The sequence below is a fragment of the Dendropsophus ebraccatus genome, chromosome 13 (genome assembly GCF_027789765.1).
Source record: "Dendropsophus ebraccatus isolate aDenEbr1 chromosome 13, aDenEbr1.pat, whole genome shotgun sequence".
In the NCBI taxonomy this organism is placed as follows: domain Eukaryota; kingdom Metazoa; phylum Chordata; class Amphibia; order Anura; family Hylidae; genus Dendropsophus; species Dendropsophus ebraccatus.
In genome coordinates this window covers 6,927,592-7,071,770 of record NC_091466.1, presented here as the reverse complement: position 1 = coordinate 7,071,770, position 144,179 = coordinate 6,927,592, and the positions used below count along the sequence as shown (strand labels likewise).

At 48.7% G+C, this 144,179-nt stretch overlaps 6 protein-coding genes across 7 annotated transcripts; 1 reads left to right on the top strand and 5 right to left on the bottom strand.

Annotated features, from left to right (window-relative positions):
* Positions 1 to 25,858: 25,858 nt before the first annotated feature.
* On the bottom strand, positions 25,859 to 42,396 carry USP21 (ubiquitin specific peptidase 21). Its single transcript, XM_069950210.1, is given in 13 exon segments — positions 25,859 to 27,255; positions 27,960 to 28,074; positions 29,471 to 29,578; positions 29,706 to 29,784; positions 29,881 to 29,967; positions 30,676 to 30,779; positions 30,952 to 31,016; positions 31,094 to 31,231; positions 32,688 to 32,799; positions 33,106 to 33,229; positions 33,580 to 33,639; positions 36,485 to 37,145; positions 42,267 to 42,396. Coding segments are annotated over 13 exon segments (1,836 nt in total). The 5' UTR covers positions 42,362 to 42,396; the 3' UTR covers positions 25,859 to 27,167.
* Positions 42,397 to 48,519: 6,123 nt separating this feature from the next.
* UFC1 (ubiquitin-fold modifier conjugating enzyme 1) lies at positions 48,520 to 55,309 on the bottom strand. The gene is made up of 6 exons (XM_069951401.1): positions 55,160 to 55,309; positions 51,025 to 51,092; positions 50,865 to 50,928; positions 50,712 to 50,788; positions 48,889 to 48,979; positions 48,520 to 48,729 (listed from the first exon to the last, which is right to left on the bottom strand). Exons 1-6 carry the CDS (start codon positions 55,280 to 55,282, stop codon positions 48,658 to 48,660), a joined length of 495 nt encoding a protein of 164 aa, XP_069807502.1. The 5' UTR covers positions 55,283 to 55,309; the 3' UTR covers positions 48,520 to 48,657.
* LOC138771567 (gonadotropin-releasing hormone II receptor-like) lies at positions 55,166 to 110,103 on the top strand. Of its 2 annotated transcripts, none has more exons than XM_069951398.1 (4): positions 55,166 to 55,433; positions 100,705 to 101,597; positions 101,684 to 101,888; positions 109,251 to 110,103. In XM_069951398.1, exons 2-4 carry the CDS (start codon positions 101,022 to 101,024, stop codon positions 109,733 to 109,735), a joined length of 1,266 nt encoding a protein of 421 aa, XP_069807499.1. In that variant the 5' UTR covers positions 55,166 to 55,433; positions 100,705 to 101,021; the 3' UTR covers positions 109,736 to 110,103. The 2 variants fall into 2 exon arrangements, with proteins under 2 accessions (XP_069807499.1, XP_069807500.1); XM_069951399.1 differs by lacking the exon at positions 55,166 to 55,433 and adding an exon at positions 76,500 to 76,622.
* APOA2 (apolipoprotein A2) lies at positions 64,838 to 67,216 on the bottom strand. Its single transcript, XM_069949936.1, has 4 exons — positions 67,110 to 67,216; positions 66,630 to 66,706; positions 66,336 to 66,471; positions 64,838 to 65,083 (listed from the first exon to the last, which is right to left on the bottom strand). Exons 2-4 carry the CDS (start codon positions 66,679 to 66,681, stop codon positions 64,981 to 64,983), a joined length of 291 nt encoding a protein of 96 aa, XP_069806037.1. The 5' UTR covers positions 66,682 to 66,706; positions 67,110 to 67,216; the 3' UTR covers positions 64,838 to 64,980.
* An 8,603-nt stretch (positions 110,104 to 118,706) lies between the features above and the next one.
* Positions 118,707 to 123,565, bottom strand: RBM8A (RNA binding motif protein 8A). Its single transcript, XM_069949948.1, has 6 exons — positions 123,414 to 123,565; positions 123,275 to 123,334; positions 121,264 to 121,341; positions 120,068 to 120,204; positions 119,622 to 119,758; positions 118,707 to 119,067 (listed from the first exon to the last, which is right to left on the bottom strand). Exons 1-6 carry the CDS (start codon positions 123,478 to 123,480, stop codon positions 119,022 to 119,024), a joined length of 525 nt encoding a protein of 174 aa, XP_069806049.1. The 5' UTR covers positions 123,481 to 123,565; the 3' UTR covers positions 118,707 to 119,021.
* A 4,535-nt stretch (positions 123,566 to 128,100) lies between these two features.
* LIX1L (limb and CNS expressed 1 like) lies at positions 128,101 to 139,942 on the bottom strand. Its single transcript, XM_069949293.1, has 6 exons — positions 139,556 to 139,942; positions 136,972 to 137,135; positions 136,682 to 136,822; positions 136,040 to 136,135; positions 134,379 to 134,456; positions 128,101 to 128,632 (listed from the first exon to the last, which is right to left on the bottom strand). Exons 1-6 carry the CDS (start codon positions 139,794 to 139,796, stop codon positions 128,390 to 128,392), a joined length of 963 nt encoding a protein of 320 aa, XP_069805394.1. The 5' UTR covers positions 139,797 to 139,942; the 3' UTR covers positions 128,101 to 128,389.
* Between the last annotated feature and the right edge of the window lie 4,237 nt (positions 139,943 to 144,179).

Sequence of the window (144,179 nt, the reverse complement as noted above, 5' to 3'; positions counted from 1 at the left end):
TATACTGTATATAATATATACTGCAGTGTACAGGGCCGGGGGTTATCCTCTATACTGTATATAATATATACTGCAGTGTACAGGACGGGGGTTATCCTGGATACTGTATATAATATATACTGCAGTGTACAGCCAGGGGGTTATCCTCTATACTGTATATAATATATACTGCAGTGTACAGGCCGGGGGGTTATCCTCTATAACTGGTATATAATATATACTGCAGTGTACAGGCCGGGGGGTTATCCTCTATACTGTATATAATATATACTGCAGTGTACAGGCCGGGGGTTATCCTCAATACTGTATATAATATATACTGCAGTGTACAGGCCGGGGGTTATCCTGGATACTGTATATAATATATACTGCAGTGTACAGGCCGGGGGTTATCCTCTATACTGTATATAATATATACTGCAGTGTACAGGCCCGGGGTTATCCTCTATACTGTATATAATATATACTGCAGTGTACAGGCCGGGGGGTTATCCTCTATACTGTATATAATATATACTGCAGTGTACAGGCCGGGGGTTATCCTCTATACTGTATATAATATATACTGCAGTGTACAGGACGGGGGTTATCCTGGATACTGTATATAATATATACTGCAGTGTACAGGCCGGGGGTTATCCTCTATACTGTATATAATATATACTGCAGTGTACAGGCCGGGGGTTATCCTGGATACTGTATATAATATATACTGCAGTGTACAGGCCGGGGGTTATCCTCTATACTGTATATAATATATACTGCAGTGTACCGGCCGGGGGTTATCCTCTATACTGTATATAATATATACTGCAGTGTACAGGACGGGGTTATCCTGGATACTGTATATAATATATACTGCAGTGTACAGGCCGGGGGTTATCCTCTATCTTGTATATAATATATTACTGCAGTGTTACAGGCCGGCGGTTTATCCTCTCTATACTGTCTGTATATAATATATACTGCCGTGTACAGGGCCGGGGGGGTTATCCTTCTTACTGTATATAACTATCTACTGCAGTGTATGTACAGGCCGGGGGTTATCCTCTCTACTGTATATTAATATATACTGCAGTGTTACAGGCCGGGGGTTATCCTCTATACTGTACATAATATATACTGCAGTGTACAGGCCGGAGGTTATCCTCTATACTGTATCTAATATATACTGCAGTTGTACAGGCCGGGGGTTTCCTCTCTGGATACTGTATATATATATACTGCATTGTACAGGCCGGGGGGTTATCCTCTATACTGTATATAATATATACTGCAGTGTACAGGCCGGGGGTTATCCTCTATACTGTATATAATATATACTGCAGTGTACAGGCCGGGGGTTATCCTCTATACTGTATATAATATATACTGCAGTGTACAGGCCGGGGGGTTATCCTCTATACTGTATATAATATATACTGCAGTGTACAGGCCGGGGGGTTATCCTCTATACTGTATATAATATATACTGCAGTGTACAGGCCGGGGGGTTATCCTCTATACTGTATATAATATATACTGCAGTGTACAGGCCGGGGGGTTATCCTCTATACTGTATATAATATATACTGCAGTGTACAGGCCGGGGGTTATCCTCTATACTGTATATAATATATACTGCAGTGTACAGGCCGGGGGTTATCCTCTATACTGTATATAATATATACTGCAGTGTACAGGCCGGGGGTTATCCTGGATACTGTATATAATATATACTGCAGTGTACAGGCCGGGGTTATCCTCTATACTGTATATAATATATACTGCAGTGTACAGGCCGGGGGTTATCCTCTATACTGTATATAATATATACTGCAGTGTACAGGCCGGGGGGTTATCCTCTATACTGTGTATAATATATACTGCAGTGTACAGGCCGGGGTTATCCTCTATACTGTATATAATATATACTGCAGTGTACAGGCCTGGGGTTATCCTGGATACTGTATATAATATATACTGCAGTGTACAGGCCGGGGGTTATCCTCTATACTGTATATAATATATACTGCAGTGTACAGGCCGGGGGTTATCCTCTATACTGTATATAATATATACTGCAGTGTACAGGCCGGGGGTTATCCTCTATACTGTATATAATATATACTGCAGTGTACAGGCCAGAGGTTATCCTCTATACTGTATATAATATATACTGCAGTGTACAGGCCGGGGGGGGTTATCCTCTATACTGTATATAATATATACTGCAGTGTACAGGCCGGGGGGTTATCCTCTATACTGTATATAATATATACTGCAGTGTACAGGCCGGGGGTTATTCTGGATACTGTATATAATATATACTGCAGTGTACAGGCAGGGGTTATCCTCTATACTGTATATAATATATACTGCAGTGTACAGGCCCGGGGTTATCCTCTATACTGTGTATAATATATACTGCAGTGTACAGGCCGGGGGTTATCCTCTATACTGTATATAATATATACTGCAGTGTACAGGCCGGGGGTTATCCTCTATACTGTATATAATATATACTGCAGTGTACAGGCCGGGGGTTATTCTGGATACTGTATATAATATATACTGCAGTGTACAGGCCGGGGTTATCCTCTATACTGTATATAATATATTCTGCAGTGTACAGGCCCGGGGTTATCCTCTATACTGTATATAATATATACTGCAGTGTACAGGCCGGGGGGTTATCCTCTATACTGTATATAATATATACTGCAGTGTACAGGCCGGGGGTTATTCTGGATACTGTATATAATATATACTGCAGTGTACAGGCCGGGGGTTATTCTGGATACTGTATATAATATATACTGCAGTGTACAGGCCGGGGGTTATCCTCTATACTGTATATAATATATACTGCAGTGTACAGGCCGAGGGGTTATCCTCTATACTGTATATAATATATACTGCAGTGTACAGGCCGGGGGTTATCCTGGATACTGTATATAATATATACTGCAGTGTACAGGCCGGGGGTTATCCTCTATACTGTATATAATATATACTGCAGTGTACAGGCCGGGGGGGTTATCCTCTATACTGTGTATAATATATACTGCAGTGTACAGGCCGGGGTTATCCTCTATACTGTATATAATATATACTGCAGTGTACAGGCCGGGGGTTATCCTCTATACTGTATATAATATATACTGCAGTGTACAGGCCGGGGGTTATCCTCTATACTGTATATAATATATACTGCAGTGTACAGGCCGGGGGGTTATCCTCTATACTGTATATAATATATACTGCAGTGTACAGGCCGGGTGTTATCCTCTATACTGTATATAATATATACTGCAGTGTACAGGCCGGGGGTTATCCTCTATACTGTATATAATATATACTGCAGTGTACAGGCCGGGGTTATCCTCTATACTGTATATAATATATACTGCAGTGTACAGGACGGGGGTTATCCTGGATACTGTATATAATATATACTGCAGTGTACAGGCCAGGGGTTATCCTCTATACTGTATATAATATATACTGCAGTGTACAGGCCGGGGGTTATCCTCTATACTGTATATAATATATACTGCAGTGTACAGGCCGGGGGTTATCCTCTATACTGTATATAATATATACTGCAGTGTACAGGCCGGGGGTTATCCTCTATACTGTATATAATATATACTGCAGTGTACAGGCCGGGGGTTATCCTGGATACTGTATATAATATATACTGCAGTGTACAGGCCGGGGGTTATCCTCTATACTGTATATAATATATACTGCAGTGTACAGGCCCGGGGTTATCCTCTATACTGTATATAATATATACTGCAGTGTACAGGCCGGGGGGTTATCCTCTATACTGTATATAATATATACTGCAGTGTACAGGCCGGGGGTTATCCTCTATACTGTATATAATATATACTGCAGTGTACAGGACGGGGGTTATCCTGGATACTGTATATAATATATACTGCAGTGTACAGGCCGGGGGTTATCCTCTATACTGTATATAATATATACTGCAGTGTACAGGCCGGGGGTTATCCTGGATACTGTATATAATATATACTGCAGTGTACAGGCCGGGGGTTATCCTCTATACTGTATATAATATATACTGCAGTGTACAGGCCGGGGGTTATCCTCTATACTGTATATAATATATACTGCAGTGTACATTCCGGGGGTTATCCTCTATACTGTATATAATATATACTGCAGTGTACAGGCCGGGGGTTATCCTCTATACTGTATATAATATATACTGCAGTGTACAGGCCGGGGGTTATCCTGGATACTGTATATAATATATACTGCAGTGTACAGGCCGGGGGGTTATCCTCTATACTGTATATAATATATACTGCAGTGTACAGGCCGGGGTTATCCTCTATACTGTATATAATATATACTGCAGTGTACAGGCAGGGGTTATCCTCTATACTGTATATAATATATACTGCAGTGTACAGGGCTGGGGTTATCCTCTATACTGTATATAATATATACTGCAGTGTGCAGGCCGGGGGTTATCCTCTATACTGTATATAATATATACTGCAGTGTACAGGCCGGGGTTATCCTCTATACTGTATATAATATATACTGCAGTGTACAGGCCGGGGGTTATCCTCTATACTGTATATAATATATACTGCAGTGTACAGGCCGGGGGTTATCCTCTATACTGTATATAATATATACTGCAGTGTACAGGCCGGGGGTTATCCTCTATACTGTATATAATATATACTGCAGTGTACAGGCCGGGGGGTTATCCTCTATACTGTATATAATATATACTGCAGTGTACAGGCCGGGGGGTTATCCTCTATACTGTATATAATATATACTGCAGTGTACAGGCCGGGGGTTATCCTCTATACTGTATATAATATATACTGCAGTGTACAGGCCGGGGGTTATCCTGGATACTGTATATAATATATACTGCAGTGTACAGGCCGGGGGTTATTCTGGATACTGTATATAATATATACTGCAGTGTACAGGCAGGGGTTATCCTCTATACTGTATATAATATATACTGCAGTGTACAGGCCCGGGGTTATCCTCTATACTGTATATAATATATACTGCAGTGTACAGGCCGGGGGTTATCCTCTATACTGTATATAATATATACTGCAGTGTACAGGCCGGGGGTTATCCTCTATACTGTATATAATATATACTGCAGTGTACAGGCCGGGGGTTATCCTCTATACTGTATATAATATATACTGCAGTGTACAGGCCGGGGGTTATCCTGGATACTGTATATAATATATACTGCAGTGTACAGGCCGGGGGTTATCCTCTATACTGTATATAATATATACTGCAGTGTACAGGCCGAGGGGTTATCCTCTATACTGTATATAATATATACTGCAGTATACAGGACGGGGGTTATCCTCTATACTGTATATAATATATACTGCAGTGTACAGGCCGGGGGGTTATCCTCTATACTGTATATAATATATACTGCAGTGTACAGGCCGGGGGTTATCCTCTATACTGTATATAATATATACTGCAGTGTACAGGCCGGGGGTTATCCTCTATACTGTATATAATATATACTGCAGTGTACAGGACGGGGTTATCCTCTATACTGTATATAATATATACTGCAGTGTACAGGACGGGGGTTATCCTGGATACTGTATATAATATATACTGCAGTGTACAGGCCGGGGGTTATCCTCTATACTGTATATAATATATACTGCAGTGTACAGGCCGGGGGGTTATCCTCTATACTGTATATAATATATACTGCAGTGTACAGGCCGGGGGTTATCCTCTATACTGTATATAATATATACTGCAGTGTACAGGACGGGGTTATCCTCTATACTGTATATAATATATACTGCAGTGTACAGGACGGGGGTTATCCTGGATACTGTATATAATATATACTGCAGTGTACAGGCCGGGGGTTATCCTCTATACTGTATATAATATATACTGCAGTGTACAGGCCGGGGGTTATCCTCTATACTGTATATAATATATACTGCAGTGTACAGGCCGGGGGGTTATCCTGGATACTGTATATAATATATACTGCAGTGTACAGGCCGGGGGTTATCCTCTATACTGTATATAATATATACTGCAGTGTACAGGCCGGGGGGTTATCCTCTATACTGTGTATAATATATACTGCAGTGTACAGGCCGGGGGTTATCCTCTATACTGTATATAATATATACTGCAGTGTACAGGCCGGGGGTTATTCTGGATACTGTATATAATATATACTGCAGTGTACAGGCCGGGGGTTATCCTCTATACTGTATATAATATATACTGCAGTGTACAGGACGGGGTTATCCTGGATACTGTATATAATATATACTGCAGTGTACAGGCCGGGGGGTTATCCTCTATACTGTATATAATATATACTGCAGTGTACAGGCCGGGGGTTATCCTCTATACTGTATATAATATATACTGCAGTGTACAGGCCGGGGGTTATCCTCTATACTGTATATAATATATACTGCAGTGTACAGGCCGGGGGTTATCCTGGATACTGTATATAATATATACTGCAGTGTACAGGCCGGGGGTTATCCTCTATACTGTATATAATATATACTGCAGTGTACAGGCCGGGGGTTATCCTCTATACTGTATATAATATATACTGCAGTGTATAGGCCTGGGGTTATCCTCTATACTGTATATAATATATACTGCAGTGTACAGGCCGGGGGTTATCCTCTATACTGTATATAATATATACTGCAGTGTACAGGCCGGGGGGTTATCCTCTATACTGTATATAATATATACTGCAGTGTACAGGCCGGGGGTTATCCTCTATACTGTATATAATATATACTGCAGTGTACAGGCCGGGGGGTTATCCTCTATACTGTATATAATATATACTGCAGTGTACAGGCCGGGGGTTATCCTCTATACTGTATATAATATATACTGCAGTGTACAGGCCGGGGGTTATCCTCTATACTGTATATAATATATACTGCAGTGTACAGGCCGGGGGTTATCCTCTATACTGTATATAATATATACTGCAGTGTACAGGCCGGGGGGTTATCCTGGATACTGTATATAATATATACTGCAGTGTACAGGCCGGGGGTTATCCTCTATACTGTATATAATATATACTGCAGTGTACAGGCCGGGGGTTATCCTCTATACTGTATATAATATATACTGCAGTGTACAGGACGGGGTTATCCTGGATACTGTATATAATATATACTGCAGTGTACAGGCCGGGGGGTTATCCTCTATACTGTATATAATATATACTGCAGTGTACAGGCCGGGGTTATCCTCTATACTGTATATAATATATACTGCAGTGTACAGGCCGGGGGTTATCCTGGATACTGTATATAATATATACTGCAGTGTACAGGCCGGGGGTTATCCTCTATACTGTATATAATATATACTGCAGTGTATAGGCCTGGGGTTATCCTCTATACTGTATATAATATATACTGCAGTGTACAGGCCGGGGGTTATCCTCTATACTGTATATAATATATACTGCAGTGTACAGGCCGGGGGGTTATCCTCTATACTGTATATAATATATACTGCAGTGTACAGGCCGGGGGTTATCCTCTATACTGTATATAATATATACTGCAGTGTACAGGCCGGGGGGTTATCCTCTATACTGTATATAATATATACTGCAGTGTACAGGCCGGGGGTTATCATCTATACTGTATATAATATATACTGCAGTGTACAGGCCGGGGGTTATCCTCTATACTGTATATAATATATACTGCAGTGTACAGGCCGGGGGTTATCCTCTATACTGTATATAATATATACTGCAGTGTACAGGCCGGGGGTTATCCTCTATACTGTATATAATATATACTGCAGTGTACAGGCCGGGGGTTATTCTGGATACTGTATATAATATATACTGCAGTGTACAGGCAGGGGTTATCCTCTATACTGTATATAATATATTCTGCAGTGTACAGGCCCGGGGTTATCCTCTATACTGTATATAATATATACTGCAGTGTACAGGCCGGGGGGTTATCCTCTATACTGTATATAATATATACTGCAGTGTACAGGCCGGGGGTTATTCTGGATACTGTATATAATATATACTGCAGTGTACAGGCCGGGGGTTATTCTGGATACTGTATATAATATATACTGCAGTGTACAGGCCGGGGGTTATCCTCTATACTGTATATAATATATACTGCAGTGTACAGGCCGAGGGGTTATCCTCTATACTGTATATAATATATACTGCAGTGTACAGGCCGGGGGTTATCCTGGATACTGTATATAATATATACTGCAGTGTACAGGCCGGGGGTTATCCTCTATACTGTATATAATATATACTGCAGTGTACAGGCCGGGGGGGTTATCCTCTATACTGTGTATAATATATACTGCAGTGTACAGGCCGGGGTTATCCTCTATACTGTATATAATATATACTGCAGTGTACAGGCCGGGGGTTATCCTCTATACTGTATATAATATATACTGCAGTGTACAGGCCGGGGGTTATCCTCTATACTGTATATAATATATACTGCAGTGTACAGGCCGGGGGGTTATCCTCTATACTGTATATAATATATACTGCAGTGTACAGGCCGGGTGTTATCCTCTATACTGTATATAATATATACTGCAGTGTACAGGCCGGGGTTATCCTCTATACTGTATATAATATATACTGCAGTGTACAGGACGGGGGTTATCCTGGATACTGTATATAATATATACTGCAGTGTACAGGCCGGGGGTTATCCTCTATACTGTATATAATATATACTGCAGTGTACAGGCCAGGGGTTTTCCTCTATACTGTATATAATATATACTGCAGTGTAAAGGCCGGGGGTTATCCTCTATACTGTATATAATATATACTGCAGTGTACAGGCCGGGGGTTATCCTCTATACTGTATATAATATATACTGCAGTGTACAGGCCGGGGGGTTATCCTCTATACTGTATATAATATATACTGCAGTGTACAGGCCGGGGGTTATCCTGGATACTGTATATAATATATACTGCAGTGTACAGGCCGGGGGTTATCCTCTATACTGTATATAATATATACTGCAGTGTACAGGCCCGGGGTTATCCTCTATACTGTATATAATATATACTGCAGTGTACAGGCCGGGGGGTTATCCTCTATACTGTATATAATATATACTGCAGTGTACAGGCCGGGGGTTATCCTCTATACTGTATATAATATATACTGCAGTGTACAGGACGGGGGTTATCCTGGATACTGTATATAATATATACTGCAGTGTACAGGCCGGGGGTTATCCTCTATACTGTATATAATATATACTGCAGTGTACAGGCCGGGGTTATCCTGGATACTGTATATAATATATACTGCAGTGTACAGGCCGGGGGTTATCCTCTATACTGTATATAATATATACTGCAGTGTACAGGCCGGGGGTTATCCTCTATACTGTATATAATATATACTGCAGTGTACATTCCGGGGGTTATCCTCTATACTGTATATAATATATACTGCAGTGTACAGGCCGGGGGTTATCCTCTATACTGTATATAATATATACTGCAGTGTACAGGCCGGGGGTTATCCTGGATACTGTATATAATATATACTGCAGTGTACAGGCCGGGGTTATCCTCTATACTGTATATAATATATACTGCAGTGTACAGGCCGGGGGTTATCCTCTATACTGTATATAATATATACTGCAGTGTACAGGCCGGGGGGGTTATCCTCTATACTGTATATAATATATACTGCAGTGTACAGGCCGGGGTTATCCTCTATACTGTATATAATATATACTGCAGTGTACAGGCAGGGGTTATCCTCTATACTGTATATAATATATACTGCAGTGTACAGGGCTGGGGTTATCCTCTATACTGTATATAATATATACTGCAGTGTACAGGCCGGGGGTTATCCTCTATACTGTATATAATATATACTGCAGTGTACAGGCCCGGGGTTATCCTCTATACTGTATATAATATATACTGCAGTGTACAGGCCGGGGGTTATCCTCTATACTGTATATAATATATACTGCAGTGTACAGGCCGGGGGTATCCTCTATACTGTATATAATATATACTGCAGTGTACAGGCCGGGGGTTATCCTCTATACTGTATATAATATATACTGCAGTGTACAGGCCGGGGGTTATCCTCTATACTGTATATAATATATACTGCAGTGTACAGGCCGGGGGTTATCCTCTATACTGTATATAATATATACTGCAGTGTACAGGCCGGGGGTTATCCTGGATACTGTATATAATATATACTGCAGTGTACAGGCCGGGGGTTATCCTCTATACTGTATATAATATATACTGCAGTGTACAGGCCGAGGGGTTATCCTCTATACTGTATATAATATATACTGCAGTGTACAGGACGGGGGTTATCCTCTATACTGTATATAATATATACTGCAGTGTACAGGCCGGGGGGTTATCCTCTATACTGTATATAATATATACTGCAGTGTACAGGCCGGGGGTTATCCTCTATACTGTATATAATATATACTGCAGTGTACAGGCCGGGGGTTATCCTCTATACTGTATATAATATATACTGCAGTGTACAGGACGGGGTTATCCTCTATACTGTATATAATATATACTGCAGTGTACAGGACGGGGGTTATCCTGGATACTGTATATAATATATACTGCAGTGTACAGGCCGGGGGTTATCCTCTATACTGTATATAATATATACTGCAGTGTACAGGCAGGGTTATCCTCTATACTGTATATAATATATACTGCAGTGTACAGGACGGGGGGTTATCCTCGGATACTGTATATAATATATACTGCAGTGTACAGGCCGGGGGTTATCCTCTATACTGTATATAATATATACTGCAGTGTACAGGCCCGGGGTTATCCTCTATACTGTATATAATATATACTGCAGGTGTACAGGCCGGGGGTTATCCTCTATACTGTATATAATATATACTGCAGTGTACAGCCGGGGTTATCCTCTATACTGTATATAATATATACTGCAGTGTACAGGCCGGGGGTTATCCTCTATACTGTATATAATATATACTGCAGTGTACAGGCCGGGGGTTATCCTCTATACTGTATATAATATATACTGCAGTGTACAGGCCGCGGGGTTTATCCTCTATACTGTATATAATTATATACTGCAGTGTACAGGCCGGGGGTTATCCTGGATACTGTATATAATATATACTGCAGTGTACAGGCGGGGGTTATCCTCTATACTGTATATAATATATACTGCAGTGTACAGGCCGGGGGTTATCCTCTATACTGTATATAATATATACTGCAGTGTACAGTACGGGGTTATCCTCTATACTGTATATAATATATACTGCAGTGTACAGGACGGGGGTTATCCTGGATACTGTATATAATATATACTGCAGTGTACAGGCCGGGGTTATCCTCTATACTGTATATAATATATACTGCAGTGTACAGGCCGGGGGGTTATCCTCTATACTGTATATAATATATACTGCAGTGTACAGGCCGGGGGTTATCCTGGATACTGTATATAATATATACTGCAGTGTACAGGCCGGGGGTTATCCTCTATACTGTATATAATATATACTGCAGTGTACAGGCCGGGGGGTTATCCTCTATACTGTGTATAATATATACTGCAGTGTACAGGCCGGGGGTTATCCTCTATACTGTATATAATATATACTGCAGTGTACAGGCCGGGGGTTATCCTGGATACTGTATATAATAAATACTGCAGTGTACAGGCCGGGGGTTATCCTCTATACTGTATATAATATATACTGCAGTGTACAGGCCGGGGGTTATCCTCGGATACTGTATATAATATATACTGCAGTGTACAGGCCGGGGGTTATCCTCTATACTGTATATAATATACTGCAGTGTACAGGCCGGGGGTTATTCCTCTGATACTGTATATAATATATACTGCAGTGTACAGGCCGGGGGTTATTCTGGATACTGTATATAATATATACTGCAGTGTACAGGCCGGGGGTTATCCTCTATACTGTATATAATATATACTGCAGTGTACAGGCCGGGGGGTTATCCTCTATACTGTATATAATATATACTGCAGTGTACAGGCCTGGGGTTATTCCTCTATACTGTATATAATATATACTGCAGTGTACAGGCCGGGGGTTATCCTGGATACTGTATATAATATATACTGCAGTGTACAGGCCGGGGGTTATCCTCTATACTGTATATAATATATACTGCAGTGTACAGGCCGGGGGTTATCCTCTATACTGTATATAATATATACTGCAGTGTACAGGCCGGGGGGTTATCCTCTATACTGTATATAATATATACTGCAGTGTACAGGCCGGGGGTTATCCTCTATACTGTATATAATATATACTGCAGTGTACAGGCCGGGGGTTATCCTCTATACTGTATATAATATATACTGCAGTGTACAGGCCGGGGGTTATCCTCTATACTGTATATAATATATACTGCAGTGTACAGGCCGGGGGGTTATCCTGGATACTGTATATATTATATACGCAGTGTACAGGCCGGGGGTTATCCTCTATACTGTATATAATATATACTGCAGTGTACAGGCCGGGGGTTTATCCTCTATACTTTATATAATATATACTGCTGTGTACAGGCCGGGGGTTTATCCTCTATACTGTATATAATATATACTGCAGTGTACAGGCGGGGGTTATTCTGGATACTGTATATAATATATACTGCAGTGTACAGGCCGGGGGTTATCCTCTATACTGTATATAATATATACTGCAGTGTACAGGACGGGGTTATCCTGGATACTGTATATAATATATACTGCAGTGTACAGGCCGGGGGGTTATCCTCTATACTGTATATAATATATACTGCAGTGTACAGGCCGGGGTTTTTCCTCTATACTGTATATAATATATACTGCAGTGTACAGGCCGGGGGTTATCCTGGATACTGTATATAATATATACTGCAGTGTACAGGCCGGGGGTTATCCTCTATACTGTATATAATATATACTGCAGTGTACAGGCCGGGGGTTATCCTCTATACTGTATATAATATATACTGCAGTGTACAGGCCTGGGGTTATCCTCTATACTGTATATAATATATACTGCAGTGTACAGGCCGGGGGTTATCCTCTATACTGTATATAATATATACTGCAGTGTACAGGCCGGGGGTTATCCTCTATACTGTATATAATATATACTGCAGTGTACAGGCCGGGGGGTTATCCTCTATACTGTATATAATATATACTGCAGTGTACAGGCCGGGGGGTTATCCTCTATACTGTATATAATATATACTGCAGTGTACAGGCCGGGGGTTATCCTCTATACTGTATATAATATATACTGCAGTGTACAGGCCGGGGGTTATCCTCTATACTGTATATAATATATACTGCAGTGTACAGGCCGGGGGTTATCCTCTATACTGTATATAATATATACTGCAGTGTACAGGCCGGGGGGTTATCCCTGATACTGTATATAATATATACTGCAGTGTACAGGCCGGGGGTTATCCTCTATACTGTATATAATATATACTGCAGTGTACAGGCCGGGGGTTATCCTCTATACTGTATATAATATATACTGCAGTGTACAGGCCGGGGGTTATCCTCTATACTGTATATAATATATACTGCAGTGTACAGGCCGGGGGTTATTCTGGATACTGTATATAATATATACTGCAGTGTACAGGCCGGGGGTTATCCTCTATACTGTATATAATATATACTGCAGTGTACAGGACGGGGTTATCCTGGATACTGTATATAATATATACTGCAGTGTACAGGCCGGGGGGTTATCCTCTATACTGTATATAATATATACTGCAGTGTACAGGTCGGGGTTTATCCTCTATACTGTATATAATATATACTGCAGTGTACAGGCCGGGGGTTATCCTGGATACTGTATATAATATATACTGCAGTGTACAGGCCGGGGGTTATCCTCTATACTGTATATAATATATACTGCAGTGTACAGGCCGGGGGTTATCCTCTATACTGTATATAATATATACTGCAGTGTACAGGCCGGGGGTTATCCTCTATACTGTATATAATATATACTGCAGTGTATAGGCCTGGGGTTATCCTCTATACTGTATATAATATATACTGCAGTGTACCGGCCGGGGGTTATCCTCTATACTGTATATAATATATACTGCAGTGTACAGGCCGGGGGGTTATCCTCTATACTGTATATAATATATACTGCAGTGTACAGGCCGGGGGTTATCCTCTATACTGTATATAATATATACTGCAGTGTACAGGCCGGGGGGTTATCCTCTATACTGTATATAATATATACTGCAGTGTACAGGCCGGGGTTATCCTCTATACTGTATATAATATATACTGCAGTGTACAGGCCGGGGGTTATCCTCTATACTGTATATAATATATACTGCAGTGTACAGGCCGGGGGTTATCCTCTATACTGTATATAATATATACTGCAGTGTACAGGCCGGGGGTTATCCTGGATACTGTATATAATATATACTGCAGTGTACAGGCCGGGGGTTATCCTCTATACTGTATATAATATATACTGCAGTGTACAGGCCGGGGGTTATCCTCTATACTGTATATAATATATACTGCAGTGTACAGGCCGGGGGTTATTCTGGATACTGTATATAATATATACTGCAGTGTACAGGCCGGGGGTTATCCTCTATACTGTATATAATATATACTGCAGTGTACAGGCCGGGGTTATCCTCTATACTGTATATAATATATACTGCAGTGTACAGGCCCGGGGTTATCCTGGATACTGTATATAATATATACTGCAGTGTACAGGCCGGGGGTTATCCTCTATACTGTATATAATATATACTGCAGTGTATAGGCCTGGGGTTATCCTCTATACTGTATATAATATATACTGCAGTGTACAGGCCGGGGGTTATCCTCTATACTGTATATAATATATACTGCAGTGTACAGGCCGGGGGGTTATCCTCTATACTGTATATAATATATACTGCAGTGTACAGGCCGGGGGTTATCCTCTATACTGTATATAATATATACTGCAGTGTACAGGCCGGGGGGTTATCCTCTATACTGTATATAATATATACTGCAGTGTACAGGCCGGGGGTTATCATCTATACTGTATATAATATATACTGCAGTGTACAGGCCGGGGGTTATCCTCTATACTGTATATAATATATACTGCAGTGTACAGGCCGGGGGGGTTATCCTCTATACTGTATATAATATATACTGCAGTGTACAGGCCGGGGGTTATCCTCTATACTGTATATAATATATACTGCAGTGTACAGGCAGGGGTTATCCTCTATACTGTATATAATATATACTGCAGTGTACAGGGCTGGGGTTATCCTCTATACTGTATATAATATATACTGCAGTGTACAGGCCGGGGGTTATCCTCTATACTGTATATAATATATACTGCAGTGTACAGGCCCGGGGTTATCCTCTATACTGTATATAATATATACTGCAGTGTACAGGCCGGGGGTTATCCTCTATACTGTATATAATATATACTGCAGTGTACAGGCCGGGGGTTATCCTCTATACTGTATATAATATATACTGCAGTGTACAGGCCGGGGGTTATCCTCTATACTGTATATAATATATACTGCAGTGTACAGGCCGGGGGTTATCCTCTATACTGTATATAATATATACTGCAGTGTACAGGCCGGGGGTTATCCTCTATACTGTATATAATATATACTGCAGTGTACAGGCCGGGGTTATCCTGGATACTGTATATAATATATACTGCAGTGTACAGGCCGGGGTTATCCTCTATACTGTATATAATATATACTGCAGTGTACAGGCCGAGGGGTTATCCTCTATACTGTATATAATATATACTGCAGTGTACAGGACGGGGGTTATCCTCTATACTGTATATAATATATACTGCAGTGTACAGGCCGGGGGGTTATCCTCTATACTGTATATAATATATACTGCAGTGTACAGGCCGGGGGTTATCCTCTATACTGTATATAATATATACTGCAGTGTACAGGCCGGGGGTTATCCTCTATACTGTATATAATATATACTGCAGTGTACAGGACGGGGTTATCCTCTATACTGTATATAATATATACTGCAGTGTACAGGACGGGGGTTATCCTGGATACTGTATATAATATATACTGCAGTGTACAGGCCGGGGGTTATCCTCTATACTGTATATAATATATACTGCAGTGTACAGGCCGGGGGTTATCCTCTATACTGTATATAATATATACTGCAGTGTACAGGCCGGGGGGTTATCCTGGATACTGTATATAATATATACTGCAGTGTACAGGCCGGGGGTTATCCTCTATACTGTATATAATATATACTGCAGTGTACAGGCCGGGGGGTTATCCTCTATACTGTGTATAATATATACTGCAGTGTACAGGCCGGGGGTTATCCTCTATACTGTATATAATATATACTGCAGTGTACAGGCCGGGGGTTATTCTGGATACTGTATATAATATATACTGCAGTGTACAGGCCGGGGGTTATCCTCTATACTGTATATAATATATACTGCAGTGTACAGGACGGGGTTATCCTGGATACTGTATATAATATATACTGCAGTGTACAGGCCGGGGGGTTATCCTCTATACTGTATATAATATATACTGCAGTGTACAGGCCGGGGTTTTTCCTCTATACTGTATATAATATATACTGCAGTGTACAGGCCGGGGGTTATCCTGGATACTGTATATAATATATACTGCAGTGTACAGGCCGGGGGTTATCCTCTATACTGTATATAATATATACTGCAGTGTACAGGCCGGGGGTTATCCTCTATACTGTATATAATATATACTGCAGTGTACAGGCCGGGGTTATCCTCTATACTGTATATAATATATACTGCAGTGTACAGGCCTGGGGTTATCCTCTATACTGTATATAATATATACTGCAGTGTACAGGCCGGGGGTTATCCTCTATACTGTATATAATATATACTGCAGTGTACAGGCCGGGGGGTTATCCTCTATACTGTATATAATATATACTGCAGTGTACAGGCCGGGGGTTATCCTCTATACTGTATATAATATATACTGCAGTGTACAGGCCGGGGGGTTATCCTGTATACTGTATATAATATATACTGCAGTGTACAGGCCGGGGGTTATCCTCTATACTGTATATAATATATACTGCAGTGTACAGGCCGGGGGTTATCCTCTATACTGTATATAATATATACTGCAGTGTACAGGCCGGGGGTTATCCTCTATACTGTATATAATATATACTGCAGTGTACAGGCCGGGGGTTATCCTGGATACTGTATATAATATATACTGCAGTGTACAGGCCGGGGGTTATCCTCTATACTGTATATAATATATACTGCAGTGTACAGGCCGGGGGTTATCCTCTATACTGTATATAATATATACTGCAGTGTACAGGCCGGGGGTTATCCTCTATACTGTATATAATATATACTGCAGTGTACAGGCCGGGGGTTATTCTGGATACTGTATATAATATATACTGCAGTGTACAGGCCGGGGGTTATCCTCTATACTGTATATAATATATACTGCAGTGTACAGGACGGGGTTATCCTGGATACTGTATATAATATATACTGCAGTGTACAGGCCGGGGGGTTATCCTCTATACTGTATATAATATATACTGCAGTGTACAGGCCGGGGTTTTTCCTCTATACTGTATATAATATATACTGCAGTGTACAGGCCGGGGGTTATCCTGGATACTGTATATAATATATACTGCAGTGTACAGGCCGGGGGTTATTCTGGATACTGTATATAATATATACTGCAGTGTACAGGCCGGGGGTTATCCTCTATACTGTATATAATATATACTGCAGTGTACAGGCCGGGGGTTATCCTCTATACTGTATATAATATATACTGCAGTGTATAGGCCTGGGGTTATCCTCTATACTGTATATAATATATACTGCAGTGTACAGGCCGGGGGTTATCCTCTATACTGTATATAATATATACTGCAGTGTACAGGCCGGGGGGTTATCCTCTATACTGTATATAATATATACTGCAGTGTACAGGCCGGGGGTTATCCTCTATACTGTATATAATATATAATGCAGTGTACAGGCCGGGGGGTTATCCTCTATACTGTATATAATATATACTGCAGTGTACAGGCCGGGGGTTATCCTCTATACTGTATATAATATATACTGCAGTGTACAGGCCGGGGGTTATCCTCTATACTGTATATAATATATACTGCAGTGTACAGGCCGGGGGTTATCCTCTATACTGTATATAATATATACTGCAGTGTACAGGCCGGGGGGTTATCCTGGATACTGTATATAATATATACTGCAGTGTACAGGCCGGGGGTTATCCTCTATACTGTATATAATATATACTGCAGTGTACAGGCCGGGGGTTATCCTCTATACTGTATATAATATATACTGCAGTGTACAGGCCGGGGGTTATTCTGGATACTGTATATAATATATACTGCAGTGTACAGGCCGGGGGTTATCCTCTATACTGTATATAATATATACTGCAGTGTACAGGCCGGGGTTATCCTCTATACTGTATATAATATATACTGCAGTGTACAGGCCGGGGGTTATCCTGGATACTGTATATAATATATACTGCAGTGTACAGGCCGGGGGTTATCCTCTATACTGTATATAATATATACTGCAGTGTATAGGCCTGGGGTTATCCTCTATACTGTATATAATATATACTGCAGTGTACAGGCCGGGGGTTATCCTCTATAACTGTATATAATATATACTGCAGTGTACAGGCCGGGGGGTTATCCTCTATACTGTATATAATATATACTGCAGTGTACAGGCCGGGGGTTATCCTCTATACTGTATATAATATATACTGCAGTGTACAGGCCGGGGGGTTATCCTCTATACTGTATATAATATATACTGCAGTGTACAGGCCGGGGGTTATCATCTATACTGTATATAATATATACTGCAGTGTACAGGCCGGGGGTTATCCTCTATACTGTATATAATATATACTGCAGTGTACAGGCCGGGGGTTATCCTCTAACTGTATATAATATATACTGCAGTGTACAGGCCGGGGGTTATCCTCTATACTGTATATAATATATACTGCAGTGTACAGGCCGGGGGTTATCCTCTATACTGTATATAATATATACTGCAGTGTACAGGCCGGGGGTTATACTCTATACTGTATATAATATATACTGCAGTGTACAGGCCGGGGGTTATCCTCTATACTGTATATAATATATACTGCAGTGTACAGGCCGGGGGTTATCCTCTATACTGTATATAATATATACTGCAGTGTACAGGCCTGGGGTTATCCTCTATACTGTATATAATATATACTGCAGTGTATAGGCCTGGGGTTATCCTCTATACTGTATATAATATATACTGCAGTGTACAGGCCGGGGGTTATCCTCTATACTGTATATAATATATACTGCAGTGTACAGGCCGGGGGGTTATCCTCTATACTGTATATAATATATACTGCAGTGTACAGGCCGGGGGTTATCCTCTATACTGTATATAATACTGCAGTGTACAGGCCGGGGGTTATCCTCTATACTGTATATAATATATACTGCAGTGTACAGGCCGGGGGTTATCCTCTATACTGTATATAATATATACTGCAGTGTACAGGCCGGGGGTTATCCTCTATACTGTATATAATATATACTGCAGTGTACAGGCCGGGGTTATCCTCTATACTGTATATAATATATACTGCAGTGTACAGGCCGGGGGTTATCCTCTATAGTGTATATAATATATACTGCAGTGTACAGGCCAGGGGTTATCCTCTATAGTGTATATAATATATACTGCAGTGTACAGGCCGGAGGTTATCCTCTATACTGTATATAATATATACTGCAGTGTACAGGCCGGGGGTTATCCTCTATACTGTATATAATATATACTGCAGTGTACAGGCCGGGGGTTATCCTCTATACTGTATAAAATATATACTGCAGTGTACAGGCCGGGGGTTATCCTCTATACTGTATATAATATATACTGCAGTGTACAGGCCGGGGGTTATCCTCTAACTGTATATAATATATACTGCAGTGTACAGGCCGGGGGTTATCCTCTATACTGTATATAATATATACTGCAGTGTACAGGCCGGGGGTTATCCTCTATACTGTATATAATATATACTGCAGTGTACAGGCCGGGGGTTATCCTCTATACTGTATATAATATATACTGCAGTGTACAGGCCGGGGGTTATCCTCTATACTGTATATAATATATACTGCAGTGTACAGGCCGGGGGTTATCCTCTATACTGTATATAATATATACTGCAGTGTACAGGCCGGGGGTTATCCTCTATACTGTATATAATATATACTGCAGTGTACAGGCCGGGGGTTATCCTCTATACTGTATATAATATATACTGCAGTGTACAGGCCTGGGGTTATCCTCTATACTGTATATAATATATACTGCAGTGTATAGGCCTGGGGTTATCCTCTATACTGTATATAATATATACTGCAGTGTACAGGCCGGGGGTTATCCTCTATACTGTATATAATATATACTGCAGTGTACAGGCCGGGGGGTTATCCTCTATACTGTATATAATATATACTGCAGTGTACAGGCCGGGGGTTATCCTCTATACTGTATATAATACTGCAGTGTACAGGCCGGGGGTTATCCTCTATACTGTATATAATATATACTGCAGTGTACAGGCCGGGGGTTATCCTCTATACTGTATATAATATATACTGCAGTGTACAGGCCGGGGGTTATCCTCTATACTGTATATAATATATACTGCAGTGTACAGGCCGGGGGTTATCCTCTATAGTGTATATAATATATACTGCAGTGTACAGGCCGGGGGTTATCCTCTATAGTGTATATAATATATACTGCAGTGTACAGGCCGGAGGTTATCCTCTATACTGTATATAATATATACTGCAGTGTACAGGCCGGGGGTTATCCTCTATACTGTATATAATATATACTGCAGTGTACAGGCCGGGGGTTATCCTCTATACTGTATAAAATATATACTGCAGTGTACAGGCCGGGGTTATCCTCTATACTGTATATAATATATACTGCAGTGTACAGGCCGGGGGGTTATCTTCTATACTGTATATAATATATACTGCAGTGTACAGGTTGGGGGTTATCCTCTATACTGTATATAATATATACTGCAGTGTACAGGCCGGGGGTTATCCTCTATACTGTATATAATATATACTGCAGTGTACAGGCCGGGGGGTTATCCTCTATACTGTATATAATATATACTGCAGTGTACAGGCCGGGGGTTATCCTCTATACTGTATATAATATATACTGCAGTGTACAGGCCGGGGGTTATCCTCTATACTGTATATAATATATACTGCAGTGTACAGGCCGGGGGTTATCCTCTATACTGTATATAATATATACTGCAGTGTACAGGGCTGGGGTTATCCTCTATACTGTATATAATATATACTGCAGTGTACAGGCCGGGGGGTTATCCTGGATACTGTATATAATATATACTGCAGTGTACAGGCCGGGGGTTATTCTGGATACTGTATATAATATATACTGCAGTGTACAGGCAGGGGTTATCCTCTATACTGTATATAATATATACTGCAGTGTACAGGGCTGGGGTTATCCTCTATACTGTATATAATATATACTGCAGTGTACAGGCCGGGGGTTATCCTCTATACTGTATATAATATATACTGCAGTGTACAGGGCTGGGGTTATCCTCTATACTGTATATAATATATACTGCAGTGTACAGGCCGGGGGGTTATCCTGGATACTGTATATAATATATACTGCAGTGTACAGGCCGGGGGTTATTCTGGATACTGTATATAATATATACTGCAGTGTACAGGCAGGGGTTATCCTCTATACTGTATATAATATATACTGCAGTGTACAGGCCGGGGGTTATCCTCTATACTGTATATAATATATACTGCAGTGTACAGGCCGGGGGTTATCCTCTATACTGTATATAATATATACTGCAGTGTACAGGCCGGGGGTTATCCTCTATACTGTATATAATATATACTGCAGTGTACAGGCCGGGGGGTTATCCTCTATACTGTATATAATATATACTGCAGTGTACAGGCCGGGGTTATCCTCTATACTGTATATAATATATACTGCAGTGTACAGGACGGGGGTTATCCTGGATACTGTATATAATATATACTGCAGTGTACAGGCCGGGGGTTATCCTCTATACTGTATATAATATATACTGCAGTGTACAGGCCGGGGGTTATCCTCTATACTGTATATAATATATACTGCAGTGTACAGGCCGGGGTTATCCTCTATACTGTATATAATATATACTGCAGTGTACAGGACGGGGGTTATCCTCTATAATGTATATAATATATACTGCAGTGTACAGGCCGGGGGGTTATCCTCTATACTGTATATAATATATACTGCAGTGTACAGGCCGGGGGGTTATCCTCTATACTGTATATAATATATACTGCAGTGTACAGGACGGGGGTTATCCTGGATACTGTATATAATATATACTGCAGTGTACAGGCCGGGGGTTATCCTCTATACTGTATATAATATATACTGCAGTGTACAGGCCGGGGGGTTATCCTCTATACTGTATATAATATATACTGCAGTGTACAGGCCGGGGTTATCCTCTATACTGTATATAATATATACTGCAGTGTACAGGCCGGAGGTTATCCTCTATACTGTATATAATATATACTGCAGTGTACAGGCCGGGGGTTATCCTCTATACTGTATATAATATATACTGCAGTGTACAGGCCGGGGGTTATCCTGTATACTGTATATAATATATACTGCAGTGTACAGGCCGGGGGTTATCCTCTATACTGTATATAATATATACTGCAGTGTACAGGCCAGGGGTTATTCTGGATACTGTATATAATATATACTGCAGTGTACAGGCCGGGGGGGGGTTATCTTCTATACTGTATATAATATATACTGCAGTGTACAGGCCGGGGGTTATCCTCTATACTGTATATAATATATACTGCAGTGTACAGGCCGGGGTTATCCTCTATACTGTATATAATATATACTGCAGTGTACAGGCCGGGGTTATCCTCTAACTGTATATAATATATACTGCAGTGTACAGGCCGGGGGTTATCCTCTATACTGTATATAATATATACTGCAGTGTACAGGCCGGGGGTTATCCTCTATACTGTATATAATATATACTGCAGTGTACAGGACGGGGGTTATCCTGGATACTGTATATAATATATACTGCAGTGTACAGGCCGGGGGTTATCCTCTATACTGTATATAATATATACTGCAGTGTACAGGCCGGGGGTTATCCTCTAACTGTATATAATATATACTGCAGTGTACAGGCCGGGGGTTATCCTCTATACTGTATATAATATATACTGCAGTGTACAGGCCGGGGGTTATCCTCTATACTGTATATAATATATACTGCAGTGTACAGGACGGGGGTTATCCTGGATACTGTATATAATATATACTGCAGTGTACAGGCCGGGGGTTATCCTCTATACTGTATATAATATATACTGCAGTGTACAGGCCGGGGGTTATCCTGGATACTGTATATAATATATACTGCAGTGTACAGGCCGGGGGGTTATCCTGGATACTGTATATAATATATACTGCAGTGTACAGGCCGGGGGTTATCCTCTATACTGTATATAATATATACTGCAGTGTACAGGCCGGGGGTTATTCTGGATACTGTATATAATATATACTGCAGTGTACAGGGCTGGGGTTATCCTCTATACTGTATATAATATATACTGCAGTGTACAGGCCGGGGGTTATCCTCTATACTGTATATAATATATACTGCAGTGTACAGGCCGGGGGGTTATCCTCTATACTGTATATAATATATACTGCAGTGTACAGGCCGGGGGTTATCCTCTATACTGTATATAATATATACTGCAGTGTACAGGACGGGGTTATCCTCTATACTGTATATAATATATACTGCAGTGTACAGGACGGGGTTATCCTGGATACTGTATATAATATATACTGCAGTGTACAGGCCGGGGGTTATCCTCTATACTGTATATAATATATACTGCAGTGTACAGGCCGGGGGTTATCCTCTATACTGTATATAATATATACTGCAGTGTACAGGCCGGGGGGTTATCCTCTATACTGTATATAATATATACTGCAGTGTACAGGCCGGGGGGTTATCTTCTATACTGTATATAATATATACTGCAGTGTACAGGCCGGGGGGTTATCCTCTATACTGTATATAATATATACTGCAGTGTACAGGGCGGGGGGTTATCCTCTATACTGTGTATAATATATACTGCAGTGTACAGGCCGGGGTTATCCTCTATAGTGTATATAATATATACTGCAGTGTACAGGCCGGGGTTATCCTCTATACTGTATATAATATATACTGCAGTGTACAGGCCGGGGGTTATCCTCTATACTGTATATAATATATACTGCAGTGTACAGGCCGGGGTTATCCTCTATAGTGTATATAATATATACTGCAGTGTACAGGCCGGGGGGTTATCCTCTATACTGTATATAATATATACTGCAGTGTACAGGCCGGGGTTATCCTCTATAGTGTATATAATATATACTGCAGTGTACAGGCCGGGGGTTATCCTCTATACTGTATATAATATATACTGCAGTGTACAGGCCGGGGGTTATCCTCTATACTGTATATAATATATACTGCAGTGTACAGGCCGGGGGTTATCCTCTATACTGTATATAATATATACTGCAGTGTACAGGCCGGGGGTTATCCTCTATACTGTATATAATATATACTGCAGTGTACAGGCCAGAGGTTATCCTCTATACTGTATATAATATATACTGCAGTGTACAGGCCGGGGGTTATCCTCTATACTGTATATAATATATACTGCAGTGTACAGGCCAGAGGTTATCCTCTATACTGTATATAATATATACTGCAGTGTACAGGCCGGGGGTTATCCTCTATACTGTATATAATATATACTGCAGTGTACCCCATGTGACCAGAGCAGTCGGGGTTTTGCCGCCATGCTGTGAGGTTCATCATGGAGTTATATGTGACAATGGAGAAACCTGCCAGAGCCCCAACCCTACTGAGAACTTCTGGATGATGACACTCGGGGTACAGGATAGTGACACTAGGGGTACAGGATAGTGACACTAGGGGTACAGGACACTTCTCCTGGGGGGTAGAGGACAGGATATACAGTGGTACCTTCGGTTCTCGGACATAATTGGTTCTGGATGGCTGTTCCAGTACCGAGCTGTTCCAGTACCGAGCCGTTAGTTCCCATAGGGAACAATGTAAATGTGATTAGTTGGTTCTTACACTTTGTGGGTCCGGTGCATAATGAGGGGACTCCCCACTTCTTTATGGGGTGTCCCCCGCAGCTGAGAGGAGGAGGAGCACGGCGGCAAGTTTAAATAGCGCCCGCTCCAGCCTCTCTCTGTTCCCAATCACATCAGTTCAGCTGAGTGATCCCCCTGATTTAGTTCAGATACGGAATTGTTTGACCCCCGAGGTGTTACTGTATACACCTGCACTGATCTGGGCTTCTCCTGCTATTTGCTGCCCCCAGTGGACAGATGACAGAACACACGGTCACAATTCTTGGTTTTATAAGAAGTTTACTGACGTTCTCGTCCGCGTCTTCTTAGACGTCTCAGATTTGTCTTCACATAGAAATGTCTCTGTACCAAAAATATTCATTAAAATCTTATGAGACAGCAGGGGGCGGCACAGGAGGCCGCGGGGACAGCGGGGGGCGGCACAGGAGGCCGCGGAGACAGCGGGGGGCGGCACAGGAGGCCGCGGAGACAGCAGGGGGCGGTACAGGAGGCCGCGGGGACAGCAGGGGGCGGCACAGGAGGCCGCGGGGACAGCGGGGGGAGGCACAGGAGGCCGCGGGGACAGCAGGGGGCGGCACAAGAGGCCGCGGAGACAGCAGGGGGCGGTACAGGAGGCCGCGGAGACAGCAGGGGGCGGTACAGGAGGCCGCGGGGACAGCAGGGGGCGGCACAGGAGGCCGCGGGGACAGCAGGGGGCGGCACAGGAGGCAGAGGGGACACCAGGGGGCGGCACAGGAGGCCGCGGGGACAGCAGGGGGCGGCACAGGAGGCTGCGGGGACAGCGGGGGGCACAGGAGGCAGAGGGGACACCAGGGGGCGGCACAGGAGGCCGCGGGGACAGCAGGGGGCGGCACAGGAGGCAGAGGGGACACCAGGGGGCGGCACAGGAGGCCGCGGGGACAGCAGGGAGCGGTACAGGAGGCTGCGGGGACAGCAGCGGGGGGCACAGGAGGCTGCAGCATGTAGAGGGACATTACATCTTATTGCTCAGGGTTTCGCCCTCTCTGGGGGTCTCTTCAGCCACTACCAGTCCAGGAATCGTCTCCTAATAATATTCTTAGGTGTGAGGAAAAGCTGTGCACTCTGCCATTCAGGACTTTGGGAAAGCTGGGTGATCAGGGCTGTGCTCTCTACCATTCAGGACTCTGGGAAAGCTGGGTGATGAGGGCTGCGCGCTCTGAGAAAGCTGGGTGATGAGGGCTGTGCACTCTGGGAAAGCTGGGTGATGATGGCTGTGCGATGTTATTCAGGACTCTGGGAAAGCTGGGTGATGTCGGCTGTGATCCAGCTTCCCCAGGAATATAACTATAAACCAGTAATCTTCCGTTCAGGACTCAGGGAAAGCTGGGGTAGCAATATTGGATATGAAGGTGCAGTAATCCTCTTATCCTCTATGGGGCCAGTAAAGCTATCAGCGAGGCGGCTGGGAGTCCCCGACCACCTGATCCTCACAGTCCCCGGATCAGTCATTGTCAGAGCGGCTGTCAGCACAGTCTTTATTGCTTCAATCACAAATAAGTCCAGGCGAGGAGCCGCAGCGGCCAATCCCATTGGCTGTCACAGAAGCCCCTCCTCCACAGATGAGGTCACTTCTTCAGGCCGGACTCCTCGAGCTCGTAGAAGAGGACATACGCCTCGCTGGACTGCACCAGCGCCTCAGTGATGGGGCCGACCCTGCAGAGAAGAAGGAGACGTCACCCTGGGGGGCCCCCGAGCTACGGGGGGAGAAGACATGAAGAAGTTACCCTGGAGGGCAGGAGGTAAGGACATGGAGAGGTTAACCCCGGGGGCAGGAGGTAAGGACATGGAGAGGTTACCCCCGGGGGCAGGAGGTAAGGACATGGAGAGGTTACCCCGGGGGGGCAGGAGGTAAGGACATGGAGAGGTTACCCCCGGGGGGCAGGAGGTAAGGACATGGAGAGGTTACCCCCGGGGGCAGGAGGTAAGGACATGGAGAGGTTACCCCCGGGGGGCAGAAGGTAAGGACATGGAGAGGTTACCCCGGGGGGCAGGGGGTAAGGACATGGAGAGGTTACCCTGGAGGGCAGGAGGTAAGGACATGGAGAGGTTACCCTGGAGGGCAGGAGGTAAGGACATGGAGAGGTTACCCCGGGGGGGCAGGAGGTAAGGACATGGAGAGGTTACCCCGGGGGGCAGGAGGTGAGGACATGGAGAAGTTACCCCGGGGGGCAGGAGGTAAGGACATGGAGAGGTTACCCCCGGGGGGCAGGAGGTAAGGACATGGAGAGGTTACCCCGGGGGCAGGAGGTAAGGACATGGAGAGGTTACCCCCGGGGGGCAGGAGGTAAGGACATGGAGAGGTTACCCCGGGGGGCAGGAGAGCAGGTACTGATACTGGGAGAGGCGACAGCACTGACCGGGAGTCGTTGTAGGAGAACCATCCGGACTGGTCCTTACAGGAGGCGGTATAGTGTCCATAGTGCACGCTGCCTGAGTGATTGCACAGAGCGTAGAGATTGTATACAGGACTCCCTGCAAAACAACATGGAGTCAGCCCCGCAACTGCAGCATCAGAGCGTCAGCTCCTGGGGACAGGCTGCACTATGTGTAATACTGCTCCATACTGCTGAGAGAACTTACCAAACTGGCTGGGGGAGAAATGACTCCCAGCAGCTGCAGAAGATGGATGCCACCCTATGGCTGTCAGGAGGTAACATGTGTATGCTATGGCTGTCAGGAGGTAACATGTGTATGCTATGGCTGTCAGGAGGTGACGTGCACGCTATGGCTGTCAGGAGGTAACATGTGTATCCTATGGCTGTCAGGAGGTGACATGTGTATGCTATGGCTGTCAGGAGGTGACATGTGTACCCTATGGCTGTCAGGAGGTGACATGTGTACCCTATGGCTGTCAGGAGGTAACGTGTATGCTATGGCTGTCAGGAGGTGACGTGTGTACGCTATGGCTGTCAGGAGGTGACATGTGTATCCTATGGCTGTCAGGAGGTGACATGTGTACCCTATGGCTGTCAGGAGGTAACGTGTATGCTATGGCTGTCAGGAGGTAACGTGTATGCTATGGCTGTCAGGAGGTAACGTGTATGCTATGGCTGTCAGGAGGTGACATGTGTATCCTATGGCTGTCAGGAGGTAACGTGTGTATCCTATGGCTGTCAGGAGGTGACATGTGTACCCTATGGCTGTCAGGAGGTGACGTGTGTACGCTATGGCTGTCAGGAGGTGACGTGTGTACGCTATGGCTGTCAGGAGGTGACGTGTGTACGCTATGGCTGTCAGGAGGTGACGTGTGTACGCTATGGCTGTCAGGAGGTGACGTGTGTACGCTATGGCTGTCAGGAGGTGACGTGTGTAGGCTATGGCTGTCAGGAGGTAACATGTGTATGTAGACATATCCGGCCATGTTTTCCAGAACTCCCTACAGCAGCATCCAATCTCAGCAGCCAACAAAAATCAAATGTCAGATGATCTATACCGTATATAACCTATAATCCTATACTCCAGGACAGTACCGTATATAACCAATAATCCTCTCCTCCTCAGGGCAGTACCGTATATATCCTATAAACCTCTCCTCCAGGGCAGTACTGTATATAACCTATAATCCCCTGCTCCTCAGGGCAATACCGTATATATCCTATAAACCTCTGCTCAGGGCAGTACCGTATATAAACTATAACCCTCTCGTCCTCGGGACACTACCATATATAACTTATAATTAGTTCTGGTGACTTTGTCTTATAGTCTTCATTGTCTGGGATGTCAGGAGACTTCACTTCTTAATCCTAATCCGGTCACATGACCCTCGTCTTTAATCCCCGAGGAGCCTTATGGAGGGGGGATTACTGGGATATCCCACAAGTGAAAGTCCAGGATCACCCTGAAGACACGGCTTTCCTCGGCCACCTACCCGCCTTCTCGCTGGCAAACTCTTTCAGGTTGAGTCTGTGAAGGGGAAAATCCACAAACACCGAACACTTCTTGATGGAGAATCGGGTGGTGGAGAATCTGTTCAGGTCTGGGAGGTAAAGGGTTAAGGATAACAACAATATGAGGGCCTGAGGCCTGGTGAATACCCTGAAATAAACTCAGGTCAGTAGGTGGGGCCGTGTACAGGCCCCTGGCAGAGCGGATGTGTTGGATACGTAGGACGAGGATGCGGGGGAAGCGCTGGATGGTCAGCTTCTTGGTGCTTTTCGTCCTCTGTCGGCAGCGATCACAGATCTGGCGGAGACATGGTTATATGGTTACTACATGACGGCCGGCGGCAGAGAGGCGTATGTCAGCTCCTGGCTGCCGCTGTGCATCATGGGAGATTACCGGGGCATTCTCAGAGTTCAGCTCCTCCTCCTTAGTGAAAAGGCTGAAGCAGTCAAGGAGGGAGACCTTACCCCCGCTGAAGCCTTTCTGTAGAGAGACGGGGAACAAGGGGTTAATAACGCAGCGTCATCTGTCACTGATCACACACACTGATGTAGCAGAGCTGACCTAACACTACCAGCGAGAACACTCCAAGGACCTGCAGTCCTATGTAACACCACAGATAACACAGTGATATCTCTGAGTACAGATAATGCAGTAGTCTCCTGCAGTCCTATGTAACACCACATATAACACAGTGATATCTCTGAATACAGGTAATGTAGTAGATGTCACCTGCAGTCCTATGTAACACACAGTGATATCTCTGAGTACAGATAATGTAGTAGATGTGACCTGCAGTCCTATGTAACACCACAGAGAACAGTGATATCTCTAAGTACAGGTAATGTAGTAGTCACCTGCAGTCCTATGTAACAGCACAGATAACACAGTGATATCTCTGAGTACAGATAATGTAGATGTCACCTGCAGTCCTATGTAACAGCACAGATAACATAGTGATATCTCTGAGTACTGATATTGTAGATGTCACCTGCAGTCCTATGTAACAGCACAGATAACACAGTGATATCTCTGAGTACAGATAATGTAGATGACACCCGCAGTCCTATGTAACACCACAGATAACAGTGATATCTCTGAGTACTGATATTGTAGTAGATGTCACCTGCAGTCCTATGTAACACAGTGCTATGGATTACCCATGACCTAGGCCTGTATTCTCTTGCTCACCTTGGGAATGGGGAGGGACAGGTCACAGAAGACCTCGAATGTAGGCGACCGATAGCCACACGACTGGCACTTAAGGCAGCTCTTCAATTGGCCCACGAAGAGATCTACAGGAGAAAGCACCAAGAGTCACTGTCTGCTGCAGCCAATCACAGCGGAGGGACATGCTGGCACTTGTAGTCCAGTCAGTTTAACCTTCCATATATTCTGATCATGTCCATTCACAATTGATTACAGCTTTGGAGGTGGTTACCCATTGCCGTCACATTAAATACTTACCAACCACTTTGCTGTCCTCCCGCTCCAGGTATCGCTTCCACATCTGATTGGCTCGTTCATCGTCACTAAGGAAAGAAAGGCCACAGGTCAGTGAGTGCCCTGCCCCCGCCTCACCCAAACACAATGCACCCCCCACAGCTACCTGAGAGAGTCAGGAACCTCCACAGACATGGGACGCTTGGCATCAGAGAGGATGCTGGGAGTTTTCCTACACTTCCTGTTGATTTCTGCATGAATTCTGTCCATAAAGAACTTAAGAAATTCCTGAGCATCTTGCTGGCTGGTGAATCAAGACGCAGAATGATGACATCACTGAGAATACAGCCTATCCATCACTAGAGATCAGCGGTGACATCACTGAGAATACAGCCTATCCATCACTAGAGATCAGCAGTGACATCACTGAGAATACAGCCTATCCATCACTAGAGATCAGCAGTGACATCACTGAGAATACAGCCTATCCATCACTAGAGATCAGAGGTGACATCACTGAGAATACAGCCTATCCATCACTAGAGATCAGCAGTGACATCACTGAGAATACAGCCTATCCATCACTAGAGATCAGCAGTGACATCACTGAGAATACAGCCTATCCATCACTAGAGATCAGAGGTGACATCACTGAGAATACAGCCTATCCATCACTAGAGATCAGCAGTGACATCACTGAGAATACAGCCTATCCATCACTAGAGATCAGCAGTGACATCACTGAGAATACAGCCTATCCATCACTAGAGATCAGCAGTGACATCACTGAGAATACAGCCTATCCATCACTAGAGATCAGCAGTGACATCACTGAGAATACAGCCTATCCATCACTAGAGATCAGCAGTGACATCACTGAGAATACAGCCTATCCATCACTAGAGATCAGCAGTGACATCACTGAGAATACAGCCTATCCATCACTAGAGATCAGTGACATCACTGAGAATACAGCCTATCCATCACTAGAGATCAGCGGTGACATCACTGAGAATACAGCCTATCCATCACTAGAGATCAGTGACATCACTGAGAATACAGCCTATCCATCACTAGAGATCAGTGGTGACATCACTGAGAATACAGCCTATCCATCACTAGAGATCAGTGACATCACTGAGAATACAGCCTATCCATCACTAGAGATCAGCAGTGACATCACTGAGAATACAGCCTATCCATCACTAGAGATCAGTGACATCACTGAGAATACAGCCTATCCATCACTAGAGATCAGCAGTGACATCACTGAGAATACAGCCTATCCATCACTGAGAATACAGCCTATCCATCACTAGAGATCAGCGGTGACATCACTGAGAATACAGCCTATCCATCACTAGAGATCAGCAGTGACATCACTGAGAATACAGCCTATCCATCACTAGAGATCAGCAGTGACATCACTGAGAATACAGCCTATCCATCACTAGAGATCAGTGACATCACTGAGAATACAGCCTATCCATCACTAGAGATCAGTGACATCACTGAGAATACAGCCTATTCATCACTAGAGATCAGTGACATCACTGAGAATACAGCCTATCCATCACTAGAGATCAGCGGTGAAATCACTGAGAATACAGCCTATCCATCACTAGAGATCAGCGGTGACATCACTGAGAATACAGCCTATCCATCACTAGAGATCAGCAGTGACATCACTGAGTATACAGCCTATCCATCACTAGAGATCAGTGACATCACTCTCCCCATACATCGGATCAGACACTGACCTGTACCCTGTAAATGATGGGACGTATTTCTGGAAGACCGCTTTTAGTCGTGCAGGGTTTGCAGCGTCCGGAGTCTCCGGGCTCCATAATGCGGTGATGACATCAGCGAAGGCTGAGAGGAAATAAACACATAATATAAGAATAATAATTGGCAGCAGTGATATAGCGCCACCTAGAGGGGAGAAACCATAGAGAGGATACAGAGGAGCTGGAGTGTGATGATGAGGGGGGAGGGGCAGTGATGAGGGGGGGAGGGGCAGTGATGAGGGGGGGAGGGGGCAGTGATGAGGCGGGAAAGGGCAGTGATGAGGCGGGAAGGGCAGTGATGAGGGGGGGGGAGGGGCAGTGATGAGGGGGGGGGGAGGGGGCAGTGATGAAAGGGTGGTGTGTAGTGCAGGGGGCGGGGTCAGACACATACCCTCGGTGAGTTCCTGTGGCGTCCTGCCGCTGGCCGGCTGCTCCTGCCGATACTCCTGCCGTAGGATGTAATCTCGTAGGGGTCTCGTGCTGCTCAGACACTGCAGGACGGCGTTCAGGAAACACTGCAGGAAACAAAACCGCTGCTTAGATACCTGGAGTGTATCTAAAGGATTACGCTTAGATAACAACTATAAGTGATGCTGGATCTGTGGACTTCAGAGTCTCTTAAAGAGACCTCGTCACCCAGCCCCCCGGCGGTGGTAATGGGGGGGGGGGGGGGGGTGCATACAGGCCCTTCTCCATAGGTATCTGACTCCCCACCCACCATGAGATCTCAGCCAATTGACAGCTCCAGCAAGTAAGGGGCGGGGCATGTGTCATGTAAAGGGGTTCAGTGATGCTGTCCCTTTAAGAGAAAGTACTACAGCAATCAGTATTATCAGGCATGCTGGGATTTGTAGTTCTCACTCACCGTGTTGCCTAGATTGCGCAGTCCGACATGTCCGGAGCCGAGGAGAGGAACACGGGGGGGCTGCGGAGGAAGAGATGAGAGGGGTCAGCGGGGTCCAGAGTCAGGTAGGGGGGCTGCAGAGGAGGAGATGAGAGGTGTCAGGGTTGGGGGGCTGCGGAGGAGATGAGAGGGGTCAGGTCGGGTAGGGGGGCTGCGGAGGAGGAGATGAGAGGGGTCAGGTAGGGGGGCTGAGGAGGAGATGAGAGGGGTCGGGGGGGGCTGCAGAGGAGGAGATGAGAGGGGTCAGGTCGGGGGGGGGGGCGGAGGAGGAGATGAGCGGGGTCAGGGTCGGGGGGCTGCGGAGGAGATGAGAGGGGTCAGGTAGGGGGGCTGCGGAGGAGATGAGCGGGGTCAGGTCGGGGGGGGCTGCGGAGGAGGAGATGAGCGGGGTCAGGTCGGGGGGGGCTGCGGAGGAGGAGATGAGAGGGGTCAGGTCGGGGGGGGGCTGCGGAGGAGGAGATGAGCGGGGTCAGGGTCGGGGGGGGCGGAGGAGGAGATGAGCGGGGTCAGGGTCGGGGGGGGCGGAGGAGGAGATGAGCGGGGTCAGGGTCGGGGGGGGCTGCGGAGGAGATGAGAGGGGTCAGGGTCGGGGGGGGCTGCGGAGGAGATGAGAGGGGTCAGGGTCGGGGGGGGGGCTGCGGAGGAGATGAGAGGGGTCAGGGTCGGGGGGCTGCGGAGGAGGAGATTAGAGGGGTCAGGGTCGGGGGGCTGCGGAGGAGGAGATTAGAGGGGTCAGGGTCGGGGGGCTGCGGAGGAGGAGATTAGAGGGGTCAGCGGGGTCCAGAGTCAGGTCGGTGGCTGCAGAGGAGATGAGCAGGGTCAGGTAGGGGGGCTGCAGAGGAGATGAGAGGGGTCAGGACGCGTAGGAGGGCTGCGGAGGAGGAGATGAGCGGGGTCAGGTCGGGGGCTGCAGGGGAGGAGATGAGAGGGGTCAGGTAGGGGGGCTGCAGAGGAGATGAGAGGGGTCAGGACACGTAGGAGGGCTGCGGAGGAGATGAGCGGGGTCAGGTTGGGGGGCAGCGGAGGAGGAGACAAACAGGGTCAGGTAGGGGGGCTCCAGAGGAGATAAGAGGGGTCAGGGTCGGGGGGCTGCGGAGGAGGAGATGAGCGGGGTCAGGTCGGGGGGCTGCGGAGGAGGAGATGAGCGGGTTCAGGTAGGGGGGCTGAGGAGGAGATGAAAGGGGGGGGGGCTGCGGAGGAGATGAGAGGGGTCAGGTCGGGGGGGGCTGCGGAGGAGGAGATGAGAGGGGTCAGGGTCGGGGGGCTGCGGAGAAGGAGATTAGAGGGGTCAGGGGGCTGTGGAGGAGATGAGAGGGGTCAGCAGGGTCCAGAGTCAGGTCGGGGGCTGCAGAGGAGGAGATGAGCGGGGTCCAGAGTCAGGTCGGGGGCTGCGGAGGAGGAGATGAGAGGGGTCAGGTCGGGGGCTGCAGAGGAGATGAGAGGGGTCAGGACGCTTAGGAGGGCTGCGGAGGAGGAGATGAGAGGGGTCAGGTCGCTTAGGAGGGCTGCGGAGGAGGAGATGAGAGGGGTCAGGTCGGGGGCTGCGGAGGAGGAGATGAGAGGGGTCAGGTCGGGGGGGGCTGCAGAGGAGGAGATGAGAGGGGTCAGGGTCGGGGGGGGCGGAGGAGGTGATGAGAGGGGTCAGGACACGTAGGAGGGCTGCGGAGGAGATGAGCGGGGTCAGGTCGGGGGCTGCGGATGAGGAGATGAGAGGGGTCAGGTCGGGGGCTGCGGAGGAGATGAGAGGGGTCAGGTCGGGGGCGGGGTTACCTCGCTGGTCATGAGCAGCAGCCCCATCATGGCAGTGTGCACCACACTCTGGGAGATGTCCTTCCTGTCAGTCAGGGTGCGCTGCAGCTTCTGTGGGAGCTCCACCAGCCCCTCTCCCTGCAGCCCGGGCATGGTGCCGCACTCTGGGCAGGGGTGCCGCTCTGCTAGCTGTGCAGGGAGTGCGGGGATTAGGGGACGCAGCGGCCCTCATCCTCTCAGCCGATTGTCTCCGGGACTATTCAAGGTGCCTGGCGGCTCATCTCCTGGGGATTAATTAGCTGGAGGGGGAGGGGAGCGCCGGCACGCGGGACGACTGCTCGACCTTGGGAGCTGCACATAGTAACCAGAGCGGCAGGGAGACCAGAGAGTGACTGCCGGAGAGCTGGGGGACCCCCAACCAACAGGGCTCACAGACAGGTAACACCCAGCTTTCCTGAACTCCTGACAGACATGTGCAGGATCCCAGGAGAGCTGGGGGACCCCCCACCAACAGGGCTCACAGACAGGTGACACCCAGCTTTCCTGAACTCCTGACAGACATGTGCAGGATCCCAGGAGAGCTGGGGGACCCCCAACCAACAGGGCTCACAGACAGGTAACACCCAGCTTTCCTGAACTCCTGACAGACATGTGCAGGATCCCAGGAGAGCTGGGGGACCCCCAACCAACAGGGCTCACAGACAGGTGACACACAGCTTTCCTGAACTCCTGAGAGACATGTGCAGGATCCCGGGAGAGCTGGGTGATCACCAACCAACAGGGCTCAAAGAGAGATGACACCCAGCTTTCCTGGACTCCTGACAGACATGTGCAGGATCCCAGGAGAGCTGGGTGACCACCAACCAACAGGGCTCAGAGAGAGGTGACAACTAGCTTTCCTGGACTCCTGAATGGCAAGAGAACCAATATGGCCGCCTCTAAGCTTTCCTGGACTCCTGAACGGCACAGGGTGAGAACCAATATGGCTGCCGCCACCAAGCTTTCCTGGACTCCGGACAGACATGTGTGCTGGATCCCGGGAGAGCTGGCTGCGGCCTCCCTATACACTACATCTCTCACAATGCAGTACAGCTGAGAGCAGAGCATGCTGGGATACTCACAGGAGAAGCCTTTCCTTCAGTCTTGCTTGCCTTGATATCGGGGGGCTTGCTGTTGGGAGGGGGGCTCACTTGCGGGGTTGGTAGGAGTCTGGGGTTCCTTGAAGGGATTTCCTTCCCTCACTGCGAGGGGTGCTGCTGAGTTTCTGGGGGTCCAGGCTGGGCAGGGCGCTGACTTTCCGCAGGGAGCTGCTCCTCTTCAGCACGGCGGTGTCCAGCGGTGGTTTACGGCTGGAGGAGACGCTCCTCTCTCCCCGGGGCAGACCCCTGCCGGCTTCCGTCTTGGACAGGTCCATGTGACTGACAGATCTGGAGCGGGACAGACCCCCGGGTGTGGCGCGGGGGGCCGGGGTGCTGGCCACTGGGCCGGTGACTTTGATCATGTGATTGGCCTTCAGTGGTCCCCGCTTAGTGACGGTGCTCCGCCCCCGCTCTGGCTTACACCGCTCCTCCAGGGTGGGGGGAGGGGGCAGAGGGCGGGGCTTCTGGGCCGAGCCATTGGTGTAGAGGGTGCTAGCACGGGCGGAGCGTTCCTGGCTGACGGTCCTCAGAGAGGTGATTACCCTGCCGGCTACACCAGACTGCGAGGCGCCATCCCGACCCCGAACAAATCTGGAGTCACAGGCCTGAGGCATGGCGGATCTGGTGGACAGCGGAGCCCTGCGGGGAGACAAGAGCGAGGCACATGTGAGGGGCAAGGCGTTACATAACTGGCAACCCACCCCTGAGGCATGGCGGACCTGGTGCGGGGAGAGGGAAGCATTATATAACTTATACCCCCACCCCTAAAGCATGGCGGACCTGGTGCGGGGAGAGCGAGGCATTATATAACTGACACCCCCACCCCTGAGGCATGGCGGACCTGGTGCGGGGAGAGCGAGGCATTATATAATTGACACCCTCACCCCTGAGGCATGGCGGACCTGGTGCAGGGAGAGCAAAGCGTTATATAACTGGTACCCCACCCCTGAGGCATGGCGGACCTGGTGCGGGGAGAGCGAAGCGTTACATAACTGGTACCCCCCACCCCTGAGGCATGGCGGACCTGGTGCAGGGAGAGCGAAGCGTTATATAACTTATACCACCACCCCTGAGGCATGGCGGACCTGGTGCGGGGAGAGCGAGGTGTTATATAACTGACACCCCCACCCCTGAGGCATGGCGGACCTGGTGCGGGGAGAGCGAGGCGTTATATAACTGATACCCCTGAGGCATGGCGGACCTGGTGCGGGGAGAGCGAGGCGTTATATAACTGATACCCCCACCCCTGAGGCATGGCGGACCTGGTGCGGGGAGAGCGAGGCGTTATATAACTGATACCCCCACCCCTGAGGCATGGTGGACCTGGTGCTGGGAGAGCGAGGCATTATATAACTGATACCCCCACCCCTGAGGCATGGTGGACCTGGTGCAGGGAGAGCGAAGCGTTATATAACTGACACCCCCACCCCTGAGGCATGGCGGACCTGGTGCGGGGAGAGCGAGGCATTATATAACCGGTACCCCCAACCCCTGAGGCATGGCGGACCTGGTGCGGGAAAAGCGAGGCATTATATAACCGGTACCCCACACCCCTGAGGCATGGCGGACCTGGTGCGGGGAGAGCGAGGCATTATATAACTGGTACCCCCCACCCCTGAGGCATGGCGGACCTGGTGCGGGGAGAACAAGGTGTTATATAACTGACACCCCCACCCCTGAGGCATGGCGGACCTGGTGCGGGAAAAGCGAGGCATTATATAACCGGTACCCCACACCCCTGAGGCATGGCGGACCTGGTGCGGGGAGAGCGAGGCATTATATAACTGGTACCCCCCACCCCTGAGGCATGGCGGACCTGGTGCGGGGAGAACAAGGTGTTATATAACTGACACCCCCACCCCTGAGGCATGGCGGACCTGGTGCGGGGAGAGCGAAGCGTTATATAACTGATACCCCCACCCCTGAGGCATGGCGGACCTGGTGCGGGGAGAGCGAGGCATTATATAACTGGTACCCCACCCCTGAGGCATGGCGGACCTGGTGCGGGGAAAGCGTGGCATTATATAACCGGTACCCCCCACCCCTGAGGCATGGCGGACCTGGTGCAGGGAGAGCAAAGAGTTACATAACTGATACCCCCACCCCTGAGACATGGCGGACCTGGTGCGGGGAGAGCGAGGCATTATATAACTGGTACCCCCCACCCCTGAGGCATGGCGGACCTGGTGCGGGGAGAGCGAGGCATTATATAACTGACACCCCCACCCCTGAGGCATGGCGGACCTGGTGCGGGGAGAGCGTGGCGTTACATAACTGGTACCCCCCACCCCTGAGGCATGGCGGACCTGGTGCAGGGAGAGCGAAGCGTTATATAACTTATACCACCACCCCTGAGGCATGGCGGACCTGGTGCGGGGAGAGCGAAGCGTTATATAACTGATACCCCTGACACCCCTGAGGCATGGCGGACTTGGTGCGGGGAGAGCGAGACATTATATAACTGACACCCCCACCCCTGAGGCATGGCGGACCTGGTGCGGGGAGAGTGAGGCGTTATATAACTGACACCCCCACCCCTGAGGCATGGCGGACCTGGTGCGGGGAGAGCGAGGTGTTATATAACTGACACCCCCACCCCTGAGGCATGGCGGACCTGGTGCGGGGAGAGCGAGGTGTTATATAACTGACACCCCCACCCCTGAGGCATGGCGGACCTGGTGCGGGGAGAGCGAGGCGTTATATAACTGATACCCCTGAGGCATGGCGGACCTGGTGCGGGGAGAGCGAGGCATTATATAACTGATACCCCCACCCCTGAGGCATGGCGGACCTGGTGCGGGGAGAGCGAGGCGTTATATAACTGACACCCCCACCCCTGAGGCATGGCGGACATGATGCGGGGAGAGCGAAGCGTTATATAACTGACACCCTCACCCCTCACAACCCCCGGCCTATAAGGGGGGACCCAGCAGGGGGCGCGCCGTACCTCATGGTCTGCAGCAGCTCCCGATCACACAGAGGCCTCACATCTCTGCGGCCTGTAAGAGAACACCGTTACTCCTCAACACAGACACAGAGCAATCCTGCAGGGGGCGCTGTCTCTTTAAGAGGATTAACCTCTCAGTAACTGGAGGAAGTAACAGGAGGGGGTGTTATATACAGGGAGAGACCATATTATGTACAGGAGGGGGTGTTATATACAGGGAGGGTAGGTAGTATATACAGGGAGAGACCATATTATATACAGGAGGGGGGGTGTTATATACAGGAAGAGACCATATATACAGGAGGGGGGTGTTATATACAGGGAGGGTACGTAGTATATACAGGGAGAGACCATATTATATACAGGAGGGGGGGTGTTATATACAGGGAGAGACCATATTATATACAGGAGGGGGTGTTATATACAGGGAGAGACCATATTATATACAGGAGGGGGTGTTATATACAGGGAGAGACCATATTATATACAGGAGGGGGTGTTATATACAGGGAGAGACCATATTATATACAGGAAAGGGGGTGTTATATACAGGGAGAGACCATATTATATACAGGAGGGGGGTGTTATATACAGGGAGAGACCATATTATATACAGGAGGGGGGTGTTATATACAGGGAGAGACCATATTATATACAGGAGGGGGGGTGTTATATACAGGGAGAGACCATATTATATACAGGAGGGGGGTGTTATATACAGGAAGGGTACGTAGTATATACAGGAGAGACCATATTATATACAGGAGGGCGGTGTTATATACAGGGAGAGACCATATTATATACAGGGAGGGTGGGCAGTATATACAGGGAGGGTGGGGCAGTATATACAGGGGGGGGGGGCAGTATATACAGGGAGGGGGGGCAGTATATACAGGGAGGGTGGGCAGTATATACAGGAGAGGGGCAGTATATACAGGAGGGGGGGCAGTATATACAGGGAGGGGGCAGTATATACAGGGAGGGTGGGCAGTATATACAGGGAGGGGGGGCAGTATATACAGGGAGGGGGGCAGTATATACAGGGAGGGGGGGGCAGTATATACAGGGAGGGGGGGGCAGTATATACAGGGAGGGGGGCAGTATATACAGGGAGGGGGGCAGTATATACAGGGAGGGGGGCAGTATATACAGGGAGGGGGCAGTATATACAGGGAGGGGGGGCAGTATATACAGGGAGGGGGGCAGTATATACAGGAGGGGGGGCAGTATATACAGGGAGGGGGGGGCAGTATATACAGGAGGGGGGCAGTATATACAGGAGGGGGGCAGTATATACAGGGAGGGGGGGCAGTATATACAGGGAGGGGGGCAGTATATACAGGGAGGGGGCAGTATATACAGGGAGGGGATGCAGTATATACAGGGAGGGGGGCAGTATATACAGGGAGGGGGCAGTATATACAGGGAGGGGATGCAGTATATACAGGGAGGGGGGCAGTATATACAGGGAGGGGGCAGTATATACAGGGAGGGGGGCAGTATATACAGGAGGGTGGGCAGTATATACAGGGAGGGGATGCAGTATATACAGGGAGGGGGGAAGTATATACAGGAGGGGGGGCAGTATATACAGGGAGGGTGGGCAGTATATACAGGGAGGGGGCAGTATATACAGGGAGGGGGCAGTATATACAGGGAGGGGATGCAGTATATACAGGGAGGGGATGCAGTATATACAGGGAGGGGGGCAGTATATACAGGAGGGGGGGCAGAATATACAGGGAGGGGATGCAGTATATACAGGGAGGGGATGCAGTATATACAGAGAGGGGGGCAGTATATACAGGAGGGGGGGCAGTATATACAGGAGGGGGGCAGTATATACAGGAGGGGGGCAGTATATACAGGGAGGGGGGGGGGAGTATATATAGGAGGGTGGGCAGTATATACAGGAGGGGGGCAGTATATACAGGGAGGGGATGCAGTATATACAGAGAGGGGGGCAGTATATACAGGAGGGGGGCAGTATATACAGGGAGGGGGGCAGTATATACAGGGAGGGGGGCAGTATATACAGGGAGGGGGGCAGTATATACAGGGAGGGGGGCAGTATATACAGGGAGGGTGGGCAGTATATACAGGCAGGGGGGGAAGTATATACAGGCAGGGGGGGCAGTATATACAGGGAGGGGGGCAGTATATACAGGGAGGGGGGCAGTATATACAGGGAGGGGGGCAGTATATACAGGGAGGGTGGGCAGTATATACAGGCAGGGGGGGAAGTATATACAGGCAGGGGGGGCAGTATATACAGGGAGGGGGGGCAGTATATACAGGGAGGGGGGCAGTATATACAGGGAGGGGGGCAGTATATACAGGAGGGGGGGGGCAGTATATACAGGCAGGGGGGGCAGTATATACAGGCAGGGGGGGCAGTATATACAGGCGGGGGGGCAGTATATACAGGAGGGGGGGCAGTATATACAGGGAGGGGGGCAGTATATACAGGAGGGGGGGGGCAGTATATACAGGCAGGGGGGGCAGTATATACAGGAGGGGGGGGCAGTATATACAGGCAGGGGGGGCAGTATATACAGGGAGGGGGGCAGTATATACAGGAGGGTGGGCAGTATATACAGGCAGGCGGTGTTATATACAGGAGGGGGGGGCAGTATATACAGGGAGGGGGGGGGCAGTATATACAGGGAGGGGGGCAGTATATACAGGAGGGTGGGCAGTATATACAGGAGGGTGGGCAGTATATACAGGCAGGCGGTGTTATATACATTGGGGGTGTTATATGCTCCGCTGTATACGGAGGAGGGCCGGTATATACCCGCTATATACGTTACCTGTGCAGCGGGGCTGGGATCACGGCCTTCCCCTTCTCGGCTTCATAGCAACCGCAGCATCCGCCACCATCTTCCCAGTGTTCCTTTCTGCGCATGCCTCGATCTCCTGGTTGCCCCGCCCATTATTTACTAACGTTGCCACGGAAAGCGGTGACGTCACACATACGCAGCCAGGATCACGTGACAACCGGAAATGACATTTCAGCCATCTTTTGTATTGGCAAGTAGATGTACTGCTGTGTAATGCTCTGCAGGGATCAGGCACACTGCTGTGTAATGTAATGCTCTGCAGGGATCAGGCACACTGCTGTGTAATGTAATGCTCTGCAGGGATCAGGCACACTGCTGTGTAATGTAATGCTCTGCAGGGATCAGGCACACTGCTGTGTAATGCTCTGCAGGGATCAGGCACACTGCTGTGTAATGTAATGCTCTGCAGGGATCAGGCACACTGCTGTGTAATGTAATGCTCTGCAGGGATCAGGCGCACTGCTGTGTAATGTAATGCTCTGCAGGGATCAGGCACACTGCTGTGTAATGTAATGCTCTGCAGGGATCAGGCGCACTGCTGTGTAATGTAATGCTCTGCAGGGATCAGGCGCACTGCTGTGTAATGTAATGCTCTGCAGGGATCAGGTGCACTGCTGTGTAATGCTCTGCAGGGATCAGGCACACTGCTGTGTAATGCTCTGCAGGGATCAGGCACACTGCTATGTAATGCTCTGCAGGGATCAGGCACACTGCTGTGTAATGTAATGCTCTGCAGGGATCAGGCACACTGCTGTGTAATCCTCTGCAGGGAGCAGGCGCACCGCTATGTAATGCTCTGCAGGGAGCAGGCGCACCGCTATGTAATGCTCTGCAGGGAGCAGGCGCACCGCTGTGTAATGCTCTGCAGGGATCAGGCACACTGCTGTGTAATGCTCTGCAGTGATCAGGCACACTGCTATGTAATGCTCTGCAGTGATCAGGCACACTGCTATGTAATGCTCTGCAGTGATCAGGCACACTGCTATGTAATGCTCTGCAGGGATCAGGCGCACTGCTGTGTAATGCTCTGCAGGGATCAGGCACACTGCTGTGTAATGCTCTGCAGGGATCAGGCACACTGCTATGTAATGCTCTGCAGGGATCAGGCACACTGCTGTGTAATCCTCTGCAGGGAGCAGGCGCACCGCTATGTAATGCTCTGCAGGGAGCAGGCGCACCGCTGTGTAATGCTCTACAGGGAGCAGGCGCACCGCTATGTAATGCTCTGCAGGGATCAGGCACACTGCTGTGTAATGCTCTGCAGTGATCAGGCACACTGCTATGTAATGCTCTGCAGGGATCAGGCACACTGCTCTGTAATGCTCTGCAGGGATCAGGCACACTGCTGTGTAATGCTCTGCAGGGATCAGATGCACTGCTGTGTAATGCTCTGTAGGGATCAGGTGCACTGCTGTGTAATGTAATGCTCTGCAGGGATCAGGCACACTGCTGTGTAATGTTCTGCAGGGATCAGGCGCACTGCTGTGTAATGCTCTGCAGGGATCAGGCGCACTGCTGTGTAATGCTCTGCAGGGATCAGGCGCACTGCTGTGTAATGCTCTGCAGGGATCAGGCACACTGCTGTGTAATGCTCTGCAGGGATCAGGCTCACTGCTGTGTAATGCTCTGCAGGGATCAGGCGCACTGCTGTGTAATGTAATGCTCTGCAGGGATCAGGCACACTGCTGTGTAATGCTCTGCAGGGATCAGGCGCACTGCTGTGTAATGTAATGCTCTGCAGGGATCAGGCGCACTGCTGTGTAATGCTCTGCAGGGATCAGGCGCACTGCTGTGTAATGTAATGCTCTGCAGGGATCAGGCGCACTGCTGTGTAATGCTCTGCAGGGATCAGGTGCACTGCTGTGTAATGCTCTGCAGGGATCAGGCACACTGCTGTGTAATGCTCTGCAGGAATCAGGCACACTGCTGTGTAATGCTCTGCAGGGATCAGGTGCAATGCTGTGTAATGCTCTGCAGGGATCAGGCACACTGCTGTGTAATGCTCTGCAGGGATCAGGTGCACTGCTGTGTAATGCTCTGCAGGGATCAGGCACACTGCTGTGTAATGCTCTGCAGGAATCAGGCACACTGCTGTGTAATGCTCTGCAGGGATCAGGTGCAATGCTGTGTAATGCTCTGCAGGGATCAGGCACACTGCTGTGTAATGTTCTGCAGGGATCAGGCACACTGCTGTGTAATTTAATGCTCTGCAGGCAGAAAGCACACTGCTGTGTAGTTTAATGCTCTGCAGGGATCAGGCGCACTGTTGTGTAATGCTCTGCAGGGATCAGGCGCACTCCTGTGTAATGTAATGCTCTGCAGGGAGCAGGCGCACTGCTGTGTAATGCTCTGCAGGGAGAAAGCACACTGCTGTGTAATGCTCTGCAGGGATCAGGCGCACTGCTGTGCAATGTAATGCTCTGCAGGGATCAGGCGCACTGCTGTGTAATGCTCTGCAGGTATTGAATCTGGACAATGTGTAATTGAACTGCCATTCAGGAGCATGGTAAAGCTGGGTGAGAATAAATATGGCTGCCATGCAGAGGTTGTCACTCAGCTTCCCTATGCTCCTCAGTAATACATCCCTGAATACTATAACTAGGCAGCTGTGATGCCTGCTGGGGCAGCTGCCATAGTGAACAGTGCAGGGAGATGTAGGAGAGCCGTACAGGCTCCTGTTCTGGATCATACTAGTGTGGTGTCCCACTACCGGTGTCTCTTATTGTCTTTACACATCCACATAAACTAGTTAGTTCAGGTACTGTATCACGTGAAGTGACTTTAGCTGCATTCTCTTCTACAGCCACAAGGTGTCTCCCTCCCCCTGTGCAAAACTGCAGGCTATGCAAATGGTTATGCTATGGTTATGTGTAGAGATGAGCGAACCTGGAGCATGATGTAGTCCATCCGAACCCGAACGTTCAGCATTTGATTAGCGGTGGCTGCTGAAGTTGGATAAAGCCCTAAGGCTATGTGGAAATCATGGATATAGTCATTGGCTGCATCCATGTTTTCCAGACAACCTTAGAGCTTTATCCAAGTTCAGCAGCCCCAGCTAATCACATGCTGAACGTTCGGGTTCGGATGGACTCCAGCATGCTCCAGGTTCGCTCATCTCTAGTTATGTGTGATGTTTTAGGGATTTCCTGTCACACCACCCTCTATGAGGTAGGGATTCCCTGTGAGGTAGGGAGTAGAGCTTTAGTTTGTCTATAGAGTGGGTAGGACAAGACCCAGGTTCCTGCTGCAGTGGCTAAGGCCTGAACAGGGACTAACACCTCTTTTCTAAGCTGTGATGCACTGGATCATAGAGAGACCCCCTCCCTTGCCTATGCTGAGGACAGTCAGGACAGGGAGCCATGCCGGGGACCAGGAATGAGATGGGGAGCCATGCTGTGTACTAGGAATGAGATGGGGAGCCATGCCGGGGACCAGGAATGAGATGGGGAGCCATGCTGGGGACCAGGAATAAGATGGGGACCAGGAATAAGATGAGGAGCCATGCCCGGGACCAGGAATGAGATGGGGAACCATGGCGGGGACCAGGAATGAGATGGGGAGCCATGCCGGGGACCAGGAATGAGATGAGGACCAGGAATGAGATGGGGAGCCATGCCGGGGACCAGGAATGAGATGAGGACCAGGAATGAGATGGGGAGCCATGCCGGGGACCAGGAATGAGATGGGGACCAGGAATAAGATGAGGAGCCATGCCCGGGACCAGGAATGAGATGGGGACCAGGAATGAGATGGGGAGCCATGCCGGGGACCAGGAATGAGATGGGGAGCCATGCCGGGGACCAGGAATGAGATGAGGACCAGGAATGAGATGGGGAGCCATGCCGGGGACCAGGAATGAGATGAGGACCAGGAATGAGATGGGGAGCCATGCCGGGGACCAGGAATGAGATGGGGAGCCATGCTGGGGACCAGGAATGAGATGGGGACCAGGAATAAGATGAGGAGCCATGCCGGGGACCAGGAATGAGATGGGGACCAGGAATAAGATGAGGAGCCATGCCGGGGACCAGGAATAAGATGAGGAGCCATGCCGGGGACCAGGAATAAGATGAGGAGCCATGCCGGGGACCAGGAATAAGATGGGGACCAGAAATAAGATGGGGAGCCATGCTGGGGACCAGGAATGAGATAAGGAGCCTTGCCGGGGACCAGGAATGAGATGGGGAGCCTTGCCGGGGACCAGGAATGAGATGAGGAGCCATGCCGGGGACCAGGAATGAGATGGGGAGCCTTGCCGGGGACCAGGAATGAGATGGGGAGCCTTGCCGGGGACCAGGAATGAGATGAGGAGCCTTGCCGGGGACCAGGAATGAGATGGGGAGCCATGCTGTGGACCAGTAATGAGATGGGGACCAGAAATAAGATGGGGAGCCATGCTGGGGACCAGGAATGAGATGGGGAGCCTTGCCGGGGACCAGGAATGAGATGGGGAGCCTTGCCGGGGACCAGGAATGAGATGAAGAGCCATGCCGGGGACCAGGAACGAGATGGGGAGCCATGCTGGGGACCAGGAATGAGATGGGGACCAGGAATAAGATGAGGAGCCATGCCCGGGACCAGGAATGAGATGGGGACCAGGAACTAGATGAGGAGCCATGCCGGGGACCAGGAATGAGATGGGGACCAGGAATAAGATGAGGAGCCATGCCCGGGACCAGGAATGAGATGGGGACCAGGAATAAGATGAGGAGCCATGCCGGGGACCAGGAATGAGATGGGGACCAGGAATAAGATGAGGAGCCATGCCCGGGACCAGGAATGAGATGGGGACCAGGAATAAGATGAGGAGCCATGCCGGGGACCAGTAATGAGATGGGGACCAGAAATAAGATAGGGAGCCATGCTGGGGACCAGGAATGAGATGGGGAGCCTTGCCGGGGACCAGGAATGAGATAAGGAGCCTTGCCGGGGACCAGGAATGAGAAGGGGAGCCTTGCCGGGGACCAGGAATGAGATGAGGAGCCATGCCGGGGACCAGGAATGAGATGGGGAGCCATGCTGGGGACCAGGAATGAGATGTGGAGCCATGCCGGGGACTAGGAATGAGATGGGGAGCCTTGCCGGGGACCAGGAATGAGATGGGGAGCCATGCTGGGGTACAGGAATGAGATGGGGAACCATGCCGGGGTACAGGAATGAGATGGGGAACCATGCCGGGGTACAGGAATGAGATGAGGAGCCATGCTGTGTACTAGGAATGAGATGGGGACCAGGAACTAGATGAGGAGCCATGCCGGGGACCAGGAATGAGATGGGGACCAGGAATAAGATGAGGAGCCATGCTGGGGACCAGGAATAAGATGAGGAGCCATGCCGGGGACCAGGAATGAGATGGGAGCCATGCCGGGGACCAGGAATGAGATGGGGACCCGGAATGAGATGAGGAGCCATGCTGGGGACTAGGAATGAGATGGGGAGCCATGTCAGGGACCAGGAATAAGATGAGGAGCCATGTCAGGGACCAGGAATAAGATGGAGACCAGGAATGAGATGGGGAGCCATGCCGGGGACCAGGAATGAGATGGGGAGCCATGCCGGGGACCAGGAATGAGATGAGGAGCCATGCCGGCGACCAGGAATGAGATGGGGAGCCATGCCGGAGACCAGGAATGAGATGGGGAGCCATGCTGGGGACTAGGAATGAGATGGGAAGCCATGCTGGGGACTAGGAATGAGATGGGGAGCCATGCCAGGGACCAGGAATGAGATGGGGACCAGGAATGAGATGAGGAGCCATGCCGGGGACCAGGAATGAGATGGGGAGCCATGCTGGGGACTAGGAATGAGATGGGAGCCATGCCAGGGACCAGGAATGAGATGGGGACCAGGAATGAGATGAGGAGCCATGCCGGGGACCAGGAATGAGATGGGGAGCCATGCTGGGGACCAGGAATGAGATGGGGAGCCATGCTGGGGACTAGGAATGAGATGGTGAGCCATGCCGGGGACTAGGAATGAGATGGGAAGCCATGCCGGGGACCAGGAATAAGATGAGGAGCCATGCCGGGGACCAGGAATAAGATGAGGAGCCAGGCTTCCTGCACCTCTCCATGCTAGCCTCAGCCTGGACCGCAGTGACTTTACAGAAATGACAGCTCCTGCTTCATCAGGCTCAGGTTCTCCCATATGGATCCATACCCCCCATATCATACCCTACAGGTGGAGCACCCCCCTCTGCCCCGGTTCAGGACACAAGTCCATGTAGACGGCGTGGAAGAGGTTTATTATAATGTTGACATGGAAGAGAAGATGGCTAATGATATTATGTTACATGAGGAGTCCAGGGTGGAGGCTCCATGGCCTCCGGGGGGCTTCTGTCCCCTCCTCTTCATGGTGGAGATCAGTCATCCTTGTGTTTGATCAGTCCTTTACTGATGAGATCTGGAATCTCCACCGCCAACCAGGGCCCCAGCTACGAGAGACCAGAGAATGTCGTAAGAATGGCGCTGCTAACAGTGGTGGGAAGTACAATGCCCCGCCCACAAACACCCAAGTAGATATCTACATATACCCTGGTGCTTTGCAGCCTGTAATGGGAGACAGTATGATGTCATGTCTATATAGTACTCACCCCCAGGGCGATGAGGTGCGCCAGTCCAAATTTAGGGACATTCCGCGCCCAGAGTGGCTTGAAGTGTTCTGTCAGACAGATCTTACCTCCCCTGTATAAGAGAAAAATACAACATTATCACCAAGTCTTATTACACCAGGAGGAGCAGCAGCACCACCACCTAGCACATGCTAAGTATCATTACACCAGGACGAGAAGGAGCACCACCACCACCACCTATCACATGCTAAGTATCATTACACCAGGAGGAGAAGGAGCACCACCACCACCTAGCACATCCTGGGTATGATCACACCAGGGGAGCAGCAGCACTATTTATCACATCCCGGGTATCATTACACCAGGAGGAGCAGCAGCACCACCACCTAGCACATGCTAAGTATCATTACACCAGGAGGAGAAGGAGCACCACCACCACCTATCACATGCTAAGTGTCATTACACCAGGAGGAGAAGGAGCACCACCATCACCTATCACATCCTGGGTATGATCACACCAGGGGAGCAGCAGCACTATTTATCACATCCTGGGTATCATTACACCAGGGGGAGCAGCAGCACCACCTATCACATGCTGGATCATCTTACACCAGGGTGAGCAGCATCCATTTATCACATGCAGGGTACCATTACACCAGGAGACACCACAGCAGCACCACCCATTACATGCCGGTATCCCGGTATAATTACACCAACGGGAGCAGCAGCACCACCTGTAACATGCTGGGTGTCATTACACCAGGGGGAGCAGCACCACCTATCACATGCTGGGTATCATTACACCAGGAGGAGAAGCACCACCTACCACAGGCCATATCTTATTACACCAGGAGGAGCAGCACCATCTGTCACATGCCATATCTTATTACACCAGGAGGAGCAGCACAATCTGTCACATGCTGGGTCTTATTACACCAGGGGGCACAGAAGCACCACCTATTACATGCCAGTTCTTATTACACAAGGAGGAGCAGCACCACCTATCACATGCTGGATGTTCTTACACCAGGGTAAGCAGCATCCATTTATCACATGTGGGGTATCATTACACCAGGGAACACCACAGCAGCACCACCTATCACATGCTGGATCATCTTACACCAGGGGGAGCAGCATCCATTTATCACATTCAAGGTATCATTACACCAGGGGACACCACAGCAGCACCACCCATTACATGCCGGTATCATTACACCAGGGGAAGCAGCAGCACCACCTATTACATGCCAACTGCATATCATACAATCAAGCAGCCCTCGGCACCTCACACTTCCAGGCGGTGAGGACGCCAGAGACGCGGTGCAGAAACAGACACGTCACTTGTATGTTATGTTAGACTGTGACTGTGCCAATGCACTGTGTGAACTCAGGCCTTGTGTCCCTTACCTCTGCAGATCCTCCAAAGCTGAGAGTGGTCTCCTGACGAGGCACCTGTACACTCCTATACACCCATACCTGCACCTGCACCTACACACTCTCATACCTGTACACTCACACCCCCGTACACTCCAGCCTCTACACTCTCATACCTACACTCACACCCCTGTGCCTGTACACTCCCATACCTGCACCTGCACACTCTCACACCTGTACTCTCACACCCCTGTACACTCTCATACCTACACACTCACACCCCTGTACACTCTCATACCTACACACTCACACCCCTGTACCTGTACACTCCCATACCTGCACCTGCACACTCTCATACCTGTACACTCACACTCCCGTACACTCCAGCCTCTGCACACTCTCATACCTGCACACTCACACCCCTGTACACTCCAGCCTCTGCACACTCACACCCCTGTACACTCCCGTACCTGTACATTTTTGCTGTCTTCCCATCTAATTCGGGAATGGCAATTTCTGGCGCTGTGGAGGGATACGTCACCGGGATCTGTATGGTGATAATAATGAGGGGCTCAGTATATAATGCCTCATCCTTATAATAATAACATTCTAATAAAACTTACATCAAACTCAACGTCAAACTCGTACTTGAGGAGCTCGTGGATGTACCAGCATTTCCCAAACCACCTGCAAGACAGACGCAGAGCCGCCATTACTATGTGCACCGCCTGTGCTGGCAGCCAGAGGGCGACGCATGGGCACAAAGCTGCCCCCAGAGCTTACCGGGTGCCTTCCTTGTTGGACTCCAAGCGGAACCAGTCATTGTCGGCCCTCTTGTTATTCTCTACATACTGAGGGGAAGAAGAGGAGATAAGTGAGGATACAGGACTAGAGTCAGGTCATAGCGGTCAGCAGCTGTGAGACCACCATAAATCCCCTAGGACTGAGGATCCCCCCCAATACAGGACAGAGGATACCCCCCCCCCAATACAGGACAGAGGATACCCCCCCAATACAGGACAGAGGATAACCCCCCCCCCAAATACAGAACTGAGGATACCCTCCCCCCCAATACAGGACAGAGGATCCCCCCCAATACAGGACAGAGGATACCCCTCCCCCAATACAGGACAGAGGATAACCCCCCCCCCAATACAGGACAGAGGATAACCCCCCCCCAATACAGGACAGAGGATACCCTCCCCCCCCCCCAATACAGGACAGAGGATACCCTCCCCCCCAATACAGGACAGAGGATCCCCCCCAATACAGGACAGAGGATACCCCTCCCCCAATACAGGACAGAGGATAACCCCCCCCCCAATACAGGACAGAGGATAACCCCCCCCAATACAGGACAGAGGATACCCTCCCCCCCCCCCCAATACAGGACAGAGGATACCCTCCCCCCAAATACAGGACTGAGGATACCCTCCCCCCAAATACAGGACAGAGGATACCCCCCCCCCAAATACAGGACAGAGGATACCCTCCCCCCCAATACAGGACAGAGGATCCCCCCCAATACAGGACAGAGGATACCCCTCCCCCAATACAGGACAGAGGATAACCCCCCCCCCAATACAGGACAGAGGATAACCCCCCCCCCAATACAGGACAGAGGATAACCCCCCCCCAATACAGGACAGAGGATACCCTCCCCCCCCCCAATACAGGACAGAGGATACCCTCCCCCCAAATACAGGACTGAGGATACCCTCCCCCCAAATACAGGACTGAGGATACCCTCCCCCCAAATACAGGACTGAGGATACCCTGCCCCCAAATACAGGACTGAGGATACCCTGCCCCCCAATACAGGACAGAGGATCCCCCCCAATACAGGACAGAGGATACCCCTCCCCCAATACAGGACAGTGGATAACCCCCCCCCCAATACAGGACAGAGGATAACCCCCCCCCCAATACAGGACAGAGGATACCCTCCCCCCCCCCCAATACAGGACAGAGGATACCCTCCCCCCCAATACAGGACAGAGGATCCCCCCCAATACAGGACAGAGGATACCCCTCCCCCAATACAGGACAGAGGATAACCCCCCCCCAATACAGGACAGAGGATAACCCCCCCCAATACAGGACAGAGGATACCCTCCCCCCCCCCCCAATACAGGACAGAGGATACCCTCCCCCCAAATACAGGACTGAGGATACCCTCCCCCCAAATACAGGACTGAGGATACCCTCCCCCCAAATACAGGACTGAGGATACCCTCCCCCCCAATACAGGACAGAGGATCCCCCCCAATACAGGACAGAGGATACCCCTCCCCCAATACAGGACAGAGGATAACCCCCCCCCCAATACAGGACAGAGGATAACCCCCCCCCCCAATACAGGACAGAGGATAACCCCCCCCCAATACAGGACAGAGGATACCCTCCCCCCCCCCAATACAGGACAGAGGATACCCTCCCCCCCCCCAATACAGGACAGAGGATACCCTCCCCCCAAATACAGGACTGAGGATACCCTCCCCCCAAATACAGGACTGAGGATACCCTCCCCCCAAATACAGGACTGAGGATACCCTGCCCCCAAATACAGGACTGAGGATACCCTGCCCCCAAATACAGGACTGAGGATACCCTGCCCCCAAATACAGGACTGAGGATACCCTCCCCCCAAATACAGGACTGAGGATACCCTCCCCCCAAATACAGGACTGAGGATACCCTCCCCCCCAAATACAGGACTGAGGATACCCTCCCCCCAATACAGGACAGAGGATACTCTCCCCCAATACAGGACAGAGGATACCCCCCCCCTCCCCCCAATACAGGACAGAGGATACTCTCCCCCAATACAGGACAGAGGATACCCCCCAAATACAGGACTGAGGATACCCCCCAATACAGGACTGAAGATACCCCCCAATACAGAACAGAGGAGAGGATACCCCCCCAATACAGGACAGAGGACACCCCCCCCAATACAGGACAGAGGATACCCCCCCCCCCGCAAATACAGGACAGAGGACACCCTCCCCCCCTACAGGGCAGAGGATAGCACCCCCAAATACAGGATAGAGGATGCCCTCCCCCCAATACAGGACAGAGGATAACCTCCCCCCAAATACAGGACAGAGGATACCCCCCAAATACAGGACAGAGGATAACCCCCCAAATACAGGACAGAGGATACCCCCCAATACAGGACAGAGGATAACCCCCCAAATACAGGACAGAGGATACCCCCCAATACAGGACAGAGGATACCCCCCAATACAGGACAGAGGATACCCCCCAATACAGGACAGAGGATACCCCCCCCCCAATACAGGACAGAGGATACCCCCCGATACAGGACAGAGGATACCCCCCGATACAGGACTGAGGATACCCCCCGATACAGGACTGAGGATACCCCCCCCCCCCCGATACAGGACTGAGGATACCCCCCAATACAGGACTGAGGATACCCCCCAATACAGGACAGAGGATACCCCCCCCCCCCCCCGCAAATACAGGACAGAGGACACCCCCCCCCCCTACAGGACAGAGGATAACACCCCCAAATACAGGACAGAGGAGGGGATACCCCCCCAATACAGGACAGAGGTTACCCCCCCCCCGCAAATACAGGACAGAGGACCCCCCCCCCCCCCCCCGCAAATACAGGACAGAGGACACCCTCCCCCGCAAATACAGGACAGAGGACACCCTCCCCCCCTACAGGACAGAGGATAACACCCCCAAATACAGGACAGAGGATGCCCTCCCCCCAATACAGGACAGAGGATAACCTCCCCCCAAATACAGGACTGAGGATACCCCCCCCAATACAGGACAGAGGATAACCTCCCCCCAAATACAGGACAGAGGATACCCCCCCAATACAGGACAGAGGATACCCCCCCGATACAGGACAGAGGATACCCCCCCGATACAGGACAGAGGAAACCCCCCGATACAGGACAGAGGATACCCCCCGATACAGGACAGAGGATATCCCCCGATACAGGACAGAGGATACCCTCCCCCAATACAGGACAGAGGACACCTCCCCAATACAGGACTGAGGATACCCTCCCCCCCAAATACAGGACAGAGAATACCCTCCCCCCAATACAAGACTGAGAATACCCCCCCACACACACACACACACCCAATACAGGACAGAGGATACCCTCCCCCCAATACAGGACAGAGGATACCCTCCCCCCAATACAGGACAGAGGATACCCTCCCCCCAATACAGGACAGAGGATACCCTCCACCCAATACAGGACAGAGGATACCCTCCCGATACAGGACAGAGGATACCCTCCCCCCAATACAGGACAGAGGATAACCCCCCCCCCCCCCCAATACAGGACAGAGGATACCCTCCACCCAATACAGGACAGAGGATACCCTCCACCCAATACAGGACAGAGGATACCCTCCCCCCAATACAGGACAGAGGATACCCTCCCCCCAATACAGGACAGAGGATACCCTCCCCCCCAATACAGGACAGAGGACACCTCCCCAATACAGGACTGAGGATACCCTCCCCCCAATACAGGACAGAGGACACCCCCCAAATAAAGGACTGAGGATACCCCCCAATACAGGACTGAGGATACCCTCCCCCCAATACAGGACAGAGGATACCCTCCCCCCAATACAGGACAGAGGATACCCTCCCCCCAATACAGGACAGAGGATACCCTCCCCCCAATATAGGACAGAGGATACCCTCCACCCAATACAGGACAGAGGATACCCTCCCCCCAATACAGGACAGAGGATTAGTTGGAGGCTCAATGGCCAGTAGGGGGCGCAGGAACCAGAATGAAGCTGCACTACATATCAGTGCTGATGTCACATTCATCCAGCCGAAATGACAGCCGGAACCTTTCTCCTGATCTACATGTTGCCGGGGGGAGGCTTTACCACGTGACACCTTCACCTTTATCAGCGCCTGGTATTCCTCCTTCAGCCGCTGCACCCACAGCTCCTTGTCCCGCGGGCTGGCATTAGTCTTCAGCAGAGGGATCTCCGACACTACCCGGCGAGTCGCCTCATCCACCATGTTGGAAAGGGAAGGAAATCCCGGAAGCGGAAGTGTCGGTCATGCCAGTGTGACGCTGCGGCGGCCATTTTGATCCCTGGCGAATTAATTTCTGCCTTTCTACCTCCTCCTAGTAGCTGAGTGGTGTGATGGATTCCATGATGGAATTATGGTAGGAAAACCTCTAAAGTAATTAATAGGAGAGGGGTAAAGATGACAGGCGGGTGAGCATTACTTACATTGTCCTCAAATAGGTATTAATCTGTACAAAACAGCAAAGGATTCTGGGAATTTTCAGGGGAGCTCTGAGCCCGTTCCATTACCTGTAATACATTATATATACCGTAGTTACTAAAGCCTGGGATTGCAGGGGGGCATCTATTGTGAGACTACTGCGGTTTGCCATCCCTCTAAGCGGCCATGCCCCCTGTGATACCACACCTTTATGTTTCTGTCATGTTCTTTAGTAGATTGCTGTTGTGGTGTGACCCGCGGTGCTATATGGTAGATGGTAGAGTCTGATGCCACTCTGGCGGCGGTTGGCCGAGATATAGCTGGGCCTAGTAATGTTGTGTCGTGACACCAGTGCCGGTTGGGCACACAGGTACGGTGGCACACCTGCTTTTATTTTAGAGGGCCGGTTATACCTTCTTCCCCTGTGGACAGTGACCTGCCGGGCTATAGCAGGGTCCCTTGGGCTGTTGTCACGGTGTGTGACCCACCCGGATTATTGGTACTGCCACCCACAGTATGGGGAAATGTCCCAAGAAGTGTGAGTACTGCGTTGGTGCAGGATGAAGAATTACAGAGTCTCTTTATCATAAATAAAATCTTGTTTACTCTGAAGATACTTGTGTGCAGCAGAACATACAGCTGTGCGTTGACAGAATACTTTACGCTTAATAAGACACTCAATAGTTCAGGATCAAGATCTGTGATGAGGGTATAGAGAGTGGTACAGTCGTACAAAGAAGAATCAGAGGAGTAGAGAGGAGGATGTGGTGAGAGTCCCAGCCCAATTAGTACTGTGCTCTGCCGGTTGGAGGTAGATATAGAAGAAGACTTAAGAGAGAGAATACTTGTGCTCGTGCATCGACTCATGTCAGAAAGAACCATCGGGGGGCGTGTCCTGCTGCTGGGGAAGATGGCCGCTTAAGAAGAGAGCTCTGCTCACCATCCTCCTGCTTCACCAGCTATCCAGCACCATCCTGCACCCTGCACCCACCGATCATCTCCCTTACCGTCAGTGGACATCCAAGCACCCCCTGGCACACTCCTCGGGGCACCCGGCTGCATAAACCGGGCGAGCTGTGAAGCGAGGCCTTTATACACATCGCGGCCGGCGCCATTTTGAGACGCGCGCACGGTGAGGACTAACGCCCGACTCTCTGTGCTCTCAGCTCTGGCACCCTCGCATCTGGTGTCGGAAGGCCCCCAAGCATAATCCGGGGGATCTGAGGAGTCCCGGCACCGTGCGGCAGAGGATCCCGGCCCCGTGGAGCCCTCGTTAGTGGTGCGGCCGGCGCCATTTTGATTTTTCTGACCGGAAGAGCCGGCTCACAGGTCTGTGAATAGCAGACCCCCAGGTACCTGCCCCGACTGTGGAGAACACCCTCTCCTTGACACCTCCACTGACCCCACATTGCCTCATATAAGGGGACATCCTATAACTGGTGCCACCTCACCATCTTGCAGTGACTGGAGGAGGGACCTAGTGCCTCCATAGCCCTTATACCACCTACCTTCCGGCCATACCAGTGTTGGACCCTGCAACTCTGTGTTAGAGGCGTATTGCTACTGCAGCAGACTTCTTTATCTCCCTATACACATCCATTTGTACTCTCATATAGTGGTATTGGAGGCCCATACTGTGTACCCCACCTGACAGAGGACATACAGAAAGAGGGCTGGAGCCTATAAGTCAACAAACTACAACCCCCCTCTGGGAAGGGGACCCAGTATTGTCTCATCCTGCCCCTATTGTTCCTCAACAGCTCATACAGAGAACTCTGCATCAGTTCTGTAACACTTAACAGACCTCACGTTTGCAACCCTTGCATATTGCTCCTACCCACTCTCCTCTGGACGAGTCCCCTCTCCTACTGCCTGGCAGTCCAACAGATAGTTCTATTTCCCTTTCTAGAGACCTCCCTGGTACCCAGAACACTACAATGCTCTTCAAGAGTACGAGCTCAGCATCTGCTACAAAAAAAGGACAGACGAGGTCTACCCAGAGACTGACTGGCTGGCACTCCTCCCATGATGAGGACTTTGGGGCTACCCCATCTTTAATGGTACAGCGCAAGGACTGACGCTCCTCCACCGAGTCGCTGGTGGAAGACACCTCTGAGAGGCCCACTGCCGCCCCAGATACGTCAGAGTGGCATAAACTTCTCCGGGCACTACCCACCAAAGCGTATTTTCAAGCCCTAGTCTCTGAAGTGAAAGAGGCCTGTCGCAGTGAAATCGCACACCTCCGCAAAGATCTTAAACACGTGGCAGACCAGGTTGACACACTGGAACTCACCCATGCCGAAACCAGGAAGTATGTCTCTACTTTACAAAAACATACTGTTGTGACCACGAAACACCTCCAAGAGACTACTAGACATTTAGAAGACCTGGATAATAGGGGTAGGAGACACAACATTAGAATAAGGGGCCTTCCTGAAGCCTCTTCAGAAGATCTTAAGGCAGTATTCCAAACACTATTCAACTCTATCCTTGAACGTACAGCGGACACTCCATTGCAATTAGACAGGGCGCATCGAGCCCTGCGGCCCAGAGGGACGTCTGCACAGCCTCGTGATGTTATTTGTTGTGTCACTGACTACGCAACTAAAGAACTTATCATGTCCAAAGCTAGACAGCTGACTACTCTTGAATATCAAAATACTCCTATACAGATTTTTGCTGATCTCTCGTGGTTGACCCTGCAAAAAACGACGCCACTTGAAACCGCTCCTCACAGCTTTAAAAGACCATAATATCCCGTACAGATGGGGGTTCCCGTTCGCTCTTGTAGCCTGAAAGAACGGCCAAACGGTCCAACTGATCACATATGCTGACTTGGACGATTTTTGTTCTGCACTGGAAATCCCCCGCCCGGAACTGTCGGATTGGGAGCTACCTTTACCTCCCCGACTTCCCCCACCTGACTGGATGCGAGTGGACTCACAAAAGAGAAAGCTTACCCCACCCAGGGGCTCCCCCGCATCTGCTCCACCCTGAAGTGATGGCGCTATTATATCTCATCTGTTCTCACTGGTCAATTTCGTGATGGCGCTGACGTTTGCAGATTTCTTCACTTACACTAACACTGTAACACTAACCTAACACTTGAAACTGGCGCCGTTCAGGTGCCATGAACCTTGATCGCTTAGTGACGGTCGGGCGTCTCTCATTTCTCCTATTGTTTATTTAGTAGCTTTGATTAGCGGCACTATTTCCTGGCAGAATTGGTACCCCCCCCATTTCTCTGGGGTTTATTTCGGACTCCCCAGATCTTCCATCCTTCTCACTTGATGAGTGGAGGGAGGTCGGGGGCCTCCTTTAGGTCTAAACCTCATTAGACACATTTCAATTATTACCCCATTCCAAGGTTGCCCAGGGTGTTCTTGGGACGCACCGGGTGTCCCTTGGTTTTGACTATTTTGGTTGTTCTTTAGTTATTGTATTGATTTATTCTTTTTTACATTTCTTTTTTATAGCAGTCTCTTTGTTTGTGTCTACCCTTGTCTACCCCAATCCTCGTGTGTGACCCACCCCTCCTCCCTGAGCTGATTGGTTATCATCCGGCCGGTGAATGGTTATCATCCGGCCGGTGAGTAATTTGGTGCTTTCTTACTAAGGGGGATACTGTGCTACTTTACGATGGTCAGACTCTTTTCCCTTAACGTCCATGGCCTAAACTCCAATACTAAGCGCAGGCTTGCGCTCACGGAGCTCTCTAAATCGCATGCGGAAATAGTTTTCTTCCAAGAGACACACTTTGATACCAATGGCAATTTTAATTTTGCCAAACAAAAATTTCCTATTGCCTATTCGGCCCATTGCGATCGCAAACGGGCGGGAGTGGCAATACTTTTCTCGCGAACTTGTCCCATCCAGATTCACTCCTCTACATTAGATGTAGGCGGTAGATACATCATACTTCAGGGCACCTAAAGGGGGCTCCCTATCGTACTTTGCAATGTCTATGTCCCTAATTCCCATCAGATACGGTTCCTGAATAAGCTATTACTCCAGATCTCTCGCTTACCCCCTGCCACTTTGATCTTAGGGGGTGACTTCAATACCATTATGTCAGACCGCATTGATCGTTTCTCCCCTACCATTGTACGACCCCCCCACTTCCACGGTTACTCTGGCTAGGGAATTCCGCAAAGTCATTCGTAAATACTCGCTATATGACCTGTGGAGAATTAACCACCCCTCTGACAGGTCGTACTCTTTTTACTCCACACCGCATGGGACGTTCACAAACATAGACTATTTCTTTGGGAACATCCCCGCTGTACGGATAATGAAAGACGCTCACATGGGCCTTATTACATGGTCAGACCATGCCCCGCTCACACTTGACCTTAAGGACACTGCGCTCTTCACTAGACAGTGTCAATGGCGACTCAATGACTCGCTACTTAAAACCCCACACTTAAGAGATAGTCTGACATCCTCTCTGAAAGAATATTTCACTGTCAATACGGGCTCCGTGGGATCCCCGGTGATGCTATGGGAAGCACATAAAGCAGTAATGAGAGGCTATTGTATATCTTTAAGTGCAAAACTTAAAAAAGATAGGAACCATATGATAGAGAAGTTTTCTGCTCAGTTGCATTCCTTAGAGGCCAAATTGACTACCTCACCTTCTGTGGCACTGTTACGGAAGGTTCTGAGCACAAGAGCCAAAGTGAAAAACCTAGCTTTACATAAAGTGGAAAAGCTTCTAATGTACACTAAACAAAGGTATTATGAAAAAAGTAACAAGGCCCATACCCTGCTTGCCAAACAGTTACGGGATCGCACTGAGCAACAAACACCTCATACGATCAGAAGCAAAACTGGCGCTATGGTCCATGACCCTTCTGCCATTGCAGAGGAGTTCAGGGATTATTTTGCTCAACTATATAACCTCCTGGATACGCTCCCGAGGGCCCCAGCAGACCGAGCACGATTATTTGATACTTTCCTAGATACTTGTGAACTCCCTAGACTACCCTTGGATGCCCACGATACCTTAAATGCTGCAGTCACAACTGAAGAGCTAGGAGATGTGCTGAAAGAATTACCTAACGGTAAATCTCCTGGCCCGGATGGGCTGACGTACTTATATTATAAAACATTTGCCCCATCCTCTCCCCCCACTTACTTAAAGTGTTTAACGCCTTTCTCCAAGGTGAACCCATCCAGACCACTATGTCACATGCCTACATTTCTTTGATACCCAAACCAGGAAAGGACCCATTGGATTGTGGGAGCTATCGCCCTATCGCACTCCTTAATGCAGATTTAAAACTGTTTACTAAAATTCTTGCTAATAGGTTGTCGCTATGGCTCCCACAACTAATTGATAAGGATCAGGTGGGGTTTGTCCCCTGTCGCCAGGGGGGAGATAACACTAGACGTGTAATTGATCTTGTTGACGCTGTCAATAAAGAAAAGGGTTCGGCGTTACTTTTGAGCCTAGGCGCAGAAAAGGCCTTTGACCGCCTGGGGTGGCCGTTTATGCTGAGAGTCTTGGAGACCTTTGGAGTGGCGGGTGCTTTCCTCACGGCGGTCAAGGGCCTGTACACATCTCCGACGGCAACCATTAAATTCCCTCATGCTCATTCTAATACCATACATATACATAATGGTACGAGGCAAGGTTGCCCAATGTCTCCCCTTATTTTTGTTCTCTGTATCGAACCCCTGGCGGCAGCTGTACGGCACCACTCTGCTATACATGGCATACAGATTAGGGGGATAGATTTTAAGCTTTCCTTATTTGCTGATGACGTCCTGCTGACAATGACACAACCACATATCTCCCTACCTAATTTGCATGAACTTCTGACGCATTTTAGCCGACTTTCCGGTTATAAAATAAACACGTCCAAAACAGAGGCCTTGGCCATTAATATAGCGGAGCCTTTATTAGCTAATCTCAAGTCTAATTATAAATACAACTGCAAGGATCTTTCCCTTAAATATTTGGGGGTTCAGATTACTAATTCATACTCTACACTGTACACTCATAATTTTCCTAAGCTCTTCTCAGATATACGGGCTCTGCTAGATAAGTGGCACGCGCTTCCTTTATCATTGCTGGGGAGAATTGCAGCAGTTAAGATGACCATCCTTCCTAAACTGGTGTATTACTTTGAGACCCTACCAGTCCAAGTTCCACTTCGAGCCCTTAAAGCTATACAAGCCTCTGTCCTCCGCTTTGTTTGGGCCCATAGGAGACATAGAGTAGCTAAAGCTATACTTTTGGCCCCTAAGCATTGGGGGGGGGGGGTCTTGCCCTCCCGGATATAGTCTGCTATTACTGGGCAGCGCATTTGCGCCATATCCCAGCCTGGTCGGCTCTACGGGCCTATACAAAGTGGATGATGATAGAAAAGTTATGGATCGCCCCTGTACACCCCAACTCTTTACTCTGGTCTTCATCGGATATTACTTTGCAAGGTCCTATTCTTGGCCCCATTACTCACACTAGACAAGTCTGGAATACATGTATGCGTAGGTTTCCCCTGACCTCAAAGTGTTCCCCAATGACATCGTTCCTCTTTACTCCCAAATTGCCAGATAGCCTCACAAGTAATATGACGAAACACTGGTATGCTAATGAACTATTCCGCTTTGCGGATATTGTGAATCCGTCTGATCGGACCCTGCGGCCTTTTCCCAGTCTGGCTACAGACTTCCGTCTCCCCGTAGCAGCGCAGTTCCAATACCTCCAAATTAAGCACTACATGATAACACTGTTCTCTTCCACTACGGTCTCCATGCCAACGGATTTTGAGAGACTTTGTAAAGCCGGGGTGTCGACCAAGGGCCTTATTTCCAACATATATAGAATACTTAAGCAGCCCCCACCAGACACTGAAGTACGCTATCCATACATGGATAAATGGGAGGGACTCTTTGGGAGACAGTTACCCCAGAACGTCTGGACAATAATATGGGATAGGGCGGCCAAGACCTCAATATGTGTAACATATAAGGAGAATCAATATAAGATAATGCTATTTTGGTATTATACTCCGAAGATCTTGCATGCAATGAACCCAGCTATCCCAGATCACTGTTGGAGGTGCCAGCAGGCTGTGGGCTCTCTACCCTCTCATAGTCCCTTACTGGTGTGCAGTGAAGGACCTCCTTAAAGACATAGTGGGCCTGGATATCCCGCTGGATCCCGTGTTCCATCTCTTTAATGTGACACAGATTAAGATAGGACGTACCATCCTAAAATTGCTTCTCCATCTCCTTACGGCAGCTAGATGCCTCATAGCAAAATATTGGACGAAAACAGCCCCTCCTACAAGGGAAGATTTATACACTCGTATCCTTGATGTGAGGAACATGGAGCACCTAACGGCCATGTTAGATAATAAAATGGACCTGTTTAAGAAAATCTGGCGTCCATGGGATGTATACTGGGAGGAGAGGAATTCTGACCGTTCTCTCCTTCCCCCCCGAGGCCAGTCTTGACCACTTACTATTTGCATACTCCTCCTCCCACCCCACCCCCTCCTTCTGGTTTCCCTCATCCTCCCATATGTATCTTGTCTGACCCTCCCCTGTGGTTGTTTTTTGTTTTGTTTCATGTTTATTGGACAGAAAGGTAGTGTACATGACATTAGTAAATGTTGAACTTTGATGCCGTGGTTATCTTTCTGGCATATCTGTCCCCTCTTTGATGAAACATTCTACTGTTAATGTTTGTGTTTGGCTAATATGTTATTGGAAAATATAATACTTGATTGTATGTTTGTTATTGAAAAAAGTTAATAAAAATACAATTAAAAAAAAAGAAAAAAAAAAGAAAGAACCATCTATGGCCCTACCAGTGTTGGGGGACCCGTCCTAGTGGGTGACACAAGCCCCAGACACTGTTACCTGGAATGAGTAGAATGCTAAGGGTTCCCTGTGCACACACACGCTGCGAGATAGAGTTCGTAGGCTTCTGGCAACTTTGCTCTATCCGGATCAGTTCCTAGCTTTCTGCTTTCTTGTGGATACTATCCTGCACTGTAACTCTCCTTGTCCACGGCATGGGTTGAGATGATCTCTGACTTGTCCTCTCTAGTGAAGGGTTTAACACTGCATAGTGCTGAGTGAAGTTACTTAAAGAGAAACTGTAGGTTGCGTCCAACATCAATGAACCACTTCACTTCCTCTACCCATGCGACTTCCTATCTACAGCCCCCGTAAGGTGTGCTGTGAATGAGTGAAGAGTGCATACAGAAGAAGTAAAGAAGGAGATGATAGGATAGAAGAAGACTCTCATTGGTCCACAGATCCATGTGACATATAAACACACAATAACCCTTTCAATGACACAGCTGTGCAGCAACATATACAGTGGTGCCTTGGATTACGAGCATAATTCATTCCGGGACTGTGCTTGTAATCCAAATGCACTCTTAAACCAAAGCAAATTTTCCCATAAGAAATCACTGAAATGCAGACAATTGGTTCCGCACCCCAAAAATAAGTTACTGTAAAAGTTACTGTACAGTAATGAAGATGGGAAACACAAGGGCGGACAGAGACTGCAGGGAGCATGAAGGAATGGGCAGGACAGATGTGGGCACAGTATAGCAGCGCTCACTGTCCGGGGAGAGAGGGGTTACAGCTATGGACAGATTACCCCCACAGTCCTGTCCCCTGATGTAAGCCCCAGCCTCAAGTGGATCTGCTATGATTTGGAAGGTGAGGGAGAATTCCTGGGTTAGAGTACAGTGCTGTAGACCCCGCTATGCAGACCATGCCCCTCCCCCACTCGTGCTTCCACCCAGTACAGGGAGCTCTTAAACCAAAGCAATGCTCTTAAACCAAGTTACAATTTTGAAAAGTTGTGAGCTCTTAAACCAAAACACTGTCAAACCAAGTTACTCTTAAACCAAGGTACCACTGTACTTACAACAGTGACATCTTATGGCGAAACATTATCACTCCTTGCTTACAAAGAGTACAGGCTTTTGCGAAGGGTGTAACCAATAGCAACACCCGTGGTGGGACACCACACTGTTCCTTGTGATGTAATAATATTAATGTATATAGCGCCATCATAATCCGCTCGCCGTGAGAGACGGGACATAACCGGGGGGACATTCTCCAGCACCTGAATGCAATCTAGTGTCTCCTAGTTTAGAGTTATTGAACTTAGGTGTACACCAGTGGGGTATATACTTCTACACATAGGATCTGGTGGGTCTGATCACATGACATTCATATGATACAACATGTAAGCCGTCAGTAAGAGGTCAGTGAGGCATGGGGGTGTCCATCACGCCTCCTCATCACCTGCCCCGGCCTCTACAAGGCTCCCTGTAAATCACCAAGAATAAGACGCCGACCCCCATGTGGGAACAGACAAAAGCTTTATTACATCACAGAAGACACGGTTACAGTGTATCAAAAAAGATGAGGGGAGGAGGGGCCACAGGGGGAGGAGGGGCCACAGGGGAGGAGCGTCTGTGGGGGGCTGCAGGGGGAGGGACAGATATTTAGGAAGCCAGATTCTTTCCAGCCTCCACCAGCTTGGCGAAAAACTTCTCAATCTCGGTCTTATATGGATCAGCCTGTGCCTTGGTCTGTTCAAGTAATTGTCTGGAGAAAGAAAAGATGACATCATCATTATCATAGTGACGTCATCATTACCATCATCATAATAGTGACGACATCATCATAGTCAGTGACATCATCACACTACCCGGCCTCCCCCCAGTGCCTCTCTATAATATATATCCATACCCGGCCTCCCCCCAGTGCCTCTCTCTCTCTCTCTCTCTCTCTCTCTCTCTCTCTCTCTCTCTCTCTCTCTCTCTCTCTCTCTCTCTCTCTCTCTCTATATATATATATATATATATATATCCATATCCGCCTCCCCCCAGTATCTCTCTGTATATATATATCCATACCCGCCTCCCCCCAGTATCTCTCTGTATATATATCCATACCCGGCCTCCCCCCAGTATCTCTCTGTATATATATCCATACCCCGCCTCCCCCCAGTATCTCTCTGTATATATATATCCATACCCGCCTCCCCCCAGTATCTCTCTGTATATATATATCCATACCCGGCCTCCCCCCAGTATCTCTCTGTATATATATATATCCATATCCCGCCTCCCCCCAGTATCTCTCTGTATATATATATATCCATATCCGCCTCCCCCCAGTATCTCTCTGTATATATATATATCCATATCCGCCTCCCCCCAGTATCTCTCTGTATATATATCCATACCCCGCCTCCCCCCAGTATCTCTCTGTATATATATATCCATACCCGCCTCCCCCCAGTATCTCTCTGTATATATATATCCATACCCGGCCTCCCCCCAGTATCTCTCTGTATATATATCCATACCCCGCCTCCCCCCAGTATCTCTCTGTATATATATATCCATATCCGCCTCCCCCCAGTATCTCTCTGTATATATATATCCATACCCGCCTCCCCCCAGTGTCTCTCTGTATATATATATCCATACCTGCCTCCCCCCAGTATCTCTCTGTATATATATATCCATACCCGCCTCCCCCCAGTATCTCTCTGTATATATATATCCATACCCCGCCTCCCCCCATTATCTCTCTGTATATATATATCCATACCCGCCTCCCCCCATTATCTCTCTGTATATATATCCATACCCGCCTCCCCCCAGTATCTCTCTGTATATATATCCATACCTGCCTCCCCCCAGTATCTCTCTGTATATATATCCATACCCGCCTCCCCCCAGTATCTCTCTGTATATATATATCCATACCCGCCTCCCCCCAGTATCTCTCTGTATATATATATCCATATCCGCCTCCTCCCAGTATCTCTCTGTATATGTATCTATACCCGGCCTGGGCCTGCAGCTCTCCGCTCTGGAACTTCTGGACCAGTTCCTGTGTGCTGGACTTCACGGTTTCGAAGAAGTTCTCAAAGAGTTTTGTGACCTCATCAGCGTTGGGCACTTCTCTCTTGACCACGCCAGCTATAAAGGATAAGATGGAGACACTGAAACATCCAGTATATACAGAGCTGCAGTACTGACAGGTGCCACTAGCTCACTGCAATACCACACACAACCTGAGGACAAGAGGGCGCTGTCCCTCAAAGAGAACTCACTAAGTCCATGGCTGGGCCTCTTACCTTCCAGGCTGCCGATGACGAGGATGAGCACGGTCAGAGCCAGGACTTTCATGGTTGCGGTTGGGTCTTCTCTGCTCCTGGAATATCACATGTATAATGGTCAGTGTTACTACCAGGGAGAGGAGGCGCACAGGGCTTCAAGGGGAGGAAGGGTTGTATTTGCAGCAATAATAAAAAAAAATATTGTAATTCTAAATGATTAGGAATAAATAAAATAATATATATATATATGTACAGTGACTGAGAAACTCTGATGACCCCTGACCCTATACACATATACATATATATAATTCCTGTATTGTATATCTGCTTCTATTTCTCTTCATACAGTAAAATAACTGGAATAATAATAATAATAATAATAAATAACAGAGAATTTTATCCGTCTCCTGATTTTACTATTCCGGAGAGTTCAGAAGTTTTTGGAATTTTTGAATGATATAAAGTATTGCGGAGAGTCCATGGGGGGAGGGGACGTACCTGCAGTGATGGGAGATAGTCCTCAGTCCTGGGGGGTATGCTGCTCAGCTCCCTGCTGCCCCCTTATATACAGAGGGGACAGTGTGTGGCCCCGCCCCCGGATCATCTGATTGGCCCCCGCCAGCTGACTTCCAAAGGTCTGGCAGTGTTGGCTCGCTTTATCTCGCTGTTTTTGCTGAGGTTTTGTTGTCTCAGAAAACAGTGCGGGGGCCAAGATAGCAGAGCGTACAGATTACCCAGGAGGCTCAGGGCCGGCGGGTCACTGCTCAGTCATACACTCTTTTACAGGATTTGCCCTTTAATTTTTTTCTTATTTTTATTCCTTTTTATTTATTTTAAAAATTTTATTTTTTTATTACTTTTTTCCCTTCTTCCTCCTGTAATATATATATAAAGGTTTCCCTCATGTCCCCTCCTTTCCCTTCTTCCTCCTGTAACATATATAAAGGTTTCCATCATGTCCTCCTTTCCCTTCTTCCTCCTGTAACATATATAAAGGTTTCCATCATGTCCTCCCTTTCCCTTCTTCCTCCTGTAGCATATATAAAGGTTTCCATCATGTCTCCCCCTTTCCCTTCTTCCCTCCTGTAACATATATAAAGGTTTCCATCATGTCCCTCCTTTCCCTTCTTCCTCCTGTAACATATATAAAGGTTTCCATCATGTCCTCCCTTTCCCTTCTTCCTCCTGTAACATATATAAAGGTTTCCATCATGTCCCCCCTTTCCCTTCTTCCTCCTGTAACATATATAAAGGTTTCCATCATGTCTCCCCCTTTCCCTTCTTCCCTCCTGTAACATATATAAAGGTTTCCATCATGTCCCCTCCTTTCCCTTCTTCCCCCTGTAACATATATAAAGGTTTCCATCATGTCCCCCCTTTCCCTTCTTCCTCCTGTAACATATATAAAGGTTTCCATCATGTACCCCCTTTCCCTTCTTCCTCCTGTAACATATATAAAGGTTTCCATCATGTCCTCCCTTTCCCTTCTTCCTCCTGTAACATATATAAAGGTTTCCATCATGTCCTTCCTTTCCCTTCTTCCTCCTGTTGCATATATAAAGGTTTCCATCATGTCCTCCCTTTCCCTTCTTCCTCCTGTAGCATATATAAAGGTTTCCATCATGTCCTCCCTTTCCCTTCTTCCTCCTGTAACATATATAAAGGTTTCCATCATGTCCCTCCTTTCCCTTCTTCCTCCTGTAACATATATAAAGGTTTCCATCATGTCCTCCCTTTCCCTTCTTCCTCCTGTAACATATATAAAGGTTTCCATCATGTCCCTCCTTTCCCTTCTTCCTCCTGTAACATATATAAAGGTTTCCATCATGTCCCCCCTTTCCCTTCTTCCTCCTGTAACATATAGAACGGTTTCCATCATGTTCTCCCTTTCCCTTCTTCCTCCTGTAACTTATATAAAGGTTTCCATCATGTCCCTCCTTTCCCTTCTTCCTCCTATAACATATATAAAGGTTTCCATCATGTCCTCCCTTTCCCTTCTTCCTCCTGTAACATATATAAAGGTTTCCTTCATGTCCTCCCTTTCCCTTCTTCCTCCTGTAACATATATAAAGGTTTCCATCATGTCCCCCCTTTCCCTTCTTCCTCCTGTAAAATATATAAAGGTTTCCATCATGTCCTCCTTTCCCTTCTTCCTCCTGTAACATATATAAAGGTTTCCATCATGTCCTCCTTTCCCTTCTTCCTCCTGTAACATATATAAAGGTTTCCATCATGTCCTCCCTTTCCCTTCTTCCTCCTGTAACATATATAAAGGTTTCCATCATGTCCCCTCCTTTCCCTTCTTCCTCCTGTAACATATATAGAGGTTTCCATCATGTCTGCTCTTTCCCTTCTTCCTCCTGTAACATATATAAAGGTTTCCATCATGTCCTCCCTTTCCCTTCTTCCTCCTGTAACATATATAAAAGTTTCCATCATGTCCTCCCTTTCCCTTCTTCCTCCTGTAACATATATAAAGGTTTCCATCATGTCCCTCCTTTCCCTTCTTCCTCCTGTAACATATATAAAGGTTTCCATCATGTCCTCCTTTCCCTTCTTCCTCCTGTAACATATATAAAGGTGTCCATCATGTCCCTCCTTTCCCTTCTTCCCTCCTATAACATATATAAAGGTTTCCATCATGTCCTCCTTTCCCTTCTTCCTCCTGTAACATATATAAAGGTTTCCATCATGTCCTCCCTTTCCCTTCTTCCTCCTGTAACATATATAAAGGTTTCCATCATGTCCCTCCTTTCCCTTCTTCCTCCTGTAACATATATAAAGGTTTCCATCATGTCCTCCTTTCCCTTCTTCCTCCTGTACACTGTAACATATATAAAGGTTTCCATCATGTCCCCCCTTTCCCTTCTTCCTCCTGTAACATATATAAAGGTTTCCATCATGTCCTCCCTTTCCCTTCTTCCTCCTGTAACATATATAAAAGTTTCCATCATGTCCTCCCTTTCCCTTCTTCCTCCTGTAACATATATAAAGGTTTCCATCATGTCCCCCCTTTCCCTTCTTCCTCCTGTAACATATATAAAGGTTTCCATCATGTCCTCCTTTCCCTTCTTCCTCCTGTAACATATATAAAGGTTTCCATCATGTCCCCCCTTTCCCTTCTTCCTCCTGTAACATATAGAACGGTTTCCATCATGTTCTCCCTTTCCCTTCTTCCTCCTGTAACATATATAAAGGTGTCCATCATGTCCCTCCTTTCCCTTCTTCCCTCCTATAACATATATAAAGGTTTCCATCATGTCCTCCTTTCCCTTCTTCCTCCTGTAACATATATAAAGGTTTCCATCATGTCCTCCCTTTCCCTTCTTCCTCCTGTAACATATATAAAGGTTTCCATCATGTACCCCCTTTCCCTTCTTCCTCCTGTAACATATATAAAGGTTTCCATCATGTCCCTCCTTTCCCTTCTTCCTCCTGTAACATATATAAAGGTTTCCATCATGTCCTCCTTTCCCTTCTTCCTCCTGTACACTGTAACATATATAAAGGTTTCCATCATGTCCCCCCTTTCCCTTCTTCCTCCTGTAACATATATAAAGGTTTCCATCATGTCCTCCCTTTCCCTTCTTCCTCCTGTAAAATATATAAAGGTTTCCATCATGTCCTCCTTTCCCTTCTTCCCTCCTGTAACATATATAAAGGTTTCCGTCATGTCCTCCCTTTCCCTTCTTCCTCCTGTAACATATATAAAGGTTTCCTTCATGTCCTCCCTTTCCCTTCTTCCTCCTGTAACATATATAAAGGTGTCCATCATGTCCCTCCTTTCCCTTCTTCCCTCCTATAACATATATAAAGGTTTCCATCATGTCCTCCCTTTCCCTTCTTCCTCCTGTAAAATATATAAAGGTTTCCATCATGTCCTCCTTTTCCTTCTTCCTCCTGTAACATATATAAAGGTTTCCATCATGTCCCTCCTTTCCCTTTTTCCCTCCTGTAACATATATAAAGGTTTCCATCATGTCCTCCCTTTCCCTTCTTCCTCCTGTCACATATATAAAGGTTTCCATCATGTCCTCCTTTCCCTTCTTCCTCCTGTAACATATATAAAGGTTTCCATCATGTCCTCCTTTCCCTTCTTCCTCCTGTAACATAAATAAAGGTTTCCATCATGTCCTCCCTTTCCCTTCTTCCTCCTGTAACATATATAAAGGTTTCCATCATGTACCCCCTTTCCCTTCTTCCTCCTGTAACATATATAAAGGTTTCCATCATGTACCCCCTTTCCCTTCTTCCTCCTGTAACATATATAAAGGTTTCCATCATGTCCTCCCTTTCCCCTCTTCCTCCTGTAGCATATATAAAAATTTCCATCATGTCCCTCCTTTCCCTTCTTCCCTCCTGTAACATATATAAAGGTTTCCATCATGTCCTCCCTTTCCCTTCTTCCTCCTGTAACATATATAAAGGTTTCCATCATGTCCCTCCTTTCCCTTCTTCCCTCCTGTAACATATATAAAGGTTTCCATCATGTCCTCCCTTTCCCTTCTTCCTCCTGTAGCATATATAAAGGTTTCCATCATGTCCTCCCTTTCCCTTCTTCCCTCCTGTAACATATATAAAGGTTTCCATCATGTTCTCCCTTTCCCTTCTTCCTCCTGTAACATATATAAAGGTTTCCATCATGTCCTCTCTTTCCCTTCTTCCTCCTGTAACATATATAAAGGTTTCCATCATGTCCTCCCTTTCCCTTCTTCCTCCTGTAACATATATAAAGGTTTCCATCATGTTCTCCCTTTCCCTTCTTCCTCCTGTAACATATATAAAGGTTTCCATCATGTCCCCCCTTTCCCTTCTTCCTCCTGTAACATATATAAAGGTTTCCATCATGTCCTCCCTTTCCCTTCTTCCTCCTGTAACATATATAAAGGTTTCCATTATGTCCTCCATTTCCCTTCTTCCTCCTGTAACATATATAAAGGTTTCCATCATGTCCTCCCTTTCCCTTCTTCCTCCTGTAACATATATAAAGGTTTCCATCATGTCCTCCTTACCCTTCTTCCTCCTGTAACATATATAAAGGTTTCCATCATGTCCGCTCTTTCCCTTCTTCCTCCTGTAACATATATAAAGGTTTCCATCATGTCCCCCCTTTCCCTTCTTCCTCCTGTAACATATATAAAGGTTTCCATCATGTCCTCCCTTTCCCTTCTTCCTCCTGTAACATATATAAAGGTTTCCATCATGTCCCCCCTTTCCCTTCTTCCTCCTGTAACATATATAAAGGTTTTCATCATGTCCTCCCTTTCCCTTCTTCCTCCTGTAACATATATAAAGGTTTCCATCATGTCTCCCCCTTTCCCTTCTTCCTCCTGTAACATATATAAAGGTTTCCATCATGTCCCTCCTTTCCCTTCTTCCTCCTGTAACATATATAAAGGTTTCCCTCATGTCCCCTCCTTTCCCTTCTTCCCCCTGTAACATATATAAAGGTTTCCATCATGTCTCCCCCTTTCCCTTCTTCCTCCTGTAACATATATAAAGGTTTCCATCATGTCCTCCCTTTCCCTTCTTCCTCCTGTAACATATATAAAGGTTTCCATTATGTCCTCCATTTCCCTTCTTCCTCCTGTAACATATATAAAGGTTTCCATCATGTCCTCCCTTTCCCTTCTTCCTCCTGTAACATATATAAAGGTTTCCATCATGTCCTCCTTACCCTTCTTCCTCCTGTAACATATATAAAGGTTTCCATCATGTCCGCTCTTTCCCTTCTTCCTCCTGTAACATATATAAAGGTTTCCATCATGTCCCCCCTTTCCCTTCTTCCTCCTGTAACATATATAAAGGTTTCCATCATGTCCTCCCTTTCCCTTCTTCCTCCTGTAACATATATAAAGGTTTCCATCATGTCCCCCCTTTCCCTTCTTCCTCCTGTAACATATATAAAGGTTTCCATCATGTCCCCCCTTTCCCTTCTTCCTCCTGTAACATATATAAAGGTTTCCATCATGTCCTCCCTTTCCCTTCTTCCTCCTGTAACATATATAAAGGTTTCCATCATGTCTCCCCCTTTCCCTTCTTCCTCCTGTAACATATATAAAGGTTTCCATCATGTCCCTCCTTTCCCTTCTTCCTCCTGTAACATATATAAAGGTTTCCCTCATGTCCCCTCCTTTCCCTTCTTCCCCCTGTAACATATATAAAGGTTTCCAACATGTCTCCCCCTTTCCCTTCTTCCTCCTGTAACATATATAAAGGTTTTCATCATGTCTCCCCCTTTCCCTTCTTCCTCCTGTAACATATATAAAGGTTTCCATCATGTCCCCTCCTTTCCCTTCTTCCTCCAGATTTACATTCTTAATGGAGTTCTGCGGTTAGGATAAATCCTGTGTATAAGTTGTCCTACACGTCTGGTGTACCCCGTGAGGTGATCCCACTTCTTCTTAGACGTACTCATCTCGGGGTGACAGCCCGCTCAACCAGTCAGAGCGCAGCTTTCATTTTCATAGTCATTTATGAAATGGGAGCTGAGTTCTGGTTGCTAAGGGCAACAAGGCCGGTCTAATGACTAGACTATAAATTATAAGCTATTACATCTCAGTATAATATCGTGTTTTATGGAGCTCAGAGACATCGGCGGCCATTTTCTACATTCCTACAGAACAATGGAAAGGTGAGGGAGGGATTATCTCCTGTCACAGTGATCTTTGCTTTCTATTATCAGGGATGGAAGAGCTGTGATAAGATTTCTCACCCCTGTCCTTCCAGGTCATCTGACTCCGCTCCAAAAGTCATGTGACACAGTAATGGTGACCAAGAGGTATTCCCAGAGCAGAGCAGCATCTAGTGTTCTGTTATATAACATAAGCATGGAGCATGCTGCTATAACCTGGGGATCTCCTATATATAATTATATATGTACAGCTGCTATAACCTGGGGATCTCCTGTATATAATTATATATGTACAGCTGCTATAACCTAGGGATCTCCTGTATATAATTATATATGTACAGCTGCTATAACCTGGGGATCTCATATATATAATTATATATGTACAGCTGGTATAACCTGGGTATATACTGTATATAATTATATATGTACAGCTGCTATAACCTGGGGATCTCCTATATATAATTATATATGTACAGCTGGTATAACCTAGGGATCTCCTGTATATAATTATATATGTACAGCTGGTATAACCTGGGAATATACTGTATATAATTATATATGTACAGCTGGTATAACCTGGGAATATACTGTATATAATTATATATGTACTGCTGGTATAACCTGGGAATATACTGTATATAATTATATATGTACAGCTGGTATAACCTGGGTATATACTGTATATAATTATATATGTACAGCTGGTATAACCTGGGTATATACTGTATATAATTATATATGTACAGCTGGTAAAACCTGGGGATCTCGTGTATTTAATTATATATGTACAGCTAGTATAACCTGGGAATATACTGTATATAATTATATATGTACAGCTGGTATAACCTGGGTATATACTGTATATAATTATACATGTACAGCTGGTATAACCTGGGGATCTCCTGTATATAATTATACATGTACAGCTGGTATAACCTGGGGATCTCCTGTATATAATTATATATGTACAGCTGGTATAACCTGGGGATCTCCTGTGTATAATTATATATGACTTGTGTGTCGGTATTGGCTGTTACCTTGTCTCTCTTTTTATGACCTATGTGTCGGTATGTGTCTCTTTGGTTACTTACACCTGGTATTTGTTTCTCGGGCTCGGACCCTCTTATGTGAAGATCGCTCATTGTGTTACTGTGGGAAGAATAGGCCATTGTCTCATTGTTGGATCATACTGTACAGTAACTTATATATCACATATCCAGCTGCTGTGTTATCAGGGTTATACAGTTACTATACATTATATACCACATGCTGCTATACTGTACAGTAACTTATATATCACATATCCAGCTGATGTGTTATCAGGGTTATACAGTTACTATACATTATATACCACATGCTGCTATACTGTACAGTAACTTATATATCACATATCCAGCTGCTGCTGTGTTATCAGGGTTATACAGTTACTATACATTATATACCACATGCTGCTATACTGTACAGTAACTTATATATCACATATCCAGCTGCTGTGTTATCAGGGTTATACAATTACTATACATTATACTCCACATGCTGCTATACTGTACAGTAACTTATATATCACATATCCAGCTGCTGCTGTGTTATCAGGGTTATACAGTTATCATACATTATACACCACATGCTGCTATACTGTACAGTAACTTATATATCACATATCCAGCTGATGTGTTATCAGGGTTATACAGTTACTATACATTATACACCACATGCTGCTATACTGTACAGTAACTTATATATCACATATCCAGCTGCTGCTGTGTTATCAGGGTTATACAGTTACTATACATTATATACCACATGCTGCTATACTGTACAGTAACTTATATATCACATATCCAGCTGCTGTGTTATCAGGGTTATACAATTACTATACATTATACTCCACATGCTGCTATACTGTACAGTAACTTATATATCACATATCCAGCTGCTGCTGTGTTATCAGGGTTATACAGTTACTATACATTATACACCACATGCTGCTATATACTGTACAGTAACTTATATATCACATATCCAGCTTGCTGTGTTATCAGGGTTATACAGTTACTATACATTATACTCCACATGCTGATTGCTATACTGTACGGTAACTTATATATCACATATCCAGCTGCTGTGTTATCAGGGTTATACAGTTACTATACATTATACACCACATGCTGCTATACTGTACAGTAACTTATATATCACATATCCAGCTGCTGTGTTATCAGGGTTATACAGTTACTATACATTATACACCACATGCTGCTATACTGTACAGTAACTTATATATTACATATCCAGCTGCTGTGTTATCAGGGTTATACAGTTACTATACATTATACACCACATGCTGCTATACTGTACAGTAACTTATATATCACATATCCAGCTGCTGTGTTATCAGGGTTATACAGTTACTATACATTATACACCACATGCTGCTATACTGTACAGTAACTTATATATTACATATCCAGCTGCTGTGTTATCAGGGTTATACAGTTACTATACATTATATACCACATGCTGCTATATACTGTACAGTAACTTATATATCACATATCCAGCTGCTGTGTTATCAGGGTTATACAGTTACTATACATTATACACCACATGCTGCTATACTGTACAGTAACTTATATATCACATATCCAGCTGTGTGTGTGTAATATATACACAACTGGTATTATCTCCTGTATATAGTTATATATATAACTATATATATACAGCGGGTATCGTCCTCGGTTTTACAACCACAGAACATTCTGAACATTTTCACAACGACAAAAATAAGAAAAAAGGTGAAAATAAGTGACGCAGAAGGTGAGATTACGTAATGATTGTTATTGACTGGTACGATGAACTGGAGCGACTCTGTCAGTCAATCCCGAGTCAATGATTGACAGCTGTAAACCTCCGATGCGTCCGTTGAGCTGTGTATCTAATCCCATCCGTCTCAACCATCCTGATCTGGGATTTCGGGGTGGTATCTCACTTTCCCGGCTCTGACCCATGTGTCTCACTTCTTTTATAGTTTTACAAGAGAGAAGCAATAAGGCGCGAGCACCACATGACGTCACAATAAGTACAAAGCAATGGGACGTAACGCAAACATACACGGCCAAGGCCAAAGCAATAGGAGAGGAAGAAGAGGAGGCCGAGGAGAAACGCAAAAAAACTCAAATGGGGGGGGAGAGATTCCCTCATTGAGGTAGGCGGGATCTGTACTCAGCGCTTTCCCAGAATTTATGCCAATGGTACCAAGTCCGAAAAAAGCCAGAGAAGTTGTGACATGTACGCCGGCCGTCGTTAATGGGTAAATAAGAAGTGGGACGGTGGTTACGCAAGGTTGAGGACATGAAGCGATTAGACCTTTTGTCTCAGTAAGTATGCCCTGCTGGGGGGGGCCGCACTATGAAGCGAGCTCAGGAGCTGCGCTCACTTTATAATGGGTGAGGACCGGCTGCCATTAACCCCTTCAGCACCGTGATCGCGGCGTTTAACTGTAAGTGACAGGAGCATCTGCTGTCACTTACCGATCGGGACCCCCGCAGCGTGTCTGTGAGGGTCCTAATCACACTGCCTGACTGCCGGAGGTATACTCCTTGCCTCCGAGCAGTCTGATCTTCAGTCTTCTGCTACGGCAGGGATGGGGAACCTTCGGCCCTCCAGCTGTTTCAAAACTACAATTCCCATCATGCCTGGGCAACCACAGCTTTAGCTTCGGCTGCCCAGGCATGGTGGGAATTGTAGTTTTGCAACAGCTGGAGGGCGGAAGGTTCCCCATCCCTGTGCTAGAGTCTGCCACAGGCCACAGCTCTTCTATCGGAAGATGATAATCAGGGTGATTACCTACAGGGAGATGCCATTTCTAGGTAATTTTGGCAACAAGGCGAATCTTGATAACATATATATGGGGAGCATAAAGGACTGTAATTACTACATGGAAAAAGAAGGGCCTAACCACTATGTTGGGGCACAGAGGAGGCCTAAATACTATGTTTATAGGGAGCGAGAGGACCCTAACTACTATACAAGGGGCAGAGAGAGTCCTAACTACTATAAGGGGGCATACAGGGGGTTAAGTACTATAAGAATGCACAGAGAGGCCTAACTACTTTATGGAGGTACAGAGGGGCTTAAGTACTATATGGGGGCTCAGAGGGGGCTGTCATCTGTATAGAGGCAAAAAGTGGGCTTATCTACAATATGAGTGCACAGGTGGGGGGATATCTAGTATGTGAGGGTATGGAAGGGGCCTATGTACTATTTAAGAGCTCAATTTGGCCCTGAATACTATATGGAGGCACAAAGTAGGCTCTGTTACAGTATGAAGAAATGCAGAAGGAGTCTTTCTATAAAGGTGAGGATGGTGCTGGAGGAGGGACCCTAAAGAGTTAAGCAGATTCTGTAGAGACGAGTTGTGGCTGGGAGAAAGGAAAGGTGTTCCCTGGGGTAAAGAGCTACATGAGGTAAGTGTACATGAAAAAAACACCCGTGGTGGGACACCACACAAGGTGTTATACTTCCTGTAGGAGATATAAGGAAAGGTGTTATACCGCCCCCTGTAGGAGATATAAGGAAAGGTGTTATACTTCCTGTAGGAGATATAAGGAAAGGTGTTATACTGCCCCCTGTAGGAGATATAAGGAAAGGTGTTATACTTCCTGTAGGAGATATAAGGAAAGGTGTTATACTGCCCCCTGTAGGAGATATAAGGAAAGGTGTTATACTGCCCCCTGTAGGAGATATAAGGAAAGGTGTTATACTGCCCCGTATAGGAGATATAAGGAAAGGTGTTATACTGCCCCCTATAGGAGATATAAGGAAAGGTGTTATACTGCCCCCTGTAGGAGATATAAGGAAAGGTGTTATACTGCCCCGTATAGGAGATATAAGGAAAGGTGTTATACTGCCCCCTGTAGGAGATATAAGGAAAGGTGTTATACTGCCCCGTATAGGAGATATAAGGAAAGGTGTTATACTGCCCCCTATAGGAGATATAAGGAAAGGTGTTATACTGCCCCCTGTAGGAGATATAAGGAAAGGTGTTATACTGCCCCGTATAGGAGATATAAGGAAAGGTGTTATACTGCCCCCTATAGGAGATATAAGGAAAGGTGTTATACTGCCCCCTGTAGGAGATATAAGGAAAGGTGTTATACTGCCCCCTGTAGGAGATATAAGGAAAGGTGTTATACTGCCCCCTGTAGGAGATATAAGGAAAGGTGTTATACTGCCCCGTATAGGAGATATAAGGAAAGGTGTTATACTTCCTGTAGGAGATATAAGGAAAGGTGTTATACTGCCCCCTGTAGGAGATATAAGGAAAGGTGTTATACTTCCCCCTGTAGGAGATATAAGGAAAGGTGTTATACTGCCCCCTGTAGGAGATATAAGAAATGGGGGTTATACTGCCCCCTGTAGGAGATATAAGGAAGGGTGTTATACTGCCCCCTGTAGGAGATATAAGGAAAGGTGTTATACTGCCCCCTGTAGGAGATATAAGGAAAGGTGTTATACTGCCCCCTGTAGGAGATATAAGGAAAGGTGTTATACTGCCCCCTATAGGAGATATAAGGAAAGGTGTTATACTGCCCCCTGTAGGAGATATAAGGAAAGGTGTTATACTGCCCCATATAGGAGATATAAGGAAAGGTGTTATACTGCCCCCTGTAGGAGATATAAGGAAGGGTGTTATACTGCCCCCTGTAGGAGATATAAGGAAAGGTGTTATACTGCCCCCTGTAGGAGATATAAGGAAAGGTGTTATACTGCCCCCTGTAGGAGATATAAGGAAAGGTGTTATACTTCCCTAGATGTATCTAACGCTACTATATGTGATACTGTCTTTTGAGCTGGTGTATCCAATCCTCTCCTGTGTGATACTCTCCTTTGAGCTGCTGTATCTAAGCCCATAGATGACACCTCCCTGTATTATGTCCAGGATTGTTCCGCTCCTGACATGTTGGCAGCATGACCTAGAATACGGACCTGGTGATACACGGGCAGGGCATAGAGCTGTGTGCACTGTATCACTCATCAAAGGCTTAGATACACAGCTTACAGATAGCATGACACATGATGGACATCACCAGGGTAGGGTTAGATACACAGGGTGGTGGGGCCGGGGGTCCACATTACGCCCCCTGTAGGAGGTGGTAATGTCAGCTCTCTGTATATGTAGCGAGGACTGATCACTATTTACAGGTCAATGGTCGCCATGACACAAGCGATCAGTGACAACATGGAGGCTGATAAGATTGTACTGTGCTGGATGTGACCTGTGACCCCGGCGGAGCGGACTCTGCACAGTGTGTCAGCGCAAATATACCGTATTTACTGAGATTAGCCGGAAGATACCATCACTGCCCAGGACCATGTATACAGGACAACCGCTCCGTGTATATACAGGACAACCGCTCCGTGTATATACAGGACAACCGCTCCGTGTATATACAGGACAACCGCTCCGTGTATATACAGGACAACCGCTCCGTGTATATACAGGACAACCGCTCCGTGTATATACAGGACAACCGCTCCATGTATATACACAGGACAACCGCTCCATGTATATACAGGACAACCGCTCCGTGTATATACAGGACAACCGCTCCGTGTATATACAGGACAACCGCTCCGTGTATATACAGGACAACCGCTCCATGTATATACACAGGACAACCGCTCCATGTATATACAGGACAACCGCTCCGTGTATATACAGGACAACCGCTCCGTGTATATACAGGACAACCGCTCCATGTATATACACAGGACAACCGCTCCATGTATACACAGGACAACCGCTCCATGTATATACAGGACAACCGCTCCGTGTATATACAGGACAACCGCTCCGTGTATATACAGGACAACCGCTCCGTGTATATACAGGACAACCGCTCCGTGTATATACAGGACAACCGCTCCGTGTATATACACAGGACAACCGCTCCGTGTATATACAGGACAACCGCTCCGTGTATATACAGGACAACCGCTCCATGAATATACAGGACAACCGCTCCATGTATATACACAGGACAACCGCTCCATGTATATACAGGACAACCGCTCCATGTATATACACAGGACAACCGCTCCATGTATATACACAGGACAACCGCTCCGTGTATATACAGGACAACCGCTCCATGAATATACAGGACAACCGCTCCATGTATATACACAGGACAACCGCTCCATGTATATACAGGACAACCGCTCCATGTATATACACAGGACAACCGCTCCATGTATATACACAGGACAACCGCTCCGTGTATATACAGGACAACCGCTCCGTGTATATACAGGACAACCGCTCCGTGTATATACAGGACAACCGCTCCGTGTATATACAGGACAACCGCTCCGTGTATATACACAGGACAACCGCTCCATGTATATACAGGACAACCGCTCCGTGTATATACAGGACAACCGCTCCGTGTATATACAGGACAACCGCTCCGTGTATATACAGGACAACCACTCCATATATATACAGGACAAACGCTCCATGTATATACAGGACAACTGCTCCATGTATATACGGGACAACCGCTCCGTGTATATAAAGGACAACCGCTCCGTGTATATAAAGGACAACCGCTCCGTGTATATACAGGACAACCGCTCCGTCTATATACAGGACAACCGCTCCGTGTATATACAGGACAACCACTCCATATATATACAGGACAAACGCTCCATGTATATACAGGACAACCGCTCCATATATATACAGGACAACCGCTCCATGTATATACAGGACAACCGCTCCATATATATACAGGACAAACGCTCCATGTATATACAGGACAACCGCTCCGTCTATATACAGGACAACCACTCCGTTTATATACAGGACAACCGCTCCGTGTATATACAGGACAACCGCTCCGTGTATATACAGGACAACCGCTCCGTCTATATACAGGACAACCGCTCCGTCTATATACAGGACAACCGCTCCGTGTATACACAGGACAACCGCTCCATGTATATACAGGACAACCGCTCCATGTATATACAGGACAACCGCTCCGTGTATATACAGGACAACCGCTCCGTGTATATACACAGGACAACAGCTCCATGTATATACAGGACAACCGCTCCATGTATATACAGGACAACAGCTCCATGTATATACAGGACAACCGCTCCATGTATATACAGGACAACAGCTCCATGTATATACAGGACAACCGCTCCATGTATATACACAGGACAACCGCTCCATGTATATACAGGACAACCGCTCCGTGTATATACAGGACAACCGCTCCGTGTATATACAGGACAACCGCTCCATGTATATACACAGGACAACCGCTCCATGTATATACACAGGACAACCGCTCCATGTATATACACAGGACAACCGCTCCATGTATATACACAGGACAACCGCTCCATGTATATACACAGGACAACCGCTCCATGTATATACAGGACAACCGCTCCGTGTATATACAGGACAACCGCTCCATGTATATACAGGACAACAGCTCCATGTATATACAGGACAACCGCTCCATGTATATACAGGACAACCGCTCCGTGTATATACAGGACAACCGCTCCATGTATATACAGGACAACCGCTCCGTGTATATACAGGACAACCGCTCCATGTATATACACAGGACAACCGCTCCGTGTATATACAGGACAACCGCTCCGTGTATATACACAGGACAACCGCTCCATGTATATACAGGACAACCGCTCCATGTATATACAGGACAACCGCTCCATGTATATACACAGGACAACCGCTCCGTGTATATACAGGACAACCGCTCCATGTATATACAGGACAACTGCTCCATGTATATACAGGACAACCGCTCCGTGTATATACAGGACAACCTCTCCGTCTATATACAGGACAACCGCTCCGTGTATATACACAGGACAACCGCTCCATGTATATACGGGACAACCGCTCCATGTATATACAGGACAACCGCTCCGTCTATATACAGGACAACCGCTCTGTGTATATACAGGACAACCGCTCCATGTATATACACAGGACAACCGCTCCATGTATATACACAGGACAACCGCTCCATGTATATACACAGGACAATCGCTCCATATATATACAGGACAAACGCTCCATGTATATACAGGACAACTGCTCCATGTATATACAGGACAACCGCTCCATGTATATACAGGACAACCGCTCCGTGTATATACAGGACAACCGCTCCGTGTATATACAGGACAACCGCTCCGTGTATATACAGGACAACCGCTCCATGTATATACAGGACAACAGCTCCATGTATATACAGGACAACCGCTCCATGTATATACACAGGACAACCGCTCCATGTATATACAGGACAACCGCTCCATGTATATACAGGACAACCGCTCCATATATATACAGGACAACCGCTCCATGTATATACACAGGACAACCGCTCCATGTATATACAGGACAACCGCTCCATGTATATACAGGACAACCGCTCCATATATATACAGGACAACCGCTCCATGTATATACAGGACAACAGCTCCATGTATATACAGGACAACCGCTCCATATATATACAGGACAACCTCATACAATGCACAGTACCACTTCTCAGTATATTGGTTGTAATCCGCAGGAAATGCTCAAGGTGTCTACAAGTTTATGGGCTATAAAACTCAGGAAGGGTCTTTTGTTGTTGGGTTTTATTAAGGGGGGGGGGCATTTTCTCCCTATAATCACCTTGTTATGGGCAGTGAGATTCCACATGTGTCCGACCCTCCGGAACTGGATTCTGCCTCCCCCCCTCCCAACCACCATCATCCTGTAGTCATCTGTACACATGGGAACACAGTCATCTGTCATCTCTGTCCATATATACTGGGGATTACATAGAGGACAGGAGAAGTGGTACTGTGCACTATATATATATATATATATATATATATATATATATATATCATACTGAGGATTACACCCAGCATACAGGACAGGAGAAGCGGCACTGTGCACTATATATATATATATATATATATATATATATATATATATATATATATACATACTGAGGATTACACCCAGCATACAGGACAGGAGAAGCGGCACTGTGCACTGTATATATATATAATATATACTGAGGATTACACCCAGCATACAGGACAGGAGAAGTGGTACTGTGCACTATATACTGAGGATTACACCCAGCATACAGGACAGGAGAAGTGGAACTGTGCAGTATTTGTGGTGTCCCACTAGGGGTGCTGCAGTTGTATTACACCCTTTGCAAAAGTCTGTTTTTGTGGTCTTATTATGGTGAAAGTAGTATTAAGGGTTGACCACTAGATGTTGCTGTATTATGTATTAGTATATGGAAGCTGCACACCTGAAGGATCGCAAAGGGTGATTGTGTTTGTGTGTACCAGAATCTGTAGACCAGTAGGATTTCTGCTTTCTTCTTTCCTATCACCTGTCCTCTCTCTTCTTCTATTTTTACTCTGTTTACCCAATCGCAGCGCACCATACACACTGTGGAGGAAGTAAGTCACGCAAGACAGAGGAAGTGTAGTTCAGTCTTAGCCAGTACCCTGCACAGCAGACAGCACACTGTTACCAACCTTCTTACAAGTACCCACACAGAGCACTATGCAGTGTTAAAGGACAACTCCGGCGGGACCCCCCCAAAAAAAAAAAACACAGACACACACAGACACCATACTCACCATCCCTCCGGTGACGATCGCCACTCCATTCGGCCGCCGTCCGCCTCACCGTCACCTGCGTCCGCCGTCCAGTGATGTCTCCTTCTTCCGGGTCCATGAGAGAGAAAAGGCTGCCAGCGCGCTTGCGCACCGGCAGCCTTTTCATTGGCTGGAGCGCATCACATGGCTTCCAGCAAGCTCAGCCAATCAGGGCTGAGCAAGCTGGAAGCCATGTGATGCGCTCCAGCCAATGAAAAGGCTGCTGGTGCGCATGTGCACCAGCAGCCTTTTCTCTCCCATTCACTCTCAATGAAGACGCCGAGGAGGAAGAAGACCCGGACCGCCCCCAGCTCTGACATCACCCGACACCAGAGAAGAGGACCGTGACGACCGTAATAGGTAATGTATATATTCTTTAACTTCCGGGGTGGGGGGTCGGGGGTCGGAAAGTGGGGGAAGGGGGCCAGACCGGGTATTTAACCACATTACAAAGTTATATAACTTTGTAATGTGTGTTAAATAAGCCAAAAAAATTTTTCGCCGGAGTTGTCCTTTAAACCTCTTAGGAGAGGACTAGCCTAAAGAACACCTCAACCCATGCCGTGGATTAGGAGAAGTCACAGAGCAGGACAGTATCCACTATAGAGCCACAGAGCCAGGAACTGATCCAGGTGGAGCAAAGTTGCAGTAAGCCTATGAACTCTATCTCGCAGCGCGGGTGTCAACAGGGAACCCTCAGCATTCCACTTAAGGGAAAAGGGTACAACTGGCCTTACACCTTAAAAACAGGCGCGCCATCACACCTGTGTGCCCACCAGGCACTGGCGTCACATGACAACATAATAAGGTCCGGCTGTATCTCGGCCATCCACCACTGGAGTGGTGTCACACTACAACACCTACCAAGTGACCGGCCGTCCCTCCGATATACCACCTCCGGGGGTTCACCACATATTCATATATAGAGGAGTAGAGAAGTGGTACTGTGCAGTGTTTATATATAGAGGAGTAGGGAAGTGGTACTGTGCAGTGTTCATATATATAGGATAGAGAAGTTGTACTGGGCCGTGTTCATCTATAGAGGAGTAGAGAAGTGGTACTGTGCAGTGTTCATCTATAGAGGAGTAGGGAAGTGGTACTGTGCAGTGTTCATCTATAGAGGAGTAGAGAAGTGGTACTGTGCAGTGTTCATATATAGAGGATAGAGAAGTTGTACTGGGCCGTGTTCATCTATAGAGGAGTAGAGAAGTGGTACTGTGCAGTGTTCATCTATAGAGGAGTAGGGAAGTTGTACTGGGCCGTGTTCATCTATAGAGGAGTAGAGAAGTTGTACTGTGCAGTGTTCATATATAGAGGATAGAGAAGTTGTACTGGGCCGTGTTCATCTATAGAGGAGTAGAGAAGTTGTACTGGGCCGTGTTCATCTATAGAGGAGTAGAGAAGTTGTACTGGGCCGTGTTCATCTATAGAGGAGTAGAGAAGTTGTACTGTGTAGTGTTCATATATAGAGGAGTAGAGAAGTTGTACTGGGCCGTGTCTATACACACAGACTGAGGAGACATGTCGCTGTCTGTGTTCTCCGGTGACTTTCTTCATCTTCAAGGACAGGAGAATTTGTAGATCCATTTACAGTTTCTGGAAGGAGATCTCCTTGGGGGATGCGGAGAGATATAAATAGTTACATAATATAAGGGGGGGGGGGGATCGTGTAACACACAGACGAGCGGTGACATGGCGCTGTTGGCTAGTGACGTGTCATGGGACTGCGCTGATTCACACACATTGTGGGCAGTGACGGGGTGAGGGTCCTGGGGATATTATGGCCGCCATAGCAAGCTCCCCAGCACCGGCTGGATCCTGGGAATCCTGGGTGAGAGCCATTATGGCTGCCATAGCCAGATCCCCGACACCGGCCTATCAGTTATTCAGGATCCCGGGAAAGCTGGGTGAGAGCCATTATGGCTGCCATAGCCAGATCCCCGGCACCGGCCTATCAGTTATTCAGGATCCCGGGAAAGCTGGGTGAGAGCTATTATGGCTGCCATAGCCAGATCCCCGGCACCGGCCTATCAGTTATTCAGGATCCCGGGAAAGCTGGGTGAGAGCCATTATGGCTGCCATAGCCAGATCCCCAGCACCGGCCTATCAGTTATTCAGGATCCCGGGAAAGTTATAGTAGATGGTAAATCCAGTCAGGTGATAGCAACCAATCAGATTCCACCTTTCATTGCTTACAGTCTCTTTGGAAAATTAAAGGTGGAATCTAATTGGTTGCTAGGGGCAACTGAGCCAGTTTGACTTTACGCCATGTTTGATAAATCTTCCCCATAGTACATATATACATACACATAGTATACACTCCAGCCGGGATCCCAAGCGGCGCTGCAAAAAACTGACATGGCCGATATTCATTGGATAGCGGCTGCAAGAGGCATGTCAGTGCACACATTGGTGCATGCGGCTCCAGCAACACGCTCCATTGTGAGCAGCAGGGAATTTGGATGCAGGTGCACACTGATGCGCCCGCATCCGAATTCAGCGGCAGTGAAGATCATCCGGCCGGTGCCTTACTAAGTGGGAATATGGCCTAATATTGTATTGTCTGGTGTCCTGGCCGCTGCATTATCCTGTACCCCTGGTCATGTGACCATCCCTATAATAATAATAATAGATCAGCAGGCACCGTTTATAATGTGGTAAATGACTCCCCCGCCGCCACGCTCAGCGCTGCCATACACTGAATCATTGTATACAGGAGGTAATGTATCTAATGGAAGTGCTGAAGGATCGATGGAGACGCATGGCGGCAATTACTGTCACTCCACAGAACCTTCCGGAGATTTACTGACGTGTAATGAGTCACTATATCAATTAGTGATTCCCAGAAACAGCAGAGCGCGCATCAGACTCACCATAACAACAGTGTACGAGAACTGGAGCCAACATAGTCATCAGAGTCCACCATAACAACAGTGTACGAGAACTGGAGCCAACATAGTCATCAGAGTCCACCATAACAACAGTGTACGAGAACTGGACCCAACATAGTCATCAGAGTCCCCCATAAGAGAAGTGTACGAGGACTGGAGCCAACATAGTCATTAGAGTCCACCATAACAACAGTGTACGAGAACTGGAGCCAACATAGTCATCAGAGTCCACCATAACAACAGTGTACGAGAACTGGAGCCAACATAGTCATCAGAGTCCACCATAACAACAGTGTACGAGAACTGGAGCCAACATAGTCATCAGAGTCCACCATAACAACAGTGTACGAGAACTGGACCCAACATAGCCATCAGAGTCCACCATAAGAGAAGTGTACGAGAACTGGAGCCAACATAACCATCAGAGTCCACCATAACAACAGTGTACGAGAACTGGAGCCAACATAGTCATCAGAGTCCACCATAACAACAGTGTACGAGAACTGGACCCAACATAGCCATCAGAGTCCACCATAAGAGAAGTGTACGAGAACTGGAGCCAACATAACCATCAGAGTCCACCATAACAACAGTGTACGAGAACTGGAGCCAACATAGTCATCAGAGTCCACCATAACAACAGTGTACGAGAACTGGACCCAACATAGTCATCAGAGTCCCCCATAACAACAGTGTACGAGAACTGGAGCCAACATAGTCATCAGAGTCCACCATAACAACAGTGTACGAGAACTGGAGCCAACATAGTCATCAGAGTCCACCATAACAACAGTGTACGAGAACTGGACCCAACATAGCCATCAGAGTCCACCATAAGAGAAGTGTACGAGAACTGGAGCCAACATAACCATCAGAGTCCACCATAACAACAGTGTACGAGAACTGGAGCCAACATAGTCATCAGAGTCCACCATAACAACAGTGTACGAGAACTGGACCCAACATAGCCATCAGAGTCCACCATAAGAGAAGTGTACGAGAACTGGAGCCAACATAACCATCAGAGTCCACCATAACAACAGTGTACGAGAACTGGAGCCAACATAGTCATCAGAGTCCACCATAACAACAGTGTACGAGAACTGGACCCAACATAGTCATCAGAGTCCCCCATAAGAGAAGTGTACGAGGACTGGAGCCAACATATTCATTAGAGTCCACCATAAGAGAAGTGTACGAGAACTGGAGCCAACATAGTCATCAGAGTCCACCATAACAACAGTGTACGAGAACTGGAGCCAGCATAGTCATCAGAGTCCACCATAACAACAGTGTACGAGAACTGGAGCCAACATAGTCATCAGAGTCCACCATAACAACAGTGTACGAGAACTGGAGCCAACATAGTCATCAGAGTCCACCATAACAACAGTGTACGATAACTGGAGCCAACATAGTCATCAGAGTCCACCATAACAACAGTGTACGAGAACTGGAGCCAGCATAGTCATCAGAGTCCACCATAACAACAGTGTACGAGAACTGGAGCCAACATAGTCATCAGAGTCCACCATAACAACAGTGTACGAGAACTGGAGCCAGCATAGTCATCAGAGTCGACCATAACAACAGTGTACGAGAACTGGAGCCAACATAGTCATCAGAGTCCACCATAACAACAGTGTACAAGAACTGGAGCCAACATAGTCATCAGAGTCCACCATAACAACAGTGTACGAGAACTGGAGCCAACATAGTCATCAGAGTCCACCATAACAACAGTGTACGAGAACTGGACCCAACATAGTCATCAGAGTCCACCATAAGAGAAGTGTACAAGAACTGGAGCCAACATAGTCATCAGAGTCCACCATAACAACAGTGTACGAGAACTGGAGCCAACATAGTCATCAGAGTCCACCATAAGAGAAGTGTACGAGAACTGGACCCAACATAGTCATCAGAGTCCACCATAACAACAGTGTACGAGAACTGGAGCCAACATAGTCATCAGAGTCCACCATAAGAGAAGTGTACGAGAACTGGACCCAACATAGTCATCAGAGTCCACCATAACAACAGTGTACGAGAACTGGAGCCAACATAGTCATCAGAGTCCACCATAACAACAGTGTACAAGAACTGGACCCAACATAGTCATCAGAGTCCACCATAACAACAGTGTACGAGAACGGGAGCCAACATAGTCATCAGAGTCCACCATAACAACAGTGTACGAGAACTGGAGCCAACATAGTCATCAGAGTCCACCATAAGAGAAGTGTACAAGAACTGGACCCAACATAGTCATCAGAGTCCACCATAACAACAGTGTACGAGAACTGGAGCCAACATAGTCATCAGAGTCCACCATAAGAGAAGTGTACAAGAACTGGACCCAACATAGTCATCAGAGTCCACCATAACAACAGTGTACAAGAGCTGGAGCCAACATAGCCATCAGAGTCCACCATAACAACAGTGTACGAGAACTGGAGCCAACATAACCATCAGAGTACACCATAAGAGAAGTGTACGAGAACTGGAGCCAACAGAGTCATCAGAGTCCACCATAACAACAGTGTACAAGAACTGGACCCAACATAGTCATCAGAGTCCACCATAACAACAGTGTACAAGAGCTGGAGCCAACATAGCCATCAGAGTCCACCATAACAACAGTGTACGAGAACTGGAGCCAACATAACCATCAGAGTACACCATAAGAGAAGTGTACGAGAACTGGAGCCAACAGAGTCATCAGAGTCCACCATAAGAGAAGTGTACGAGAACTGGAGCCAACATAGTCATCAGACTCCACCATAACAACAGTGTACGAGAACTGGACCCAACATTGTTATCAGAGTCCCCCATAAGAGAAGTGTACGAGAACTGGAGCCAACATAGTCATCAGAGTCCACCATAACAACAGTGTACGAGAACTGGAGCCAACATAGCCATCAGAGTCCACCATAACAACAGTGTACAAGAACTGGAGCCAACATAGCCATCAGAGTCCAGCATAACAACAGTGTATGAGAACTGGAGCCAACATAGTCATCAGAGTCCACCATAACAACAGTGTACGATAACTGGAGCCAACATTGTCATCAGAGTCCACCATAAGAGAAGTGTACGAGAACTGGAGCCAACATAACCATCAGAGTCCACCATAAGAGAAGTGTACAAGAACTGGAGCCAACATAGTCATCAGAGTCCACTATCACAGCAGTGTACGAGAACTGGAGACAACATAGTCATTAGAGTCCACTATGACAACAATGTACGAGAACTGGAGCCAACATAGTCATCAGAGTCCACCATAAGAGAAGTGTACAAGAACTGGAGCCAACATAGTCGTCAGGGTCCACCATCACAGCAGTGGACGAGAACTGGAGCCAACATAGTGGTCAGAGACCACTATAACTGCAGTGTACGAGAACTGGAGCCAACATAGTGGTCAGAGACCACTATAACTGCAGTGTACGAGAACTGGAGCCAACATAGTCGTCAGAGTCCACCATCACAGCAGTGTGTGAGATATGGGCCAACATAGTTATCAGAGTCCACTATAATAGCAGTGTACAAGAACTGGGGTCAAAATAGTCATCAGAGTCCCCCATAACAACAGTTACGAGAACTGGACCCAACATTGTCATCAGAGTCCCCCATAAGAGAAGTGTACGAGAACTGGAGCCAACATAGTCATCAGAGTCCACCATAACAACAGTGTACGAGAACTGGAGCCAACATAGCCATCAGAGTCCACCATAACAACAGTGTACAAGAACTGGAGCCAACATAGCCATCAGAGTCCAGCATAACAACAGTGTATGAGAACTGGAGCCAACATAGTCATCAGAGTCCACCATAACAACAGTGTACGATAACTGGAGACAACATTGTCATCAGACTCCACCATAAGAACAGGGTTTACGAGAACTGGGGCTAACATAGTCATCAGAGTCCCCCATATCAGCAGTGTATGAGAACTGGGACTAACATAGTCATCAGAGTCCCCCATATCAGCAGTGTATGAGAACTGGGACTAACATAGTCATCAGAGTCCCCCATATCAGCAGTGTATGAGAACTGGGGCCAACATAGAGTCCACCATAAGAGTGTGATACTCGGCCACTTCTGTGAATACTCAGTATTGTGTGTTTTTGTACAGGTGATGTAAGCACCTGCTTTGGCTGGTTACTATCCGTAATGGTCAGTCCGCTGCTTTTCTACTAGTCCCTGTCAGGGGTCCTGGCCAAAGCTAGGCCCTGGCTTAACTTCTGCAGGAACTAGGTCTGTTTGTGTCCTCTCACTGTGAAAACTAGTTAGAGACTGACTCACTTTCTCCACCAGGAAACTAACTCCTTCTACAGGGGTAAATCTAAACCCTCCTGTGAGTAGGGGGGCTGAGTGTGTAAGAGAGGAGAAAAGCGACAGGTAGAAGAGAACCAGCACCCGGTATTGGACATGGTACAAAACAGTTAAAGAGGTTCTCTGGGCCGGAGGGTATTTTGGTGGATCACCGGGGAGGGGGTGGAAATTGAAACCCGAGGTCACTTACCTCCCCCGTTCCAGAGCCGGTGCCCGGATCGCGCTGCCCGATACTCCCGTCTCGCAGCCGCTTCCTGGTCAGAGCTGCCGCATGGGCTGTGACGTCTCAAGGCAGCTCTGCCAATCAGCGGCCGTAGCGGAGTCCCGACTCAGGACTCTGGAGTTCTGCCTCACGTCTCATGCGGCAGCTCTGACCAGGAAGCGGCCGCGAGACTGGAGTACCGGGCAGCACGATCCGGGCACCGGCGCTGGAACGGGGAGGTAAGTGACCTCCGGCTTCAATTTCCACCCCCTCCCTCGCGATCCTCCAAAATACCCCCCGGCCCGGAGTACCCCTTTAACCCTTGACTTCAGTTGTGCATAAAAGACATGAAAACAGTGATGACACCTAGTGGGGAAAACAAAGTACTACATCTCCCACTTGTGAACCTGAAAGAATGACTTACTCAGGTGCTCGGCACAGCGCAACAGCAATGTACGGTTCTACATACATGTACAGAGGTGTGATGGGTAGTGGGGGATCCCAGGAGATCGCTGCCCTACAGTGTCTGGTGGAGGAAAGTCCTCAGTGTGTGGTGAGGAGGGGGCAGTAGTAGTGCTTGTAGCCCAGTGGGGGCAGTAGTAGTGTGTATAGCCCAGTGGGGGGCAGTAGTAGTGTGTATAGTCCAGAGGGGGGCAGTAGTCAGCAGAGCAGGGGGCAGTAGTAGTGTGTATAGTCCAGTGGGGGGCAGTAGTCAGCAGAGCTGGGGGCAGAAGTCAGCAGAGCAGGGGGTAGTAGTCAGCAGAGCAGGGGCAGAAGTCAGCAGAGCAGGGGGTAGTAGTCAGCAGAGCAGGGGCAGCAGTCAGCAGAGCAGGGGCAGCAGTCAGCAGAGCAGGGGGCAGCAGTCAGCAGAGCAGGGGGCAGTAGTCAGCAGAGCAGGGGCAGCAGTCAGCAGAGCAGGGGGCAGCAGTCAGCAGAGCAGGGGGCAGCAGTCAGCAGAGCAGGGGGCAGCAGTCAGCAGAGCAGGAGGCAGCAGTCAGCAGAGCAGGGGGCAGCAGTCAGCAGAGCAGGGGGCAGCAGTCAGCAGAGCAGGGGGCAGCAGTCAGCAGAGCAGGGGGCAGTAGTCAGCAGAGCAGGGGCAGCAGTCAGCAGAGCAGGGGGCAGCAGTCAGCAGAGCAGGGGGCAGCAGTCAGCAAAGCAGGGGGCAGCAGTCAGCAGAGCAGGGGGCAGCAGTCAGCAGAGCAGGGGGCAGCAGTCAGCAGAGCAGGGGCAGCAGTCAGCAGAGCAGGGGGCAGCAGTCAGCAGAGCAGGGGCAGCAGTCAGCAGAGCAGGGGGCAGCAGTCAGCAGAGCAGGGGGCAGCAGTCAGCAGAGCAGGGGGCAGCAGTCAGCAGAGCAGGGGGCAGTAGTCAGCAGAGCAGGGGGCAGCAGTCAGCAGAGCAGGGGGCAGTAGTCAGCAGAGCAGGGGGCAGCAGTCAGCAGAGCAGGGGGCAGCAGTCAGCAGAGCAGGGGGTAGTAGTCAGCAGAGCAGTAGTCAGCAGAGCAGGGGGTAGTAGTCAGCAGAGCAGGGGGCAGCAGTCAGCAGAGCAGGGGGCAGCAGTCAGCAGAGCAGGGGGCAGCAGTTAGCAGAGCAGGGGCAGCAGTCAGCAGAGCAGGGGGCAGCAGTCAGCAGAGCAGGGGGCAGCAGTCAGCAGAGCAGGGGGCAGCAGTCAGCAGAGCAGGGGCAGCAGTCAGCAGAGCAGGGGGCAGCAGTCAGCAGAGCAGGGGGCAGCAGTCAGCAGAGCAGGGGGCAGCAGTCAGCAGAGCAGGGGGCAGTAGTCAGCAGAGCAGGGGCAGCAGTCAGCAGAGCAGGGGGCAGCAGTCAGCAGAGCAGGGGGCAGCAGTCAGCAGAGCAGGGGGCAGCAGTCAGCAGAGCAGGGGGCAGTCCGTTGCTCCTGCAGTAGAGATGCTGGGGATGGGCTCTCCGCTCGCTGCCCCCTCCATTCCTTCAGCCCCGGAGGAGATGGCAGCTGATGTATCACCGGGCTGGGATGTGTGCGGGATCTGAGCAGCAGATTAGATACCTCACACCAGCACAGGCAGCAGCAGCAGCAGCATTATTCTCTGCAGTGAGTGGGTGACCTCTAGCAGGGGTAGGAGCTGCAGCACTGGGAGCCGGCACCATCTCACTGCAGGTAAGTCCTGTCCCTGCTGCAGCCAAGGGCAGCTGGATGTCTCCTGCATGGGCAGGATACTGGGGCAGGTGTCTGGCAGGGGGCAGGATACTGGGGCAGGTGTCAGAATACTGGGGCAGGTGTCTGGCAGGGGGCAGGATACTGGGGTAGTTTTTTGGCGTGGGGGGGGGGCTGTGCACACTGGCAGCTGCTATGGGGAAGAATACTGGGGCAGGTGACTGGCAGGGGGTAGGATACTGGAGCAGGATACTGGGGCAGGTGTCTGGCAGAGGGCAGGATACTGGGGCAGGTGTCTGGCAGGGGGGCTGTGTACAATGGCAGCCGCTATGGGGCAGGTGTCTGGCGGGGGGGGGGAGCTGTGCACACTGGCAGCTGCTATGGGGAAGGATACTGGGGCAGGTGTCTGGCAGGGGGCAGGATACTGGGGCAGGTGTCTGGCAGGGGGCAGGATACTGGGGCAGGTGTCTGGCAGGGGGCAGGATATTGGGGCAGGTGTCTGGCAGGGGGCAGGATACTGGGGCAGGTGTCTGGCAGGGGGCAGGATACTGGGGCAGGTGTCTGGCAGGGGGCAGGATACTAAGGCAGGTGTCTGGCAGGGGGCAGGATACTGGGGCAGGTGTCTGGCAGGGGGCAGGATACTGGGGCAGGTGTCTGGCAGGGGGCAGGATAATGGGGCAGGATAATGGGGCAGGTGTCTGGCAGGGGGCAGGATAATGGGGCTGGGGGCAGGATACTGGGGCAGGTGTCTGGCAGGGGGCAGGATACTGGGGCAGGTGTCTGGCAGGGGGGCTGTGTACAATGGCAGCCGCTATGGGGCAGGATACTGGGGCAGGTGTCTGGCAGGGGGCAGTATACTGGGGCAGGTGTCTGGCAGGGGGCAGGATACTGGGGCTGGGGGCAGGTGTCTGTCAGGGGGCAGGATACTGGGGCAGGTGTCTGGCAGGGGGCAGGATACTGGGGTAGTTTTTTGGCGTGGGGGGGGGGGCTGTGCACACTGGCAGCTGCTATGGGGAAGAATACTGGGGCAGGTGACTGGAAGGGGGTAGGATACTGGAGCAGGATACTGGGGCAGGTGTCTGGCAGGGGGCAGGATACTGGGGCAGGTGTCTGGCAGGGGGCAGGATACTGGGGCAGGTGTCTGGCAGGGGGCAGGTGTCTGGCAGGGGGCATGATACTGGGGCAGGTGTCTGGCAGGGGGGCTGTATACAATGGCAGCCGCTATGGGGCAGGATACTGGGGCAGGTGTCTGGCAGGGGGCAGTATACTGGGGCAGGTGTCTGGCAAGGGGCAGGATACTGGGGCAGGTGTCTGGCAGGGGGCAGGATACTGGGGCAGGTGTCTGGCAGGGGGCAGGATACTGGGGCTGGAGGCAGGTGTCTGGCAGGGGGCAGGTGTCTGGCAGGGAGCAGGATACTGGGGCAGGTGTCTAACAGGGGCGGGATACTAGGTCAGGTATCTGGCAGGGGGCAGGATACTGGGGCTGGAGGCAGGTGTCTGGCAGGGGGCAGGTGTCTGGCAGGGGGCAGGATACTGGGGCAGGTGTCTAACAGGGGCGGGATACTAGGTCAGGTATCTGGCAGGGGGGGCTACATTCAACCTCTTACAGGGATTTTCCCCAACTTTCCTCGACTTCTGAGAGGCAAATCTGCCAACCGCTGCAGGTGACTCCCACACTATCCGGGTCACCTGGAGACACTTGGGTCATTGATCTTTGGGGAGTGGGTGAAGTACCACTTGTGGCCAGCAGGGCGGAGCAGGTGCCTGAATGTGTGGGGAATCCTTATTAGGTGTAAGGAGGTTACCGGGGAGCTGACACAGTGACCTCCCATTATAGTGACATCTCATGCAGCGGCCACATCCATCATAGTACTGCAGTGTATGTGTAATATACCCCGCCGCCCACCTACATACGGTAACCCGCCTCACAGTACACCCCTCTATGATAAGGAGCGATATAATACTCTATCACCCACTGAGACCTGAGAACAAGACAGAGGAACCCCCCAGCCTCCCCCCACACCGCCACCCCACCACACTACCACATCGCCACCCCACCACACTACCACCACATTGCCACCCCACCACACTACCACCAACATCACCACCCCATCACACCTCACACCGCCACCTTATCACACCGCCACCACACTACCACCACCCCACCACACTACCACATCGCCACCCCACCACACTACCACCACACCTCACACCACCACACTACCACCACCATCACCACCCCATCACACCTCACACCGCCACCTTATCACACCGCCACCCCACCACATTACCACCACCATCACACCGCCACCCCACACCTCACACTCCCACCCCACCACACTACCACCATCACACCGCCATCCCACCTCACCACCACACCCCATCACACCGCCACCACACTACCACCACCATCATACCGCCATCCCACCTCACCACCACACCGCCACCCCACACCTAACACTCCCACCCCACCACCACACCATCACCCCATCACACCGCCACCCCACCCCACCACACTACCACCATCACACCGCCATCCCACCTCACCACCACACCCCATCACACCGCCACCACACTACCACCACCATCATACCGCCATCCCACCTCACCACCACACCGCCACCCCACACCTAACACTCCCACCCCACCACCACACCATCACCCCATCACACCGCCACCCTACACCTCACACTCCCACCACACTACCGCCATCCCACCTCCCCATCACACCGCCACCCCACACCTCACACTCCCACCACACCGCCACCCCACAGCCACCCCATCACACCTCATCCCCTCACCGCACCACCACCCCACACCTCACATCACCACCACACCGCCACCCCATCACACCTTACACCGCACCACACTACCACCACCATCACACCCCCTACCACACCTCACACCCCCACACTACTACCACACCGCCATTCCAACACACTACCACCATCACACCGCCACACTGCCACCCCATCACACTGCCACCCCACACCTCACACTCCCACCACACCGCCACCCCACAGCCACCCCATCACACCTCATCCCCTCACCGCACCACCACCCCACACCTCACATCACCACCACACCGCCACCCCATCACACCTTACACCGCACCACACTACCACCACCATCACACCCCCTACCACACCTCACACCCCCACACTACTACCACACCGCCATTCCAACACACTACCACCATCACACCGCCACACTGCCACCCCATCACACTGCCACCCCACACCTCACTCTCCCACCACACCGCCACCCCACAGCCACCCCATCACACCTCACCCCCTCACCGCACCACACCTCACATCACCGCCACCCCACCACACTACCATCACACTGCCATCCCCCCCCCTCCCGTTCCACCACACCAATACCCCTTCAATAAATAATCACATCCCGGAATCACAGGACACACATTGATTTTTTTTTTTAGATGACTATTAAAATAAGCTGGTCACCACCAGATATGGTTAACCCTGTCACTACCACATAGAGAGCAGTATTATAGTAGTTATATTCCTGTATATAGGGGACAGTATTATAGTAGTTATATCCCTGTATATAGGAGCAGTATTATAGTAGTTATATTCTTGTATATAGGGAGCAGTATTATAGTAGTTATATCCCTGTATATAGGAGCAGTATTATAGTAGTTATATTCCTGTATATAGGAGCAGTATTATAGTAGTTATATCCCTGTATATAGGAGCAGTATTATAGTAGTTATATCCCTGTATATAGGAGCAGTATTATAGTAGTTATATCCCTGTATATAGGAGCAGTATTATAGTAGTTATATTCTTGTATATAGGAGCAGTATTATAGTAGTTATATCCCTGTATATAGGGGTCAGTATTATAGTAGTTATATTCCTGTATATAGGAGCAGTATTATAGTAGTTATATTCCTGTATATAGGAGCAGTATTATAGTAGTTATATTCCAGTATATAGGGGGCAGTATTATAGTAGTTATATTCCTGTATATAGGAGCAGTATTATAGTAGTTATATCCCTGTATATAGGAGCAGTATTATAGTAGTTATATCCCTGTATATAGGAGCAGTATTATAGTAGTTATATTCCTGTATATAGGAGCAGTATTATAGTAGTTATATTCCTGTATATAGGAGCAGTATTAGACGCTAGAACTAACTAGCTAGACGAAGCGGGAAAGTTAGCCCGCGAAACGGCCGTCGCCACGGTGCACAGCACCTCTGGACCTGTCTCCCCCTGCCCTGAGCTTATCTGCAAGATGACATCGTACCAATAAATCATCATCACTGCATCAACCCGGTGAGTGCCGCTGGTCTTTACTTCCTCAATGGCTTGTGCTGATTAAATGAACTGCTTTCTCATTTACGCTGAGCACCACTGTGATGCATGAATGTCACTGAGACTACTCAGTCAACAAAGACTACAACGCTCCTCATCTCACAAGGTCACTTAACCTGAATACACAAAAAGCTCCATACATATTACGGGTTACTGATAGTGCCAACACATCTATTTGCTTGTGCTTATAGTAGTTATATTCCTGTGTATAGGAGCAGTATTATAGTAGTTATATTCCTGTATATAGGAGCAGTATTATAGTAGTTATATTCCTGTATATAGGGGGCAGTATTATAGTAGTTATATTCCTGTATATAGAAGCAGTATTATAGTAGTTATATTCCTGTATATAGGAGCAGTATTATAGTAGTTATATTCCTGTATTTAGGGGGCAGTATTATAGTAGTAATATCCCTGTATATAGGGAGCAGTATTATAGTAGTTATATTCCTGTATATAGGAGCAGTATTATAGTAGTTATATTCTTGTATATAGGAGCAGTATTATAGTAGTTATATTCCTGTATATAGGAGCAGTATTATAGTAGTTATATTCCTGTATATAGGAGCAGTATTATAGTAGTTATATCCCTGTGTATAGGAGCAGTATTATAGTAGTTATATTCCTGTATATAGGGGGCAGTATTATAGCAGTTATATCCCTGTGTATAGGAGCAGTATTATAGTAGTTATATTCCTGTATATAGGAGCAGTATTATAGTAGTTATATTCCTGTATATAGGAGCAGTATTATAGTAGTTATATCCCTGTATATAGGGGGCAGTATTATAGTAGTTAAATTCTTGTATATAGGGGGCAGTATTATATTAGTTATGCGGTTCAGGGAAGAAACAGAGTGCTGCACCTCACACCTATGGCTGATACTAGTGCCCCTAGGCTAAATAAAAAACACATCAGAATTTTGTGTATGAATTGATCAAGCCATACTGCCCCATGTACCTCGTGCCGGTATCTGATACACATGGGTCCCTACACTAAGTCCACACCGTGCCAGTCAGTGGCCACCAACCCCGCAGGCACGCACAGCCAGGGAACGGGGGCCATGGGACAGCCCTGCGACCCCCATGCCACAGGACCAGACCCAAAAACACCACACCAGAACCCGGCCAGCACCGCCGGCGGAGAAGGTCGCCCCCAAACAGCACAAGTCTGGATGAGGTATTGCGCTCACCATAGCTGCTGCAAACAGAATGGGAAAAGACAGGAGGGATTAAAACCATGTGCACTCAGGTGTCTCCAGACTTGTGCTGTTTGGGGGCAGCTTCCTCCGCCGGTGGTGCTGGCTGGGTTTTGGTGTGGCATTTTTGGGTCTGGTCCTGTGGCATAGGGGTCGCAGGGCCGTCCCATGGCCCCCATTCCCTGACTGTGCACGCCTGCGGGGGTGGTGGTCGATGACCGGCACAGTGTGGCACAGTGTAGGGACCCATGTGTATCAGATACCTGCACGCGGTACATGGGGCAGTATGGCTTGATCAATTCACATACAGAATTCTGATGTTTTTTATGCAGCCGAGAGATACTAGTATCAGCCATAGGTGTGAGGTGCAGCACTCTTTTTCTCCCCTGAACCGTATTATAGTAGTTATATTCCTGTATATAGGAGCAGTATTATAGTAGTTATATTCCTGTATATAAGAGCAGTATTATAGTAGTTATATTCCTGTATATAGGAGCAGTATTATAGTAGTTATATCCCTGTATATAGGGGGCAGTATTATAGTAGTTATATTCCTGTATATAGGAGCAGTATTATAGTAGTTATATTCTTGTATATAGGAGCAGTATTATAGTAGTTATATTCCTGTATATAGGAGCAGTATTATAGTAGTTATATTCCTGTATATAGGAGCAGTATTAAAGTAGTTATATTCCTGTATATAGGGGCAGTATTATAGTAGATTCCTGTATATAGGAGCAGTATTATAGTAGTTATATCCCTGTATATAGGAGCAGTATTATAGTAGTTATATTCCTGTATATAGGGGCAGTATTATAGTAGTTATATCCCTGTATATAGGGGGCAGTATTATAGTAGTTATATTCCTGTATATAGGAGCAGTATTATAGTAGTTATATTCTTGTATATAGGAGCAGTATTATAGTAGTTATATTCCTGTATATAGGAGCAGTATTATAGTAGTTATATTCCTGTATATAGGGGCAGTATTATAGTAGTTATATTCTTGTATATAGGGACAGTATTATAGTAGTTATATTCTTGTATATAGGAGCAGTATTATAGTATTATATTCCTGTATATAGGGGCAGTATTATAGTAGTTATATCCCTGTGTATAGGAGCAGTATTATAGTAGTTATATTCTTGTATATAGGGACAGTATTATAGTAGTTATATTCTTGTATATAGGGACAGTATTATAGTAGTTATATTCTTGTATAACTACTGGACATAAGGGGAAAGTGCTGGAAAAATGAGGGGCAAAAGAGGGTGGAAGAAGTCCTCATGGTGGTCTGGACTGGATGGATGGAAGAGAAGGTGAAAGGCACCTGTCACTGGCTGTACCTACACTGTAATCACTTACACAGTCTAAAGAGCCCATGTAGAGCTGGTGTCTATCGGTATATAGTCACTGTATGGGGGCATTAAACACTATTTGTGTATTCAGTAGCAGTTACTGTGTTGTTAGTATGGTGTTTTACCATTTATGGACCCTCCGTTACCAACGACCAGACTTTGTCTTAGACAAAGACTTACACGACTTGAACCCTTCTTTCTCAAATACTGTTGATTGTTGAGTTGGATGTTTTCTTGTACAGTCATTGTGTAACTTCTTGTTTCTTGCAGGGGTTGTCACCGCCTCCTTGTAATACTGGTGATGGGTTGTCACCTCCTCGTAATACTTCGCTATGAAGACTTTTTTCCCCATAGTATATCATATAAATCGTAAGAGTTGACCATCATAAAGGGCATATGGGTTACGTAGAGCTGTACCTGTATGGACAGATAGAAGGATGTCGCTCCTACGGTTGCAGGAGATGAACATCACATGTAGACAATATATAACTAGTCCTACAGATGATGGTTTATGAAGCTACGTTTCATTGGGTTCCGCTCCTTTGGAGTTGGATCTTCGTGTCCTATAGTTTTGCCAGTGATCCAAGATGAACATGAGTGATGAAGTGGTGGGTGATGGTTCTGTGACCCCCCCAGGACTTTGTGCTTTCAGGGGGTTGAACCTCAGCTGCATTCGTCTCAATGGATTCACAAGACCAGATGGTCCCAATATAACTTTCCTCAATGAAGACCACTTTGTGTTGCCCACCTTCTCTATGGCGGCCAAGGTCCGTGTTGCCATCACCTGTGTCCTTTTTGTCTCTTCCGCTTGCTTTAACATGGCTACTCTGTGGACTATAACCCACAAATACAGGAAGAAATCCCACATCCGTATTCTCATCATGAACTTGGTGGCCGCCGACCTTCTCATTACTTTTGTGGTGATGCCCTTGGATGCGGTATGGAACGTCACAGTCCAGTGGTATGCTGGAGACGTGGCCTGTCGGATCCTGATGTTCCTCAAGCTGGTGGCCATGTACTCTTCTGCCTTTGTCACTGTGGTCATAAGCCTTGACCGGCGTGCCGCTATCATAAACCCCCTGGGAATAGGAGATGCCAAGAAAAAGAACAAGACCATGTTGTCTATGGCGTGGACGTTGAGTCTTCTACTTGCCACTCCGCAGGTAAGTCCAGGATCTCTGTGTCCTCGTATGGTGACCATTTATGAAATGCCTTAAGGATATTTCACGTAATTCCTTTCTCCCTTCAGCTCTTTGTGTTCCACGCGGTCAGCAGGACATATCCGGTCCACTTTGTCCAGTGTGCTACGGTGAACAGCTTCCAGGAACACTGGCAGGAGACCCTCTACAACATGTTCACCTTCTGCTTCCTCTTCCTGCTCCCACTACTCATCATGCTGTTCTGCTACACCCAAATCCTCATAGAGATTTCCAGAAAGATGAAGAAATCTTGTGGTGAGTGTGGGAGATGAGGCGGCTGATCAACACCTATGTATCTCCTCTGCCCCTGTGTACAAAAGTTTCATCATTACAGTACCCCCCACCCCCTTGTGTATGATACTGCCCCCTATATATAATTTCTATAACACTGCTCCCTATATACAGGAATATAACTACTATAATACTGCTCCCTATATACAGGAATATAACTACTATAATACTGCTCCTATATACAGGAATATAACTACTATAATACTGCTCCTATATACAGGAATATAACTACTATAATACTGCTCCTATATACAGGAATATAACTACTATTATACTGCTCCTATATACAAAAATATAACTGCTATAATACTGCTCCTATATACAGGAATATAACTACTATAATACTGCTCCTATATACAGGAATATAACTACTATAATACTGCTCCTATACAAGAATATAACTACTATAATACTGCTCCTATATACAGGAATATAACTACTATAATACTGCTCCTATATACAGGAATATAACTACTATAATACTGCTCCTATATACAAGAATATAACTACTATAATACTGCTCCTATATACAGGAATATAACTACTATAATACACGAACTGGAGAGAATGGAACGGCTGCACATCCCATCTATGGCTGATACTAATGCCGCTAGGCCTATATTAAAAATCAACACCAGAGTGTCTGTATATGAATTGATCGAGCCATATTGCCCCGTGTACCACCGCGCAGGTCCTCTGGTCCACACGGGTCCCTACGCTAACTCCACGCCGTGTCGGTCAGTGACCGCCAACCCCAGCAAAGCGTGCACGTGCAGGGAAGGGAGGCCATGGAACGGCCCTGCAACCCCAATGTCACAGGACCAGACCCAAAAAGCCCCACCAAAACCCAGCCAGCACCACCGGCGGGGAAGGCTTCCCCCAAACAACACAAGTATGGATATGGTATTACACTTACCATTGCTGCTCTCACAGAATGGGGAAGACATAGGGTCCAGACATGTGAGCACAGGCATCTCCTGCTAATTTTGGTCATGTGGGTCTTATAAAGGAGTGCTAGCTGTTCAGAGAGGGAGAATTGCAAAACACGAACTGGAGAGAGTGGAACGGCTGCACATCCCATCTATGGCTGATACTAATGCCGCTAGGCCTATATTAAAAATCAACACCAGAGTGTCTGTATATGAATTGATCAAGCCATATTGCCCCGTGTACCACCGCGCAGGTGCAGCACTCTTTTTCTTCCCTGAACCGCATTTTGTTTCTCTCTTTTCTCTGTGTTTTGCACTCCTCCTGGTGAGACCCACATGACCGCAATTAGCAGGAGACACCTGAGTACACATGGTTTTAAGCCCTCCTGTTTTTTTCCCATTCTGTTTGCCGCAGCTATGGTGAGTGCAACACCTCATCCAGACTTGTGCTGTTTGGGGGCGACCTTCTCCGTCGGCGGTGCTGGCCGGGTTCTGGTGTGGTGTTTTTGGGTCTGGTCCTGTGACATGGGGGTCGCAGGGCCGTCCCATGGCCCCCGTTCCCTGACTGTGCACGCCTGCGGGGTTGGTGGCCACTGACTGGCACGGTGTGGACTTAGTGTAGGGACCCATGTGTATCAGATACCTGCACGAGGTACATGGGGCAGTATGGCTTGATCAATTCATACACAAAATTCTGATGTGTTTTTTATTTAGCCTAGGGGCACTAGTATCAGCCATAGGTGTGAGGTGCAGCACTCTTTTTCTTCCCTGAACCGCATAACTACTATAATACTGCTCCGATATACAGGAATATAACTACTATAATACTGCTCCTATATTCAGGAATATAACTACTATAATACTGCCCCTATATACAGGAATATAACTACTATAATACTGCCCCCTATATACAAGAATATAACTTCTATAATACTGCTCCTATATACAGGAATATAACTACTATAATACTGCTCCTATATACAAGAATATAACTACTATAATACTGCTCCTATATACAGAAATATAACTACTATAATACTGCTCCTATATACAAGAATATAACTACTATAATACTGCTCCTATATACAGGAATATAACTACTATAATACTGCTCTTATATACAGGAATATAACTACTATAATACTGCCCCCTATATACAGGAATATAACTACTATAATACTGCTCCCTATATACAGGAATATAACTACTATAATACTGCTCCTATATACAGGAATATAACTACTATAATACTGCTCCTATATACAGGAATATAACTACTAAAATACTGCTCCTATATACAGGAATATAACTACGATATTACTGCTCATATATACAGAAATATAACTACTATAATACTGCTCCTATATACAAGAATATAACTACTATAATACTGCTCCTATATACAGGAATATAACTACTATAATACTGCTCTTATATACAGGAATATAACTACTATAATACTGCCCCCTATATACAGGAATATAACTACTATAATACTGCTCCTATATACAAGAATATAACTACTAAAATACTGCTCCTATATACAGGAATATACTACTATAATACTGCTCCTATATACAGGAATATAACTACTAAAATACTGCTCCTATATACAGGAATATAACTACGATATTACTGCTCATATATACAGGAATATAACTACTATAATACTGCCTCCTATATACAGGGATATAACTACTATAATACTGCTCCTATATACAGGAATATAACCTCTATAATACTGCCCCTATATACAGGAATATAACTACCATAATACTGCTCCTATATACAGGAATATAACTACTATAATACTGCTATATACAGGAATATAACTACTATAATACTGCTCCTATATACAAGAATATAACTACTATAATACTGCTCCTATATACAGGGATATTATTACTATAATACTGCCCCTTATATACAGGAATATAACTACTATAATACTGCTCCTATATACAGGAATATAACTACTATAATACTGCTTCCTATATACAGGGAAATAACTACTATAATACCGCTCCTGTATACAGGAATATAACTACTATAATACGGTTCAGGGAAGAAAAAGAGTGCTGCACCTCACACCTATGGCTGATACTAGTACCTCTCGGCTGCATAAAAAACATCAGAATTCTGTATGTGAATTGATCAAGCCACACTGCCCCATGTACCGCGTGCAGGTATCTGATACACATGGGTCCCTACACTGTGCCACACTGTGCCGGTCAGTGACCACCACCCCCGCAGGCGTGCACAGTCAGGGAAGGGAGGCCATGGAATGGCCCTGTGAACCGCATTTTGTTTCTCTCTTTTCTCCGTGTTTTGCACTCCTCCTGGTGAGACCCACATGACCGCAATTAGCAGGAGACACGTGAGTGCTCATGGTTTTAATCCCTCCTGTCTGTCCCATTCTATCTTTGATAGCTATGGTGAGTGCAATACCTTATCCAGACTTGTGCTGTTTGGGGGCAGCTTCCTCCGCCGGTGGTGCTGGCTGGGTTTTAGTGTGGCATTTTTGGGTCTGGTCCTGTGGCATGGGGGTTGCGGGGCCGTTTGGTTGATTTGTCATTGCCCCAACTAGCCAGAATCCTACCCCACACTGACGAGGGGCAAATACCCTGAAACGGCTGTCTGTGGGTGGAGGCCTGCCTTGGCAAGCCCTTGTCATGATCGCAATACTCGCACCTTGAGTTAGACATTGACAAAAAGGGGCCACCATGTTGTTTCCCTGTCTATATTCCAATACTCGCAACCGAGTGGGACTTAAGGGGTTATTTATCAGGGTGGTGTGGTGCTCTCCCCATCATGGAGGCACCCCGTGGCAACAGGCTAGAGATATCTGGCTATCCCGTGTTTTGAGACTCGTAACTGAGGCTCCACGGACTCTTGTTTTCCATTCTATCTTTGATAGCTATGGTGAGTGCAATACCTTATCCAGAATTGTGCTGTTTGGTGGCAGCTTCCTCCGCCGGTGGTGCTGGCTGGGTTTTGGTGTGGCATTTTTGGGTCTGGTCCTGTGGCATGGGGGTTGCAGGGCCGTTCCATGGCCTCCCTTCCCTGACTGTGCACGCTTGGGGGGGTGGTGGTCGCTGACTGGCACAGTGTGGACTTAGTGTAGGGACCCATGTGTATCAGATACCTGCACGCGGTACATGGGGCAGTATGGCTTGATCAATTCACATACAGAATTCTGATGTTTTTTATGCAGCCGAGAGGTACTAGTATCAGCCATAGGTGTGAGGTGCAGCACTCTTTTTCTTCCCTGAACCATAACTACTATAATACTGCCTCCTATATACTGGAATATACTACTATAATACTGCTCCTATATACAGGAATATAACTACTATAATACTGCGCCTATATACAGGAATATAACTACTATAATACTGCCCCCTATATACAGGAATATAACTACTATAATATGCACAAGCCAAAAAGACAGAAATGGCTGCACATTGCACCCATGGCTGACACGAAAGCTTATTCAGCTACATTTAAAACCAACTTTAGAAATTAGTATATAATTTGGCCAAACCATATTGCCTCATGTACCACGTGCAGGTCTTCTGATACACGAGTCCCTAACCAAAAAACATCACTGTGCTGGTCACCGACCACAATCCCCACAAAGCGTGCACAAGCAGAGAAGGGGGGCCACGGAATGGCCCTGCAACCCCATTGTCACAGGACCACACCCTAAAGGGCCCCCCCAGACCCCGCAGGCGGAAAAAGTGGACGCCGAGCAACACAAGTGTGAAAAAGCTCTTACCTCTCTCCATTCCTCTGCAGGTAGAATGGGAGAATACTAGGAGATCCTCCCCTTATGTACACAGGTGCTTCCTGCTAATTTGGATCACATGGGTCTTACACAGCACGAGTGCTAGCCACAATGAAAAAAGGGACAGAATACATAAAATATGCACAAGCCAAAAAGACAGAAATGGCTGCACATCGCACCCATGGCTGACACGAAAGCTTATTCAGCTATATTTAAAACCAACATCAGAAGTTAGTATATAAATTGGCCAAACCATATTGCCTCATGTACCACGTGCAGGTCTTCTGATACACATAAGTCCCTAACCAAAAAACATCACTGTGCCGGTCAGCGACCATAATCCCCGCAAAACGTGCACAAGCAGAGAAGGGGGGGCCACGGAATTGCCCTGCAACCCCATTGTCACAGGACCAGACCCTAAAGGGCCCCCCCCCCGGACCCCGCAGGCGCCACCGGCGGAAAAAGTGGACGCCAAGCAACACAAGTGTGAACAAGCTCTTAACTCTCTCCATTCCTCTGCAGGTAGAATGGGAGAATACTAGGAGATCCTCCCCTTATGTACACAGGTGCTTCCTGTGCCAGTGGGGTTTTGGGGGGGCCTTTTAGGGTCTGGTCCTGTGACAATGGGGTTGCAGGGCCATTTCGTGGCCCCCCTTCTCTGCTTGCGCACGTTTTGCGGGGATTGTGGTCGCTGACGGGCACAGTGATGTTTTTTTGTTAGGGACTGATGTGTATCAGAAGACCTGCACATGGTACATGAGGCAATATGGTTTGGCCAAATTATATACTAACTTCTGATGTTGGTTTTAAATGTAGCTGAATAAGCTTTTGTGTCAGCCATGGGTGCGATGTGCAGCCATTTCTGTCTTTTTGGCTTGTGCATATAACTACTATAATACTGCTCCTATATACAGGGATATAACAACTATAATACTGCTCCTATATACAGGACTATAACTACTATAATGCAGTGGCGAGAGGAAATAGAGACTGGGGCACTCACCGATGTTTCCAAGCTGTAGACTTTAATGCCGATATCTACAAGTCCATGATGGAGGGAGGACAGGTGGAGTAGCGGGCGCCTGCAGGTGAAGGTCCCGGCAGGAAGAAGCGCCGAGTGGGCGTGAAACGTCGTTCCGGGGCATAGGCGCCCGCTACTCCACCTGTCCTCCCTCCATCATGGACTTGTAGATATCGGCATTAAAGTCTACAGCTTGGAAACATCGGTGAGTGCCCCAGTCTCTATTTCCTCTCGCCACTGCATTGCATATTTCTATTTGCTTTTGTCTGGGAGCACCACCAGTACAAGCATTTCAGGCTGGTCCGCTCCATTATACGTCCTTCAATTGCTAGCGTTGCTGACAGTGCCGACTGCACTCTCCAATTCCATCATAACTACTATAATACTGCTCCTATATACCGGGATATAACTACTATAATACTGCTCCTATATACAGGAATATAACTACTATAATACTGCTCCTATATACAGGAATATAACTACTATAATACTGCTCCTATATACAGGAATGTAACTACTATAATACTGCTCCCTATATACAGGTATATAAACTACTATAATACTGCTCCCTATATACAAGAATATAACTACTATAATATTGCCCCCTGTATACAGGAATATAACTACTATAATACTGCCCCCTATATACAGGAATATAACTACTATAATACTGCTCCCTATATACAGGAATATAACTACTATAATACTGCCCCCTATATACAGGGATATAACTACTATAATTCTGCTCCTATATACAGGAATATAACTACTATAATACTGCCCCCTATATACAGGAATATAACTACTATAATACTGCTCCTATATACAGGAATATAACTACTATAATACCGCTCCCGTACACAGGAATATAACTACTATAATACTGCCCCTATATACAGGGATATACTACTATAATACTGCTCCTATATACAAGAATATACTACTATAATACTGCTCCTATATACAGGGATATAACAACTATAATACTGCTCCTATAAACAGGGATATAACTACTATAATACTGCTCCTATATACAGGGATATAACTACTATAATACTGCTCCTATATACAGGAATATAACTACTATAATACTGCCCCCTATATACAGGAATATAACTACTATAATACTGCTCCTATATACAGGAATATAACTACTATAATACTGCTACTATATACAGGAATATAACTACTATAATACTGCTCCTATATACAGGGATATAACTACTATAATACTGCTCCTATATACAGGAATATAACTACTATAATACTGCTCCCTATATACAGGAATATAACTACTATAATACTGCTCCTATATACAGAAATATAACTACTATAATACTGCTCCTATATACAGGAATATAACTACTATAATACTGCCCCCTATATACAGGAATATAACTACTATAATACTACCCCCTATATACAGGGATATAACTACTATAATACTGCTCCTATATACAGGAATATAACTACTATAATACTGCTCCTATATACAGGGATATAATTACTATAATACTGCTCCTATATACAGGAATATAACAACTATAATACTGCTCCTATATACAGTCACAGCTTCCTTTGTCTCTCAGGTTCTTCTAGAGAGATCCCCCTGCGTCGCTCCTATAATAACATCCCTCGGGCGAGGATGAGGACCTTTAAGATGTCCTTGGTGATTGTCCTGACGTTCATCGTGTGTTGGACTCCTTACTACCTCCTGGGGATTTGGTATTGGTTCTCTCCGGAGATGCTGACGCGGCGCAGGGTCCCGCCTTCCCTCAGCCACATCCTCTTCCTCTTCGGCCTCTTTAACGCGTGCCTGGACCCCATCATCTACGGACTCTTCACCATCCACTTCCGCAGGGAGATCCGGAGAGTTTGCCGGTGCACGACTCAGGGAACGGACAATGATTCGGCCTCGTTGGGGACGGGGTCCTTCCGGATCTCCACCACCGCTGTGCCCCTGAAGAGAGCGGCCGGAGGCTCCTGTAAGTTTGACCTGGAGGTCACAGGGGTCGGCCTCCATCCAGGGAAATGCGAACACTGTAAGAGGAAGGTGGCCGAGAGCTTCATGTGACTGGATGTGGTCACCTGTAGAGCACAGACATAACCCATCTAACCACACTGCCAGGAGGGGTGGCCTAAAGGGTAGAAGCCGCCATCACACCCAAGACCCGGGCCGAAGCTACAGTACAGGATGAAGTCATCACTCTAGGCCAAGCTGTGTTACAGGATGATGTCATCACTTTGGACGCTGTTGTGTTACAGGATGATGTCATCACTCTGGGCAGAGCTGTGTTACAGGATGATGTCATCACATTGGGCGGAGTTGTGTTACAGGATGATGTCATCACTCTGGGCAGAGCTGTGATACAGGATGATGCCATCACTCTGGGCCGAGCTGTGTTACAGAATGAGGTCATCATACTGGGCAGAGCTACAGTACAGGATACAGGCAGAGCTGTGTTACAGGATGATGTCATCACTTTGGGTGGAGCTACAGTACAGGATGATGTCATCACTCTGGGCGGAGCTACAGTACAGGATGATGTCATCACTCAGGGCAGAGCTGTGTTACAGGATGATGTCATCAGTCTGGGCGGAGATATGTTACAGGATGATGTAATTACTCTGGGCAGAGCTACAGTACAGGATGAGGTCATCACTTAGGGCAGAGCTGTGTTACAGGATAAGATCATCACTCAGGGCAGAGCTGTGTTACAAGATGAGGTCATCACTCTAGGCGGAGCTGTGTGTCAGGATGATGTCATCACTCTAGGCTGAGCTGTGTGTCAAGATGATGTCATCACTCTAGGCTGAGCTGTGTGTCAAGATGATGTCATCACTCTGGGCGGAGCTACAGTACAGGATGAGGTCATCACTCTGGGCGGAGCTACAGTACAGGATGAAGTTATCACCCTGAGTTGAGCTACTGCACACGATGATGTCATTGTCAGGGAGGACAGAGAACTCAGGTAGACCTTCAGCTTCCTCCATTCCCTGTGGATCTTACAGGACATTCCAGAACATTAAAATGAGCTTTAATCCATTGTGCGTCTGTTATGTTATAGACGTCGTCATCATAGTGACATCATAGGGTAACAGGGAGGAGGATGGAATATAGGGTAAAGTACAATGATTACTCCTCCCCTTCATTTATAGGCTCTATAGCTATTCTGCAATATGATTATAGTCATACGGCCGAGATCCCAAAAGAGCATGTGTGAGACCCGGGGAGGGTGTGAGGACTTATACAACCCTGAATAGCCACAGGCCACCACACTATCCGAACGGAATAAACCATTGTGTATAACCAGAAGGCCGGAGCCGTAATATCCTTCATGTTCTATAGGTGACACCAGATTCACCATTGGCTTATAGTGATGGCACCATCTGGTGGTTGCTTCTCACATTGCATCGCTGCAGTATATACAGCCAGGAGCCTGTACTGGGGACCACACTGCAGTATATACAGCCAGGAGCCTGTACTGGGGACATCACTGCAGTATATACAGCCAGGAGTCTGTACTGGGGACATCACTGCAGTATATACATCCAGGAGCCTGTACTGGGGACCACACTGCAGTATATACAGCCAGGAGCCTGTACTGGGGACCACACTGCAGTATATACAGCCAGGAGCCTGTACTGGGGACCACACTGCAGTATATACAGCCAGGAGCCTGTACTGGGGACATCACTGCAGTATATACAGCCAGGAGCCTGTACTGGGGACCACACTGCAGTATATACAGCCAGGAGCCTGTACTGGGGACCACACTGCAGTATATACAGCCAGGAGCCTGTACTGGAGACCACACTGCAGTATATACAGCCAGGAGCCTGTACTGGGGACCACACTGCAGTATATACAGCCAGGAGCCTGTACTGGAGACCACACTGCAGTATATACAGCCAGGAGCCTGTACTGGGGATATCACTGCAGTATATACAGCCAGGAGCCTGTACTGGAGACCACACTGCAGTATATACAGCCAGGAGCCTGTACTGGGGACCACACTGCAGTATATACAGCCAGGAGCCTGTACTGGAGACCACACTGCAGTATATACAGCCAGGAGCCTGTACTGGGGACATCACTGCAGTATATACAGCCAGGAGCCTGTACTGGAGACCACACTGCAGTATATACAGCCAGGAGCCTGTACTGGGGACATGACTGCAGTATATACAGCCAGGAGCCTGTACTGGAGACCACACTGCAGTATATACAGCCAGGAGCCTGTACTGGGGACCACACTGCAGTATATACAGCCAGGAGCCTGTACTGGGGACCACACTGCAGTATATACAGCCAGGAGCCTGTACTGGGGACCACACTGCAGTATATACAGCCAGGAGCCTGTACTGGGGACCACACTGCAGTATATACAGCCAGGAGCCTGTACTGGGGACCACACTGCAGTATATACAGCCAGGAGCCTGTACTGGAGACCACACAGCAGTATATACAGCCAGGAGCCTGTACTGGGGACCACACTGCAGTATATACAGCCAGGAGCCTGTACTGGGGACCACACTGCAGTATATACAGCCAGGAGCCTGTACTGGGGATATCACTGCAGTATATACAGCCAGGAGCCTGTACTGGGGACATCACTGCAGTATATACAGCCAGGAGCCTGTACTGGGGACCACACTGCAGTATATACAGCCAGGAGCCTGTACTGGGGACATCACTGCAGTATATACAGCCAGGAGCCTGTACTGGGGACCACACTGCAGTATATACAGCCAGGAGCCTGTACTGGGGACCACACTGCAGTATATACAGCCAGGAGCCTGTACTGGGGACATCACTGCAGTATATACAGCCAGGAGCCTGTACTGGGGACATCACTGCAGTATATACAGCCAGGAGCCTGTACTGGGGACATCACTGCAGTATATACAGCCAGGAGTCTGTACTGGAGACCACACTGCAGTATATACAGCCAGGAGCCTGTACTGGAGACCACACTGCAGTATATACAGCCAGGAGCCTGTACTGGGGACCACACTGCAGTATATACAGCCAGGAGCCTGTACTGGGGACATCACTGCAGTATATACAGCCAGGAGCCTGTACTGGAGACCACACTGCAGTATATACAGCCAGGAGCTTGTACTGGAGATATCACTGCAGTATATACAGCCAGGAGCCTGTACTGGGGACCACACTGCAGTATATACAGCCAGGAGCCTGTACTGGGGATATCACTGCAGTATATACAGCCAGGAGCCTGTACTGGAGACCACACTGCAGTATATACAGCCAGGAGCTTGTACTGGAGATATCACTGCAGTATATACAGCCAGGAGCCTGTACTGGGGACCACACTGCAGTATATACAGCCAGGAGCCTGTACTGGGGACCACACTGCAGTATATACAGCCAGGAGCCTGTACTGGGGACCACACTGCAGTATATACAGCCAGGAGCCTGTACTGGGGACATCACTGCAGTATATACAGCCAGGAGCCTGTACTGGGGACATCACTGCAGTATATACAGCCAGGAGTCTGTACTGGAGACCACACTGCAGTATATACAGCCAGGAGCCTGTACTGGAGACCACACTGCAATATATACAGCCAGGAGTCTGTACTGGGGACATTAGTAACATAGTAACATAGTAAATAAGGTTGAAAGAAGACAAGAGTCCATCAGGTTCAACCTAGGAAAATCCTACTGTGTTGATCCAGGAAGGCGAAAAACCCCTATGAGGCAGAAGACAAACGCCCCACCACAGGGAGAAACATTACTGCAGTATATACAGCCAGGAGCCTGTACTGGGGACATCACTGCAGTATATACAGCCAGGAGCCTGTACTGGAGACCACACTGCAGTATATACAGCCAGGAGCCTGTACTGGGGACATCACTGCAGTATATACAGCCAGGAGCCTATACAGGGGACCATACTGCAGTATATACAGCCAGGAGCTTGTACTGGAGATATCACTGCAGTATATACAGCCAGGAGCCTGTACTGGGGACCACACTGCAGTATATACAGCCAGGAGCCTGTACTGGAGACCACACTGCAGTATATACAGCCAGGAGCCTGTACTGGGGACCACACTGCAGTATATACAGCCAGGAGCCTGTACTGGGGACATCACTGCAGTATATACAGCCAGGAGCCTGTACTGGGGACATAACTGCAGTATATACAGCCAGGAGCCTGTACTGGAGATATCACTGCAGTATATACAGCCAGGAGCCTGTACTGGGGACATCACTGCAGTATATACAGCCAGGAGCCTGTACTGGAGACCACACTGCAGTATATACAGCCAGGAGCCTGTACTGGGGACATCACTGCAGTATATACAGCCAGGAGCCTGTACTGGAGACCACACTGCAGTATATACAGCCAGGAGCCTGTACTGGAGGCCACACTGCAGTATATACAGCCAGGAGCCTGTACTGGAGACCACACTGCAGTATATACAGCCAGGAGCCTGTACTGGAGACCACACTGCAATATATACAGCCAGGAGTCTGTACTGGGGACATTAGTAACATAGTAACATAGTAACATAGTAAATAAGGTTGAAAGAAGACAAGAGTCCATCAGGTTCAACCTAGGAAAATCCTACTGTGTTGATCCAGGAAGGCGAAAAACCCCTATGAGGCAGAAGACAAACGCCCCACCACAGGGAGAAACATTACTGCAGTATATACAGCCAGGAGCCTGTACTGGGGACATCACTGCAGTATATACAGCCAGGAGCCTGTACTGGAGACCACACTGCAGTATATACAGCCAGGAGCCTGTACTGGGGACATCACTGCAGTATATACAGCCAGGAGCCTATACAGGGGACCATACTGCAGTATATACAGCCAGGAGCCTGTACTGGAGACCACACAGCAGTATATACAGCCAGGAGCCTGTACTGGGGACATCACTGCAGTATATACAGCCAGGAGCCTGTACTGGAGATATCACTGCAGTATATACAGCCAGGAGCCTGTACTGGAGACCACACTGCAGTATATACAGCCAGGAGCCTGTACTGGGGACCACACTGCAGTATATACAGCCAGGAGCCTGTACTGGAGATATCACTGCAGTATATACAGCCAGGAGCCTGTACTGGGGACCACACAGCAGTATATACAGCCAGGAGCCTGTACTGGAGACCACACTGCAGTATATACAGCCAGGAGCCTGTACTGGAGACCACACTGCAGTATATACAGCCAGGAGCCTGTACTGGGGACCACACTGCAGTATATACAGCCAGGAGCCTGTACTGGAGACCACACTGCAGTATATACAGCCAGGAGCCTGTACTGGGGACCACACTGCAGTATATACAGCCAGGAGCCTGTACTGGGGACATCACTGCAATATATACAGCCAGGAGCTTGTACTGGAGATATCACTGCAGTATATACAGCCAGGAGCCTGTACTGGGGACCACACTGCAGTATATACAGCCAGGAGCCTGTACTGGAGACCACACTGCAGTATATACAGCCAGGAGCCTGTACTGGGGACCACACTGCAGTATATACAGCCAGGAGCCTGTACTGGAGACCACACTGCAGTATATACAGCCAGGAGCCTGTACTGGGGACATCACTGCAGTATATACAGCCAGGAGCCTGTACTGGGGACATCACTGCAGTATATACAGCCAGGAGCCTGTACTGGAGATATCACTGCAGTATATACAGCCAGGAGCCTGTACTGGGGACATCACTGCAGTATATACAGCCAGGAGCCTGTACTGGAGACCACACTGCAGTATATACAGCCAGGAGCCTGTACTGGGGACATCACTGCAGTATATACAGCCAGGAGCCTGTACTGGAGACCACACTGCAGTATATACAGCCAGGAGCCTGTACTGGAGGCCACACTGCAGTATATACAGCCAGGAGCCTGTACTGGGGACCACACTGCAGTATATACAGCCAGGAGCCTTTACTGGGGACCACACTGCAGTATATACAGCCAGGAGCCTGTACTGGGGATATCACTGCAGTATATACAGCCAGGAGCCTGTACTGGGGACCACACTGCAGTATATACAGCCAGGAGCCTGTACTGGGGACCACACTGCAGTATATACAGCCAGGAGCCTGTACTGGGGACCACACTGCAGTATATACAGCCAGGAGCCTGTACTGGGGACCACACTGCAGTATATACAGCCAGGAGCCTGTACTGGAGACCACACTGCAGTATATACAGCCAGGAGCCTGTACTGGGGACCACACTGCAGTATATACAGCCAGGAGCCTGTACTGGAGACCACACTGCAGTATATACAGCCAGGAGCCTGTACTGGGGACATCACTGCAGTATATACAGCCAGGAGCCTGTACTGGGGACCACACTGCAGTATATACAGCCAGGAGCCTGTACTGGGGACCACACTGCAGTATATACAGCCAGGAGCCTGTACTGGGGACCACACTGCAGTATATACAGCCAGGAGCCTGTACTGGGGACCACACTGCAGTATATACAGCCAGGAGCCTGTACTGGAGACCACACTGCAGTATATACAGCCAGGAGCCTGTACTGGGGACATCACTGCAGTATATACAGCCAGGAGCCTGTACTGGGGACCACACTGCAGTATATACAGCCAGGAGCCTGTACTGGGGACATCACTGCAGTATATACAGCCAGGAGCCTGTACTGGGGACATCACTGCAGTATATACAGCCAGGAGCCTGTACTGGGGACATCACTGCAGTATATACAGCCAGGAGTCTGTACTGGAGACCACACTGCAGTATATACAGCCAGGAGCCTGTACTGGGGACATCACTGCAGTATATACAGCCAGGAGCCTGTACTGGAGACCACACTGCAGTATATACAGCCAGGAGCTTGTACTGGAGATATCACTGCAGTATATACAGCCAGGAGCCTGTACTGGGGACCACACTGCAGTATATACAGCCAGGAGCCTGTACTGGGGATATCACTGCAGTATATACAGCCAGGAGCCTGTACTGGAGACCACACTGCAGTATATACAGCCAGGAGCCTGTACTGGAGATATCACTGCAGTATATACAGCCAGGAGCCTGTACTGGGGACCACACTGCAGTATATACAGCCAGGAGCCTGTACTGGGGATATCACTGCAGTATATACAGCCAGGAGCCTGTACTGGAGACCACACTGCAGTATATACAGCCAGGAGCTTGTACTGGAGATATCACTGCAGTATATACAGCCAGGAGCCTGTACTGGGGACCACACTGCAGTATATACAGCCAGGAGCCTGTACTGGGGACCACACTGCAGTATATACAGCCAGGAGCCTGTACTGGGGACCACACTGCAGTATATACAGCCAGGAGCCTGTACTGGGGACATCACTGCAGTATATACAGCCAGGAGCCTGTACTGGGGACATCACTGCAGTATATACAGCCAGGAGCCTGTACTGGGGACATCACTGCAGTATATACAGCCAGGAGTCTGTACTGGAGACCACACTGCAGTATATACAGCCAGGAGCCTGTACTGGAGACCACACTGCAATATATACAGCCAGGAGTCTGTACTGGGGACCACACTGCAGTATATACAGCCAGGAGTCTGTACTGGAGACCACACTGCAGTATATACAGCCAGGAGCCTGTACTGGAGATATCACTGCAGTATATACAGCCAGGAGCCTGTACTGGAGACATTACTGCAGTATATACAGCCAGGAGCCTGTACTGGGGACATCACTGCAGTATATACAGCCAGGAGCCTGTACTGGAGACCACACTGCAGTATATACAGCCAGGAGCCTGTACTGGGGACATCACTGCAGTATATACAGCCAGGAGCCTATACAGGGGACCACACTGCAGTATATACAGCCAGGAGCCTGTACTGGAGACCACACAGCAGTATATACAGCCAGGAGCCTGTACTGGGGACATCACTGCAGTATATACAGCCAGGAGCCTGTACTGGAGATATCACTGCAGTATATACAGCCAGGAGCCTGTACTGGAGACCACACTGCAGTATATACAGCCAGGAGCCTGTACTGGAGACCACACTGCAGTATATACAGCCAGGAGCCTGTACTGGAGATATCACTGCAGTATATACAGCCAGGAGCCTGTACTGGGGACCACACAGCAGTATATACAGCCAGGAGCCTGTACTGGAGACCACACTGCAGTATATACAGCCAGGAGCCTGTACTGGAGACCACACTGCAGTATATACAGCCAGGAGCCTGTACTGGGGACCACACTGCAGTATATACAGCCAGGAGCCTGTACTGGAGACCACACTGCAGTATATACAGCCAGGAGCCTGTACTGGGGACCACACTGCAGTATATACAGCCAGGAGCCTGTACTGGGGACATCACTGCAATATATACAGCCAGGAGCTTGTACTGGAGATATCACTGCAGTATATACAGCCAGGAGCCTGTACTGGGGACCACACTGCAGTATATACAGCCAGGAGCCTGTACTGGAGACCACACTGCAGTATATACAGCCAGGAGCCTGTACTGGGGACCACACTGCAGTATATACAGCCAGGAGCCTGTACTGGAGACCACACTGCAATATATACAGCCAGGAGCCTGTACTGGAGATATCACTGCAGTATATACAGCCAGGAGCCTGTACTGGGGACATCACTGCAGTATATACAGCCAGGAGCCTGTACTGGAGACCACACTGCAGTATATACAGCCAGGAGCCTGTACTGGAGGCCACACTGCAGTATATACAGCCAGGAGCCTGTACTGGGGACCACACTGCAGTATATACAGCCAGGAGCCTTTACTGGGGACCACACCGCAGTATATACAGCCAGGAGCCTGTACTGGGGATATCACTGCAGTATATACAGCCAGGAGCCTGTACTGGGGACCACACTGCAGTATATACAGCCAGGAGCCTGTACTGGGGACCACACTGCAGTATATACAGCCAGGAGCCTGTACTGGGGACCACACTGCAGTATATACAGCCAGGAGCTGATACTGTACAGAACCTCCAGACTGATGGAATTTTGGGTCGCAGAAAGATGAAGGATTCACCAATGTAACATAAAAAGACTTTATTCAGAATGTACAAAACCTTCCCTCACACTCACACTCCTCCTGGAGGAAGAGGACAAGATACAGAGTCTCCCTGGCCGTCCGCGCTCAGTCAGCACTGCCGGGGGAGGGGAGGCCTGTCCGGTCTCTGTGGCATCACCCCATCCGGTCTGGTAATAGTCACATGGACCGCATCACCCCCAGGATCGAGGCGCAAAAAGAAAAAAATCACCTCAATATTTAAAACCTAAAACTTCACTAAGAAACGATAACAAAGACGAGAAGAACCATCAGACGGTGAGCGGAGGTGAGCAAGAGATCTAGCGCCTCCTCCTGTCCGGGCTCCGGCTTCTCCTGCGGCCGCTTCTGAAAAACAACCGCAATACAAGAAATCAACACATGATGGCATCTCCGGGCGCTGAGCGGTGTGAACACTACATCTCCAGCAATGCAGCGCAGCAGATACCACTACTGTAATATGCTCCGTATTATAATCAGTATACAGAACCGTACCCTGAAGTAACCATCAAGAGGAAGTGCGCTAACTGCAGTATGGAGTGTGAGTGGATAAGGAGTGATGTCTGTAGTCGGAGGATGTGAGTGGAGGATAAGGAGTGAGGTGAACCCTTATGCAGGAGTGTGAGTGGAGGATAAGGAGTGATGTCTGTAGTCGGAGGATGTGAGTGGAGGATAAGGAGTGTGGTGACCCCTTAGATGGGAGTGTGAGTGGAGGATAAGGAGTGTGGTGACCCCTTAGATGGGAGTGTGAGTGGAGGATAAGGAGTGTGGTGACCCCTTAGATGGGAGTGTGAGTGGAGGATAAGGAGTGTGGTGACCCCTTAGGCAGGAGTGTGAGTGGAGGATAAGGAGTGATGTCTGCAGTCGGAGGATGTGAGTGTAGTCGGGGGATGGGCTCTTACCGTCTCTTTCCCTTTGGAGGTCCCCGAACAAAGCACCAGTCCACGCTGATCGGCTGCCCCATCATGTCCTGACCGTTTAACCCTTCCATGGCCGCCAGGGCTTCTTTGTAAGTCTCGTACTCCACCAGAGCATAACCCTGCAGGGGAGAAAGCACAGGCCTGTCAGGGGGCAACACTCCGAGGTCTCACAGCCGATATAAGGGGGAGGGGGCTCTGCTGGGGGCTACAGTGAAGTCCCAGACTCCGGACCCAAAACTCGGGGCTCAGAAGTTCTGTCATGTCAGCGCCAATGTGCTGCAGTGTCATACTGGCAGTCTATGGGAGGCTCACGCGCCACCTCTCTGCGTCTCTCCCCGCTGAGGAATGGACATGTTCAATCTTCAGGGAGAATAGAGGGGGGCCTTAGTAATCTAGTATAGGCCCCATGACATCCAGCCTCTTCTCACCTTCAGGTAGCCCGTCCGCCGGTCCAGGTTCAAGTGAACGTTCTTTATCTCCCCAAACTCAGCAAATTTATCATGGATGTCCTCTTCTGTGGCCTCCTCGTGGACTCCGGTGACAAACAGGATCCAGCCCTCCACCGCTGAGGAAGAGAGAGTATTATGGGAACTCACTGTCACTATGCAGGATCCTATATGGGTGCACAGGATGCTATTACAGGTGTACCGGACACTATACAGGTATAAGGGATGCTATCACAGGTATAGCAGACACTATACAGGTATAAGGGATGCTATCACAGGTATACCGGACACTATACAGGTATAAGGGATGCTATCACAGGTGCACAGGATGCTATTACAGGTGTACCGGACACTATACAGGTATAAGGGATGCTATCACAGGTGTACCGGACACTATACAGGTATAAGGGATGCTATCACAGGTATACCGGACACTATACAGGTATAAGGGATGCTATCACAGGTATACCGGACACTATACAGGTATAAGGGATGCTATCACAGGTATAGCAGACACTATACAGGTATAAGGGATGCTATACGGGTGCACAGGATGCTATTACAGGTGTACCGGACACTATACAGGTATAAGGGATGCTATCACAGGTATACCGGACACTATACAGGTATAAGGGATGCTATTACAGGTGCACAGGATGCTATTACAGGTGTACCGGACACTATACAGGTATAAGGGATGCTATTACAGGTGCACAGGATGCTATTACAGGTGTACCGGACACTATACAGGTATAAGGGATGCTATTACAGGTGCACAGGATGCTATTACAGGTGTACCGGACACTATACAGGTATAAGGGATGCTATCACAGGTATACCGGACACTATACAGGTATAAGGGATGCTATCACAGGTATACCGGACACTATACAGGTATAAGGGATGCTATCACAGGTATACCGGACACTATACAGGTATAAGGGATGCTATTACAGGTGCACAGGATGCTATTACAGGTGTACCGGACACTATACAGGTATAAGGGATGCTATTACAGGTGTACTGGCACTATACCAGATGCTATTACAGGTATACAGGATCCTATACGGGTGCACAGGATGTTATTACAGGTGGACGGGATGCTATTATAGGTATACAGGATGCTATACGGGTAGACCGGACGCTTTATGGGCGCACGGGATAAGCAGATTACTCACATCTCTGAGGGCCGGGCTCATCTCCATCCTGCTCCACACTGTCATAGTCTTCTCGGATCCGGGCTCTGGACCCCTCCTCTGCACAGGGAGACAGGAGCAGCACACAGGATTACATCCAGCAACAATACTTATATAGTAGAAAGTGATTACAATAACAGCAGCATCAGTCTCTGGAAGTTATATCAGTACTGGAGCGTTATAAGAGGAGCGGCTGATATCAGTCACATAGGATGTAATAGGAGGTTATATCAGTACTGGAGCGTTATAAGAGGAGCGGCTGATATCAGTCACATAGGATGTAATAGGAGGTTATATCAGTACTGGAGCGTTATAAGAGGAGCGGCTGATATCAGTCACATAGGATGTAATAGGAGGTTATATCAGTACTGGAGCGTTATAAGAGGAGCGGCTGATATCAGTCACAAAGAATTTAATAGGAGGTTATATCAGTACTGGAGCGTTATAGGAGGAGCGGCTGATATCAGTCACATATGATGTAATAGGAGGTTATATCAGTACTGGAGCGTTATAAGAGGAGCGGCTGATATCAGTCATATATGATGTAATAGGAGGTTATATCAGTACTGGAGCGTTATAAGAGGAGCGGCTGATATCAGTCACATATGATGTAATAGGAGGATATATCAGTGCTGGAGCGTTATAGGAGGAGCGGCTGATATCAGTCACATATGATGTAATAGGAGGTTATATCAGTGCTGGAGCGTTATAAGAGGAGCGGCTGATATCAGTCACATATGATGTAATAGGAGGTTATATCAGTGCTGGAGCGTTATAAGAGGAGCGGCTGATATCAGTCACATATGATGTAATGTGCAATATAAGAATTATATCGGTGACGGACATAAGTGACTAGGGAGGCATTATGAAGGTTGCTACACTTCATATCAAGTCCATCACTAACAAAGTGGGGGAGGAGAGAGCGGATAGATAGATAGATATATATATATATATATATATATATCTTATATACACACACATATACATACATACACACATACACATATACCTGGAGAGGTGGGATAGAAAAAACACATAGTACAGACTGTGGGTGCAGCTTCCCTTCACAAGCTGGGGATCTCCAGTGGCTGCAAAGCTACAACTCCCATCATTCTCTGCAGCCGTGCAACTGCTGGAGCGCCCCAGGACAGTGAACACTGCTGTATAGGTTACACTGGTAACCAGCAGCCTGATGGGAGTTGTAGTTTTGACCCAGCTGGAGACTTCTATGTTGTCTCTACAGAGCAGCATCCTGATGGGAGTTATAGTCTCCCAACATCAGTGGTAAGAACACGGCATCATGATGGGAGTTGTAGTCCCCCAGCCCCCGTAGCCTGTACACAGCAGCCTGATGGGAGTTGTAGTCCCCCAGCCCCTGTAGCCTGTACACAGCAGCCTGATGGGAGTTGTAGTCCCCCAGCCCCTGTAGCCTGTACACAGCAGCCTGATGGGAGTTGTAGTCCCCCAGCCCCTGTAGCCTGTACACAGCAGCCTGATGGGAGTTGTAGTCCCCCAGCCCCTGTAGCCTGTACACAGCAGCCTGATGGGAGTTGTAGTCCCCCAGCCCCTGTAGCCTGTACACAGCAGCCTGATGGGAGTTGTAGTCCCCCAGCCCCTGTAGCCTGTACACAGCAGCCTGATGGGAGTTGTAGTCCCCCAGCCCCTGTAGCCTGTACACAGCAGCCTGATGGGAGTTGTAGTCCCCCAGCCCCTGTAGCCTGTACACAGCAGCCTGATGGGAGTTGTAGTCCCCCAGCCCCTGTAGCCTGTACACAGCAGCCTGATGGGAGTTGTAGTCCCCCAGCCCCTGTAGCCTGTACACAGCAGCCTGATGGGAGTTGTAGTCCCCCAGCCCCTGTAGCCTGTACACAGCAGCCTGATGGGAGTTGTAGTCCCCCAGCCCCTGTAGCCTGTACACAGCAGCCTGATGGGAGTTGTAGTCCCCCAGCCCCTGTGCTCCGTACACAGCAGTGACCCCTCCCCCCGGCCTCACCTGCGCCGAATCCTCGCCCCTTCCTCTTCTTCGCCTTCTCCTTCAGCTTGTGGATACTTTCTATGGGAGAGAAGATCAGCGTTATACACGGACACGGTGCGGCCCCTCCTCCGCCGCCCCCATTATGGCGCTCCCTCACCGTCTCCATCCTCATCCATGGCGAAGTCCTCGCCTCCAGCCTCGTGTAAGTCCAGAACATCAGCCATGGCTGCCGAGTGCGGGCTCCGTGCGGCGCTGAGAACAGAAGCTGAGCGGCGGAAGCCTGAAAATAGATCACTTCCGGCGCGTACAGATGACGTCAGGACCAACGGCTGCTGGGAACGGAAGTGACGTCACGGCGGGAATACGACGCCATATTAGGAAGGTCATGGAGCTGCGGCTTATAGCTGATGAAAACCATGAAAGAGTCCTAGTCTTACCAGTGATACACAGATGGCAGCTGGGACATGAACGAGACTATGGTGCAATCTTCTTATAAGCTCGATGGCATCCAGGGGGCGGGACTGTGACTACCTCTATACAAGATATACAGAGGGCGGGGCTGGTCTACCTCTATACGTGCTATACAGGGGGCGGGGCTGTGACTACCTCTCTATATACACATGATATACAGGGGGCGGGGCTGTGACTACCTCTCTATACACATGATATACAGGAGGCGGGGCTGTGACTACCTCTCTATAAGCGATATACAGGGGGCGGGGCTGTGACTACCTCTCTATACACGTGATATACAGGGGGCGGGGCTGTGACTACCTCCTTATACACATGGTATACAGGGGGCGGGGCTGTGACTACCCCTCTATATACACGTGATATACAGGGGGCGGGGCTGTGACTACCTCGCTATACACATGATATACAGGGGTGGGGCTGTGACTACCTCTATACACATGATATACAGGGGGCGGGGCTGTGACTACCTCTCTATACACATGATATACAGGGGGCGGGGCTGTGACTACCTCTCTATACACACGATATACAGGGGACGGGGCTGTGACTACCTCTCTATTCACACGATATACAGGGGGCGGGGCTGTGACTACCTCTCTATACACATGATATACAGGGGTTGGGGCTGTGACTACCTCTTTATACACATGATATACAGGGGGCGGGGCTGTGACTACCTCTCTATATACACATATACAGGGGGCGGGGCTGTGGCTACCTCTCTATACACACGATATACAGGGGTTGGGGCTGTGACTACCTCTTTATACACATGATATACAGGGGGCGGGGCTGTGACTACTTCTCTATACACATGATATACAGGGGGGCGGGCTGTGACTACCTCTCTATACACATATACAGGGGGCGGGGCTGTGACTACCTCTCTATACACATATACAGGGGGCGGGGCTGTGACTACCTCTCTATATACACATGATATACAGGGGGCGGGGCTGTGACTACCTCTCTATATACATAATATACAGGGGGCGGGGCTGTGACTATCATTCTATATACACATGATGTACAGGGGGCGGAGCTGTGACTACCTCTCTATATACATGATATACAGGGGGCGGGGCTGTGACACCCTATCTAAACACAGGATACAGGGGGCGGGGCTGTTACTACCTCTCTATACACATGATATACAGGGGGTGGGGCTGTGACTACCTCTCTATACACATGATATACAGGGGGCGGGGCTGTGACTACCTCTCTATATACATGATATACAGGGGGCGGGGCTGTGACTACCTCCCTATACACATGATATACAGGGGGTGGGGCTGTGACTACCTCTCTATACACATGATATACAGGGGGCGGGGCTGTGACTACCTCTCTATACACATGATATACAGGGGGCTGGGTTGTGACTACCTCTCTATACATATGATATTCAGGGGGCGGGGCTGTGACTACCTCTCTATACACATGATATATAGGGGGCGGGGCTGTGACTACCTCTCTATACACATGATATACAGGGGGCGGGGCTGTGATTACCTCTCTATACACGATATACAGGGGGCAGGGCTGTGACTACCTCTCTATAAACATGATAAACAGGGGGCGGGGCTGTGACTACCTCTCTATACACAGGATATACATGGGGAGGGGCTGTGACTACCTCTCTATACACAGGATATACAGGGGGCGGGGCTGTGACTATCATTCTATATACACATAATATACAGGGGACGGGGCTGTGACTACCTCTCTATATACACATGATATACAGGGGGCGGGGCTGTGACTACCTCTCTATATACACATGATATACAGGGGGCGGGGCTGTGACTACCTCTCTATATACACATGATATACAGGGGGCGGGGCTGTGACTACCTTACCATATACATGGTATACAGGGGGCGGGGCCGTGACTACCTCTCTATACACAGGATATACAGGGGGCGGGGCTGTGACTACCTCTCTGTACACAGGATATACAGGGGGCGGGGCTGTGACTACTTCTCTATACACATGATATATAGGGGGGCGGGGCTGTGACTACCTCTCTATACACACACGATATACAGGGGGCGGGGCTGTGACTACCTCTCTATACACACGATATACAGGGGGCGGGGCTGTGACTACCTCTCTATATACACATGATATACAGGGGGCGGGGCTGTGACTACCTCTCTATACACATGATATACAGGGGGCGGGGCTGTGACTACCTCTCTCTCTATACACATGATATACAGGGGCGGGGCTGTTACTACCTCTCTATACACATGATATACAGGGGGCGGGGCTGTGAGTACCTCTCTATATACACATGATATACAGGGGGCGGGGCTGTGACTACCTCTCTATACACATGATATACAGGGGGCAGGGCTGTGACTACCTCTATACACATGATATACAGGGGGCGGGGCTGTGACTACCTCTATATACACGATGTACAGGGGGTGGGGCTGTGACTACCTCTCTATATACATGGTATACAGGGGGCGGGGCTGTGACTACCTCTCTATACACAGAATATACAGGGGGCTGGGCTGTGACTACCTCTCTAAACACATGATATACAGGGGGCAGGCTGTGATTATGTCTCTATACACATGATATACAGGGGGCGGGGCTGTGACTACCTCTCTATACACATGATATACAGGGGGCGGGGCTGTGACTACCTCTCTATACACATGATATACAGGGGGCGGGGCTGTGACTACCTCTCTATACACAGGATATACAGGGGCGGGGCTGTGACTATCGTTCTATATACATGATATACAGGGGGTGGGGCTGTGACTATCATTCTATATACATATAATATACAGGGGGCGGGGCTGTGACTACCTCTCTATAGACATAATATACAGGGGGCGGGGCTGTGACTACCTTTCTATACATGATATACAGGGGGCGGGGCTGTGACTACCTCCCTATACACATGATATGAAGGGGGTATGGCTGTGACAACCTTGCTATAAACATGATATACAGGGGGCAGGGCTGTGACTACCTCTCTATACACATGATATACAGGGGGCGGGGCTGTGACTACCTCTCTATACACATGATATACAGGGGGCGGGGCTGTGACTACCTCGCTATACACATGATATACAGGGGGCGGGGCTGTGACTACCTCTCTATACACGATATACAGGGGGCGGGGCTGTGACTACCTCTCTATACACGATATACAGGGGGCGGGGCTGTGACTACCTCTATGCACATGATTTGCAGGGGTCGGGGCTGTGACTACATCTATGCACATGATTTGCAGGGGGCGGGGCTGTGACTACCTCTCTATACAGACTATCACCTTTTAGGTGGAGTTTTCCTTTAAGCCCCCTTGCAGGCACTAGAATATAACACACGGCATTTTTTAGAAATGGGTTTTATTAGCGTATACTGCCGTACAAACAGGGCGGAGTAGTGATATAAAACACAGGCTATTGGTCCGGTACCAGTCGTGGAGACCTAGTTAGGTAGTAATAAAAGTAGTGATAGATATAAAACGTCCGTTATACATTATAATACTGTAGTGTTCGCTCTCACGTCACATGACGCGCGGTGGGCGGAGATATTGCTTTATTTACCTGTATATCTCCCCAGAGGCGTGTCACACCTGAACCATAGGGCAATGAATGACCAATCCGGAGGCTGGGAGTAAGCTACACCCCTCTGGAGTCATCATGTGACCTCCTCTTTGTGTTGATTGGCTGAGGCACTGCGGCACCCCCACACCGGTGCCTCAGAGTTATCAGGGCAGAGGCCAGAGCTGAGCTAGACCCCATGGTGACTATTATACTGCACCCTTAGCCATTGATGGAACTCCCCTTTAAGACCTGGCTGTCACAGTGACAATGCAGCCCCATCATTGGCACAGAGCCCTATAGACAAGGATGTAGCACTGAGGAGGTGGTCACAGTGTTAACGGCAACAAAGGCGGCCATTTTATCCCTTTATATTACATTCTAGAGTCGTCTGTTCCCCTCCCCCATTGTTCGCACTTTGGACGTACTTGTGCTTGTAATATGACACGCGGCGGGCTGGACTCCGGTACAACATGGCGGCTTCCGTTCTACAGACATGGCAGCTGCCACCCTGTATTCACTCCCTAGCTATAGAAACTAGACGTAAAAACCATAGAAAACTAAACAAGTAAAAAAACGGCAGTGACCGTCGTAAGGGGCGGAGCCTGGGACTGCAGGCTATGGCGCAACGCAGCTATCAAAATATAGAATATATATATATATAAAAGACAGATAGAAGACACACAGGGCGCAGCCTGCGCCAGTACAAAGAACATGTGCAAAGATGGCCGAGCGGCTGCAGGAGACTGAGCGGCACCAGGACGCTACATCTACCGTATTAGTGATCGCTGGCAGTACCATGGTCGCCACAGTCTGTAATATTACCGCTAGTCTCTTATTCCACCGCATGAGGAAGAAGTTACAGTGTACAGGGCCTGAACCAGCACCCACCCTGCCCATAACTACATACACAGAGCTATTGCTTTTACTGTATTACATCCATGGGCACTTGGGGAGTTGAGTTTGGTTTCAGGGATCCGTTCTGGTATCACCCCCCTGTACGCACCAGGAGGGCTCCAGAGCACTGTACACTGTAAGTTCTAATAGCATTGCCAGTCACAGGGGGCAAAGCCAGCAGTGCCCCCGCCTAGCAGCTGGAGGCATGGATGTTCCCCAGCTGCCCCGCAGCCAGCATCAGGATGTCCTTCTTCTCCTTGTGGTAGCGGAGCTCTTTCCCAGCCAGCCGCGCCTCATCCAGCTGTCTCTCTGTGGCCGCCAGCTCTCTGGTGAGGATCCCGGGGCTATCCTGTTCCCGATTCACCCAATCCATGGCCATCTGATTTCTCATGTCATCATCCAGCGCCCGATGGGAGTAGTGAGCCAGCACCTCCTGCAGAGAGCACATCAGGATCACAACACAGTACAGGAGAGTGAGAAGAAGGGGCAGAGGCCGTACCTGGCGGGAGCACTGCTGAGAGGAGAGGCCGTACCTGGCGGCCGCGCTGCTGAGAGGAGAGTGAGAAGAACAGGGGGCAGAGGCCGTACCTGGCGGGAGCACTGCTGAGAGGAGAGGCCGTACCTGGCGGGCGCGCTGCTGAGAGGAGAGTGAGAAGAACAGGGGGCAGAGGCCGTACCTGGCGGGAGCACTGCTGAGAGGAGAGTGAGAAGAACAGGGGGCAGAGGCCGTACCTGGCGGGAGCACTGCTGAGAGGAGAGGCCGTACCTGGCGGGAGCACTGCTGAGAGGAGAGTGAGAAGAACAGGGGGCAGAGACTATACCTGGCGGGAGCACTGCTGAGAAGAGAGTGAGAAGAACAAGGGACAGAGACTGTACCTGGCGGGAGCACTGCTGAGAAGAGAGTAAGAAGAAGAGGGAGCAGAGGCAATACCTAGCGGGAGCACTGCTGAGAGGAGAGTGAGAAGAACAAGGGACAGAGACTGTACCTGGCGGGAGCACTGCTGAGAAGAGAGTAAGAAGAAGAGGGAGCAGAGGCAGTACCTAGCGGGAGCACTGCTGAGAGGAAAGGCCGTACCTGGCGGGAGCACTGCTGAGAGGAGAGTGAGAAGAACTAGAGGGGAGAGGCCGTACCTGGCGGGAGCACTGCTGAGAGGAGAGTGAGAAGAACTAGAGGGGAGAGGCCGTACCTGGCGGGAGCACTGCTGAGAGGAGAGTGAGAAGAACTAGAGGGGAGAGGCCGTACCTGGCGGGAGCACTGCTGAGAGGAGAGTGAGAAGAACTAGAGGGGAGAGGCCGTACCTGGCGGGAGCACTGCTGAGAGGAGAGTGAGAAGAACTAGAGGGGAGAGGCCGTACCTGGCGGGAGCACTGCTGAGAGGAGAGTGAGAAGAACTAGAGGAGAGAGGCCGTACCTGGCGGGAGCACTGCTGAGAGGAGAGTGAGAAGAACTAGAGGGGAGAGGCCGTACCTGGAGGGAGCACTGCTGAGAGAAGAGTGAGAAGAAGAGGGGGCAGAGGCCGTACCTGGCGGGAGCACTGCTGAGAGGAGAGTGAGAAGAAGAGGAGGCAGAGGCCGTACCTGGCGGGAGCACTGCTGAGAGGAGAGTGAGAAGAAGATGGGGGAGAGGTTGTACCTGGCGGGAGCACTGCTGAGAGGAGAGTGAGAAGAACTAGAGGGGAGAGGCCGTACCTGGCGGGAGCACTGCTGAGAGGAGAGTGAGAAGAAGAGGGGGCAGAGGCCGTACCTGGCAGGAGCACTGCTGAGAGGAGAGTGAGAAGAACAGGGGGCAGAGACTGTAACTGGCGGGAGCACTGCTGAGAAGAGAGTGAAAAGAAGAGGGGGCAGAGGCCGTACCTGGCGGGAGCACTGCTGAGAGGAGAGTGAGAAGAACAGGGGGCAGAGACTGTAACTGGCGGGAGCACTGCTGAGAAGAGAGTGAGAAGAAGAGGGGGCAGAGGCCGTACCTGGCGGGAGCACTGCTGAGAGGAGAGCAAGAACAGGAGGGGAGAAGCCGTACCTGGCGGGAGCAATGCTGAGAGGAGAGTGAGAAGAACTAGAGGGGAGAGACCGTACCTGGCGGGAGCACTGCTGAGAGGAGAGTGATAAGAACTAGAGGGGAGAGGCCGTACCTGGCGGGAGCACTGCTGAGAGGAGAGTGAGAAGAACAGGGGGCAGAGACTGTACCTGGCGGGAGCACTGCTGAGAAGAGAGCAAGAACAGGAGGGGAGAAGCAGTACCTGGCGGGAGCACTGCTGAGAAGAGAGTGAGAAGAAGAGGGGGCAGAGGCCGTACCTGGCGGGAGCACTGCTGAGAGGAGAGTGAGAAGAAGAGGGGGCAGAGACTGTACCTGGCGGGAGCACTGCTGAGAGGAGAGTGAGAAGAACAGGGGGCAGAGACTGTACCTGGCGGGAGCACTGCTGAGAAGAGAGCAAGAACAAGAGGGGAGAAGCAGTACCTGGCGGGAGCAATGCTGAGAGGAGAGTGAGAAGAAGAGGAGGCAGAGGCCGTACCTGGCGGGAGCACTGCTGAGAGGAGAGTGAGAAGAAGAGGAGGCAGAGGCCGTACCTGGCGGGAGCACTGCTGAGAGGAGAGTGAGAAGAAGAGGAGGCAGAGGCCGTACCTGGCGGGAGCACTGCTGAGAGGAGAGTGAGAAGAAGAGGAGGCAGAGGCCGTACCTGGCGGGAGCACTGCTGAGAGTAGAGTGAGAAGAACTAGAGGGGAGAGGCCGTACCTGGCGGGAGCACTGCTGAGAGGAGAGTGAGAAGAAGAGGGGGCATAGACCGTACCTGGCGGGAGCACTGCTGGGAGGAGAGTGAGAAGAAGAGGGGGCATAGACCGTACCTGGCGGGAGCACTGCTGAGAGGAGAGTGAGAAGAAGAGGGGGCAGAGGCCATACCTGGCGGGAGCACTGCTGAGAGGAGAGGCCGTACCTGGCGGGAGCACTGCTGAGAGGTGAGTGAGAAGAACTAGAGGGGAGAGGCCGTACCTGGCGGGAGCACTGCTGAGAGGAGAGTGAGAAGAAGAGGGGGCAGAGACTGTAACTGGCGGGAGCACTGCTGAGAAGAGAGTGAGAAGAAGAGGGGGCAGAGGCCGTACCTGGCAGGAGCACTGCTGAGAGGAGAGCAAGAACAGGAGGGGAGAAGCCGTACCTGGCGGGAGCACTGCTGAGAGGAGAGTGAGAAGAACTAAAGGGGAGAGGCCGTACCTGGCGGGAGCACTGCTGAGAGGAGAGTGAGAAGAAGAGGAGGCAGAGGCCGTACCTGGCGGGAGCACTGCTGAGAGGAGAGTGAGAAGAAGAGGGGGCATAGACCGTACCTGGCGGGAGCACTGCTGAGAGGAGAGTGAGAAGAAGAGGAGGCAGAGGCCGTACCTGGCGGGAGCACTGCTGAGAGGAGAGTGAGAAGAACTAGAGGGGAGAAGCAGTACCTGGCGGGAGCACTGCTGAGAAGAGAGTGAGAAGAAGAGGGGGCATAGACCGTACCTGGCGGGAGCACTGCTGAGAGAAGAGCAAGAACAGGAGGGGAGAAGCCGTACCTGGCGGGAGCACTGCTGAGGGGAGAGTGAGAAGAACTAGAGGGGAGAGACCGTACCTGGCGGGAGCACTGCTGAGAGGAGAGTGAGAAGAAGAGGGGGAAAGGCCGTACCTGGCGGGAGCACTGCTGAGAGGAGAGTGAGAAGAACTAGAGGGGAGAGGCCGTACCTGGCGGGAGCACTGCTGAGAGGAGAGTGAGAAGAAGAGGGGGAAAGGCCGTACCTGGCGGGAGCACTGCTGAGAGGAGAGTGAGAAGAACTAGAGGGGAGAGGCCGTACCTGGCGGGAGCACTGCTGAGAGGAGAGTTAGAAGAAGAGGGGGCAGAGGCCGTACCTGGCGGCAGCACTGCTGAGAGGGGAGAAGCCATACCTGGCGGGAGCACTGCTGAGAGGGGAGAAGCCGTACCTGGCGGGAGCACAGTGCTGAATGGCTGCTTCCCTTATGGTCGGGCACAGCGCTGACTGGCTGCTTCCCTAATTGTCGGGCACAGCGCTGAGTGGCTGCTTCCCTTATGGTCGGGCACAGCGCTTACTGACTGCTTCCCTTATGGTCGGGCACAGCGCTGACTGGCTGCTTCCCTTATGGTCGGGCACAGCGCTGACTGGCTGCTTCCCTTATGGTCGGGCACAGCGCTGACTGGCTGCTTCCCTTATGGTCGGGCACAGCGCTGACTGGCTGCTTCCCTAATGCTCGGGCACAGCGCTGACTGGCTGCTTCCCTTATGGTCGGGCACAGCGCTGACTGGCTGCTTCCCTTATGGTCGGGCACAGCGCTGACTGGCTGCTTCCCTTATGGTCGGGCACAGCGCTGACTGGCTGCTTCCCTTATGGTCGGGCACAGCGCTTACTGACTGTTTCCCTTATGGTCGGGCACAGCGCTGACTGGCTGCTTCCCTTATGGTCGGGCACAGCGCTTACTGACTGTTTCCCTTATGGTCGGGCACAGCGCTGACTGGCTGCTTCCCTTATGGTCGGGCACAGCGCTTACTGACTGTTTCCCTTATGGTCGGGCACAGCGCTGACTGACTGCTTCCCTTATGGTCGGGCACAGCGCTGACTGGCTGCTTCCCTAATGCTCGGGCACAGCGCTGACTGGCTGCTTCCCTAATGCTCGGGCACAGCGCTGACTGGCTACTTCCCTTATGGTCGGGCACAGCGCTGACTGGCTGCTTCCCTTATGGTCGGGCACAGCGCTGACTGGCTGCTTCCCTTATGGTCGGGCACAGCGCTGACTGGCTGCTTCCCTTATGGTCGGGCACAGCGCTGACTGGCTGCTTCCCTTATGGTCGGGCACAGCGCTGACTGGCTGCTTCCCTTATGGTCGGGCACAGCGCTGACTGGCTGCTTCCCTTATGGTCGGGCACAGCGCTGACTGGCTGCTTCCCTTATGGTCGGGCACAGCGCTGACTGGCTGCTTCCCTTATGGTCGGGCACAGCGCTGACTGGCTGCTTCCCTTATGGTCGGGCACAGCGCTGACTGGCTGCTTCCCTTATGGTCGGGCACAGCGCTGACTGGCTGCTTCCCTTATGGTCGGGCACAGCGCTGACTGGCTGCTTCCCTTATGCTCGGGCACAGCGCTGACTGGCTGCTTCCTTTATGGTCGGGCACAGCGCTGACTGGCTGCTTCCCTTATGGTCGGGCACAGCGCTGACTGGCTGCTTCCTTTATGGTCGGGCACAGCGCTGACTGGCTGCTTCCCTTATGGTCGGGCACAGCGCTGACTGGCTGCTTCCCTTATGGTCGGGCACAGCGCTGACTGACTGCTTCCCTTATGGTCGGGCACAGCGCTGACTGGCTGCTTCCCTTATGGTCGGGCACAGCGCTGACTGGCTGTTTCCCTTATGGTCGGGCACAGCGCTGACTGGCTGCTTCCCTTATGGTCGGGCACAGCGCTGACTGACTGCTTCCCTTATGGTCGGGCACAGCGCAGACTGACTGCTTCCCTTATGGTCGGGCACAGCGCTGACTGACTGCTTCCCTTATGGTCGGGCACAGCGCTGACTGACTGCTTCCCTTATGGTCGGGCACAGCGCTGACTGACTGCTTCCCTTATGGTCGGGCACAGCGCTGACTGGCTGCTTCCCTTATGGTCGGGCACAGCGCTGACTGGCTGCTTCCCTTATGGTCGGGCACAGCGCTGACTGGCTGCTTCCCTTATGGTCGGGCACAGCGCTGACTGGCTGCTTCCCTTATGGTCGGGCACAGCGCTGACTGGCTGCTTCCCTTATGGTCGGGCACAGCGCTGACTGGCTGCTTCCCTTATGGTCGGGCAGAGTGCTGATTCAGTCCTGTGCTGACTGCTGAATGACCTGTGCAGCTGCTGATAGCCGCACAGTCCTCTCCCTTCTCCTGCTCTGAATGTATGTAGTAGAGCTGTTTGTGTCTGTATATTGCTAAGTAGCACTGTGTGTGGCTGTGGGTAAGTTTATGTAGCGGGTGTCCGTGTGATGCTGCAGCAGAGCTGAGTGAGTGTGTGGGTATAATGTCATCGAGTAAGTGACCCTGTGATTCCTTCACTGCATTAACCCCTTCACTGCCTTAGACCACCAGGGAAGCTTATTAGCTTGCAGTTTTTTTTCTGTTTCCAGTAAACCAGGGGTGTGTCTTATAAAGCAAGCCATACGGTAATATAAGAGGTGAGGCCGTACCTGGCGGGAGCACTGCCGTTCTCTCATCGCCTTCAGGCTGCCGTTCCAGTGCAAGAGCTGGAAGACCGTCATCAGCTCCTGTAACAGAGGGGAGTCAGAGGGTAATACCAGCGTCCACCAGAGAGGGCAGTATTATACTCCTGTACAGTAATACCAGCATCCACCAGAGAGGGCAGTATTATACTCCTGTACAGTAATGCCAGCATCCACCAGAGAGGGCAGTATTATACTCCTGTACAGTCATACCAGCATCTACCAGAGAGGGCAGTATTATACTCCTGTACAGTCATACCAGAGGGCAGTATTATACTCCTGTACAGTAATACCAGCATCCACCAGACAGGGCAGTATTATACTCCTGTACAGTAATACCAGAGAGGGCAGTATTATACTCCTGTACAGTAATACCAGCATCCACCAGAGAGGGCAGTATTATACTCCTGTACAGTAATACCAGCATCCACCAGACAGGGCAGTATTATACTCCTGTACAGTAATACCAGAGGGCAGTATTATACTCCTGTACAGTAATGCCAGCATCCACCAGAGAGGGCAGTATTATACTCCTGTACAGTAATACCAGCATCCACCAGACAGGGCAGTATTATACTCCTGTACAGTAATACCAGAGGGCAGTATTATACTCCTGTACAGTAATGCCAGCATCCACCAGAGAGGGCAGTATTATACTCCTGTACAGTAATACCAGCATCCACCAGAGAGGGCAGTATTATACTCCTGTACAGTAATACCAGAGGGCAGTATTATACTCCTGTACAGTAATGCCAGCATCCACCAGAGAGGGCAGTATTATACTCCTGTACAGTCATACCAGCATCTACCAGAGAGGGCAGTATTATACTCCTGTACAGTAATACCAGCATCCACCAGAGAGGGCAGTATTATACTCCTGTACAGTCATACCAGCATCTACCAGAGAGGGCAGTATTATACTCCTGTACAGTAATACCAGAGGGCAGTATTATACTCCTGTACAGTAATGCCAGCATCCACCAGAGAGGGCAGTATTATACTCCTGTACAGTAATACCAGCATCTACCAGAGAGGGCAGTATTATACTCCTGTACAGTAATACCAGCATCCACCAGAGAGGGCAGTATTATACTCCTGTACAGTAATACCAGAGGGCAGTATTATACTCCTGTACAGTAATACCAGCATCCACCAGAGAGGGCAGTATTATACTCCTGTACAGTCATACCAGCATCTACCAGAGAGGGCAGTATTAGACTCCTGTACAGTCATACCAGAGGGCAGTATTATACTCCTGTACAGTCATACCAGCATTCACCAGAGAGGGCAGTATTATACTCCTGTACAGTAATACCAGAGGGCAGTATTATACTCCTGTACAGTAATACCAGCATCCACCAGAGAGGGCAGTATTATACTCCTGTACAGTAATACCAGAGGGCAGTATTATACTCCTGTACAGTCATACCAGAGGGCAGTATTATACTCCTGTACAGTCATACCAGAGGGCAGTATTATACTCCTGTACAGTCATACCAGCATTCACCAGAGAGGGCAGTATTATACTCCAGCACATGGGGGCAGCTCCCTCTACATACATTGGGACCCTCTTACAGTATATGAGGCGGATCTTATATAAATACCCCTGTACAACCCCCGGACTATACCTGGAACTCCAGCATGGACTTGCCCTTGTTTGACTCCAGCATGAAGCGGAAGGCCCCGATCCCGGTGTTGGGGTTATCGGCTTCTTCACGGTTTCCCTGGAAAAGCAGACAGAGCGGAGCTGTCAGCCGGCACATCTGCAGATCATTACTCCTCTGCTGTCGGGATCATCTGCTTTTAATTGGTGACAACGCGAAAATAGAGACAAAGAATCTGGGGAGGCGCGGTGGGAGTGGTGTCACGGCCATAAATCAGGGGCCGTCGCCTAATGAGGATACAATTACATGCTAAAGGTCTCACTCCTCGTAACCCATAGATTACACCTCCGGGGGGCGCCACATGTGTGATGGATGAAACCCGCCCCATACTGCCCAATAAGCTCATGAAGGGGTTAATCTAGGTGTCACTCAACATTCTAGTAGATCAGTGAATGGGACCATTTAACTTTTTCTGTTGCCCATAGCAAGCAATCATTTAATTTCTTAAAGGGGTATTCCACTCTGAGCTTTTCATTCAGGGGATGTGAGATAAACTGATTGTAGGGGGGGGGGGGGGGGGGGCTGACCACTAGGACCCCCACCGATCCCAAGACCAATTCTATGGATAGGGGACCCCTTTACACCGGCTGTATTAGGTCTTCTTACGTTGAACGTGGCCAGGGCCTCGCAGACGCTCTTCTCGATGAACTCGTCGGTGATTCTGCGGGACGGATGCTCATTGAAGACGGAGTTCATCAGTGCGATCTTGGCCGCGCTCCTCCTCGCCTCCGCCTTAGTCGGACAGAACTAGAGAATTAAAGGGAATCAGTGAGAAGAGTCCAGATTCATTGGGGTCTCCACCACCGTCCACAGCCCCCGCAGGAAGGGGTCACCACCATCCACAGCCCCCGCAGGAGGGGGGTAACCACCGTTCACAGCCCCCCTGTAGCAGGTACCTGGAAGCTCCCGAAGCAGCTGCCCCCAGGGAGGGTGACGTAGCAGACGTATGGCGGACTGTTGGACGCCACCATCTCGTAGACCACCAGCGCACCGTTCTTCAGCTCGGCCCCCCGCGTCTGCTTCATCTGCCAGAACTCCTGCAGCGCCTCCACCACGTTCACTGCGGACAGGAGAAGGGGGTCGGGTCAGGAGGAGACACACTGCATCCCCCCCCCTCAGATCATCAGAAGCGCCCCTTTAAGAGCCCCCCATGTGCTATGGCTGCGGCTTGGTCTCGGTGTTCCCGCACAGCTGGGGCTCGGATCAGACTCAGAGTCTTCTCCGCCTGATGAGGAGGGCAGAGACGCTTAAAGGGACACAACAGCACAGACACCCCAAATATACCAAGGTCCTGTCCTGATATATACTGGAGAAGAATTATCGGAGATGTGGCCCCCACCATCCCCCCTCATATGTAACTATTATAGGAAGGCACCCATATACTGTATAATAACACATATATACCCCCCATATACTGTATAATAACACATATATACCCCCTCCTATATAATAACACATATATGCCCCCCATATACAATAACACATATATACCCCCTCCTATATAATAACACATATATACCCCCATATATACCCCCCATATACAATAACACATATATACCCCCTCTTCTATAATAACACATATATACAATAACACATATATACTCCCCCATATATAATAACACATATATACCCCCTCCTATATAATAACACATATATGCCCCCCATATACAATAACACATATATACCCTCTCCTATATAATAACACATATATACCCCCATATACAATAACACATATATACTCCCCTATATATAACCCGTATCCCCCATATATAACCCATATCCCCCATATATAACCCGTATCCCCCCATATATAACCCGTATCCCCCCATATATAACCCGTATCCCCACATATATAACCCGTATCCCCACATATATAACCCGTATCCCCACATATATAACCCGTATCCCCACATATATAACCCGTATCCCCCCATATATAACCCGTATCCCCCCATATATGACCCGTATCCCCCATATATGACCCGTATCCCCCCATATATGACCCGTATCCCCCATATATGACCCGTATCCCCCATATATGACCCGTATCCCCCCATATATAACCCTTATCCCCACATATATAACCCGTATCCCCCATATATAACATATATACCCCCCTCCCCCATATATGACCCATATCCCCCCATATATGACCCGTATCCCCCATATATGACCCATATCCCCCATATATACCCCCCTCCCCCATATATGACCCATATCCCCCATATATAACATATATACCCCCCTCCCCCATATATGACCCGTATCCCCCCATATATGACCCGTATCCCCCATATATGACCCGTATCCCCCCATATATGACCCATATCCCCCCATATATGACCCGTATCCCCCCATATATGACCCGTATCCCCCATATATAACATATATACCCCCCTCCCCCATATATGACCCATATCCCCCCATATATAACCCATATCCCCCCATATATGACCCATATCCCCCATATATGACCCATATCCCCCCATATATAACCCGTATCCCCCCATATATAACATATATGACCGTAATCCCCCCATATATAACCCATATCCCCCCATATATGACCCGTATCCCCCCATATGACCCATATCCCCCATATATGACCCATATCCCCCCATATATGACCCATATCCCCCATATATAACCCATATCCCCCATATATATGACCCGTATCCCCCCATATATAACCCATATCCCCCCATATATGACCCGTATCCCCCCATATATGACCCATATCCCCCATATATGACCCATATCCCCCCATATATGACCCATATCCCCCCATATATGACCCATATCCCCCCATATATGACCCATATCCCCCCATATATGACCCATATCCCCCCATATATAACCCATATCCCCCCATATATGACCCATATCCCCCATATATGACCCATATCCCCCCATATATGACCCATATCCCCCATATATGACCCATATCCCCCCATATATAACCCGTATCCCCCCATATATAACCCATATCCCCCCATATATGACCCGTATCCCCCCATATATAACATATATACCCCCCTCCCCCCATATATGACCCGTATCCCCCCATATATAACCCATATCCCCCTATATATACCCCCCTCCCCCATATATGACCCGTATCCCCCCATATATGACCCGTATCCCCCCATATATAACATATATAACCCGTATCCCCCATATATAACCCGTATCCCCCATATATAACATATATACCCCCCTCCCCCATATATAACCCATATCCCCCCATATATAACATATATACCCCCCTCCCCCATATATAACCCATATCCCCCCATATATACCCCCCTCCCCCATATATGACCCGTATCCCCCCATATATGACCCGTATCCCCCCATATATAACATATATACCCCCCTCCCCCCATATATGACCCGTATCCCCCCATATATAACATATATACCCCCCTCCCCCATATCCCCCCTATATGACACGGTTACAGCCCCCTCCCCCCGCCTCACCTCTCCCGTAGCCCTGGGTGTGTTTAGCGAAGCTCCGCACCACGGCCTCCACCGCCTCCCGCAGCACCGCCGGGCTCCCCGCACTCCCCGGGATTCCCAGGCCGAGCGGGGGCGGAGGAGCCGAGGCCTGAGGGCTGGGGAACGAGCTGCCGGTCACCCCGGGACGCAGAGAGCGCAGAGTCCCCGCCGACACCCCGGGCCCGACTCCCGGCTGTAACCGCTGCGGACGGACCGACTCCATGACCAGATAACGGGACCGTATAAACTGAGGTGTCACTCAAGGGACGGAGGCGGGGATGAGGACAGCCCGCCAATCAGCAGCCTCGCTTTCCAGAGTGGGCGGTGACCTGTGGCCAAATAACGGGAAAGAGAAGACTGGGGTGTCAATCAAACAGCCAGGGGGCGGGTCCTAGTGAAGTAACGGGACGGGACAGTAATGACAATCAGCTACTACAAGAGGCAGCCAATCAGAGAGCTCACAAGCCAGAAGGGGCGGGCTTAGCTGATAACATAATAGGCAGTAGATGAACGCTGTCAGTCACCCATTGATGGGGCGGAGCTAGGTTTAATTAGCCAATAAGAAAGATACGAAGACAAGAAATGGGGGGAATGAACGTAAAGCGCCAATCATCTTTCGGTTGTCATAGTAGTAGTAGAGCCTGTTACTGTGTACCGACCGGACATACAGGAGGAGGAGGTCAGAGGTCAGCTGTGGCCCCTCCCCCTGCCCTGTGCTCTGCTGCTGAGGCTGGTGCTGCCCCCCACTGGTCTGGTGACTTATAAGGGAGATGGAGAGATGCTGGAGGGGGAGGTCAGAGGTCAGCTGTGGACCCTCCCCCTGTACTGACCACACTGTGCTCTGCTGCTGCTCCTGGGGCCCTCCATGGTCAGAGGGAGGTCAGAGGTCAGCACCCCTATATCCTCAGCTGTGGATCCATGTTACACCCTGGCAGGAAGTCCCTAACACCTAACCAACCTACTCATCTAATGCTGCTTCACAACAATCACCCCATCATGCTCTGGTAGCCTCCAGGTGTCAGACCAGGATGGGAGTTGTAGTTTCAGCTGTGAGGTCAGGGTGGGAGTTGTAGTTGCAGATGTCAGATCGGGGTGGGAGTTGTAGTTGCAGCTGTGAGATGAGGATGGGAGTTGTAGTTGCAGCTGTGAGATGAGGATGGGAGTTGTAGTTGCAGCTGTGAGATGAGGATGGGAGTTGTAGTTGCAGATGTCAGATCGGGGTGGGAGTTGTAGTTGCAGCTGTGAGATGAGGATGGGAGTTGTAGTTGCAGATGTCAGATCGGGGTGGGAGTTGTAGTTGCAGCTGTGAGATGAGGATGGGAGTTGTAGTTGCAGCTGTGAGATGAGGATGGGAGTTGTAGTTGCAGATGTCAGAGCAGGATGGGAGTTGTAGTTGCAGATGTCAGAGCAGGATGGGAGCACCTACTACTACAAGCACCTGCTCTACCGATTGTATTGCACTGGACTGTATCCAGATCTCCATTTACTTGTATTGCACTATGGTTACCTCCAGTAAACTGTTCTATTTTTGGCAATGCACTAGACTCTGGCTTCCTCCTTGCACACCTGCACCTACACACCTGTACACTTTGGTTACCCCTTTCTTGCTGTGCTGTTGCCATGCCAACTGTCTGGGGTGGGTCCGATTCCACTCCAGACTACCGTACCAAGTGACAAAGTGACCCTAAACCCACACAGCTGCCACACCACATTACCAGCTGACCCGGCAGGGGGAACACACCACCAACTCCGCGCGCAACCCTTCCTGGCACGGCACACCACAGTATCTCAGTGTGCCAGGCTCTGCTGAAGATACAAGACGTCGGGGTGAGTATCAATGGGGTCCCCCTTCTCCCCCCAGCACTGTACCCATGCCAGCAAGGAAGGGTACATTGTGACAGTGTGGCCTCCATGGGGTTAATTGAGAATGGCCTGCATCCATACTTAACCTCTTGTGTGCCAAACTGTACACAGCATCTGCCATGATGCTGCCTACTGTAAGGTGCAGGACACCTGTCACAATGATGGGTGTTCTGCTCCTGGCCTTTGTTTTGTGTGTTTTTCCCTTTTGTTTTTCAGATATCGGTATCCTGTGGATTAATGCAGATTCGTTGGACTACGTGTATGGTCAGCGAGGGGTGTGGGGGTGTGCTTTTGTAAATAAAATACTTGTCTCTATTGTGTCGGGTTTTATTTTTCTTTACTTTCAGGCTTTGTAGTGGAAGCCGTCTGATAAACAGAATCCATTACTAATTTGGGGCCTAGTGTTATCTGATATAAAATGGCTAACACTAACCCCCCCCCCCCCCAATATTACCCCAGTACCCAATGCCACCAGGGGTACTGGGAAGAGCCGGGTACCAGTCGTCCCGGAGCTCCTAGAGTGGGCGGTAGCAGGATGGTATTATTAGGCTGGGGAGGGCCAAAATAAATGGCCCTTCTCACCCTGGTACTACTAGGCTGCTGCTGTTTTTTTTTTTTAAAGCCGGTGCGTTATGGAAATAGGGGGAACCTTATCTGTTTGTTTGTTTTTTAATTATTTATGAAAAAAACACATGGGGTTCGCCCTATTTCCATAACTGATGGTAGTTTTTTTATTCCAGCCTAAAAATCACCGGCCTCTGGCCACACATCACTATTACAAAGCCTGTACTGTAAGTGGTGTAGTAGTGATAAAGTTTTGCCACAAGATGTCGCTATTGTAAGTGTATATACTTAGTTGATGCACAAATGTAGAACTGTAAGGGTTATTGTCTGATGGTATGTCACATGGATCTGTAGACCAATGAGTGTGTTTCCTTCTTCTGTCCTACCATCTCTCTCTTTACTTCTTCTTTATGCACTCTTCACCCATTCACAGCACACCTTATAAGGGGCTGTAGATAGGAAGTCACATGGATAGAGGAAGTGTAGTGTAGCCTTAGGTTCCTGTGCAGTTGAGAAGCAGACTCAGGCACATGCAGATTACCTTTTCTTATTCAGTAACTCCACTCACTACTATGCAGTGTTAAGCCCTTCCCTAGAGAGGACAAGTCAGAGATCATCTCAACCCATGCCGTGGACAAGGAGAGTCACAGTGCAGGACAGTATCCACAAAGCAAAAGGCTAGGAACTGATCCGGATAGAGCAAAGTTGCTAGAAGTCTATGAACTCTATCTTGAAGCATGGGTGTCAGCAGGGAACCCTTAGCATTCCACTCATCCCAGGTAACAAGGTCTGGGGCTTGTGTCACCCACTAGGACGGGTCCCCCGACACTGGTAGGGCAATAGGTGGTGCGAAGACCCAAAGGTCGAAACACAGGCTCAAGTATTCTCTCTTTCTTCTCAAGTATTCTTCTACCTCATCCTCCAACATCCCGGCAGAGCACAGTACTACTTGGGTTGGGAGTTTCACGACATCCTCCTCTCTACTCCTCTGACTCTATACTCTCAGCACGCAACTCAGTCCACACGACTGTACTACTCCTCTGCCCACTACAGCTCTGGATCCTAACTTATCCAGTGTCTTATTAAGCGTGAAGTATTGTTTCAAGGCAAAGCTGTATGATTTGCTGTACACCACTGTTTAAAGAGACTCTGTGATTTCTCACCCCGCACCAACACAGCACACAAACATTCCTTGGGTCGTCGGGGTGGGTCATTGCTCCACTCCGGACCATCGAAACTACAATTAGGGCCAGTTCACACTGAGTAAACACAGCGTAATTCTGCGACGGACCTCTTCGCCGCAGAATCCTGCCATGCTCAGTGTGCTGCTGTAAGTGAATGAGAGGGCGCGCGCTCTCCTCTCCGCTCAAAGAAGTAACATGTTAGTTCTTTGAGCGGAGAGCAGCGGACAAGCGCGCGCCCTCTCATTCCCTTACAGCAGCACACTGAGCATGGCGGGAATTACGCCGTGTTTACTCAGTGTGAACTGGCCCTTACCTGGCAGGTCATGACCACAGGGGAACAAGGTGTAACCGGCCCTTTTAAATAGAAGCAGTTGTGCCACCATACCATACTGGCGTCATGACATAACATCACTGGGCCCAGCTATATCTCGGCCAACCACCATAGAACTGGCGTCACACTTTACCATCTGGCAAGTGACCGTCCGCTCCTCCGACATACCCCCACCAGAAAACAACAGTAATTCTCCATTCACTGGCTTCCCAGGAGCTCCTCTACTGGCAGCGCGGTCTCCTGTCATCTTAGGACACAGGCAGCAGGGTACAGAGATACTGCCTGATGGATGAATAAAAGCTGCAGCAGGGGCGGACACAGACTGCAGAGGGCCCCTGTGCAAAAAAATGTCTTTGGGCCCCCATAACCTATTCGTTTCTCCACCTTTCTGTCTTAAAGGCGCACACATATGTACGCCCGGGTATCTGGTACATGTGTTCTGGTTTCTCGGGAGGGCCCTACAGCGCAGATGCCAGGGACCACTAAAGGACTGTACTGGCCAACCAATAGAACTGATCATGGGGGGCACCCTAATAAAGAACCTGTTAGAAGCCACATGCAGACCTGGTCCCATCCTGTACTGATGTATCTGTGACCACTACTCCTGGAATAACAATAACTACAACTCCCAGAATGCCTTACATTTATGAAGCTCTCAGAAAAT

Coding starts and splice junctions, on each gene's coding strand:
- UFC1 (XM_069951401.1), bottom strand. CDS start 55,282: ATGGTGGATGAGGCGACTCGCCGGGTAGTGTCGGAGATCCCTCTGCTG. Junction 51,093..55,159: donor AATACCAGGCGCTGATAAAG/GTGAAGGTGTCA, acceptor TCTTCCCCTCAG/TATGTAGAGAATAACAAGAG. Junction 48,730..48,888: donor CGCACCTCATCGCCCTGGGG/GTGAGTACTATA, acceptor GGTCTCTCGTAG/CTGGGGCCCTGGTTGGCGGT.
- APOA2 (XM_069949936.1), bottom strand. CDS start 66,681: ATGAAAGTCCTGGCTCTGACCGTGCTCATCCTCGTCATCGGCAGCCTG. Junction 66,472..66,629: donor CGTCATCGGCAGCCTGGAAG/GTAAGAGGCCCA, acceptor TATCCTTTATAG/CTGGCGTGGTCAAGAGAGAA. Junction 65,084..66,335: donor GAGCTGCAGGCCCAGGCCGG/GTATAGATACAT, acceptor TTCTTTCTCCAG/ACAATTACTTGAACAGACCA.
- LOC138771567 (XM_069951398.1), top strand. CDS start 101,022: ATGAACATGAGTGATGAAGTGGTGGGTGATGGTTCTGTGACCCCCCCA. Junction 101,598..101,683: donor TTCTACTTGCCACTCCGCAG/GTAAGTCCAGGA, acceptor TTCTCCCTTCAG/CTCTTTGTGTTCCACGCGGT. Junction 101,889..109,250: donor AAAGATGAAGAAATCTTGTG/GTGAGTGTGGGA, acceptor TTTGTCTCTCAG/GTTCTTCTAGAGAGATCCCC.
- RBM8A (XM_069949948.1), bottom strand. CDS start 123,480: ATGGCTGATGTTCTGGACTTACACGAGGCTGGAGGCGAGGACTTCGCC. Junction 123,335..123,413: donor CATGGATGAGGATGGAGACG/GTGAGGGAGCGC, acceptor TCTCTCCCATAG/AAAGTATCCACAAGCTGAAG. Junction 119,759..120,067: donor GGCGGACGGGCTACCTGAAG/GTGAGAAGAGGC, acceptor TCTCCCCTGCAG/GGTTATGCTCTGGTGGAGTA.
- LIX1L (XM_069949293.1), bottom strand. CDS start 139,796: ATGGAGTCGGTCCGTCCGCAGCGGTTACAGCCGGGAGTCGGGCCCGGG. Junction 136,136..136,681: donor AGGCCCTGGCCACGTTCAAC/GTAAGAAGACCT, acceptor CTGCTTTTCCAG/GGAAACCGTGAAGAAGCCGA. Junction 134,457..136,039: donor AGTCCATGCTGGAGTTCCAG/GTATAGTCCGGG, acceptor CCTCTGTTACAG/GAGCTGATGACGGTCTTCCA.